Genomic DNA, 132,987 nt, shown 5'->3' on the forward strand with positions numbered 1-132,987 from the left:
CATGCGCTGCACAGCGTGACATCGAACGCGCAGTGAATCCAACACATCCTGGAGGTGCTGGATTTGCCGGGCACACGCGGACCATCTGGCCAGCGCAAGGGCCTCGCGCTTGACGTGTCCGGGAAGCATCCGACTTCACCGCGGACGCACCAGGCAGCCGACCGCAGCACACGCGGGAAATCTGCCCCACTGGGGACGGTGCGATGCCCACGAGCCGATCCGCACACGCGCTAGCACAGCCACGCCGGGATTTCCAGGCCGGTGCAGATTCAGAAATATCAGACAAGCGGCCAAAACCCTAACATCCCCCTGGACAAAATTTAGAAGAGGACGTGTCCAAGGAAACCTATGGTCATCCTGATGTTCTGTAAACTGAAATAAGGAATTAGCTGCTTGCAGAAGCTGGGATTCCAATGGGAGGAAAAAATATTCCTCAGAAAACAAACTACACGTACAGGCAGCAGGAAGAAGGTGAGAGCATGACGCTGAAACCAACCCCCCTTTCAATCGCAGCCCTAAAATCATCCAGATTTCAAGCTGAAGGAATTTCTTCAACAACCTTAGGACAGTTTGGCCAAAAAAAACCTCACGACCAGAAGTCCGAAACCTCCACGCTTACAATCCCGCTCAAGCCTGCAAATCGCTCAGCCCCAGCAGCCCCAGCGCCAGACTGTCCCTGTAGCTTAGTGCTCCATCTGCAGCCAATATGCCGAGCTCTTAACAAAATTGAGGGCTTTTTAAATCTGGTCTCCCGAGCCTGATCCCATGGACCTGGACTCACCAAAACCAATGGACTTCGAGAAGCTTTGGATCAAAGCTTTGCGGTAATTTACTTATCTCATAGAAGAGCTTAATTAACAAATGTTTGCAAAGCACTTTAGGATCCCCACATGGAAAGCAAGATACCTCGTGCTATCGGTCCCGTCTACAAAGCAAAGAGGTTTAAAATCCCTGCGCAGCAAAGGAATTGCGAGGACAGTTGCAGCCGCAGACGGGCCTGCAGCGATGCACCCTTGGGTGGATCAGCCGCCGCGGAGGGCGGATTAATTTCTGCACCCCGTGCCGCAGGACATGGCCAGCGCGCGGGGCTGCCGGGTGAGATCGTGGGCTCAAAGCTCCACGCAGCCGCGGGGTGTGAGGGATCCGCTCCAGCTTTCGAGCGGCGGGGATGCTCCCGGTTCGCATGCGGCTGAGCAGTCACTGAAACGAGCTGCCCAGGGGTGGGGAGATGAGGCCTCGCAGCTCCCGCAGCGATGTTACCCCAGCTCCAGTCTGACGCGAGATGAAAATGAGGAAAAAGTGTGGGAAAAGCCTAAAAAAGGTGTCCTGGTGAGCAGCAGCATTTTTGCCTGCCTGCTGCCCGTACCGCCCTTGGATCTTCATAGCAGCCTGTGGGAACGGGGATGCTCACCCAGCACTGGAGCTTTCCTAGCAGCCGCCGTCGCACAAACACCTCTTTCCCCCAGACTCGGGTAGTTTCAGGGGGAAGAGGGATGCAGCACTGGGAAGTGCCAAACTTTGCTTTGCATCGAGGACACAAACGAACCTGGAAAGTTTCTTTCCCGTCTCCGCTCTCAAAGACGAATGTAAGTTGCCGTTTTGCCTAAGGACAGTCTGCTGGCACCACCTCAGTCAGTGTCAGCTTTATTCTTGCCTTCCACAGGGCTTTCTGTTACCAGCCGTGGTGCCCGGACTCCCCTCCCCGACGGCTCTGGCATCGACAGCAGTAGCAGTTTGCCGTTTCTTCCTTTTCTTTGATCATTCTGCAACCTATTGCCTAGGAAAGGGGTGAGGAGCACGTGACGCTGCCATATGATCCCAACCTCTCTGCTTGGCCGAGTCTGCCGTCATCCCTGGTTTTAATTAATACTTTTTGTCCCTGACAGTAATTCAGGGATGTGGATTAAAAAAACCCACATTTGGAAATACCAACTTCTTAACTCGAAACACTGTATTTCTGCCAAAACCATGGTAGGGACGCTTGCAGAGTGGCTGTAGCCGTGTACCGTCTACACCCGCAGCAAACTGAGTAGTTTGCAATCCAACAACACTACCTGGAACCGAAAAATAACCTTTTACTCCCACGTCCGGGGAGCTGCAAACATTCAAGCCTCCGACAGCCCCGTGATACGAGCCCCAGTGATCTCTTCCAGCTCATCAAGTCAATTCAAGCCACCTGGCAGTGCTAACTTTAACCTGAATTACTGCTGAAATACTGCTTCCCCAGAGGGCGACGACGCCAGACGGTAGGTAAGATCATTCCTAAGCAGTTGCTATCACCGTCAGGAGGATCAAAGTCTTGGTTGGAGCCCAGCTACGCCCCCAAAATATTGTACGCACTGCGAAACGTTGCTATCGGGGACCCATCAGGATTAGTCATTGCCCGGGTTGCCAATTCCCGCAGTTTTTCGATGAGCATTCATGTTTGCCCGAAATTCCCAGCTCCGTGAGTCATGTGAATCCGCGCGAGTAGGAATTTTCATTTTTTAAACTTTCTAGACCTTGTGGCCGTGCAGAAAAGCAAGGTGATGTAACCCGAGTGAAATCTGAAAGCCCCGGGAGAAGGCAACTGAAAAGAAACCCCACATGCCTGATTTTTGCGGAGTCACGCAAACTTTTTAGTGAGTTTTATCCTTTCTGGGCCTGATCTGTGCCGTTTGAAAGCTTAGAGCTGGAGCTCTGCAGTTCTGTCTTTTTTTTCCCCTCTTTTTTTTTGCCTTTCACTTTATGATTTCAAGGGCCACTTTCTTCTCCTGAAAGCTCCAGGACAGAACCTAAAATGGAGGCTGGAAGCAAAACTGCGTCCCTAAAACGACGTGATACCTACAGACCAGGCATCTTCACTGGCTTCACGAATGAGATCCGGCTTTGACAGATGAAAACGTTGCTGTGTAATTTACAGGACAAAATCCAACGGTTCCCAGCAACACCACAACATACCGTACGCACACGTGTCCGTGCGCGTGGATGCACGCGTGAACACCCGCCCACGGCGTGAACACACCTGCACACAGACCTAGGCGCGCACAAAACACTTCACACAAGAAGACATTTGCAGTTTATGCACATATTTCAAGTAAACGCTCACCGCTTGCACGCTCGCTTTACGTGTTTGCATTTTGCACACGCGCGCTCGTTACACACACGCTTACACGGATACGTGCCCGTTACACACATGCTTACACGGATACGTGCCCGTTACACACACACTTACATGGATACATGCCCGTTACACACATGCTTACACGGATACATGCCTGTTACACACACGCTTACACGGATTCATGCCCGTTACACACACGCTTACACGGATACGTGCCTGTTACACACACGCTTACACGGATACGTGCCTGTTACACACACACTTACACGGATACATGCCTGTAACACACATGCTTACATGGATACGCGCCTGTTACACACATGCTTACACGGATACGTGCCCGTTACACACGCACTTACACGGATACGTGCCCGTTACACACACACTTACACGGATACATGCCCATTACACACACACTTACATGGATACGTGCCCGTTACACACACACTTACACGGATACATGCCCATTACACACACACTTACACAGATACGTGCCCGTAACACACACGCTTACACGGATACGTGCCCGTTACACACACACTTACACGGATACGTGCCCGTTACACACACACTTACACGGATACATGCGATCTTGCTACACGGTTTTAAGCGTGCGAGTGAGCCCCAGTCAGCAGCGCGTGCACGAGTACCAGGCAGCGTGTACGCGAACACCCACATGGATTAAATGCACGAATTTTTGTCCGTGTAGCCTCCATGTGGCATGCGGGACTGAGCGTGTCCGTGTTAAACACGACGCGTGTCCATGGGCACATAGAGCCCCTCGCCATCGTGTCACGATACAGACGCCACCTCTTAGATGAAGGAAAAATCTCCCAAACTGCCAGAGTTTCGCAAGTCACATCACCACGGAAAGGTTAACAAAAAAAAAAAGATGAGTAATTCAAGACACCGTTCAACGATCATGCCCAACCTGAGCCACACGAAACGCAGCAGCGGGAGGTGGGTTCTCCTGTTCGCAGATATAATTTTTTTTGTTTTTTGAACACTTACAACCGAAGCACCGCAACCTTGAGCCCCGCAGCTGCTCTGCCCCAGGTCCTGGAGCTGAGGGAACCTGCCACCACCAGCCCTGCCGGCCGCTGTCCCAGCATCTCCCTCACTTCTTCGCTGCGGGTCGGGAAACCTGGATGCCAAACCAAAGCGAAAGCAAAATTCCCATTCCCAAAGTGCCTGGGCAAACTTGCAGGGAAAGCTACAGCAACACCTTACCGTCTGAGTCAGTGGATGAGACATTTCCTTGTGCTGGGTGCCCCATCTGCTTAGTTCATCTGCAAGCTGAGATCTTCTGCTTGTAGACCCAGAAAGGGGCGGGGGGGGGAGAGAGAAACCTTGCTTGCGAGGATCTGCGAGCCAGAGAGAGGAAATCATACAAAATACAGCGGGGGGGGGTTGAAAATTCCTGCCTCGGCGACAAGGCATCAGTGCCACCCCCCCTCCACCCCGCTCTGTCCCCAGCCGTCGCCGCAGCCGTCGCCGCTGCCAGAGCTGCAGCGCGATGTGGCTCGGTGGGAGCCTCGCGTCTCTCCGCATTGTCTCTCTCCAGTGTAAGCTCATGCAAGCTCATTTCATGGGAGACATCTGGTTTGATTCAAAGGGAAGAAAGGGGAAGAGGGGAGAAACGAGCGCTCGCGCACACACGCGCAGCCCGGCCTTGCTGGCGCGGAGCTGGAAAGCTATTTTCAATGCTTCGCTCTGCGCTAAATCGCGCCTCATTTCAAGGAGAAAAGCTGGCCGAGGGAGCAGGGCTGTCCCATGGCTCTCCCCCAGCGTCCCCAGTTTGCAGAGGGGGCTTTGCTGGGGCAGGGAGCCAAGGGCGGGGAGCCTGGAGCCACCGCAAGGCCTTGGGGACCCGGGGGGTTGCCCCTTCTCCCCTCTTTCCGGCGCTGCTGGACAGGCGGTTTCGGCCCTCAAATCCTCGTGATTTTGGTTGGGGGTCTCCCCATCACCCGACTGCAGCCCCCACGTTTGGGGGGGACCCAGCACCTCTTCGAAAGCCGTGTCCCCCTCCGCGCCAGGATGAAGCCCGTGAGCTACCTGTCCACAGGAGGTGGGCTCAGCCCTTTGGGACCTGCCCCATCACACCCAGACCCCTTCTCCCCACCCTTCACCCCACCGACCCCGGTGCTGCCGGCAGCCCATGGCCCAAGCAGTTCCACCCCGAGGTGTCCCTGCCCAGCCACCGCTTCTCCCAAAGGTCCCCGCTATCCCAGAGGATCTCTAGGCTCCCAACTCTTGACCTCTCCACCCTCATGAGTGGGCAGTGGCAGCTCCCCAGACCCACCCACGTTGATGTGGCGTGCATTGACGGGTCCCCACTCAGCCCCCACTCCACCCGTGACCCCTCCGTGCTGGGTGCATGTGGTGGGTCCCCATGCAGACCCCTTCCACCCGTGACCCCTCCGTGCTGGGTGCATGTGGTGGGCCCCCATGCAGACCCCTTCCACCCATGACCCCTCCGTGCTGGGTGCATGTGGTGGGCCCCCATGCAGACCCCTTCCACCCGTGACCCCTCCGTGCTGGGTGCACGTGGTGGGTCCCCATGCAGACCCCTTCCACCCGTGACCCCTCCGTGCTGGGTGCACGTGGTGGGTCCCCACACAGACCCCTTCCACCCACGGCTCCTCTGCGCCAGAGTGGATGCTGTCGGGTCCCCACACACTCCTCCTCCACTCCACGCCTGGGGTGCGCACGGTGAGTACCCCTGCAGCCCCCTCCACTCATGGCACAGTGGGTCCCCCCGCAGCCCCCTCCTCCCTTGGCATAGCAGGTGTCCCTGCAGCCCCCTCCACCCACCGCATGGCGGGTCCCCACAAGTCCCCTCCACCCGTGACACAGCGGGTCTCCCTGCAGTCCCCTCCGCGTGTTCGTTGCATGGTGGGCCCTCATGCAGCCCCCTCCAGCCATGTCACAGCAGGTCCCCACGCAGCCCCCTTCACCTATCGCGTGGTGGGTCCTCATGCAGCCTCTTCCACCCATTGCATGGTGGATCCCCCCGCAACCTCCCCCACCAACATCACAGCAGGTCCCCATGCAGCCCCCTCCACCCATCACACGATAGGTCCCCATGTGGCCCCCTCCACCCAGGTCACTCTGGGACCCCTGCACTCCCCTCCACCCGTGGTACAATGGGTCCCCCCACAACCCCCTCCACCCACATCACTGTGGGTCACCCTGCACCCACTGCACGGCGGGTCCCCACGCAGCCCCCTCCACCCAGGTCACTGTGGATCTCCCCGCAGCCCCCCGCACCCATCGCATGGCGGGTCCCCCCGCAGCGACCTCCACCCACATCACTGTGGGTACCCCTGCACCCATTGCATGGCAGGTCCCCCCGCAGCCCCCCGCACCCATTGCACGGTGGGTCCCCCCGCAGCCCCCCGCACCCAGGTCACTGTGGATCCCTCACACGCATCGCATGGCGGTTCCCCCTGCAGCCCCCTGCACCCAGGTCACTGTGGATTTCCCCGCAGCCCCCCGCACCCATTGCATGACGGGTCCCCACACAGCCCCCTCCACCCACGCCATTCTGGGTCCCCCCGCAGACCCCACATACATTGCATGACGGGTCCCCCTGCAGCCCCCTCCACCCACATCACTGAGGGTCCCCCCGCAGCCCCCTGCACCCGTTACATAGCAGGTCCCCCCGCAGCCCCCTCCACCCAGGTCACCGTGGGTGCCCGCGCACCCCCGCACGGCTGGTCCCCGCGCACCCCCCGCTCCCCACGGCCCGCTGCCGGGGGGGGTGGGGGTGCGGGGCGGCGGGGACTACATCCCCCAGCAGGCCGCGGGCCGGGGCAGCCTCCCGCTGCGCCCAGCCGCCTTCAAACAAAAGAGTTTTCCCCCCGCGGGGCTCCGCGCCGCCCCGCGCCCCGCGGCCCCCGCACAGCCCCGCCGGCGGCTGCGAGCCGGGGGCGGAGGCGGCGGCGGGGGGACCCCGGCGGGCTGGAAGTGCCTGGGCGAGGAGCTCGGGTTACAGAGAGAAAGGGGCTTGGCCAGGCGGAGGGGAGGTGGGCGGAGGGTCCTTTTCTCTCTCTGTTTCTCTCCCTCTGCCTTTTTTTTTTTTTTTCTTCTTTTTTTTTTTTTTTCCCTTCTCCCTCCCGAGCTCTTTGTGTCCCCCCCCCCCCTCCCCAACTCCCCTCCTCTCGCTCTCACACCCCCCCCCCCCCCCTCCCCAACCAACCACCACCACCCAACCCCCTCTCAAGTCTTTGTTAGCCATGCCTAGCCTGGTAGTACCAGGGATAATGGAAAGGAACGGGGGTTTCGGCGATTTAGGCTGTTTCGGTGGGAGCGGCAAAGACAGAGCGCTGCTGGAGGATGACCGGGCGCTGCAGCTCGCCCTGGACCAGCTCTGCCTGCTGGGGCTAGGCGAGCCTTCCTCCTCCTCCTCCTCCTCCGCCGTGGTGCTGGTGGAGGACAGCAACAACAACAACAATAACCCGCCGCCGCCTCCGCCGCAGCAGCCCCCGCCGCCGCCGCCGCCGCCGCAGCAGCCGCCGCCGCCGCCTCCTCCTCCTCCGCCGGCCCCGAAGGGCTCCTCGGCTCCCAGCGCCGGGGCGCCGGAGCCCAAGTTGTGCGCTCTGTACAAGGAGGCCGAGCTGAGGCTGAAGAGCAGCTCCAACACCACCGAGTGCGTCCCGGTGCCCAGCTCCGAGCACGTGGCCGAGATCGTGGGACGGCAAGGTGAGAGACGGGGGGTCCCCCCCCCCCATACCCCACCCCCGGTCACCGGTGTGTCCCCCCCACGCCGGGTCCCCCCCTGCCTCGGGAAACTTCCCCCCCCCTCCACCGCATCCCCGCCACCGGGAGGGCTGGGGACCGCCCCGCCAACTTCCCCCGCCGCTCCCATTGTTCGGGACCGGGACCGGGCGACCCGGCTCAGCCCCCCCCTCCCCCCCGGGGACAAAGCGGAGGGGGCAGCGCGGGGCTGCGGGCGGGTCGGTGGTCTCGGGGGGGGGGGGGGGGGGGCTTTTTCTTTTGGCGGGGGGGGATCTATCGGAATGCCCGCGTGGGCTTGGCCGGCTGTCCGCACCGGAGCCCGCAGCCCGTCGCTGAGGAACCTGGCGGTTCCTGAACCGCGCTCTGCGCCTTTAAAGAAAAAAAATTATAAAAAAGGAAAAAAAAAAAAATCAAGAAAAGGAAAAAAAAGAGAATAAAATAAAGCGAGGGGAGGAAGCGGGAGAGCCGGGCTGGCTGCCGGTCGGGCTCGGCGCGGCGGGGAGAAAAATCCCCTTTGTTGGGTTCGGCGGGGCGAGGGGGTGTGGTTGTGGCGGGGCTGCCGGCGGGCCCAGCGCGGCTGCGGGCGGCGGCGGCGGGGAGCGGGGCGGCTGCGGGCAGCGGGCGGGCGGCGGGACCCCGCAGCGGGCACCCGGCCGTCCCGCGTGGGCCCCACGCACGCCCCCGCCGCGCGGGTGCTTTTGTTCTCCTGACGGCTCCGTTCGGAGCGAGGTGGGGTGGAGGAGGGCTTTAAAAAAGAAAAAAATTATATATATATATATATATATATACAGACACCACACCCACTCTTAAGTCACCCCTCGCCCACCCCCACCGCTCCGCGCTCCCGAGTGGGGGGCGAGGGGGGGGTCCGCCGAGCCGCCCCTTGGCACTGCGGGCTTGGAGCGTGGGGCTGGCGAGAGAAGTTTTGTGTCGCTTCGAGAGGCAAAAAAAAATAAAATAAATAATAACAGTGTGGCTAAGGGGGCTTTCTTGCTTGCTTGCTTTTTTTGCTTTCTTTTCTTTTCTTTCTTTTTTCTTTCTTTGCTTGCTTTTTTCTTTGCTTGCTTTTTTCTTTCTTTGCTTTCTCTTTCTTTCTTTGCTTTCTCTCTCTTTCTTTCTTTCTTTCTTTCTTTCTTTCTTTCTTTCTTTCTTTCTTTCTTTCTTTCTTCCTTTCTTCCTTTCTTCCTTTCTTTCCTTTCTTTCTGTCTTTCCTTTCTTTTTCTTTCTTTTTTTCCCTTTCTTTCTTTTTCTTTCTTTTTTTTCCTTTCTTTCTCTTTTTTTCTTTCTTTCTCTAAGCGAGTAACTTGACGCTGTGGAAGTGTGACGGGCACAGACTGCGGCTCCCAATCCAGATGCTTCCTCTCGGGTTGGGAATTGAACTGGCCTGAGCAGGGGGGGGTTTGCAGTTTGACATGGGGGGGGGGGGTGGCTCCTCGGGCCCAGTGCTCCCAGTAGGGCATGTGCAGAGGCTGAGGTGGGCAAGGGGAAGCCGCGGGGCTGCGAATGGCTGGTGCATCGCTACGCTGGAGCGTGCTGTGGGAACAATAGGGCCTCTCGGGTGGCTCGGCTCTCTCCCACCAGCCAAGCTCGGGAGCACGCCGAAGGCCAGTCCCCATGCTGGGATGGAGAGCAGGCAGGAGGCTGGGGGGGTCCCGGCCTCCCCCGAAACTGAGGGCGGCTGCAGCGGGGCGAACGGCTCTTGCTCTGGCTTCCCCGCGGCGCTGGGATGGTGGCCCCCGCGCCGGGGAGCGGGGACGCAGGGGCTGGCAAGGGGGGTGAGGGCATGGCCGAGAATATCCCCCCCCCCCCCCCAAGGCTTGATCCTCCCCACGATGCTTTTACACCGTCGCCAGCTGAGTGAGCGCGGCCAGAAACGGCGCGGCTTTGCACCAACTCTGCGCCGGCGGGGGCAAGGCCGCGGAGAATCAGGCCCCCTTTGTTTAATAAAGTTCGAAAAGAGAGCGGAATCGAGGGGAAACGTTAGGCGATGCGGGAGGTGCTGGGTGATTTTCTTGCTGGCTCTCACTGCTGCCCCAAACTCCCGAGAAGGGGGTGTGTTTCGCTGTGCTCGGTGCGCAGCGGCGTGGCCGGAGCGATGGAGGGGAGGAACGTGGAGACCTGGATTTTTTCCACCATTTTTAGTGTGTGTGTGCACGCGTGAGGGCTTTCCCACATCTGGGAAACTGGGAGATGTCAGTGGGCCAGAGCCCCGGCGCGGTGGGCTCGGCAGCGCTCCGTCGGTTGTGGGGTCAGAGGGTGTAAGCTGTGCCCCTTCACAGGCGCGGGTGGGCCGGATCCTGCGCTGGCAGGGACCAAGGTCGCTTCAGCAGAGTCCCCGCGGCCGCAGCTCTTGACTCCAGCAGAGATTGTGGCCTACGCTGATTATTCTTAAAGGCTTACAGGGATGTCTCCTGGGTGTTGTTTTTGTGTCAAAGGCTGGATGGTGAGGGTCTGCTCTTCGGTGGAGCGGGGTGCGGGGCACCCTGGGGACCAAATCCTGCGCTCTGATGGGTGCCTGACCGGGAGTCCCCAGGGGAAGCCAGAAACTGCAGGTTGTCACCCCCTTGGTAATACTGCTCATGGGGCTGGTGGTTTTCTGGAGAAATGAGTGGTTTTGGGGTGCTGGTGAGTAGGGTGATGAGCATCTTGGAAAAGAGAGGGGGTGGGAAAGTAATAGTAAAATAAAAATGATTTCAGGGCTTTAATTGGTAGCAGGGTTGAGTTTTTTCTTTAACTTAAGATTTTCTGATCTGCCAAACCACACTGTTCCTTCGTGTCCTTTTAAAATAGTATCTACCATCTTTGAAAGTGCACCGTAGTGACGTGTGTGTGTGCAGGAGGCCTGGGTGTGGGCACAGGGACCCTTTGACGTGCACCTGGCAGTGGGTTTCCACCTGCCGTGAGACTGCCCTTTGCTTTGCCGGAAGAGTAAAGGCACTCGACTATCAATGAAGCTCAAGCCCCATATATTTTTATCGGAATGTTTGTGAAGTGTGATTTGCCAAGGGCGGAAAGGGTGGCTTCGCTTCGAACGAGAGAGATGCTGCAGGGCTAAACCTGTGCTTGGCAGCTCCCTGCTTTCCCCGGGAACTGTTAACGTGCCCTCGCGGAGCCAATCGCGTGCTGGAAACCGCGCTCGAGTTTGCGGTGGTGCCGGTTTGTGCGCTGAATTCGAGCAGCGCTTCTTCAGCGGCGCGACCGCTAGCCGGGTGGGACGGGAGACTCGCTGGGACCAGATCGCAGACTGCTGAGAGGGGGACTTTGCAGGAATTGGCCGGACAGGAGCCGAGAGCTGCTCCTCCAGCGTGATGCCCCGGGGTCCGCGGTGGAGAGCTGGGTGGCTGGTGGGATGTGTCAAGGACGGCTTTGCGAATTCCAGGAGAGGAAACTGGAAAAGGAAGGATGAGGGGATAAAGTCATGACAATCCCTGTGACTGACGTTTATGACCTCTTCCACTCTGCCACTGGCCATGGCTGGCAATGACTTCCCTTCTTCCCTGGCTGGAAGTGGAGCCATGACCTCTATGTGTGCCCTCATGGTGCTGCGAGGGCGAGGAGCAGGGCTGTCTCTGCCTGTGTCGTGGCTCCTGCAGATCGTTCCCTCCTTCCCTTGGCGTGTGGCAAGAGCGTGAGCTCCAACTGTGCTGAGCTTGGGTGGCTGGACCTCCTGGCATGTGCTGGGGTGTGCACGGTGCTCCCCGGGTCTGGAGCCGGTCTGGGCCTGCGCGGTGCATCGGGGTGCTTGGTGGCTCTTGTGTTTTGCCTGCCGACTCTTGTTGTGGGCATCTTCCCCGCAACACCCTTTCCGGGACTGCACGTGTTCTCAGAGCTACGCAGATAAATTTGCCAGGGTGTAAAGACAAAGCACTGAAGGGGTTTGCGGGTGGTTTTTAAGGAGATGGTGGGGCACCAAGGGAGTGGCAAAGGAGAAGGTTCTTGCAACCCAAGGGTGTGGGTTGAGATGGGAGAGATGCTGGGAAGAGTGAAGAGTGTCCAACGGTGTCGTGCTTTGGCCGTTCAGGCTGTGAACTTAGAAAGGGGCAGAGATCCTCAGCCACCGAGATGTCCAGGTCCTTCCCTAGAAGTCACCCGAGGCAGGTGTAGATCAGCCTGAAGAAGACATGTGTCCGACTTTTCTGCCAGTGTTAAATCCGCTCCCACTGACAAACTGGGATGCTGTCAGTGGAGCCGGGGAAGAGGCTGCTGGGTTCTACGCGGGGCACGTTTAGGGCTGGATCTTCTAGTTAGGGAGACGTGGTCGTGGTTCTTTTGTGTGCCTGGTGTGTGCAGGCGTGGGGAGAAGGCAGTGGGTCAGTTTGGCTTCCTGCTGCGCGGAGCACAGCAGTGCAAGCCGCCCGCTCCCAGCGGGTACCTTCCCTCTAAGAGTATTTTTTGCTCTCATCATCAATAGTAGCATCCATTGTCACCTGTACCCAGAGACACTCTTTGATGAAGCATCCCCCAGCCTGCTCTAACTAGCCTGTTGTCAACAGGAATGAGATTATGTGAGAGGGGAGCTTAACATAAATTGCTCTTTCTTGGCAAGGTGAAGTCAAATAACAAGAGGCCCCACTAACCCCAGGTGATTGGGCTCTTTGTGTAGCTCCAAACATGCTCTAACGCTCCCAGCATTTAAAAATAGTCCAAGGAAGCCTTTTTCATTGAGGAAGTCTGATGATTGCAGCTCCCCCACCCACCATGTGGAGGTGGATGCACAGCATCCAAGAAGCAGCGAGGGGGTCGGATCCTGTTGGCTGCTTGCTTTGCGTAAATCTCGGAGCTGAAGCCACCCGGTCCGGCGGGGCCTGAAAACCAACCTGCTCACGCCGCTCGAGCAGCTCGAGATGGGCCTTAAAGGGAGGGAGAAATCGCAGTCGGTGTCAGGTTGTTAGAAAGTGTTAATGAGAATCCATCTGAATTTACACCAGGGAAAAGTGCGGAACGGGATCGACTTTGTGCGGTTTGAACTAGAGGTGGGAGGAGAAAATGGGTCTGGGAGAGAGACAAAGGGAATTTTCTAGGGACAAACGCGCGCTCCGCGCATCCGATCCGGCTGCTGGATGCCGCGCTGACCGAGTGAACCGCAGCGGCGGCCGGCCGGAATCTAGGGCAGCGGGGAAGCGTGCTGGCGTTGGGTGGGGGCCCTCGCCCCCCGTCCCTGCCTTTGTCTGGCAGCCCCTTCCTCGCCGGCTCGCCTTGCCCCGCTGTTGGCCGCGCGCCGTCCGGCTGCCGGCGCCCGCAGGATTGGGCCATGCGGGGGGCCGCGGTCACACCCACCCCGGTGTGATGCATCGCTGGCGGAGAGCGGCTGCTCGGGGCCGGGGGCTTCCAGCCCCAGTTCCCAACTTTCCTCCGCCGCACAACAAGGCGGCGATTGTCTGTGGCATCTGGGTTGTTGCTTTTGGGTCGCGGTGCTTTTTCTTTTTTGTTGGTTTTTTGTTTGTTTGTTTCTTTTTCCCCTTTTTTTTTTTAATAAACAACTTTCACCGCTACGTGAAAAAGCTTAAAATCGCTGCACTGAAACGAGGTGGTTGCTTATTTTCATGGCGTGGCGGTGGTTTTTTTTCCTTCCCCCTTCTTGTAAACACAACTTGCATCACCAGTACATTAAAACCTCAATGCAAAGGGATTTAGTTGTTTGTTTGTGGTCCTTTTTGTGTGCGTTTGTGTTTTTTTTTTTTGACACCACTTTCATCAGATTTTCAATGCAGCAAAATCTTACCCCACAGATATTCAGGAGGGTTTATTTGTGATGTTCTTTGTGTGCTTGTCTTTTAACATGGCTTTCATCTTAAATGGGAAAAGAATGCCCCACCTTACCAGAGATATTTGAGGGTTGTTTGTTTTATGGTCCTCTTTAATTTTATGACTATAACAGAAAAAAGACCAAGTCCTAATTTGCCCTTAGGCTCTTTTATACCGAGCCGGCAATGTCAGAATGTCCTAAGTGGGGTATTTACAGGTGTAATTTACACCAGTGCAGTGTAAAGGTGCCTTAGTATAAATGAGGAGAGGGCTAAAAACCTTTTGTTTGTAGAGATAATTTCATATCTGATGAAAACAAGAAATATAAGGGCCTGGAGTGACTTGGGTGGTGTGTTTTTTAAAAATAAAACCCAACCAAACAAAAAAGCCCCCACCTCTGGGCTAGATCCTGAGCTGTTTGCTGTAAGCTGGGACAGCACTTCTGATGCTTTCAGGGGAAGCCCACGCGTCTGGGCGTAAACTGGCACGTACTGGAGGTGCGCCAGTTTGTGCCAGATCAGACCCTCTAGACTGCATCCGTAGCAGTATGTAACCGTGCAGGATCTGGCCCTCCAGCAGCAGTGAGGAGAAGGTTGGCAGCGGGTTTAACTCTGAATTCACACCGAAGCAGGATACCCGATGGAAGGAGTCCACGGGCACGGCTGTGTTTTCCATTGCGCTGTCCTCCTGCTGGCATTTGCACCGTCCACGTCCAGTGCCCATCATCCCGTGCACTGCTCTGGCCTTCTCCTGCGGCCTCGGTGTAAGCCGCGGCGGGGTCCCGTGAACACACGTTGGTTTCACACCGTTCTGAGTGAGAAAAGATTTGGGATGGATTCGTGCAGAGAAAACGCCAGGCGGATTGGATGCAGCCTACACCCCTGTTGCCCTCGTGAGCAAGTGCCATAGCCGGATGGGTGGACCAAGCTCTTGAAGCCATCTCTGTTAGTTTTGATGGGCTTGTTTGCCCCTGATGCAGGGGCAAGCAGAGGGGAGAATGTGGCTGTGCATCCAAATCTCCCCCTCCCCAGTTTGGCAATGTCTAGACTCGATTTATTTATTTGTTTTTAGCCAGAGCTAGCTGCTCTGCGGATTAATTCCAGTTAGATAACTGGTCTGGGTGCCAGAAGCTCGACGGTCCTCAAGGGTTTGTTCCCGTGTGTTAACGTTTGTGGCTTGCTAGGGTAATTTGCAAACACGTTTACTTGGAGTCAATTGGCAATCAGTTCACTGAAGTTAAAAAGAAAAAAAGGAGGAGGGGGGGAATAATCATACAAGCCTCCTTTGCAAAATGCTTTGGGATCTGTGTTATTGGCAAAAAGCAGAAAAGGAGAAGCTAGGTAGTGGAAAGACAACAAGAAAGGGCTTAATTCTCTCCCTAATAGAACAATCTAACTGGCAGGAGTGTGCCAGGGATCAATTAGACGATGTCTGCCCACAGCCTTAAAGAGCAGAACACCACAGCAAAGTTATATATTACAATAGTTTCTGCAGGTCCTTTTCTCCTCTTAGTTTTATGTTTTGAACACCACCTACTAAGCAGTTCTCTCTCCTTTTAATAATCCACCGAGTGAAGCAGTTTGTTGCGTGTTGTTTTCAAATTTCGGTTACGCCCGAAGAAAACCTGTCATTAAAAGAACCCATACAGGCCAAAATGCGTTTGGAGAAAAGCACAGAGGACCGTGCTGCTCATCTGGGTGGGATGTAAAGGGCCGCATCCTGCTCTGGCCGTGCTCTGTCAGAGGCAGAGCGATGTCGAACAAGGCTCAGCCCCTGTTTAGTTGTGCGAAGCAAGGTCAGGGTTGGGGTTGAGACGGGCTGGGAGCGTTGGCACTGAGGGGGTAAAGCAGATTTAAGCCCAGCCTGATTTTAGCTGATGTAAATCAGCGCGGCTCTCTTGGAAGTTGATGGAGTTATCTGGATTTATGCTGCTGGTGGCTTGGCCTGTTGTCTGCACCGATTTAGAGCTGCTAGAGATCTGGGCCAGTGAACCTGCTGGGCTGCGGGTCTTGATGGAGTTGGTCTAATTTCCTGTGGGGTTATTTTCTCCCGTTTTTAAGCACAGGATCCCCCATCTGTCTGTCTCTGCAAAGCTGGCTTTCCTGTCTGCAGGCCTGCACGGAGACCCTCCCTCCTCCTCCCCCTGCTTCTCACACCATCGACTGCACCATGCGTCCTTTTGTCCGTTTCCAGATCCTCCCTCCCCCTCTCGCCACGCTCGCTCCTTGCCCGTCTCTCCCTTTTGCCGATGTGGGGTGTCTCGCCCCGATTCTCCTCCTCCCTCGGAGGGATCGCAGCGTGCCTCTCCCTCGATTTCCACCCCCTTTCCTCCATCCCTAACTCCCTCCCACCCTCTCCAGCTCGTGTAACTCGCTTACGTTTGCCCTCATTCATGTGTATTCCTTGCCACCGTTCCCTTCCATCTGTCCCCAGCATGGAGCCCCCGTCCTTTGTCGCTGCTCTGCTTGCCTGACCCTCCGTGTCGCCTCCTTGATTGTTCCCTGTGGTGCTGGGCTCAGATCCCTCTCCCCCTACATGCAGTCATTGTCCCGTGGCTTAGAAAAACGCCGAGCCCAGCCCTGACGAACGCCTACCTGAGGTCCTTTTGCAAAGGAGAGCGAGCCTTGGGCTCCTGGGCGGCAGGACGTGGGTCGCTGAGGAATTGGGCGAGCGCTGCTTCGGTCCGGGGTGATGCACAGGAGTCGTTCTCAGCGTGGATGCGTGTCGCCGACACCCCCTTTCTTTCCATGCGACACTCCGGTGATATCCCTGGGGAAATGGTGGCATCTCGGTTAATCTTCCTAAGATGGAATCTCCATCTTTGGAGCGAGCAGCATAGGAGCGGAGCAGGGAAATGTCTGCCAGGGATGGGGCAGGGAGAGCAGAGCCTGCCCTGGGGCTGCGGCAGGGCGCGGGTGACCCCTGAACGGCTTTATCCCGGCCCGCACAGGCTCCTGGGGGTGAACCTTTATTCGGTGGTTTTTGTCTGCGTGGTTTTATTCTACAGTTGTGTCATCCCCAGCACCATGAAGTCCTGTTCTTTGGGTTTCCTAAGTGCTAATAATACAACACAGTAGATGGCCATCGGTCCACATCAACTGTTTAGAAACTTTACGAAACAAAGCATTGCAAATGTACTTCAGGGTGCAGACTCAGCGGGGAGTAACATGTGAGCCGCGCCGGGCTTGGCAGGGGGTGGCTTTGGTTTGGATTTTGGGCATTTGCCCAGTTCCTCCTCTGGGTCAGATCTAGCATTTCCATTCCCCAGGAACATGAAATTAGTGGCTTAGAGATGGGTTTAGTGCGGCAGCATCGCAATGCTAAGTATTATAGGAAGTTTTTCAGCAACACAGAGCAAGAGACAGCTATTCTTCCCGTCCCACAAACGGGGGACTGAGCCTCAGAGAGCTGAAGGAGCTCTGAGGAGTTAAAAGTCACGTTGGGAGTCAACGGCGAAGTCGGGATTTACCGGCACGTGTCCTGCACCGACGCCAAGACCCCGTGACGGGCGGTGGGATTGCGAAGCTGTGCCGGGAGGTTTGGTGTTCGCGCGGTCTCCTGCAGCTCGGCGAGGCTGCGCCCCGGAGCCCCTGCGATGCTGCGAGATGCGAGCGTGACCCGTCAGGCTGAGCATGCTTTGTGCAGCCGGAACTATCGGTGGTACCGTGCGCGGCGCCTGCCGCCGCTGCGAGCGCCAGGAGTTATTCTTGTCAGCTGTAGCGGCACGAGGCTCTGTTTTTATCGCTGAAAGGTGCGGGGTTCGATTCTTGCTAATGATACGGTGGTGGTGGCATCGTTAGCGTTCCTGTAAATACCCCGATGTCACAAGTGTGTGTCTCGTGAGACGAGCTGCAGATAAGTGGCAGCACTGAGTGAGTGACAGCCCTGAGCTCCCAGCTGGGAGAGATGTTGTTATTTATTAGGATCTGTATAAATAATAGTGTTCCAGCCCACGAGCCAAGGAATCTTGCTTTCTTGGTTGCAGAATATCACAGAATATCACAGAATAGTAGGGGTTGGAAGGGACCTCTGTGGGTCATCTAGTCCAACCCCCCTGCTGAAGCAGGGTCACCCAGAGCAGGCTGCACAGGACCTTGTCCAGGCGGGTCTTGAATATCTCCAGAGAAGGAGACTCCACAACCTCCCTGGGCAGCCTGGGCCAGGGCTCCGTCACCCTCAGAGGGAAGAAGTTCTTCCTCGTGTTCAGACGGAACTTCCTGTGCCTCAGTTTGTGCCCATTGCCCCTTGTCCTGTCACTGGGCACCACTGAAAAGAGCTTGGTTGCAGGTTATCTTGTGTTAAAAGTGTGATGTTGGTGTAGTACGTTGAGGAAAACTCGCTGGTGTCGGATGGGCAGAGGAGAGGACAAGAGGTGGGCTCCGTCTGGGGAGAGGAGATGGGGTGGGGAGGAGGTGGGGGATCTCACAGGGGTTTCAGTGCCATTTCCTGATCCTTTTGTTCCATGAGCTCGGAGTCGGACACCTGAATCCTTGGGAAACCAGGGCAATGCGCTCGCCTTAGTCTGTCTGCGCTGGACGAAATGCGGTGCCCTGGAGAATCACATTTTTTAGTGCTTGGAGACCCGAGCTTAGAGCAAACCTCCCCGCAGTTCTGTGCGGCGACTTTTGGTGCCAGGCTTTGAAAATGCCTTCAGGCTCCGAGTAAGGCTTCTGGAGAGAGCGGTCAGAGGGACAGCAGCAGGGAGGGTTTCCAGAAGTGGTTTAGAAAACTTTGCCACAGTCTGTAAAAATATTTAGTTGCTTGATGGCATCCTAGCATCATCTAGGAACCTGGAGTCACACAGCTGGCTCTAAATCCCTCCAAAAACCAATTTGGAAGCCGAAACACGCTGAAAAGTCTCTTGCCTTTTTTGGAAAAGCAGAAAGAAGTTTTCCGAGCTGTAAGGAGCAGGGGGGAACAGGCTTGGTGGGCTCCAGGGAGGTGGGTACGGGGCAAGACGCAGCCCTTGGCTGGATGGGCTCCTCCCGGGCAGCCACCACCAGGCCCTCGCTGCGGCTCCTGGTGGGTGCCGGGAGCCGGACTGGGAGGGCAGCCCTGCCCCATTTCTTGCTGGTTGGATCCCAAAGCAAATACTGGCACCATGCTTACCCGCCATGTCTTCTGGCGGTGCCGACGTTCGGGGTCCTGCCATGTCTGAGGTGAGGAGCCCAAACTGCTGCATCTCTGTTCCCCCCCCACCCCCGACTTGGCCTCCCAAAAGTGACCTGAGTCAGACGAGATTCACCCCAAAAGCTCCACACGAGGGAAGAAGTCCCCGTGGAGGGCTCTGCTCTCTTCAGTTATGGCGGACGTCTCTCCCGTCGTGCTCCCCGTGAGTGGGCGCAGGGTGGGGAAGGGGCTCCACGTTGGCCACGCCTGGCCATGGACTCAGCATCCCCCTGCTTTCTGCTGTCGTCTCCAGCCTCTCACAGCCCCATGTGTCAGCCGAATCCTTCCCGTCCCGAAAGCCACTCTGAGGAGGGGGGAGCGAGGGCGGCCATCTTCTCTGAGGGCAGCATGGCGGGGCCTGGGCCTCAGCGGGGATGGGCTTCCTCGCAGGGACCCCTGCCCGTGGGGAGGGCTTGGATCCCCCCTCCCCCGGCTCCCTGGTGCTCGGGGGTGTGTGAAAAGGAGATCTCTGAGGGGGCGATTTCTGAGGGGGATTGTGTGGTGGGGGGCAGCACACAAAATGGCGGCGCCCGCCTGAGGATGAGGGAGCGGGGAGCTCCTGAGGGAGGAACCCTCCCGGGATGGTGAAGGGGAAGCCTTCCTCTGGGATTTCTCCTGCCAGGGTTAGGGGGGAAAGGGCCTTTCCCTCATTTTAGGTCCCCGGGCAGTGGCTGCTCCATGGTGCGGGGCCTGCTGAAAACATGGCGGCTCAGCCTGGTTCCCTGAGGAGAAGGGAGGGCGGCGAGACAGCCTCTCTAACCTCCCTGCCTTGTTTTCTCTCTCTCTTCCCCAAGGCTGCAAGATCAAAGCCCTGCGGGCAAAGACCAACACCTACATCAAGACTCCGGTGCGGGGTGAGGAGCCGGTCTTCATGGTGACGGGACGGCGGGAGGACGTGGCCATGGCCCGGCGGGAGATCATCTCCGCTGCCGAGCACTTCTCCATGATCAGGGCCTCCCGCAACAAGGCTGGCACCACTTTTGGCAGCGCTCCCACCTTGCCGGGGCAAGTCACCATCCGGGTGCGTGTGCCCTACCGCGTGGTGGGCTTGGTGGTGGGCCCCAAAGGAGCCACCATCAAACGGATCCAGCAGCAGACCAACACCTACATCATCACGCCCAGCCGGGACCGGGACCCCGTCTTCGAAATCACCGGCGCGCCGGGCAATGTCGAGCGAGCCCGGGAGGAGATCGAGACCCACATCGCGGTGAGGACGGGCAAGATCCTGGAGTACAACAACGAGAACGACTTCCTCTCCAGCAGCCCCGACTCCGGCATGGAGAACCGCTACTCGGAGGCCTGGCGGGTCCATACGCCGGCGCCGGGCTGCAAGCCGCTCTCCACCTTCCGCCAGAACAGCCTGGGGTGCATCGGCGACTGCTCCGTCGACCCCGTCTACGAGACCCCCCGGCTGAACGACCAAAACGACTTCAATTACGGTTACCTCTTCCCCAACTACGGCGTGAACAAGCAAGATCTGTATTACGGGGTGCCGGAGTCGGGTGCCCCGATGTGGGCTGGGCAGGAGAACACCAACCCCGTCTCGGTGCTCTTCTCGAAGCAGCAGCGGTCCAGCAGCACCGGCGCCATCCACCCGAATTCGCATCGCTCCCCGTCTTCTTCCATCCAAGAGCCCAATCTCTCCGGTCTCCCGAGGCGGTCGCAGGGGGAACCGCTCCAAGGGTTTTCCAAGCTGGGGACGACCGCCGCTGCCCGGACGTCTGTCTCCAGCAGCCGCGAGTGCATGGTGTGTTTCGAAAGCGAAGTAACGGCAGCTCTGGTGCCGTGCGGCCACAACCTCTTCTGCATGGAGTGTGCCGTGAGGATCTGTGAGAGGACTGATCCGGAGTGCCCGGTTTGCCACGCTGCAGCCACTCAGGCCATTAGAATATTTTCCTAAAGAGACAGAGCAGGGCATTGGGGTGGGGGGGTGGGGGTAGGAAGGGAGCGTGGGGGGGTCCAGGAAAGAAAAATGATGATGATGATGATAATAATAATAATGATAATAATAATAATAATAATAATGACATCTGAAGAACAAACAAATGAATGAAAGAATAAATTAATTTAAAGAAGAAGAAGAAGAAAAAAAAAGAAATTATTTTACAAGCAATGTATGTTATTTTTTAAAAAAAGAAGTGAATAATAAAATTAAAATGAATAGCAAAGCCAGAAATTTTGAAGGGCGAACGATGCTCCAGCCTGCAATGTCTTTTCTAAAAACAAGTACTCTGAACGCACACTCGGATCTCGCAAGCAAAGCGGTTTAGTTCAGTTTTTTTTGGTGGTGAGATTGGGACTTCTCTGCGTTGACCAAGCCAGGCCATCTCGATCGGACGGGGAAGGGAGCAGGGATGCGGGGAGGGCCCTGCCAGCCTTTCTTCTCCAGCCACGTTCAATCTGCATCTTGGTCTGAAGCCCCTACTCTCCTCCCCCCCAGGGATGTCAGCCCAACTGGGAGCTCGGAAAGAAATAAATAGAAAGAAAGGAAAACGGATGACGGGGATTTAGAAAAGCAAGAAAGAAACCATCAACCTCTGGGAACCTGTTAGAACGAGGGCACAACTGTATTACCTCAAAGATTTAAACAAAAAAAAAACCACAGCAGCTAAAGAACTTTTATTGTTTTCCTTTTTTTCTAAAAAAAACCAAACAAAAAACCACAAAAAAAAGAAAAGAAAATCGCAAAAAGAAGGTGAAGAAATAAAAATGGCGCCGGTGAAACTGAAGAAGGTTTGGAAGAACCTATTGGAATCACACTGGGCGATTCGCGTTTTATTTTATTATTCTGAGCCACCGTGGAGTCTGGAACTTTGTTCTTTTTTCCTTATCCGAGCAGGGATTTGTTCATCAGACGAATCAGGAGTCACTAACAGGGTATTTCAAAAGCCGTCCTGAGTTCCCATCCGTGGGGGGAGTGTCTCGACTTCCGCCTTTCCGTAGGTCGCTCTTCATCCTTTTTTCCAAGTGATGCCAGCTGCAGCTACACACCACACGCATGCACCTAACGCTGTATGTGTTTTTCTTTTCGTAAAAAAAATATATCTATCGCACCAAAACCTAAGAAAGACGATCTTGCAATACAGGCAATGAGCCCACACGAAACCAACATGCATCCCAACAGAAAGCAAAAAAAAAAAAAACCCCGAGTTTATATATATAATTTTGTTGTCGTCGTTTTTAAACTGGACCAAAACTTTTGTTACCCAAAACCGAGTGGGGGGAAAAAAAAAAAGAAGAAAAAGTATTTCTTTACGGACCAAAACCTCTTCAGCTGTCCTTTACCTGGATCTTCCTGAGGTTGGCCACTTTTATATATTCTATTTTTTTCAGAACGAAACAAAACAAAAAAAAAGATTGCCTTGTCGAACATCCTTTAATCATTTCAAGACTCCTGGTTTTGTTAAATCAGATACTTTTTAAACCATTGGGAAGTGGGAGAGGATGGGCTTCGAATCTGGCTTCTGTGCCAATGCACACGAGATGCAAGCCAGCGTCTTGACACCGTCAGGTTTGTTCAGCCGGTCTCTGGATGCCAAAATGCTGTGATGGTAAAGATGTGTGTTGGATTAACCTAGCACGTACCAGTACACCTAGCTAGAAAGATATGTGTATATATATATAGGCACTGAACTCATCAAGCACCTATATATATATATGTGTATGTAAAATTATATATATATAATTTTTTTCCCACCACCACCGCTTCCCCGTTTCCTACCCCTCGACTTCTGCTCACAGATCCTGGACCTTGATTTAGAACTGAACCCAACAAGTGTCACAACTTGGCAGAGACAGTTCTACAGCAAAACAAACCAACAAAAACCCAAAATAAAAAATCGCCTGAGATTTCTGTTTTTCCCTTCAGTTACAGGAGACTTTATTTTCATCGTAATAATGTTCCTGGGAACATCCCCTCTTCTGCTCAGTTTGCTGCCGCTTGCTCCCGGTTGCCGCCGCCGCCCCGGGATGGTCCGCTCGAGCCGTCCTCGCTCACCAGAGCTGAGGCTGAGCTTGCCGCTCTCGGGGCAGGCTGCTCCGGCGCTCTGCGGCGATAAAAGATCCGCTTTCGATCTTCAGCTCTCGGGTGGAGGGGCGTGAGATGCTGTGCCTCCACCGCTCCGCATCGCCGGTAAAATAGTACGTAGGGGCAAGAGGTAGATGGAGGGGTGGACGACGTTCCTAGGCTCTAGTGGATGCTGACGTTTTGGAAAAAGTTTTAAAAAAAAGAAGAAAAATGCTGTGCTAAAGGGACACTGTCGGTTCGAATCTGTACTCGCCTCCTCCCCAAAGCTTTAAGAAATCTCCGCTTGGTTCTGCCGGGACCGGGTCGGGATGTGAGCGCTTCCCGGGGGAAGGCGCCGCGGTTTGGACCCGCCGGTGTGGGAGCGGCGGCGGGGCTGAGGGTGCTGGTGGGCCCTGCTCCGGCCGAGCTCCCGGAGCCCCCGGTGCCGTTGCGGGGTGCAGATGTGAAAGCCATCCTCCTGTGGAAGCGTGGCCTTGGCGAAGGCTTCGGAGCCCCGGCCGGCGCTGGCCACGTCCTTTCTGAAACTGGCCCAGTTCTCGTTCAAAATCTGGCTTCGGTTTGGTCCCAGTAACGGAACGGGAAGGGAGAGGGGGAACAGTTCTGTTCCCCGGGCGGTGACCTCTCTCGTCCCCTCGCCCACCACCTCCTCCATCATGTCCCATCCCCCCAGGGTTGTATTTTAACCATTCATGGTGCAAAATTCTCCCGCTGATGTCGAGAGAGGGGTTGGGACAAGAGCTGGGCGGGGGGGACGGGTGGGGGGGGTGCAGCCACCCTTCGAAGGGGCGTTGGGAAATGTTCGCGTTGGTGATGGAGGGGATTTAGCTGGAGACTGCGACGGCAAACGCTTCCCTGGCCGAGTCCCCGGGGCCGATGATATGTTAGTTGAGTGACTAGTCGTTCTTGGCTGAGTGGAGTCTGTTGTGGTAATGTGAGCAAGTTTTTGATCAATGTCTTTATTTGATGCCAGGTTGTGAAGAGGTGGGTGGGAGCGGGGAGGGGGGAAGGCGACACCCGTGTCGGGGACCTGGGGTGGGGGGGGACCTGTTCTAGCACTGACCCGAGGGCGTGGGGAGGGGGGAAGGTAAGGGGGGCTCTCGTCCGCTCCTTTTATCTCCTCCCTTCCCTCAACAAGCGAAAACGATGTAAAAGCCTCCTGCATGCTGAAAAATGTTAGAGAAAAAAAAAAAAACCCTACAAAAAACTTTCTTTTAAGAAAAAAAAAAGGGAAAAAAAAAAAAGAAAAATTAAAAAAAAATAAAAAGAACTCATGACCCAAACAAACGTCCATGCTTGCTGATCGGAACCGGAGAGGGGCTGTCCGTCTGTCCAGGCAGTGGCACCTCCGCCTCTCTCCGCAGACGAGGTTCCTGCTCAAGTCTCCAAGTTGGCCTTTAATAAAACCTTCAGTTCCAATAACCTTTATATATATATATACATATATATATACATATACATATATATTAAAAGAAAGCTTGATGTAGCAGTTCTAGTTTAAAATGAATAGAAGTATTTCGGCCCCTGTTTTATTTTGATTTCTCCTTTTCCCCTGCTTTCCCCCATACCCCCACCAACTCCAGATTTTGATGTAGCAACTTTGGAAGAAAGCAAAACAGGCGCTGTAAACGCACCGAGAGCTACCTCTGGCCCGAGAAGGGGCCGCGCGGGGGGCTCGGGCAGCGCGGGATTGCTGTGGCCCTGGCTGCTCCCCGTCCCGGCGGGGGCACCCGGAGACGAGCGGTCCCATCCTAGGGGAGCCCGGTTGCGGGGCTTAAAACAACAAATTTGCGTAACTTTTCTTCTTTTTTTTTTTTTTTTTTCCCCTCTCTTTTTAAATATATGTATATATATAAAAATCTTAAAAAAAAAAAATTAAATAAAAACAAAAAACAAGAAAAATGCCCATGACCTTAACTATTTGCTCTGACTTGTATCTTCCTTGATAGGTGACTAAAAATGGCTTGTTGGTCTAATTCACCAGCAATAACGTTAACTAAAGACAGACCCCTCCTCCCTGCACCCTGCCCTTCTCCGCCACGAGCTCCGAGCGGGGTTCCCTGCGCCCGGGTCCGCTGCCCTCCCCGCGGCGATGCCTTCCTGACCCACCCTGCACTGGGAGCAGCGGTGTAAACCAGTTAGGCTTAACCTGGCTAGAACTGGTTTAAAGCCCCCTCCCCGGACGCTGGGATAACCCGTTTAGGGTGCCAGATCGATACAGGGCACCCTGCTCGCGCCGGCGGGAGCCACACGACGCCGGGTCTCGCCGAGCCGCCCGGCTCGCCCTCCGTCGCGGGGAGCCCGGTCCTCGAGACCTGCGGATCACCCCGCGGCTGAACTTTACGGCTCGCGAGCGGCTCGGCGGAATCGGGTAGAGCAAAGCGCTGCGCGTCCGCGCGTGCGGGACGGGAGCTCGCCGCGGGCCCGGCGCGAAGGGCCGCTGGCCGGGCAGGGGAGCGCGTCGCTGCCGCGTGTGTCCGTCTGCCGGTGGGGATGGTGGAGCCGTGCTGGGGACCCGGCGAGGACCCGACCGTGACTTGCCATGCCCGGGTGAACGCTGGCGGCAGCGGCCCCTGGGCACTCATCCTGCCAAGGGCTGAGCTGCGTCGGGGTGCTTTCGAGGGGACGAGCGGTGGGACGGAGGGCAGGTCCCCAAAAACCCGGGGGGCTCGGAGCGTAGCTGCGTTGGGAGGTGCTGAGCTGGTAGCAGGAGGCTTCCAGGTGAGGCAGGATCAGACCCGGGCGGGATGGGGTGGCCGTAGCGATGGGACTGACTTGGTGCCGGCCGCCCTGCTTCGGTGCGGCGTTGGGGTTTACTGTGCGCTTTGCCAAACCGCAGCCGGCTTCGGCGCTCGCTGACGCCAAGGAGCGAGGGCTCCGGCGCTTTGCTGAACTCGGGGCTCATCCTGCAACCTTTCCTCGGGGACGTGACCTTGAGCCAAGACGGCGTCGGGGCCGTGGGAGCGAGGGCTCCCCGGTCCTGGCACAGCGGGGAGATGCGACCCGGGGGGTGGACGAGGGCAGTGGGGTGCTCGGCAGCGGGGTTCGGGGTGCTGCCCGCGCTGCTCTGCCGTGTCCCCCAAAACCTGCCGTGTCTGTGGCCGGGGTTCGCGAGCTGCCGCGGCGGGGACGGGGACTCCTGGAGAAGGGACGATGCGGGGGAGAGGGTGACAAAACGTAACAAAGGGAAACGAGGGATAAAGTAATATCACGCTGTGATGTCATCCTCATCGACAGAAATTATATAGAGAATAGTATGTATTATAATACATAACAAAAGAAAAAAAAAAGAACCAAAATTGGATTTATATTTAATGAGGAGATACTATAAAAATATCTTGTCCTAGCTCCCATTTGCAAAAGTATTTTTCAGCTGGAGGGATATCTATAATTTTTTTCTCTTTTCTTTCTTTCTTAAAAAAAAAAAATAATCTCCATACATACAAAGGCTCAGACTGTTAATATTGTGAACCTCTGAAGTCAAAACGCTCCAACCTGTTTATTTGCTGTTTGAAGGGTTTATTTTGATGCATTTACTGGTGTTTTTTAAAGAGAGAGAGAGGAGGGAAAAAAAGACTTAAGATTTTAAAATTAGAACATTTCTTTATAATTTAATATTCTATTTTAATAAATGCATTTATTACATGTAAATGTAGCAAGGAACTGGGCTAATAAAAATACTTTTTATTAGGTAATTTATTATAAGAAAAAAGGATATTTTATTTTATGATAAAGTGATCCTTAAAAGTTTAGAAGGTTTAGAATATATGTAGGTTAAAAAATACATTTGTATCCAGAGTATTGCTTAAAAAGTGTTTTTAATATATGTTTCCTTTTTTGTGTGTGCGTGTGTGTATGTAAAAGGTGATAGTTATGGTGCAGATAGCCCTTTCCAGAAATAAGAAATTAACACAGTCGGATGTATTTAAAAAAAAAAAAAAAGAGAAAAAAGGTAATTAAAAACCAGAGAAGTAGAAGTGAAAAACCACTATGAATCAAGGCCCGTGCGGTCGTCCCGAAGCCCCCGTCCTGTGGTTGCTCTGCCTGGCGAATCCCTTCGCAAGGGGTCGAGGTCTGAGCACGCCGAGACGTCTGTGCGGGATCCGGCCCCGGCCGCAGAACCCCTCCGGGCTGGGGCTCGGGGGTCTTCGGCAGCATCGCTCCCCGGGCTCCGCGGCCGCCCCGCCGCCCCGGGCAGGTGCTGGCTGATGGAGTTTGGCTCTCGCCGTGGTTTCTTCGGGCAGGGGCTGGATGCTCTCAGAAATCAAAGCGCTTCAGCTCTCCCCCTGCTCGTTTCCCTCCCAGCACTGCGACGAGCCCCGTGCCGTCCCGGGGAGCCGACGGCGAGTTCTGCCGTGGATTCGGCTTTCAGAGCACGCTGTATAACACTGCTTCTTGTCGGAGGCGAGAGGATTTATGGTCCTTCCCGCAGCCTTGACGGGAGGGACCGACAGCCAGTGCCAGCGTGGACCTCCCCGGGACGGGAGCGCGCTCGCAGGGCTGCTCTGCGGCCAAGCCCGGTGGTTGCCGTCCCGTCGCCTCCCTTTAGGCTTTGGCTCCGTTTCTTCCTGCAGCTGAGCACGCTGCAAGGCCGGGAGCGTTTTGTCCCAGCGTTCTGATCTTGGAAACCTTCACCGTCGTCCTTTTGGACCTAAGGGCTGGTGCAGGACCGGTGCCCTGCCGCAGCTGCTCTGGGCTTGGAGCAGCCGAGGGCTGAGACAGCTCGTGGAGAACCCTTGGCCAGCTCCGACCCATCCTAGAAAAGAAAACGTTACCCTTGCTGCTCCCCGCGAGCCGGCACGGGCACGGCTCCGGCAAAACAACTGGTGTCGGGACAGCCCGGAGCGAGCGGAGTGCCCGCTCGGCAGCCGCTGAGGCTCGGTGAGGCTCGGAGCCTGCGAAGCACGTGCTTTAATCCAGGAAAGCACTGGGGCGAGCGCTGAGCTTCACGTCCCGGAGGGTTTTGCAGGATCTTGGCCCGAGGAGCTGCTCTGCGGAGGGGCTGAGCGACCTTGACCTCCCGGTGGGCTGGGAGCGTGGGGGGGTCCCGCGCCCCTGGCCCTCGGCCCGCTCCCCTTCCCAAAGCAGCGGGAGGAGGGGGGACGCTTCTGCTCCGTTGCCTTTCAAAGAAGCATTTTAAAAGAAGATTTGGGGGTTTTTTTATTTGTTTGTTTGTTTTTAACCAAAAAGGAGAAGGGAAAAAAAAAGAAAAGCTTAAGTTGATGGGTATTAAAAGAAAGTTAATAATAATAAACATTCAAATTTATTTCATATAATCCTAGAGTAAAGATTAAAATAAAATTAACTAGTTCAAATAGTAGATGCTATCCATATTGTTTAATCTATAGTTGATCCAAGTGATCCCAGACAGAGCAGAATGTAAAATAAACTTGTAAACAAGATCCGCTATCATTTTTAACTTCCCCAGAAATTCCATCTTTTTTTGGTACTATTTTTCTGAAGCAAACTAAAAAAAAAAAAACGAACGAAAGCCTAACAAAACAGCAGACCCCCGACCGGTACCTTCTGTCAAGCAAAGTCCTGAAGTTATTTTTATAGAGGGGGAGAAAAAAAAAAAGGGATCTAATAATATGTATTTTTTTAAAAAGATACGTTTGGGTTTTTATGTTGCTTTTTTATTAAAAATATAAAGATTTGGCTAGTCACTGAACAAAAGCAGAAAGTTTTAGGCCATTATTTTTGCCTTATTCCGACCTCCAGCCGCGGGCTCGGAGCGTGAAATTTCAGCAAAAAAAAAGAAACGGTAAAAGTTGCGGTTACTTTTCGGGCGCTGTTCTTGCTTTCCGAACTCCTCCCAGCACCGCGGGTGGGGGGGGGGTCCCCGTGATGGGCGGGGGGCACCGTTCCTGGGCGGCGAGGCGAAGGCACGGACAGCTGGATGGAGCCCCCTCTGTGACGTGACGGACGGAGTTCGGCGGCAGCGCGGTGCCGGCGCGAAGGCGCGGGGCTCCTCCGGCTGCGAGTTAGGCTTTCTGCCCTCGGAGCCGGGCAGGAGACGTAGGACATTAGGGTTGGTTTGTTCCCTTTTTTTTTTATTATTTTTTCCCTTTTTTTCTTCTTTTTTTTTTCTTTTTCTGGTTATATCTCGACCCGGTGAGGAAGCATCGCACCGTGTGCGCCTTGGGTTTAGCAGTCGGCGTCTTTCAGGCTGCCGGGTTTGGCTTCTCGGGTGTTTCCGTGCCGGAAAGCCTCGCGTCGTCGCGTTCGCGCGCCGGAGATGTTGGCGAAGGCGTCCCTGCGCCCGCAGCTTCGCTTCCCGACAGCCGTCCCCGCGCCGTCCCGCGCTCGGGTGGGTGACATCCGTAGCGAGCACCTGGTTTTTGGCTCCGGAGGCGAGGGAGGAGGCCGGACTCGGCCGGCGCCGCGCGTCGGGCTCTGCGGTGCCCGGGAGCCGGAGCTGGCGGAGCGGCGTTGCGGTGCCGGGGCTGGACGGCGGGTCCGTTCGCGCGGAGGGGAGCTTTCTGCCGACGGCAGATCCCCTGCGGGCAGTTCGGGGCCGGGGAGCGCAGCCCTGGCACCCACGCTGCCGGTTGAACCCCAGTCCTCACGTTTCAGAGCCAGGCCAGCACTTCTCTCCGGAGTGTTGGCAACTGCTTTTTGCTGCACCAAAATCACCGTTTACACGATAGAACTCGAAAATAAATGACGTGACGTCGAGTCCGTTATTACGAGAGAAGCGGAGCGTTGCGAAGAAAACACTCTTGAAAGGTAGTTACCTCTGGGTTTAGCTTTTGCTCCCACCCTGTGTCTCGTGGCTCGGCCGCAGAGAACCCAGGGATGTCCTGCAGTTCAGGAGCATCCACGAGGATCCCAAAGCCTTGGAGAAACGCAGCGGCCGCCGCTCGCTCCCTTCGCCCGGGGACGGCGCGCGCCTGCTTCGGGGCTGGGACGAGGCAGCCGCTTACCAGCATTCGTTCAGCAAAGCCATGCAATAGGTTAGGACAGGAAGCGAAGACAGTTCTCAGTCGGTTTCTGCGCATAGCACTGTGAATCAGAGCTCACTCCGCGGGAACCTCCGCGCCGGGGAGGTTTCGGAAAGCGGGGCACGATGTCTCCCGCGCTTTCGGAGGGGTTCGTGCTCGGTGGAATCAAGCGCCTGGGCCTTCCCCGGCAGGGGCGGCGAGGCGGCCTGTTTGCTCTTTCATTTTTTGTTTTACCTCATTTTTTGGTTTTGATACTTGAAGAAGAGTCGGTGGTTGACATTGTACAGTGATGCCCTGGACTGGAGAGTGGATGCACTTTATCGTAACTTGTATACTGATAGTGGGGTCCCATCCTGCCTGCGCCAAGCCCGCGGCACAGATTCCCTGGTGTCAGCACCGGCGGGAGCAGAGCCAGGATGGGCTGGTTCTTCCAAAAAAAACCTTTCTAGCACGTTAGGGAGAAATCTCTGTATTTTATTGTGGCTTTTCACATACTGTAGAAACTCAAAGTCACCTTCTGCTGTCAGCTGACCTGGTGGAAAATTCAGCTGTGGTTGTGCTGGGCTGACTTCAGTTCTGGCCGTGCCGTGACGGCTGGAGACGGTGGAGGTCGGGCAGCTCCTGTCTTTACTCCCGCGTAACTCGCCCGTTTCAATGGGGTTACTCTGCTGGAATCTGAAGTGGTTTCAGCCCTGGCAGGCTGCGGCGTTACCGCTGGATCCACTCCAGCATCGCTTCCGAGCTGCTAATGGAGCAAATTGAAAGTCACCCCCGGTAAAGTGACACTAATGTAAAACCTGGAGTGGTTCCACTGGTCTCTGAGCAGGGCTTAACAAAATGAAGTCACCCCTCCGACGGCAGCACCGGTTTGCCGGGCAGCTGATGGCAGAACGTGTTTTCTGGTCTTGCGATGATGCTTTTGAAACAACTCGCAGAGAAACGGAGCGGTTTCGTGGCTGCGGATCTTCCCTCGGCTCCCGGGAGCTGGGCCGGAGAGACGTGGTCGCGGGCTGCTTTGCTCGTCTGTGAAAACATCAGCACTTTTTTTTTTTTTCCTTTTTCCTTATGAATTCTGTTCAAGATTATCATAAAAAAAGGGGAAAAAAAAAAACAACGAACCCAGGGGCCAGATCCTGTTTTGCAATTGAGGATTTGCTCCGGGGTTCAAAGCAGCGTTAAGCAAACATGAAAGGCAGCGGGCATGAGCGCCGAAGAACCCCAGAGCAGCAGGTCCGTTGGAGCCGTGGCCGCCGCAGAGCCCGTTCTCGCTGCCGTGCAGCCGAGCCGACTGATCCCAGCCCCGGGCGAGCCGGGGAAATCTCCAGGGATGCCCAGAGCAGCCCCCGGGCGTCCGGCTGCACGGCCCGGAGCCTTTGGGGCTGCGGAGGATTTCCTCCAGCTCTGCCCCGGTATCAGGGAGATCCGGGCTCCAGCTTGCTGCCGTTGGGACTCTGGCAAAGCAGCTCCGGTGGGATTTCCCACCTAAGCCGTGAGCTAAAACGAACCCCAAACCCCTGGGGACCGTCAGCAGCCAAATGCCGGCCATACCCACGCGGCTTCCAGGGGAGCTCAGCCCTCCGCCAGCCCTTCATGGCTTTTGCTTGACCGCTGCCACGTTAGCTTTCTCTCCTCCTCGCTCAAAAACGCTGTACAAGTTTGTGTGTATCCGCTTTCCGACGGCTCCGGGTGCGACCACGCGGTCCTACGCCACGGTACCACCAACCTCGCGCTGAGCCAGCCCGGCTCGAGCCCGGCCGTCCTGACTCTGTGGCCCTTCCATTCAAAGTCCATTCCCTCTTCCGTTGTGTATGCTTTTTTTCCCTCCCCCCCCCCCCTCTTTTCTTTTAACGTCATAGGAAACCTGTAGTCGGGATTGTTACTATTGGAAACCGATCACATGTTCCATCCAGGTATTTTCATCTCTCCGGCGTTACGCAAAAATAAAGGCCTGAGAGAGAGATATAACCGAACATAGAAGTAGAGTTAGGCTCGTTGTCTGAGTTTTGAGGCATATAGTATAAGGGGAGAAGGAAAAAAATTAAAATAAAATAAAAAATTAAAATAATGATGTTGCACAACTTGTAGAAAACAAAGAAGGGAAAGGGTTAATGTATTAAATGTGCTAAATTACATTAAGAACTTAATTTTATTAAAGTATTATTACTTAAGAAACTTGGTGTCCGCTCTTGGTTTCTGTCTGTTCACGCTTCAGGAGGGGGTCCAGAAGGGGGGGGTTGGGAACCGGCCGGGCTGAGCGTGGGGGATGGCGGGGTTCTGACCTCCTTCTGCCACCCCTCCCGGGTCTCACGCCGTTAGCAACACTTCTCGGGGTTAATTAGAGCAAAGCAGTTTCATTTGCAAGACTACCAGGTGCCCGGCACCGGCTCCCAGTCCTGGTGGCAGCAAGGTCCCGCGTCCGCGAGCCTCATCTGCAAACCCTTGCCTCCCCCTTCCCGCTCCTTCATTCCAGCAGAAATTCTATAAAAGCTGGAAAACCGGGAGCAAAACCGAGCTGAAAGCATCAACCTGAGCCTAAACGAGCTGATCATGGCGTGCGTCCGTGCCCTGTCCCTCTGCGGAGCCGGGGGCAGCATCCTTCCCCCCGCGCCCACCTCTCCCGGCGACGGGGCTGACATCACCTCTTGGCACCGCGTTTCGGCGCGGGCAGATGGTGCTGCGGGAGACGGTGACGCTTGGCAGCTCTGCGGCTGGTCCGCGTGTGGCCGTGCCTCTCCCAGCCGGCGTGGGCACGGGGCAGAGTCCGGCCGGCTGCGGTGACGACCGTCACTCGCCCGGGGACAGCCTCCAGCCGCGGTCAGGCGGGATGGCTCAAGCCAAGGTGAAGATGCTGCCAGGGCTGGGGTGGTTGGAGAAAAATGGGCAACCTCAACCCAAACAGGGCCGGCATCCACGCGGCACAGCGCCGGTGCCGCGGCACCAGGATCCAACCTGCCCCCTCTGAGCCTGAGTTCCCAGCTCTCCCCTCCAGTCTCCCAGCAAGACACCCCTTTACGAAGGCTACGGTGCCACCTTCCTCCCTGCCCCTCCTCTTCCTCGCCTCTCACGCCCTTCCTCCTTGGGGATGCCGCTCCGTGCCCAAGCGGGCAGCAGCGTGGGGCCGGAGCTGGCGCAGTTCCTGGCCTCAAGGAAGGACCCTGGCAGAGAGCGAGCCCCCAGCAGCAGCTTTATTTGGGGATTTTTGCCCAAATTCCCGTTTTGTCGATGAATCGTGCCCCAAGGCAAGGCCCCGGCGCAGACCCTGCCGGCACAGCCGAGTGAGATGGGGGTGAGCATGGAGAGACTGGGACACCCCCCAAAAAACCCACCGCTGTGATGGGGGACGCGCTCCCAGCGCTGGGGTTAATGGGAAGGGACAGGGTCTCCCAGCAACGCCACCGCAGCGCCTGCACCCCTCTTGATTGACACCTGCCAATCACCCTCTGAGAGGGGCACTGGGCTCAGCCCAGCCCTTCCCAGCACCGCGGGCCGTGTCTGCCCCGGGAGGGTCCCGCTGTCCCCCTCGTGTGGGGCCGACGCTCCGTCTCGGGGCAGCCGGGACACGAGTGGGAAAACACTCGAGTGGGGCAGGCTCGAGTCACGCCGGGGGCTCCCCGCAGCCCAGGGCCGAGGGGCTCCGTGTGCTGGCACCCAGCGAGATGCCCACCCTCAGCACCCTGCCCTCACCCGCGCCCCACCAAAGCCCTGGGACCCCCTCGTCCCCTCCTCGGGGCTCCCCCAGCCCCCGGCTGGGGCTCACAGCGTGAAAAATGGGGTTCTTCCAGGCACGAGCAGGGTGTCACCTCCCGCACCCCTCCGGGTGACCCACAGCCGCCCCAGCAGCGCCCCGAGGCACAGGAGGAGCAGGGCTGGGTGCAAGCGGCTGCGTGGGTGCTCGCTGCACCGGGCAGGAGAAGGGTGCACCCTGCGTCCCCCTCCCCACCCCGCCCCGAAGGGCTGCGCCCAGGGGTGCCGCAGGAACGCGGCACCAAACAAGGGAGTCGCAGTGTTGGGGCTTGTTGGGTGCCACCCTGAGTCACCCGGTGACTGCGGCTGCAGGGCTGGAGGAAGCAGGGACACGAGGGGATGGCGTGTCCCAACCCACGGGGAGAGACCCCGACGCTGGCCCCCCGCCCTGCTATTTGTGTAGGTCCTACACAAACGCAGAGAGAGCAGCGGCCAGGCAGCGTGATGGTGCACGGGAGAGCAGCCCCCAGCCCGCCCTGTTGCGGGGGGCTGCAGCGAGCGGAGGCAGAGGGTGAGGAAGACGATGCTGCCATGTGCTGGGTGGCGGTGGGGGGGGTGTCAGGGTGGGGGGCACCCCGGGGGGGGCTCAGATGTTCTGGCAGCAGGGAGCCTGCCTGCCCTCCTGCTGCGTGGGCAGCACCCGGATGGGCTCGATGGTCGTGGTGGGGCCGAACTCTGACTCCGGCTGGCCGGTGATCTGCCTCTGGGACACGATGCGGTAGATCTCTGCCGGCAGAGAGAGGAGGAAAGGAAAAAGAAAAAAAAAAATCTTTATATATTTCAGTGGGGGACCTGTCCCCTCCCAAAACACACAGCTCAGGGGGTGCAAACGCCCACATCTCCCCATCCCGGGGAGCAGGATCCCACCCCGGAACATCCGGCCAGGCTCTGCAGCCGGGTGCTGGGAGGACACGATGCCTGAAACCATCTCCGTCCCCTCGCCTTGCCCTTTCCTGGGTGCCCCTTACCCGAGAGGATGTTGTGGAAAGCCGTCTCCACGTTGGTGGAGTCCAGAGCAGACGTCTCGAGGAAGGACAGCCCGTTCTTTTCTGCAAGGACAGGGTGAGCTCGGGTGGGTGCCGGGAGCTGCAGCCACCCCGGGGTGGGACAGAGGGGGGAGATACCTGCAAAGCTCCTGGCCTCGTCGGTGGGCACGGCCCGCAGGTGCCGCAGGTCGCTCTTGTTGCCCACCAGCATGATGACGATGTTGGCATCAGCGTGGTCCTGCAGCTCCTTCAGCCAGCGCTCGGCGTTCTCGTACGTCAGGTACTTGGCGATGTCGTAGACGAGCAGAGCTCCCACCGCTCCCCGGTAGTACCTGGGGGCCGGCGAGGGGACGGGGTCACGGCAGGACCCCGGGGCGAGGGACGTGGGTGGGGAGCAAGGGGACTCACGCTGAGGTGATGGCCCGGTACCGCTCCTGCCCGGCCGTGTCCCAGATCTGAGCCTTCACGGTCTTGTTGTCCACCTGGATGCTCCTCGTGGCAAACTCCACCCCGATGGTGCTCTTGCTCTCCAGGTTGAACTCGTTGCGGGTGAAGCGTGAGAGCAGGTTGCTCTTCCCCACCCCGGAGTCCCCGATGAGCACAACTGGGGGGGTAGGGGGGGCACAAGGACAGTGTCAGCCCCCCCCGGGCACCCAGCCAAGGCGTTCCCATCCCGGCCGTCGCAGCGAGCCCCGCGGCGCGGCCGCGCAGGGACGGGGGGGGTCTCCCCGTCCACCTCGGCTTCGTCCCGGGAGCAGCCGCGGAGCTGCGCGGGGGGAGCAGGACCAGCGGCCTCCACTCGTCCCAGCGGCACCGCGGCTGCCTGCAAACACCCCTCGAGAACGTTCCGGGGGTTTCCTCCCCAGCGCCGGGGACGGGAAGGCGCCGGGTGCACCCACGTTCGCAAACCGGAGCCGGGACCTGTGCGGAGACGGCCGGGCCAGCGACGCCGGGCAGGACCGAGTCTCCTGTTTCCAGCCCAAGCTCCAACCCTGAGGGCACACGAGAGGACTTAAAGACCTGGTCTGAGAGGAAGCATCCTCCTCCTCCTCCTCCTGCGCTGCTCCTGGTGCAGCCCCTGGGCGTGGGTGAGTTCAGTGCATTTTCTGCCCTTCCCAGGTCTGGCCGGTTCCTGTAGAACCTGGTGCAACAGGCTCTGGGGAGGCTTTATCACGCGACTCCCCTATCAAGTTTGTTGAGTTTATGACTCAACAGGTTTTTAGTTTTTTTTTTTTTTTTAAATTCCCCCGCTGCTCATTCCGTTCATTCTCCAGGTGCGCACCAACGCGGCCCGCGGCGCTTGGCTCGGAGCACCCTGCTTCCCACCAGGAGCAGACAACGGCAGGGCTGGGATCACAGCCGGCCGGCGACCGCGCTGGGGAGCACCGGCGCCGAGGGTATGCCACCCCGCCGCGCTCCTCACCGGGGCTGCAAAGCACGCTGCAGCCTTCGCAGCAAGACACATCTACACCCTTCAAGGCCACCAAGGCTGTCGCTCCGTGCCCCGGGGAACCCCTTCCCCGTCAGCTCCAGCTCACAGGGACTCGGCTCCTTTGCACGGGCTGGGATGCAAAGCCTCAAACCACTTCCCAAAACCAACGTTGCGGGGCAGCTGGCAAGCAGCATCGCTCCACGAAGCCCGGCAGCACGCGGAGCAGCTCCCGGTCGTCGCTGCAGGCACCGGAGCCTGGCTGGCAATCGCCGTGCCAGGGCAGCCGGCAGCGGAGGGAAGGGTCGCTCCTCCGTGCGGCTCCGAGAGCCCTGCGTGCTGCTCGGAGGCCCGGGAGCACCGCGACCGTCTGGGCTACCCTGGGCAGCCCAGTGGAGAAATGCAGGGCAGCGAAGAGCCGGGTTCGTTAACGCTTACTGAGCCTCGCCGCTTTGATCGGGGCTTGGGGTTTAATCAAGGGGAAGTTGCCACTTCCCCTGGCTCAACCGCCGCGTCCCCTACCCCGGCAGTGCCTCCGGCCCCGAGCACCTCTGTGGCCCCGGGGACAGGAGCAGCCGATGCCTGCACGAGCCAGGAGACAGCACCAAGCACAGCCAGGGGAAACTGAGGCACGAGCGTGCCGTGCTGCATCACCCCTGCAGCCAGCCAAAAAACGGTTTTAGTATGGGAAAGCCTTAGGAAACCAGGCGGGGGGGGGGAGGAACACGGCCCGACACACCACATCCCACCCCAGAGGTGGGGATGGAAGCAGCCCGGGGCTCCGCACAGGGGCCCTGAGGAAGGGTCCGAGGAGCAGCCATGCCCAGGGCCGTTTCTCATCTCACAGAATCACAGAATCACAGAATAGTAGGGGTTGGAAGGGACCTCTGTGGGTCACCCAGTCCAACCCCCCTGCCCAAGCAGGGTCACCCACAGCAAGCTGCACAGGACCTTGTCCAGGCGGGTCTTGAATATCTCCAGAGAAGGAGACTCCACAGCCTCCCTGGGCAGCCTGGGCCAGTGCTCCGTCACCCTCAGAGGGAAGAAGTTCTTCCTCATGTTCAGATGGAACTTCCTGTGCCTCAGTTTGTGCCCATTGCCCCTTGTCCTGTCACTGGGCACCACTGAAAAGAGCCTGGCCCCATCCTCCTGACACCCACCCTGCAGATATTTGTAGGCATTTATAAGGTCCCCTTGCAGCCTTCTCTTCTTCAGGCTGAACAAGCCCAGTTCCCTCAACCTCTCCTCGTAGGGGAGATGCTCCAGTCCCCTCACCATCCCCCAAGCCCCTCCAGCAGCACCGAGGGCCTGCCCGGGAGCACAGCTGGAGCTTGCATCCTGCTTCGCGGCAGGAGCAGGCAGCTGATGCTCCCGTTGCTTCCCAGTGGTGCCCAGCGACAGGACAAGGGGCAACGGGCACAAACTGGAGCAGAGGAAGCTCCAGCTGAACCCGAGGAAGAACTTCTTCCCTCTGAGGGTGACGGAGCCCTGGCCCAGGCTGCCCAGGGAGGCTGTGGAGTCTCCTTCTCTGGAGATATTCCAACCCCCCTGGCCGCGGTGCTGTGCCCCGTGCTCTGGGTGACCCTGCTTGGGCAGGGGGTTGGGCTGGGGGATCCCCAGAGGGCCCTTCCAACCCCGACCATGCTGGGATTCTGTGTGATTCTGTCTCGGCGGAAATCGGGATAACGCTGCTTGGAGCGGTGACCATCTCCCTGTTCCTGGGGGGAGAAGCTGGTCCCAGCAGAGCCACCTCACCCCAGAGAGCACCGGCACAGCTCCGTGCCCCGAAACACTGCATCTCCCTCGGACTCTGCGCCTGCTTCAGGAGGGAGGAGCAGACCTCGCATTCAAAACCGAGTTCTCTTCTTTTTGAGGGACTCCAGAGCCCGAGGAGGGGAAGGCAGCGCCCAGCGCCGAGCAGCTCTCAGCCCCGGCTCCTGGAAGGTGGCAGGGAAGGGACAGGCACCGCGGGAGGACAACGCGCCGGGGCCATCTCGGAGCTGCTGCTGGGCGAGAAGCGAAGGACACAGGAGCCGGAGGAGCTCCTGCCCAGGCGCCTCGCTCCGAGCCACGACCCAGCTCCGGCCACATCAGAATTTCCCCCTCGCCAGGTCCCGGAACAGCTCCGGAGAGGAGGATTTTCCTGGGCAGAGGCCAGGGGAGGTGTGCGAGGAGCCGGGTGCTACCGTCGTGTCGGTGGCTGGAATTACTCGGGGCCTTCCGGGCAGGGCTGTGCGGCGAGGCTGACTCACGGGCGGCCGCCGCTGATCTCGCTCCCCGGCTTTTATCGCTCGGGAGGTTGTGACGCTGCCGAGCTGTCCCCTGGCTTCCCCCAGCACCGGCTCCCGCCGCGGCATGGCGGCCGCTGCGAGGGGAGAGCTGCCAACGACCGGGAAACCCGCTCGGATGGGGGGATGCTCCGCGGGGATGCTGGGCTCCTACAGCCAGAACAACCGACGTCGTGCCTCCGAGGGCCCAGCCCCGTCCCCCTCGCACACCGGAGAGGTCTCACCGCGACCCACTCGGGGAGGACAACCCCGCAGCCCTGGATCCTCTCCCTTGGCTGCGGCCGGGCGAGCAGCACAGCTTTTCCCCTTGGGATTGCTGACTCAGCACCCAGAGCTGCTTCTCCCACCCCAGCCAGGCAGGGGAGAGCACCCAGAGAGGGGCTCAGGGGCCGGCACAGCACCCGCCGTGCCCCGCAGACCAGCTTCCCCCCCCCCCATGCCTCCTCGGGCTGCCTGCGGGGACCAGCACCCTGCCACGGTCATGTCCCCCCCGTCCCCTGCACCCAGCTGAGGCCTCCGCACCCCTCCTCCCGCAGCGGTAACGAGCTGCGTTAATTAGCACCGGGGCCACCACCAGCCACCCGCACCCAGCAGCCACCGAGCAGCTCCGTGCAAACCCTCGGGTGATGGCAGCGTTTCCGCCGTCACCCCGAGGCCCCGGCACCGCCGGCACCCAGCGAGCCCCCCGCACTGGGAGCTGGGTGTCGTACCCCAGTACGAGCCAAAGCCCCAGCTCCGAGCTCCGTCCCGAGGGTGCTGTGCGGGGACAGCACCGCCCGCAGCGGGCTGAGACCGGGCACAGCTCGTCGCAGGCATGGCCGGAGCAGCGCAGGCGGGACACCCACCTTTGAAGAGGTAGTCGTACTCTTCGTCCTTGCCCCGCATCTCGCCCAGCACCACAGCCCCGCTCCCACTGGGCCAACTGGGATTTCCGGACCTTACCCAGTCCTGGCAGGGGCTGTCCCCTGCGCGGCCATTGGCGGCCACAGCTCTTCCTCCTCCACAGCCATTGGCAGCCGGGGCTGTCCGTCACCGCCCAGGTGTGCTCACCTGGGCCAGGTAAGGGGGGGGGGGGGGGGGGGGTGGCCAGGATCGGCTGCTGCCCTGGGCAAGGGATCTGCTCCCTGCTCGGCCCCCCGGGCTCCCGGGGGCTCGGGGGTCTGCGCATGGAGAGCACTGCAGGGCGGCAGGGAAGGGCCACCACCGCGCGGACACAGGCCACCGATGGGGACAGTCAGGGGCCACCGACAGGGATGATCATGGGTCACTGATGGGGATGGTCAGGGGCCACCAACGGGGACGGTCATGGGTCACTGATGGGGACGGTTGGGGGCCACCGACAGGGATGGTCATGGGTCACTGATGGGGACGGTCGGGGGCCACCGACAGGGATGGTCATGGGTCACTGATGGGGACGGTTGGGGGCCACCGACAGGGATGGTCATGGGTCACTGATGGGGACGGTTGGGGGCCACCGACGGGGACGGTCATGGGTCACTGATGGGGACGGTCGTGGGCCACTAACGGGGAGGGTTGTGGGTCACTGATGGGATGGTTGTGGGTCACCGATGGGGTTGGTCATGGCTCACGGATGGGGATGGTTGTGGGTTGCTGATGGGGACGGTCATGGGCCACCAACGGGGATGGTCATGGCCGTGGGTCCCCGATGAGGATGGTTGTGGGGCCCTGATGGAAATGCTCATGGGTCACCGACAGGAATGGTCGTGAGCCCCCAATGGGGACAGTCATGGGCCACCTATGGGGGACGGTCCTGGGCCACTGATGGGGATGGTCATGGGTCACCAACAGGACGGTTGTGGGTCACCAATGGGGATGGTCATGGCTGTGGGCCCCTGATGGGGACGGTCGTGGGCCACTGATGGGGACAGTCGTGGGCCCCTGATGGGGATGGTCCTGGGCCCCTGATGGGGATGGTCATTGGCCACTGATGGGGATGGTTGTGGCTGTGGGCCACTGATGGCAATGGTCGTGGGTCACCAATGCGGATGGTCGTGGACCACCGATGGGACAGTTGTGGGTCATCGACAGGGATGGTCGTGGCCGTGGGACCCCGAAGGGGATGGTCATAGGCCACCGATGGGGACAGTCATGGGCCACCAACAGGGACGGCCATGGCCACGCTCTCCGTGCAGAACCGTGGATACGAAATGGGCGCTGGGCCGACAGCTCTTGCGCGGTGCGAAGGGGACGCGAAGAGAATACGGAGAATCCAGCAGCAATTCTCCCGTTCCCGAGGGGTTTCGGGTAACTGGCTGAGGCCAAGCCGTGGTTCGGACTGCTGAACTGCCAGGCGTCCCCCATCACCCACCGAGGGTGTGGGGACACGGGCTGGGAAAGGCTGTGTGGGGAGGGGGCACAGGGGGAAGGTGGAATCACAGAATCACAGAATGGTGGGAGTTGGAAGGGACCTCTGTGGGTCACCCAGCCCAACCCCCTGCCCAAGCAGGGTCACCCAGAGCAGGGGGCACAGCACCGCAGCCACGCGGGGCTGGAATATCTCCAGAGAAGGAGACTCCACAGCCTCCCTGGGCAGCCTGGGCCAGGGCTCCGTCACCCTCAGAGGGAAGAAGTTCTTCTTCATCTTCAGCTGGAGCTTCCTCTGCTTCAGTTTGTGCCCGTTGCCCCTTATCGGGCAATCAGGCCGGGCTTCTTGGGTGACCACGATCTCCAGTGTGTCACGGAGGTGGGGACCAGGGGATGGGACCACGAACACGCAGGAATTCCAGCTCAGCAAACCTGCATTTCACAAGTCCTTTAATGATCGCGTCACCGCCGCGCCGGACACGAAGCTGCCCCCGGGCCCCTCGGCACCAAGCTCTGCGCCGAGCCCCGTCCCGGCGTGCCCACAGGAGGGACCTTCGCCAGGTCCTGCCGTCGCGCTTGTCCCGGGATGGGGACGGAGATGTGCTGAGGGCTGGGCGCTGCCGCTTCGCTCCTTGGGGCTTGGGATGACCCCAGAGCAGTCCCCGGTGAGGACGGAGACGTGTGGGGACAGCCCCAGCCCCAGCGCGTGGCACAGGGTGGCCCCACGGGAGCAACCCCAGGGCCATCGGAGAAGCTCCCATCGCTGGCACCACCCTGGCCAGGACCTCCCGGCTCCTTCCCCAGCGACGCCTCGGGGGTCTCTCAGTCCTCTGCCCCCCAGGGCCGGAGGGGCTGGGGGTCCCTGCGTGACGCTGGTGATGCTAATTAGGGCCCGGCAAAAACGAAGCAGACGGAGCAGAGCTCCCGGCGCTGGTGCTTCTCCCCGTTCACGGCAGAATTTGGCCACTGTCCGGGTCGCTGGTCCCCACGGCACCAGGACGTGACACCAGCCCGTGCCGGCGGCCAGCCAGCGTGGAGGCAGACCCAGCTCTACGCCAGTGGCGTGTCCCCGGGCTGCGGGGGTCCCCGGGGGCTCCCCGGGGTCCCCGGCCAGCTCAGAGGGCCACGCAGCACGGGCGCTTCTCCGCCTGCGCCGCGGCCGGGCCCTCCGGGCTCTCGCTGGCGAGGGACACCGTGCTGCTGTGGCCGCTCCGCTGCTTCTGCTGCTGCACTTTGTGGAAGATCTCTGCAAAACAAGGGGGGCCGGGGGGAAAGGGGGGTCTGTGTCAGCCCCCCGGGGAAGCAGGGACGGCGGCGAGCCTGCAGCCCCCACTGCTCGCCCTCCGGCCCGCTGCTTGGCATGGCGGCGGCTCTCCTTCCCCGTCACGCCGCGGAGGGGACGAGCGGCGGGGTGACACGGGAGCAGAGGGGACGAGGGGCAGGTTGCCATGGGATCAGAGGGGACAAGCTGTGGGGTCCCATGGGAGCAGAGGGGACGAGCTGTGGGGTGCCATGGGAGCACAGGGGACAAGCTGTGGGGTGATGCGGGAGCAGAGGGGATGAGCTGTGGGGTGACACCAGAGCAGAGGGGACGAGCTGTGGGGTCCCATGGGAGCACAGGGGACAAGCGGCGGGGTGCCATGGGAGCAGAGGGGACGAGCTGTGGGGTGACACCAGAGCAGAGGGGACGAGCTGTGTGGTCCCATGGGAACAGAGGGGACGAGGGGCAGGGTGCCATGGGAGCAGAGGGGACGAGCTGCGGGGTGACAAGGGAGCAGAGGGGACAAGCTATGGGGTGCCATGGGAGCAGAGGGGACAAGCGGCAGCGTCCCATGGGAGCAGAGGGGACGACCTGTGGGGTCCCATGGGAGCAGAGCGGATGAGCTGCGGGGTGACAAGGGAGCAGCTCCCCCGTGTCGCATCCCCGCGGCGCCCCGGGAACACCCTGCGCTTGGGCAATTTCCTCTTGCCCAACCTGGGATTAGAGCCTCACCCCGCGCCGGGGCTGGCAGCTCGCCGGGCCAGGCTGGCTCGGCACGGCACGGCACGGCACGGCACGGCACGGCACGGCACGGCACGGCACGGCACACCTTGATGCCATTCCTGGAGAGGTGCCGCTGGCCGAGCATCCGTCCCCGTCCCCCCAGGTCCCCGCGGCCGGTTCGGCAGGGTGCTGGAGACATTGAGTCAGGAGTTTGGGACAACAGGGAGGGCGACCGGGATTACAGGGGGAGAAGGAACCCCCAGGGCTTCGGGGATGCCCGAGGGGGGCCCCGTGAGAACAAAGCCACCAGTGCGAGGGTGGAACGCCCGGCACCGAAGGCCGGAGACCAAACCAGCCAGAAAGACGACTCCAAAATCGGCCCCAAAGAGCTCAGGCGGAGCAGGGCAGAGACGCGCGCGCATCCTCCGCCCAGCCCGGCGTCCCCGGTAAGGGACCCCGCGATGCCCCGGGACCCCGCCGGCGCGCGTACCCTTCAGGATGGTCTCGAACGCCTGCTCAACGTTGGTGGAATCCAGCGCCGAGGTCTCGACAAACAGCAGCCCGTTGTTGTCTGCAAGGAGAGGAGACCCCCGAGACAATGCAGACCCCGGCGAGACCACCCGGAGCTCCATTTCGCAGCCCCTTCGGAGCCGGTCGGGTGCCCGCAGCGGTGCGGGTCCCTGCTGCCAGGGAGGTTCCCAAGCCCCCAGCCCCGTTGCGGGGTGCCAGCTCGTACCTGCGAACATTTTCGCCTCCTCCATGGGCACCTCCCGAGCCTGCGTGAGGTCGGTCTTGTTCCCCACCAGCATGACGACGATGCTGGCCTCGGCGTGGTCGTACAGCTCCTTCAGCCAGCGGTCCACCACGTCGTACGTCTGGTGTTTGGTGATGTCAAAGACGACCAGGGCACCCACGGCCCCCCGGTAATACCTACGGGAGAACCCCGCCGTCACCCCACTCTCCTGCAGCATCCTCACCCCTGAGGCTCAACCACGAAGGCATCACCGCCCGGGTACCAGCGGGACCCCCCCCATTTCGGGCATCCCGTCCTTACGCAGAGGTGATGGCCCGGTAGCGCTCCAGCCCGGCTGTGTCCCAGATCTGAGCCTTCACCACGGCGTCTCCCACCAGGATGGTGCGGGTGGAGAACTCCACGCCGATGGTGGTGCGGCTGTCGTGGTTGAACTCGTTGCGGGTGAAGCGGGAGAGCAGGTTGGTTTTGCCCACCCCGGACTCCCCGATCAGGACGACTGCGGAAGGAAGGGAGAAAGCCCACCGGAGCCGTCGAGGAGGGCTGAGGGCTGCTCCGGGACACTTCACCATAACTCAAACCACCATTTCTGACCAGAGCCAGCTCAGCCAGCGGCTCGTTGCCTCGGCAGCGTGGCACCCGGACCGCCCCAGCTGCCCGCACAAGGTGCACGGGTGTCCCTCCTTGCCTGGTGACCCCAGACCTGGGCACAGAGGCCAGGTGTGACACCCAGCATGGCCCCTCCCCCAGCAAACGGGGCTCCTGTCCCCGCGTCCTGAGCACTCAGCCCCTCGAGCGCGGCTGAGCCACCTCGGCTGAGCCCACCCGTGCTCCCTGTCTGCTGGCGTGGCCCCGGCGATGTTTGGGGAGGTCACGGCCACCAGGCTCTGGGTGCAGGAGCAGGGCGAGGATGCTGGCAAGCCCTGGGGTCACCCTGCTGCGGTGGGCACAGGCTCCATCGCCGCTTGCCCAAGGGCAGCACCGAGCTCCAGCCGGTAGCACCCAGCAGACACACGACGCCGGGGCCCCGAGCCAGCGAACTCAATCCGGGGGGCAAGTGGCTGTGCCCCCACTTCTCCAACCCAGGTTTGACCCCCGCGTCCTCCGCGTGTGCCACCACCCAGGTCACCGCAGCAGAATGACTTTTAGATGCCCGCCGTTCTCCGGAGTTAATGGGCTCGCGCGGCATTCGTGTCTCAAACGCTCAGCCCCGGCCGTCCCAGCCCCCACCGATTCGCCCGGCGTCCCATGCCTGCAGCCTTGGGGTGGGCACTGGACCCCCCCGTGCCTCTGCAGACCCCAGCACCGTTCGCTGGCCCTGACCTCGCTGCCCTCAGCCGGGGACGCGGCCGAGGCTCCCCCAACCCCTCGCAGCTCCCGGCACACATCAGAGCTCCAGCGACGGCCAACACCATCCCAGTCTGGCACAGGGCAGCACTGGGAGGAAAGCACAATTCCCTCCCCGCAGCCCCCGGCCCCCCGCTCCATCCCTTTTGGGGAGGGGGGTTCCGATCACGCCCAGGACTCACCCTTGAAGACGAAGTTATAATCCTCCTCGGCGCTGCTCATGTCGCTCCGGCTGCCGCCCGCGCTCGCCGGGGCCGCGGTCGCTCGGTTTCCTCCTTCCCACGGCAAAGCCTCGCGCGGGCGGCGGGGCGGAGATGGAGGGGGGCAAAGTTCCTTCCCCGTCGGGCAGCGAGCGGGGTCCGGGGGCAGCAAGTGGGGTCCGGGTCAGCAAGTGGGGTCCGGGTCAGCGAGCGGGGTTCGGGGAGCGACGGCGAGGCCGGCCGGGTTGGCGGTGCGGCACGGCCGGTTGACTCACGGGGTGGGACTGGGTGCCGCGGCGCAGGTTGGGCAGGTAGTGTCACCCCTGGGACCGTGACGGGGCGGCCGGAGGAGGAGCCGGGGCCTGATCCTGGCCGCCGAGGCCGGCGCGGGGCAGGCTGGGGCGTGGTGGGCAGCGGGGCCAGAACCAGAGCCCCCAGCTCGGCTCTGACCCGGTGGGAACGCGTTTCCTCGCCTCTGCTGCCATCGTGTGAAAGCCGGGGAAACTGGGGAAGGGAAGGAGCCCCCCGCCGCCCCCCGCCACCCCAACGCAGGGGGGCTCGGCTCTGTCGCACCCCCTCCCCCCGCCCGCGAGCCCCTTGCAGCCCCTGCCCCGGTTTTCCCCATCGCGGAGCTACAGGACCCCCAAAGCACCGCCTGGGACCCCCCCAGCCTGCCCAGGCGTGCGTTACCCCCCCGGCCCCTCATTTCGAGACACAGACACAAGCATCAGCCACACTTTTATTCCTGCCCCCCCCCCAAGCTTTTTTGCCCCCCCCCCACTTTATTCCCAAAGCAGGACCGAGCTCCGGGACGCCCGTGGGGCCGCGATGCCGGCGTCGCAGCGCAGGGTCCCTGCGCTCAGGATGCGGCCACCTGCGTGAGCGGCTCCTCCAGGTACTGGACCAGCGCCTGCGCCTGCGGGCGGGGAGCGGCGTCAGCGCGTGCTTCTTTTAATTTATTTCTCATTTCAGAGCCTTAAACTGGCGCGGTGCGGCGCCCGGGCTGCCACGGGGGACAGCGGAGCCTCCGCAAGGAGGAAAGAGGGGTCCCAGGTGCGGCGTCTTCCTCCACCGCCCCCACCCTCATCCTCCTCAACAGCTCTCGCCCACCCCGCAGCCCCTGCGGCCCCCCCCCCCCCAGCACCCTCCCCCCCAGCGTTACCTTGGCCTTCAGCATCCCAAACCCGACCGTCTCCTTCGCGTACATGCAGAGCAGCAGGTTGGCCACCCGCGTGATGGCCACTCGCCCCTCCTGCCCGGGGAGAAACAGCACCCGTCGGCACCCCCGGCTTGGCAGGGTGCCGGGGACCCCCAGGGAGGGGAGGGGGGCCCCCCCCCCAGCCCCACGCACCATGCAGTCCATGAGGATGAATTTGAGGTTGTCCTCGTTGAAGGCCTGGTGCCCGTTCTTGTCGTAGGCCACCCAGATGTTGCTGGCGATGGCCGCGGTGACCCTGGCGTCGGTGTCCCCGTAGCCCGAGTAGGCAAGCAAGGACCCCTCGTTGTTCAGGAGCCTGGAAACGAGATGGGGGGGCTCTAAACCCAATGGGGGGGCTGAGCAAACCTGAGCAAACCCCCCCTCCCCAGCCCAGTCCCCCACCCAGCGCCGCTCCCAGGTCTGCGGGGGGTTTTGGCAGGGGGTAGGGGGGCTTCAATGCCAGGAAGCCCAGGGGTGGCCCCAGACCCCGGCAGGGCAGCGGGGCCTGGTGCAGACCGGGCACGAGCCTGATGGGCCAGCACTGCGCGGTCCTGGCACCGTGCACGGCCCCGGCGCTGTGCACCGTGTGCTGTGCACCGTGCGCGGTGCTGGAACCACGTATGGCCCCAGTACGGTGCTGGGGCCATGCACGGTGACAGTCCTGGCACCAGGCATGGCCCCAGCACCACGCATGGCCCAGCACCGTGCATCATGCGTGGGCCCAGCACCGTGCGTCACGCACTGGGCATGGCCCAGGCACCCTGCACCGTGCACCCCGCATCGCCCCAGCACCCTCCATCGCCCCAGCACCCCGCATCGCCCCAGCATCCCGCATTGCCCCAGCACCCCGCATGGCCCCAGCACCCTGCACGGCCCCAGCATCCCGCATCGCCCCAGCACCCCGCATCGCCCCAGCACCCTGCATGGCCCCAGCACCCTGCATGGCCCCAGCATCCCGCATGGCCCCAGCACCCCGCATCGCCCCAGCCCCCGCATCGCCCCAGCCCCCGCATCGCCCCAGCACCCTCCATCGCCCCAGCACCCTGCATCATCCCGGGACCATGCCTGGCCCCAGCACCCTGCATCGCCCCAGCACCCTGCATGGCCCCAGAACCGCCCAGCACCCCGCATGGCCCCAGCACCCTGCATCATCCCACCACCGTGTCTGGCCCAGCACAATACATCGCCCAGCACCCCGCATCGCCCAGCACCCCGCATCGCCCCCGCACCCCGCATCGCAGCCCCTCGCAGGGCCCCCCCCCGGCGGCCATTTGCCGGGCAGGGCCGGCCCAGCCCCTCCGCGCAGGCTCCTCCGCGGCCCCCCCCGACCCCCACTCACAGGGTGCTCTGGACCCCGCCGGTGTTGGCCTGGCTCAGCACCTGCGTCAGGGCCTTGGGGCGCAGCATGGCGGCCCCGCTGCTGCCGGGCGAGGGCGGGGACGGGGGGGGACGGAGGGGGGGGGCCCGGCGGCCTCCGCCCTCCCCGGGGCCGAGCCCCCCCGAGGCACGCTGGGACTTGTAGTCCGTGCCCTCCCCCCCCCCCCCCCCCCCCCCCCAATGGCGACGGGCCTCCAGGCTCTGCCCCCCCGCTCCGCGCCCCCGGGGCGGGGTCGGTCCCGGAGTGGGGGGTTGGGTCCTCACGAGGAGCCCTAATGAGCCCCCCCTTTCGTGGGGGTGCATGGGGGATCCCCCCCTCGGGGAGGGTCCAGCCCCCATTGGGGTCCCCGGCGAGAAGGGACCCGGTGGAGCGGCTTTGGGGAAGGGGGGGGGGGGGGGTCGGGGGGGTGGCGGCTGACGGGGGGTTCGGGATGGATCCGGCTAACGAGGGGGTGCGGGATGGATCTGGCTAATGAGGGGGTGCGGGATGGATCCAGCTAATGAGGGGTACGGGATGGATCCGGCTAACGGGGGGCACGGGATGGATCCGGCTAATGAGGGGTATGGGATGGATCCGGATAATGAGGGGGGTGCAGGATGGATCCTGTTAATGAGGGGGATCCAGGCTGCAGCCAGCCAGTGAGAGGGGTACAGGATGGATCCACTTAATGAGGGGTTGCAGGATGGATCCAGCTAATGAGGGGCTGCAGCATGGATCCAGCTAATGAGGGGGCTGCAGGATGGATCCAGTTAACAAGGGGTTGCAGGATGAATCCAGTTAATGAGGCGGACACAGGATGGATCCTGCTAACGAGCGGCCTGCAGGATGGGTCCAGCTAATGGGGGGTTGTAGCGTGGATCCAGTTAATGAGAGAGGTGCAGACTGGATCTGGGTAACGAGGGGGATCCAGGCTGCAGCCAGCTAATGAGGGGGGTACAGGATGGATCCAGCTAATCAGGGGGGCTGCAGGATGGGTCTGGCTAATGAGGGCCTGCAGGATGGATCCAGCTAATGAGGGGGACACAGGATGGATCCTGCAAATGAAAGGGCTGCAGGATGGGTCTGGCTAATGAGGGAGATCCAGGCTGCAGCCAGCTAATGAGGGAGTTGCAGACTGGATCCAGCTAATGAGGGGACTGCAGCATGGATCCAGTTAATGAGGGTGGTGCAGACTGGATCCGGCTAAGGAGGGGGATCCAGGCTGCAGCCAGCTAATGAGGGGGTTGCAAACTGGATCCAGCTAATGAGGGGCTGCAGGATGGATCCAGCTAATGAGGGGGTTGCAGACTGGATCCAGCTAATGAGGGGCTGCAGGATGGATCCAGCTAATGCAAGGGGTGCAGGACGGACCCGGCTGACCCCTGCAAGGCTCCCGGGGGTGCCGGTGAGGCAGGCAGCATTGCAGGCAGCACTGCAGGCAGCTGCCCCCGCTTTGCCGCTCCCCCCTCCCCCCCGTCCCTTTAAACCCCCGGCCCCGCCCGCCCCGGTCCCGCATTTCCCCGCCGGGCCGCCAGGCGGCGGTAGCGGCGGCGCGGGGAGGGCCGGGGCGCCGCTCTCTCTCGCGCGGCGGCGCGCGCCGCCTTTCTCTGGCGACGGCCCGGGCTTGGCGGGGCGGGCGGCGAAGATGGCGGAGCCGAGCGGCGGCGGGCCCGGCCCCGGCGGGGAGGGCGAGGCGGGGCTGGGCGGCCCCGGCGGGGCTCTCATCCGCGTCACGGTGAAGACCCCCAAGGACAAGGAGGAGATCGTCATCGCGGACGGCGCCTCCGTGCGCGAGGTGGGGACGGGGACGGGGGCGGGCCTGGGGGGTGTGGAGGGGCCGGGGGGGCCTGGCTTGGGGCTGAGGGGGCCTGGGGGGATTATGGTGGGGGTTGGCTGGGGGATGAGGGGGCCTGGTTTTTGTGGGGCTGGGGAGCTGCGTGCGGGGGCTTTTTGAGGAGAGACCTGGCTTTGGGGAGGGTTTTCGAGGGGGAGTGAGGGGGCCGGGGACCCTGAGGAGTGGGGGAACGTGGCTGTGGGTTGGAGGTGGGGGCTAGGGGGGCTTGGAGGGCTTTCGGAGACCTGGCTCCGGGTTGAGGGGAGCTGGGGAGGTTTGGGGAGCACCCCCAGGGCCTTTGGGGCCTGGCGGGAGCCAAGCTTTGAGGAAGCTGGGAGACCTGGGTGAGGGCAGTGGCTCGGGGGGGGGAGGGGGCGGGCTTAGAGTGCGGAGGTGACTGCGGGGTTGGGGACAGTCCCGGTGGGGTGGGGGGGAAGGTGGTCCTGGGGGTAGTCCCCGGGGGGGTCCGTGGGGGTGGAAAGCAGGGCGTCGTTGGGGCTGTGGGAGGGAGGTGTGTGAAGGCCTTGGAGAGTGGCTTTGTGGGGAAGGGAGGTCTGGGGTGGGTGGTGGCAGTGGGAGAGGGGTGCAAAGGGTCAGGGTGGGGGTCTCGGGGCTCAGCCTGAGGGCTGCGCTGTGTGGGAGCGGGAGGGAAAGTGTTCCTTGAGGGGTCGCGATGGGGAGAAGCGTCTTGGGGCGCGGAGCTGGATGAGCGCGTCTGGGGCTGCCTGTGGAGAGGCAGCTGGGTGTTGTGGGGTGGGCTGGTACACCGGGAGACAAATCCCTCTTGGGAGAGAAGAGGGGCTGGGTGAGCCTTTGGGGGGATGAAGGTTGGAGGGAGCAGAGAATGGAGAACATCAGCCCATGTGTGGGCTGCAGGCAGTCTGCCCCTGCAAGGGAACTTCACAGGGCATGGGGCAAGAGAGAAGGGGCTGGAAGGTGCAAGGACCGCCTCAAGCGCTGTGGAAGTGGCCGTGCCCACTGGGGCAAGGTGTCGTCGGCACGGCTCTCGGCTTCTTGCCTTGCTGCGAGCTGGGGTGTAGGGCACGAGGTTGCAGTGCGAAGGACCTGGTGGAGATCTCTGGGGAGTGGAGTCGTGGGGCGGGCAGGGGCTGTAGGACGCGTGGCCCTGCTGCTCCTTCCCGGTCGGCTTCGGAGAGCCCGTCACTGGAAGCGGGCGGTTAAACGATGGCTTTGTGCAGAGGAGAGCATGGAGCTTTGTGACAGGGAGGACCTGGGGCTCGGGGCTGCGCTCTCCTGGGCGTTGTTTTTGAGGGCTGTGGTGCGAAGGCTGTGAGCCCTGGGACAGGTGTGTGCTGCTCTTTCCATCCTGGCCTTTCCCCTCTGAATTTCCTGCAGTTTGTGGCTTCCAAATGCAAGGCTTTTTTTCCTTGAAAATCAATCTGGGAATGCCCCAGCTGGGCTCGCAATGACAATCTTATTGGCAGGTGTTAATCCCACCCCATCGTGCAGGAAAGAAGAGGTGTCTGTGTTGCGTGGCGTGCTCACAGGGAATTCAGCTGCAGAAATAGGAATTGGAGAAGACCTAGTTTATTTCCATTGGCTGATAAAGGATTGTTCCCTTTTCCATAGAGCTCTGTCCTGTATTAAATCAGAGTTGGGTTTTCCTTAGGAAAAAAAACTAAAAATCAAATGAGCAGAGACTGAATAAGTTCAGTCATTCAGAGGATAAATGGTGTATTTGGATTAGACCTAAGAGACACACTTGATCTTGCTTTGGAAGCCTTCAGCTCGTCCTGAGGTAACCGCTCTATTCTTTCTGAAATTTACTCTGCATTTTGTAAGTGTAGAGCTTGTCGTTGGTGTTGGTTGGTTGGTTGTTTTTTTTTTAATGCCTCAGACATCCTCAGCAGCTGGTGACTGAATTGGTACCTGCATGGGCTCCTTCTGGGTGAGGTACTGAAGGACCGCCGGTTCCTTACGCTGTTTGCGTGGTGGATACGATACCTGGAGTAGTAGCTTTAAATTTCTGGTCTCGGTCCTTTGCCTGAAAAATGCTTTGTTTGTTTTTCAGTTCAAAGAAGAGATTTCCAGGCGGTTTAAAGCCAAACAGGATCAGCTGGTTCTGATCTTTGCTGGGAAGATCCTGAAGGATGGAGACACGTTGAATCAACACGGGATCAAAGATGGGCTGACTGTACACTTGGTCATTAAGACTCCCCAGAAGTAAGAAACTGTTTTGGGTTGGTGGGCTGAGGGTAAATGGATGATGCGAAGAAACGATGATGGGGCATTTCTGCCCTCCCGGCGACTGCTGTGAGGCCTTGGTGCTGGCTCTGGGGCGCGTACGAGTCTGGCAGCGGTGATCCGGCAGAACTCTCCCTGCCCCAGCTTTGCCACGCAGCGGTGGGGTCTGTCGCTCGGCCTGCCTTTTCCCTAGGTTACACAGCTGTGTAAGGTCGTGGCAAGTACCTGAAGGGGTTCACTCTTTTTTCAACACAACTTGTCTGTGTGGCTTTGCATATTTTGAGCTTTTATAATTTAGTAATGTTGAAAGAACCCGTTGGAACGTGATACTGGTTCTAACAGAGATAAGTTGCTGTTCACAGAAATTACTTTCCCAGTCAGTTGGTGTTGAAGTTGAAACTAATACCCGGCTTTTCTTTCGCTTCCTGCCCTATATTGTGCTCTACGCCTGCGCTCACGCTCTCTCAGGTGCCGCGGGAGGCACGCCGTGCGTGCAGAGCACTCTGCGTACGGCGTTGCTGTGTGGTACCTGTAGGCACGTCTGCGCGGGCAGGTGGGTGCTCCGCCTCGGTGGGGATGGACAGAGGCTCGGGCCGTTTGGCCGCGGGCACGCAGCGGTGTGGTTGTTAGCTCAGCTACTGCAGGAGCACCCCGTGGTAGCTCCTGGTTTGGGCACGGCTCGCTTGCGTCCTGCCCCGTGGAGCTCAGCCTGCAAAAGGGACGCGGGATTGACCGCCAGGTCCTGCAGAGCGAGGCTTTTCCCGGCGAGATCCAGTGGGCGCAGAAGGTTCTTGGGAACAGTTGCTGTACTTCAGGCGCAGCCACGTCTTGTTGAGCTCAAACCCCGCTCCGCAGCCGTTTCTTGGGCTCCCCGCTGCAGTCTGAGCGGGCTCCCGGTGAGCTGACGGGGCTGCATCTCTGCTTCTGTCCCCTGGGAGAGCTGCCTTACTGGCTTAGTCAAGATTAGTGCTTTCCCCCCCCCCCCCCTGTTTTTCCCAAAGACAAGCATTTGTGTTGTCAGCTTCTGCAGAGGCCGCTCTCTGGATTCTGTGTCGCCAGGTAGCCTGGTGGGCTGGTGCTGTTTACCGCTGTCTCCACAGCAAACAGCAGTCCTTGTGAACCGTTCCAAAGGGTAAACGAGAGTGCTGTCCTGGGTTGCTCTTTTTTTTTTTTTTTACCCCACTAATAGTCACAGATAAGTGCTTGTTGAAGACCTTACAGCCTCTTCCTGTGCTGAGAGAAACCAAGTGACCTTTCTCCAGCTTCCTCCTTCCTTTTTTGTTCAGCTTCCTATTTGCTTTGTTTCCTTTCTCTCTGCATTCCTCTCGGTGGCTGCTGGTTTTCAGCAGCAGTCAGGTGAGTCTGACAAGTGAACGAGGACCTTCAGGTTGGATTTTTAAAGCCCTAGAATAAGAGTGAAAAAGGAAAGAGTTGGAGAAAGGAATCATTCTTGGTTGGGGGGAAACCAACCATTGTTCTTATTTACTTGTTGTTGGTGTAATAGCATTATATGGGGTGAGTAAAGTGAATTTTGTGGTTTAAATTTCATGGGAAAGCTCTTCAGCTCTGATCCAGGACTCACTGTCATGACTGCGGATGCTTCAGAGAATCTTTAAATGTTCTCTTTCGAATGCCTATAAAAATCCTGAGGAGGAACTGTGATTACAAAGTACTAGCTTGGGTTGATTTACTCAAAGCTGATGTCCAGCATCTGCTGTGCTGTGGCTTGTGGCACAGTGTTTGCATGTGTGTACTAAAAGAAGCTCTAGTCAACTTGTGTTGGCCAGAGAAGCCTTGCATGCAAGGTACAGCCAGCAGCAGAGACGTAAATTCATAGTCAAGCTGGCCAGAAGCGTTCTGTAGCTTCACGGGACAGATGCTAGCTGCCTTGTGCCTCAGTTTCCCCATCTGTAGAGTAATGCTGATACTTATTTTTGCCACCAGGAGCACCGATAGGAATACTCAGTGCACAGGAGGATTTGCAGAAAAGCAAATTCTTGTTTACCCCTTGCACTAGCCCTGCTGTAACCTCCTGTGGTTTCTGTGGGAGCAGCAGGAGGATTTTCCTGTTTGGAGCAAACTCATTGCTCAAGGATATAGCTGAGGTAAATAGTTCAGCGCGATTCAAGGAAGAGCTAGATACAACTCGGGGTAAGACCAGTCAAGCCACTTCGTGTGGGCCAGGAGAAAATGTCAGGGGCTGTTATGCATCAGGGTGGGAGGCAGATTCCGGCAGATGGAAGGCATCTGGGAGCACAGCTGTGCATCCGTGCAGGCAGGAAAGGAAGCAGCCAGGGCTGGCTGGGGACAACAGGCACGAAGGGAGGCTCGGTCAGCGTGGGGTGCCCCGTCCTGTGTCCCCCACAAAGGGCTGTGCTCACTCTTCCCGAGTCTCAGGAGTTTAATGCCACCTTTTCTTTCTTTGCAGGGTCCAAGATTCAACATCTGCTGCTTCTGCCCCCAATGCTGCTTCTGCCCCCACTGCAACCCCTTCTTCTCCTGCTGCCCCGTCTCAGCCTTCCACATCCAGCAGCACCGTTTCTGACACAGGGAGCGGCAGCAGACGGAGCAGTGGGTCAGGGACCATGGGAGGTCCTGGAGACGGAGGCCCCAACAGTGCTACATCCATCCTGTGTAAGTGATGGCTGTGAGAAGGCGTGCCACAGAAGAAGAATGTCCTAGGATTAGGCCAAGGAGTTGGGTTCTTGACCCCTGCAGTTGTCTCTGCTTGCTGTAGGCTTTGCACGAGTCGCTTCCACCAGCATACCTCGGTTTCCCTGCTCAGGATAGTGCCAAAGCTCTTAGTGAAGCATGTGTAGGGGGTGTCCTCCTGCAGAGCTGGCTGCCATAGGAATATAGGACCCCCCCAGATCAGTGTGGGTGGAGTTCAGCTGATGTGCTTGTCCCCTTTTTGGAGCTGCCGACAGCTACTGGTTCACGCTTCTCTCCCCGTGTGTTGTTCCCTCTCCAGCTGGCTTTGGCGGCATCACTGGGCTGGGCAACCTTGGGATGGGCTCTGCCAACTTCATGGAGCTCCAGCAGCAGATGCAGCGGCAGCTGATGTCCAACCCGGAGATGCTTTCTCAGATCATGGAGAATCCCTTGGTGCAGAACATGATGTCTAACCCCGACCTCATGAGACAGATGATCATGGCCAATCCCCAGATGCAGCAGCTCATGGAGCGAAATCCAGAGATAAGCCACATGCTGAATAACCCGGAGCTCATGAGGCAGGTGAGTCAGCACTCCAGGGCCTGTTTAGAGCATGTTCAGGAGCATCTTTGTGGACCAGCTTCAGCGTCTGCTCTCCAAAGGGAGTGTGTGAATGCCAGATCGGTGATTTTTAGAGATCTCTTCCTTCCTGCTGTAAGCTCCCCACAAACAGATGGTGGTCTTGAGTTATGTGAATACTGATTACTCAACCCACGTACTTGGAACTCTTATCTCCCTTTCAGGGCTATTGAATCCATCATGTGGTGGGCAAAAAAGGATGCTGGGATCATCCTAGCGTGCTGCGTACAAGGCCACTGTGTTCTGGTTTGGGAATGGCAGTAGAAGTAGTCATGGAGAAGTGAAACTACTGCGAAAGCTTTTTGGCTCTCTGTATTTCTGTTGGTGAATGAAGTAGAGACTACAGAGCTGTACAGTCAATGTTTTACTACCTGTATCAGTGGAGAGCATTAGTCATATGCTGGGATCCTAGAGGTCTCAGTTTTCTGTACAGTCCCAGAATAGACAGGACCCATGCCCTGGAGGACTGGCGCTCTGGAAGACCGAAGGTTCAGCGGAAGGGAAGCATAAGGGATGAGTGAGACCCTGAGTGGTAAATAGCCCTTGACAGGACTCTGCTGTTCCCCAGGAGACTAGTCAGGAGGTCTTTCTGGGTTGTTGCTGAATGAGCCTAGTTTCCATCTGCTTCTCGGTTATCTTTTTCAACTGTGTTGGCCATACATGAGATTGCAGAGCTGCAGGACTAAATTGTGAATGATCCGTACTTACGCAGCTCCTCAAATGAGATCTGGATGTTCCTTGTGCAGGGGAGACCCATCAGAAGTCTGGCGAGGGTGAATTTCTTGGTTTCCTTGAAATGGGAAGGATTCAATCTCTTCCACCTTCTCAGTTTTTGAATGTAGTCCATCTACTTTGAGTGGGAACATATGGGTGTTAAATGTTTGGATGTCCTGATACTGCTTAGAAACAAAACAATCTCATCCAGCTGAATCGAGGTTGAGAAGGAAGAGAGCTGAGCAAGGATGGGAGGAGCCAGGATCCCTGGGTCCTCTTTGCTTGGATAAATCTCTCTGCTCTCTGGCTGCGAAACGGGTTTAATTATACTCTTTCTTCTGGGAGCTGAGATTTAACTCTTTCAGTGCATGGCTGGTGGATCAATAGAATACCACTGGGCTGCTAACCGGTCTCCTGATCCACTCCAGTCTTCCACGGTGCAATGGGCCTGAGCTTTCCACGTTTTTCTCCTTCTCCCAGACAATGGAATTGGCTCGTAACCCTGCCATGATGCAGGAGATGATGCGGAACCAGGACCGTGCTTTGAGTAACCTCGAGAGCATTCCAGGAGGATACAACGCCCTGCGCCGGATGTACACGGACATCCAGGAGCCCATGTTTAGTGCAGCCAGGGAGCAGGTATTGGCTGCAGTCCTGTAAGTGGGGTGTAGTGTGCTGAGCGTGGGAAAGGGGTCTTTCCCTGACCCCCGGGCTGACGGGGCAGCCTTCCCGAAGCGTGGCTGTTCATCCCCTCCCGCTCTAGCTGGTGAATGGGGGAGAACGTTGTGCAGTGCCTGTCATCTGCTTTTATCACAAGGTTTGGTGTAGCTGCGACCTGCCCTCGCTCCTTTGGTCTCCAAGCAGGCTGGATGCCAGCCGTCGCCGACGTGAAGGCCCCATAGCTTCGTTAGCAGAGCCCTCTGCTCTCTCTCTCTGCCCGGCTTACTGTATTAGCTCGAGCCCGACGCCTTTGGATTGGGGCTGGCTGGGATCCAGCTGGCTTGAAGCACAGGAGGAGCGAGCGCAGGTCGGTCTGCGAAAGGCTGCACAGACACGTACTCCAGTCTAGCATTACCTACTGGTATGTCCGGGTGCTGATTTGACATGGATGTTTGGGAGCCAAACCTAGGGCTGTGGCCACTTCTCGAGCCTGGTGTTTTTCTGAGCGAGGTGTGTTGTGGATTACCGATTTCTGAGGCGGCAAATTACGGCATGTGTTTAGCGAATTCTAGACCTGGGTGAATATGATCAGCTCTTGCCTAGCTCGTACACTGGTGGGGTTAGTCCGACGTTCTCTGCTGGGGCTAGCTGGTTACGGCTGTTTCTCTTTTCTTTTTCCCTAGTTTGGCAACAATCCTTTCTCTTCTTTGACGGGGAATTCTGATAGCTCAAGCTCTCAGCCTTTGCGGACGGAGAACAGAGAGCCGTTACCAAACCCCTGGAGCCCCACGCCCCCTGCTTCCCAGAGCCAGGCGCCCAGCAGCGAAGGGAGCACTGGCTCGGCAACCACCCAAAGCACACCGACTGTATCCAACCCCTTCGGGCTGAGTGCTGCTAGCATTGGGGCTGGTACGTAAGCGAGAGAGGAACCAGAGGGTGCTGCTGACTGAACAGGTCACCCAGGCTTCCTCGGAGGGCGGTTCCCTCTGGCATCTGAGTGCCTGCTCTCCAGATGAATGATTCTAGGCCAGCTGCAAGCACAAATGGGTTATTTCTGCTGTGCCTGTCAGAGGGTTGCTTGGGCAACTCAGATGTCCCCGTGGCCCTCGAGGGCATGGGAGAGTGGCAAGCAAAGCGCTGCCATGGCTGTCTGCAGCGATGTTCACTGCTGGCCAGGGGACGAAGTGAAGGCATTGCTGTCGTGTGTCGTGTTGTATTTTGACCATTGCAGCAGAGCTCAGGCTTTTAAGGGGTTTTCCTTTGTCTCCTCCTCCCTGTCCCCTTGCAGGCATGTTCAACAGCCCAGAGATGCAAGGACTCCTGCAGCAGATTTCCGAAAACCCTCAGCTGATGCAGAACATGATCTCCGCCCCTTACATGCGGAGCATGATGCAAACTCTTGCCCAGAACCCGGACTTTGCAGCACAGGTAACACAGCGTTGCAGGTGTCTTCTGTTGTCAGACAGGCCGTGGGCACAGTGCTTGTGAGACCAGTCCGCTTCTGTAGCGGCTCGCCTTGCAGAAGCCGGAGAGCTGAGTGAATGTGGACAGTTTTGTTGTATTTCTCGAGAGCCTGAAGGCAGTCACAGGACCAAACCCTGTGTCTTAGCAGAGCCCCTAACGAAAAGGTTGGCTTTCAGAGGGACACAGGAATGGTCCTTCACTTTGCCCATGGCTCAGTGGCCCCAGCTGAACGCTGCTGCCAGGAATTGAGCTGTCCTGTTCCCGTCCCCATTAGCAGGGGAACATGTTGAAAGCCCAGGGAGGGAGTCAGGGGCGTTGACTGACATGTTCTTCGTGGCTTAGTTACATAGGGTTTAACAGCCAGTGGCAGCAACCCTCTGACCCTACCTACGTGTGCTGTCTCTTGCTAGATCATGGTAAATGTCCCCCTCTTTGCTGGGAATCCACAGCTTCAAGAACAGCTCCGCCTTCAGCTCCCTGTCTTCCTGCAGCAGGTAAAGGCCCCTGTCTGGCCCTGTGCTGCCCTCAGCCCCTGGGCTCCAGAGCTTTTCCATCCTCTGTAGGAAAGGGAGTGTCTCGGGCTGCTTAGTCAAGTGGACTAGGAAGCATGTGGGCTTGGGTGGTTTGGGCTGTGAAAGAAAGGGGGTTGCAGAGGGGAAAGAGAAAGGAAAAACTTGTTCAGACAAGGCAAAGTAAGTTATCTAAGCTACCTAAAGGTGGACTTCAGACTAGACTAGTTAAGCTACGTGAAACTCCTATGTGGACAGTCTCTCACTGTAGTGAGTTTACAAAAATTAAAACAGCTAAATGTGGTAGAGCAGCTGGCTTACTCAGGCAAACGGAATAAAATCGCTTTAATTTCAAAGGCATGTGCCCCCGGTTCTGATATGATTTGCCTAGTTCATTCAGGAAATTTGATCCAAACTCTGCAGGTATCTCTGTAGGTGAGCCCTGCAGTCTGGAGTCTTGAAGGAGCAACCAGACTCCCAGCTTCGCTCTGGCTGCAGGGCGAGAGGCTCAGCTCCGTGCTGATTGTTGTTCGGGTTTAAAGCTGGTGGATCTCTGGCTGCTGAAGCTCTCGCTGTTCGGTACCACCGTGTCTTTTTGCCTTTGTTCCCAGATGCAGAACCCAGACTCCCTCTCCATTCTCACCAACCCCCGCGCCATGCAGGCGCTCCTCCAGATCCAACAGGGACTCCAGACGCTGCAAACGGAGGCCCCAGGACTAGTGCCAAGGTAATAAGCGCTTCAGAGTGCGTTTCTGCAGGCAGAGCTGACATGCTTGATACCAGCAGGCAGGCTAGCTGTCGATTCATCGAGGAGATCTGCTTAGGGCACTCTGTCATGGGGGCTTCTCTGTGTCTGTGTGCTGGCAGGCCTCTCTGAGCTCCAGCTAATTAGCAGTTTCTGCTTGTTTGTACTTCACGTGGGAAGTCCTTGACCCTTTCTTTTTGGAGAAAAGGTTTGGAAACCACTTGGTCCCTCCCCCATCTTTTGTTTGCTGTATTCGGTATCGGCTGAGCTCAGGAGCTTTATCTCTGGAGAACAGTACGAGATGCAGAGCCGTGAGGTTGGGTGGGTGTGTTGGGGCAGACTGGTCTGCCAGCAGCCCTCGGGCCTGCTGCTCCCTGGCAGCGTGGCTCACGTTTCGTCTCTGCAGTCCCTTTCAGGCCTGTGTCTGTTAGGATTGCTTACACCCAGCACCGTGTGTGACCAGGGTACAAATGAAGCTGGTTTAATTTACAAAGCTGTCCTGTAGTGTGGGCCTCGGCGAGGGCCAGCCTGGCAGAGCCTGCTGGTCACCGCGCTGCCCAGCTCTCGGGGGGGACACCCAGAAGTGCCAGCTTGCCTCTGAGCATGCCCTGCCTTCCTCTGCAGCCTCGGCTCCTTCGGCATGCCCCGAATGCCCCCGTCCTCCACAGGAGGAAGCACAATCCCGGAGAACCCCGTTCCCTCCGCTTCGACGCCGGCCAGTGCCTCTCCAGCTGGGGGTGGTAACCCCCAACAGCAGCTCATGCAGCAGATGATCCAGCTGCTGGCCGGAGGAAGCTCTCAAGTACGTAATGCCCAGCCGCACGCCGATATGCTTCTGGGGAGGGACATCTCCGGGGTGAGCTAGAGGTTGTCCCCATCCCACCCCGCTCCAGGGATGTGGTCCCCTCAGGTCTCTCTTGGCTGTGGTGCTTTTTGCTAAGTTTGGTGTCTCAGGCTGGCTAGTTTTTTGGGGTGTGGTAACCCCTTTGCACAGGTTTGAAGCGAAAAGTGCCCGGGATCCTCCTCCCAGCGCTGCTGTCGCCGTAGGTACAGAGCGTGGCCTACTGTGGGCAGCGTGGCTGCTGTGCCAGAGCCCCTGGGCAGGTGGGGAACGTCACTAAACGAGCCTGGGGGCATTTCAGTACGCCTAAAGCTGAGCTCAGGGTCCCTGCTTGGCCGTCGCTGCTGGCCCTGCCCGTGTTGGGTGTTGATCTGGCTCTAAGGTCTTTGTCCTTTCCCTCTGCAGGCGCAGAGTCCTGAAGTGCGATTCCAACAGCAGCTGGAGCAGCTGAACGCCATGGGCTTCATTAATCGTGAGGCCAACCTCCAGGCGCTTATTGCCACTGGTGGAGACATCAATGCAGCTATTGAGAGACTGCTGGGCTCCCAGCCTTCCTAAACTCTTGTCATGCTGCCCCACAGACGTCAGCACATGCATCCATACACATGCACAGGGGGATCTTTCAGGAAAGCCCGCCATCATTTTCATATCTGACAGCTGTCCATGTATTTAAAACAAAAAGATACAGCTTAACCCCTGACCTTCCTACTAAGTTAAGATTTCATGTTGAAATGCTCTTTAACTGGCTTGTATGTGGATTCCAGTTCTCATCGTGGCCACAGAGACTTCAGATGTGTATTTTTTCCTAAATATGCCCTCTGTCTCAGACACTCTTCTCTCTCTCTCTAGATGGTAGAGGCGATACTTCTAGTTACTTACCTGAATGATTGTGGTTTGAGTAGCTTGATTTTAACTGTACATGATTCCCTCCCCTAGCCCTCCTTTCAGGCGAATATTTAAAACTTGAGCCAAGTTTGATTTTTGGTTATTTCTCCCAGCATCTTATTGGGAATGGATCAAAAGAAAAATTGAAATGGAAATTTCTGATGTCACTTGTCTCAATGTTCCATTGGATGAACTGAGCCCGCGTCCCTTGCGCGCAGGCGCCTCTGATCCCCTGGCAGAGGGTTAATGTGCATGAAAACTACGCTTGAGGTGTGGCCTCTTTACACTCTTGGGGTGGTGTAGAGGAGCCTGGATGCCTTCAGGGATCAGGCTCGCTGTTCCTGAACTTGAGTGGAAAGTGCCGTGCGGAAGAATGTGTGCGAAAGGTGTGTTTCTGCCCAAGCCGCCTAGTTCTTGCGCAGTGGTGTCGGGGGTTTGTTGACTCTTGTGCTCAGTAGGCTCATTTCTGAAAGTGTAAAAATGAAAAAGTAAATTGAAAAATAAGTTAACGATCTTTTCGCTTCCCTGGAAAATGTTGAAGTTCATGTTCTTCCCAGTTTAGATCCATCCTCCATTCACCCCCACCCCCCCCCCGCCCCATTTCGGTGTGTCTGAATGTTATGACTCTCCGAGAAACTCCCAGAGGACCAGCAGGGTGATATCTTCCCAGGAGCCTCCGTGGCGGTGTAATTTGCATACCATTTTTATCAAAGACAAATAAATGCGCACAACCATCTGTCTCCCTGCGCTCCATGTATCTTCCTTGATTGCCACGTTTAAGCTGATTGAGTTCCCATAGTTACTTGTGATTAATCTGTCTTGTCCCCGGTGCTTACCTCTTGCAGATAGCACGGGGTGTCGTGCAGCCTCCCCACCTGGCCGGGCTTCCTTCCCTCTTGTGACCAGAAACCTTTCTGAGGCTGAAGAAACGCTGCTGAAGGCTTGCCCGAAATCTGGCCCTAAACCTGCCCGTCCGGAAGCTTCCCGTGAGTTAGGGACTCTCGGGTGCGGGTAGGACAAGGTCCCGGGTCCTGCTGTGTTTGCATGACCTGAGCCACAGTGTGTGAGAAGCCAGCGACGACCTCTGCTGACCCCAGCGGCGTTTGCTCGCAGCTGGCCAGTGCCCAGGGGGACCCGGGCAGCTCTGCACACAGTGGACTTTACCCCTGCTTTTCTGTAGCAATCACAGCGCTCGCTGTTAGCTGGGTGTTTGTGTTGGGTTGTTTCGAGTTTCTGGGGGTAGGGGAGGATTGGGTAGTGAGAGGGAATGGGAGGAATCCCGGGCGGCTTGCTTGCGTACCTGTCAGACCTGCTGCAGGCAGCTTGCTTCGGAGGTGGAGATGGGATCTGTCCGTGCTCTGCGGTGTTGGAGGGCGTAGGCGGAGCAGTGGTTGCTTGAGAAAATGGGAGTGCGTGCGGGCTGGGAACGCTCCCGCCTCTGCGTGTGCGCATCACGGCGAGACTGGGGTTTTTCAGACGAGGATTCAGAAAGCCTGGCTTTCCTCTCCTGGAGGCTGTGCACAGACATGGGGCTTTCTTTTTGCAACCTCTCCTCGAATGTAAAAAGAGTTTTCAGAGAGTTGTGTAAGGACGGGGACCAGAGTTCATGACTGCCTGGCTAGGTCAGAGCTCTTTCCTAATGTTGCTCGTTGTCCCCTCCGCTGCTAAACACGGGCTCATAAAAAGCCCTGGATGGTCCTTCGTGGTCTCTAGGATTTGGCGGGTGTCCTTTCCCTGCGCCAAGGTCTGTTTAGTCCCCGCAAAGGCTCCGTCCCCACACAACCCAGCTCTCGCGAAGAACGCGCTCGTGGGAGGCTGGGGTGAGCAGGTGGGTGAGAGGGAGCCGGGGAGGCAGCTCCGAGGAGAGGGAGTGGGGACGTCCCCCCGTCTGCGCAGGAAGGTTGTGCTCTGAACCCCTTCGAATTCACAACGTCCCAAAGCCTGTTGTTTCTGGCGAGCCGGGGTCCTTCCGGCTCGCTCCTCGCTGTTGGCAAGATGTGCTGGTGGGGTGTAAATCACACCAATGCAGGGATCCGCGTGCGCGTGAGGGGAGCTGGCATGCTGCTCGGTGGCAGGACAGAAGCTTCGGACCTGTCCCCCCACATCTGGCGTTAGGAGGGATTTGGAGGGGTGTGGGGGTACGGTGAGACCAAAGCAAAGAGCCGTGCCAGGAGGGAGGGCTCCTGCGAGGCTGTGGTGCCATCGCTGTCTCGGCACGGGCCAGTGAGGTGGAACGGGGTTGGTGATGCTTCAGCGTCGCTGCGATGAGGCTGGCTGGGAATACAGAATCCCAGCATGGGGGGGGTTGGGAGGGCCCTCTGGGGATCCCCCAGCCCAACCCCCTGCCCAAGCAGGGTCACCCACAGCAGGCTGCACAGCACCGCGGCCAGGGGGGGCTGGAATATCTCCAGAGAAGGAGACTCCACAGCCTCCCTGGGCAGCCTGGGCCAGGGCTCCGGCACCCTCCGAGGGAAGAAGTTCTTCCTCGTGCTCAGCTGGAGCTTCCTCTGCTCCAGTTTGTGCCCGTTGCCCCTTGTCCTGTCGCTGGGCACCACTGCAAAGAGCCTGGCCCTGTCCCCCTGACCCCCCCTGCAGATATTGATCGGCATTTCTAAGGTCCCCTCTCAGCCTTCTCTTCTCCAGGCTGAACAAGCCCAGCTCCCTCAGCCTCTCCTCGCAGCAGAGATGCTCCAGTCCCCTCATCATCCTCGTAGTCCTCTGCTGGACTCTCTCTAGTAGCTCCTCATCTTTCTTGATCTGGGGAGCCAGAACTGGACTCTCTCCAGTAGCTCCTCATCTTTCTTGAACTGGGGAGCCCAGCACTGGACCCAGCACTGCAGATGGGGCCTCCCCAGGGCAGAGCAGAGGGGGAGGAGACCCTCCCTCGCCCTGCTGCCCACATGGAAGCATACTGCTGGTAGCGTGGGCAGGCTGCTGCGAGTTGTCGAGGAGAGCTAATGCTCTTCTCGTAGAAGTTCTTGCTAGGATGTTTTTCCTTAAATTGAGGTCCTGCTTTTCCAGAGAGAGCTCTGGACTGTGGCGTGTCCCAGGGTCTCCAGAGCGTCGCGTAGGAGGAGGACGATGATTGTCCTCTGTCTGGGGGAGAAGTGAGGAGGGGGGAACACTGACTTCAGCCATTCAGTCCTCGGCACCTAAGCAGGAAAACATCTCTGTCCCGTCTCTGCAGGTCGCAGCATCCGCTCTTCTGTCAGTGCGAGGTCATTCCTCACCTGCTGCCAGCCCGGGTGCTAAAATAACGATAACGGGGCACTCTGCTACCTCGGCTCGCAGCCCCTGCGTGTGTCTGATGTTCCTCTGCCAGCTCTCCAGCTTCCTCCGGGCCCTTTGGCAAAGCCAGCACCCTCAGCTCTCCTCCTTGCCACTCCGCGGGGGCTTTGCCGTGGTTTGGTGGAGCGGCCGGATGGATCCCCGGCTCTGCCTCGGAGCCGAGGGGAGCAGCCGCTTCCCCCCGTGGGGAGGGGGACGAGCTCAGGGCAACGCTCTGCGCTGCTGCAGCTTTTCCCAACCCCTCGGCCCTGACGGGAGCTGTTTTTCTCCGAGGTTGCGCTGAGCACCGTCTCCTTGGCGGGCGCTGCAGGGTGGGCTCGGAGGAGCCCGGAGCTGCGCTGGCCCTGGGTGGCTGGGGCAGGGGCACTGGGGTCTCGCCTTTGGCCCAGGCCCACGAGGGAAAGGCGGCGTTGGAGGGAGCTTTCCAGTGAAACGTTAATCCCCTCCGGAGAGCTTTCCCTAATCCGCAGTAATGTGCTGTTCCGAAGCCCTCTTGCGAAGGAACGATTGCGCTTTCTCGCTGTTGTATCTCTCCTTCCCCGAGGAATTACCCAGAGGTGTTCCTTGCTGACTGCTTCCTCTCTTCCTTCTCCGATAAACAGAATTAATTCCTTTAAAAGGGAATGGAAGGAGCAATTTCCTCAGCAGGTAGTGGCGAATCTGGCTGATTGATTTGGAGAGACTTCTGCTGTCAAGAGCTTATTTTCACCTTATTCCTTCCCCCTCCTCGGAGCAGAACCGCAGCCTTTCCCCCCAGTAACCGAGTGCAACGCTGTCAACTTTGAAATCAAACCTCTTAAATATGGAGGAGGGAGAGACTGCAGGAAACGACCATCTACATTTCTTTCAAGAAACTGTTTTTTTTTTTTGTTTTTTTTTTTTGTTTTTTTATTACGAGGGTCCCTGGCCACGCCGTGGGCTTTTTCCAGCCACAGCCCGAGTTATGGGGGTGGAAGCTCGGAGTGACCCTGTGAACAGCTCTGAATTCCTTGCTGACCTCCCTCTTGCAGCACAGTCACTCAGGGTGAGGAGGTCACGGAGAGGGGTAGCTTGGGAAAAATGTCTCTTTGTCTGTGTATACAGGTATATTGAGCTGCTGCGGCTTCTTTGCTCAGCCACGGGAGCCCGAAGGAAGGGCTGGAGGTAGAGCAGGCGCAGTGATGCTCCTTGGCCTCTCTGCTCCTTGGCCTCTCTGTTCTCGTGCTCCTCTCTCCTCTTCTGCAGCACTTCAGGGCAGAAAAACGGTGATTTAGGGAGCGGCTGGGCCAGGGCCAGCTCCGCTCGGCTGCGTCCCCGCAGGACGCGACCGCCTCACCTTCAGGTCCGTATTCCCCTTCCTCTGACTGGGTTTATTTTTAATTTCTCCGGCAAGTGGATCCCTTGTTCCCTGCAGCTGCCCGCCAGCTCCTGGCTGCATCTTCCCCGGGGTTTGCAGCGTGGCCGCAGCGTTCCCAGCTTGCCGGGTCGGGAGCCGGCGGTGCCTGCGGGCGTGGAGCCTGCGCCTGGAGCTGGGCCCAGACTGGGATTTGTCGTTTGCTCCCCTTGACGTTGGTAACAACACAATCACGAGGCTTCGAGCCGGGCCCGGGGCCGAGGAGCGAGCGGGCACCCGAGGGGCGAGCGCAGAGCTGCACTGGGGAGCGAGGAGGGCAGAGGGGTGCGCGGGGTGCCAGTGCCTCTGTACGGCCCCGTGTAGGGGGAAGCTGGGGCTGGCTGGTGGGTGCTCGAGGGGCTGTGTCACCCCTGAAACCCCATGGGTCCAGGGTGCTGGGGGGGGCTTTGCAACGGTGCCAGTGGTTATGCCCAGTGTCCCCTCCCCAGTGCCAGCCATGGGGGTGAACTGGGGCTCAGCCCCAAATCTCGTCTTGGGGAGCCCGGGCTGTCAGCAGCCGGCTCCAGCCCCGTCACTGCCAGGGATCCCAGAATCCCAGCATGGGGGGGGTTGGGAGGGCCCTCTGGGGGTCACCCAGCCCAACGCCCTGCCCAAGCAGGGTCACCCAGAGCAGGCTGCACAGCACCGCGGCCAGGGGGGTTGGAATATCTCCAGAGAAGGAGACTCCCCAACCCTCTGGGCAGCCTGGCCCAGGGCTCCGTCACCCTCAGAGGGAAGAAGTTCTTCCTTGGGTTCAGCTGGAGCTTCCTCTGCTTCAGTTTGTGCCCATTGCCCCTTGTCCTGTCGCTGGGCACCAATGGGAAGAGCCTGGCCCTATCCTCCTGACCCCCACCCTGTACACCCTGCAGACCCCCCTGCGCACCCTGTTGTGCACCCCCTCGCACAGCACCCCCCATACACACCCCCCTTACGCCCTCGCACCCCTGCTCGCTGGCGGGCTGGCCCCCCCGTCCTCCCCAGCAGGTGCTGGAGCTGCGCAGGAGTCCGCAGCAGCTCTGGGTGCTCCCGCCCAGCCAAGCCACACGGGGAAACCGAGGCGTTGGCGGGGGGGGGACCCCCCCACCCCCAGACGCTGCCCCCTCCCTGAGCTCTGCCACATGCAACTTTGTGGGAGCCGAGGGAGACCCCCGGGCCATGACATGGCCGTGCGTCTCCATCCCTGCGGCATCACCCGGGCCGCACCCCCGGGACAGTGGGGCAAGGGGTGCCGGAGCGGGGTGACCCCGGCGCTGCAGGCGCACCCCAGCCCAGGGAGCCTTCGAGCGGCGCTGGCCCGGCCATCGCCTGGCCTTGGGGACGGGAGAGACGCGGACGCAGTGGGGCTGGGGGCGTGCAAAGCGGGCGTCGAGTCACCGCGCAGGCGTGCACGCGGTGTGCAGGCAGTGGGTGCGTGCAGCACGTAAAAGGCCGCACGTGTGTGATGTGTGGCTTGCTGTGTGCGCGTGCTCCCGTGGCACACGCAGCCAGTGGGTGTGTGGGGGGGATGTGTGTGCAACGCTCAGCTGGCAGGGGGTGTGCGTATGTGCACACGCATGGGTGTGCACATGCATGTCTGGGGCGTGTGTGGTGTATGTGTGTGTGCAGCTGTGCAGGCATGTGCTGTGCATACGTGTGGGTGCGAGTGTCAGCATGTGTCCACGCCTGTTTCTGTGTGCGTTGGGGTACCGGTGCATGTATACACTTGTGAGCTCCTGTGTCTGCGTGTGTCCATGTGTGTCTATGTGTTTACATGTGTCCATATGTGTCCATGCGTGTAATGTGTCCTTGCATATCTGTGTGTGTCCATGCGTGTCCATGTATGTACCTGTGTACATGTGTGTCCATCTGTGTAATGCGTGTCCATGTGTGTACATAAGTGTCCCCCCGTCCCCACCCCTGCGGGCTCCCCCCCCCCCCCGCCGCGCATGCGCACAGCCCCTCCCCGGCCGCTCCGCCGCCCGAGCGCGCCTGCGCAGATCCCCCCCCCTTCCTGCCCGCCGCGCATGCGCGCTGCGCGCTTCCCGCCGGCCGGCGCTGAGGGGAGCGCGCGTGGACCCCGCCGCCATGAGCGGGATGAGGTTCGCGGAGCGGCAGCTGCGGCGGCACGGCTGGCGGCGAGGTCCTTCTCCCCCCCTCCCTCCTCCTCCTCCTCCGCGCCGTGTTCCTCCCGGAGCACCCCCGGGGACCCCGCTCGTGGCGGCGGGGCAGCGGCGGGTGACGGGCGGGTCTTGTCCGCAGGGCAGGGCCTGGGGAAGCGGGAGGACGGCATCGCCGAGGCCATCCGGGTGAAGGTCAAGTGCGACGCGGCGGGGGTGAGTGCGCGTCCCCCTCTCCGGGCCGGCGGGGCTGAGTGCAGCCCCCCCCCCCCCACTCCCTCCCCCCAGCCGGGGATTCGGCCTCTGCGGTCTCCTCCCGGCCGCAGCCACGGCCGCGACGGCTCTGCACCCCGCAGGTGGGCCACGACCCGGCGGAACCCTTCTCCTTCCACTGGTGGGACCACGTCTTCAACGAGGCGGCTGCCAACATCGCCGTGGAGGCCAGGCAGGTGGGAGTGCCGGGGGAGACAAGCTGAGCATGAGCCAGCAGCGTGCCCTGGGTGCCCAGAAGGCCAATGGGATCCTGGGGTGCATCAAGAGGAGCGTGGGCAGCAGGGCGAGGGAGGTTCTCCTCCCCCTCTGCTCTGCCCCAGTGAGGCCCCATCTGCAGTGCTGTGTCCAGTGCTGGGCTCCCCAGGTCAAGAAAGATGAGGAGCTACTGGAGGGAGCCCAGCGCAGGGCTGCGAGGATGAGGAGGGGACTGGAGCATCTCTGCTACGAGGAGAGGCTGAGGGAGCTGGGCTTGTTCAGCCTGGAGAAGAGAAGGCTGCGAGGGGACCTTAGAAATGCCTCTAAATATCTGCAGGGGGGGGTGTGTGTGTCAGGAGGACGGAGCCAGACTCTTTCCAGTGGTGCCCAGCGACAGGACAAGGGGCAACGGGCACAAACTGGAGCAGAGGAAGCTCCAGCTGAAGCTGAGGAAGAACTTCTTCCCTCTGAGGGTGACGGAGCCCTGGCCCAGGCTGCCCAGGGAGGCTGTGGAGTCTCCTTCTCTGGAGATATTCCAGCCCCCCTGGCCGCGGTGCTGTGCAGCCTGCTCTGGGTGACCCTGCTTGGACAGGGAGTTGGGCTGGGTGACCCCAGAGGGCCCTTCCAGCCCCTGACATTCTGTGATTGGTGTCACCTTTGGTGGCCTTTGCGCTGCTGTTGTCTGTCCCCGCAGCACCTGGCCTGGGGACTGTGGTGGCTGTGATGTACCGCCAGAAGGGGCGAAGCCCCACAGACAGTAAAAAGCTCCCAAGAGCCTTTGCATCTCTCTCTCTTCCCCCCAGGATGGCATCTCCGTGAAGACTCTTTCCGAGCAAGGAGTCAGGATCAGCAATAAGAAGCCCCGCAAGGCCGCCGGCGCTGGCAGCATGCTGTACGGCCGCTTCGTGAAGGTAACCGGCCCTGGGGACGTGGCTTGGGGAGCTGCTGACGTCTCTGCGAAGGCTGCTGGGAACTCTGTACCCCTCCTTGCAGTGTGGCCTCCCCACCCCCTCGCTGCTGTTGCCCCCAGGGCCCCTCTTTTCCTCGTCCCCCTTTCTCACGGTCCCTCGCCTCTCCTCACTGCAGTCAGCCACGCTCACAGCGTGTGGGGAGGAGTCCACGAAGCTGCCCGCCGGCTCCGAGAGCAGTGAGGAGGAAGAGGAGAAGCTGGACCTCTCTTCGGCCAGGAGGCGAGGCTGGGGCAGCGGTGCATTCCCCATCCCCATGATGCGGCAGCGGGGAGGGACGAGGGCTGCGAGGGAGAGCCCCACTCCGGACCCGCGCTCCCCCCCGTGCCGATTCTGGGGGTGACATGTCCCATCTGTGTCCCGCAGGCTGACGGATGAGGAGCTGATGCGAGTGTGCGGAGGCCGCACAGCACACAAGTAAGTGGTCGGTGGGGGCTGCAGAGTTGGGTCCCCCCTCCTGGCAGGGGCTTTTGAGCCGGCTGGGCTGGGGGGGCACGTTCCCTGCCAGGGCAGTGCTGGACCCCGGCTGCCCACGATCGTTGTAGGGGTGCCCGGCATGGCCTGACCATGAGCGCCAAGCTGGCGCGCTTGGAGGAGCAGGAGCGAGCCTTCCTGGCCACGTACCGACCCAAGGAGCCGCAGCACGAGCCCCCAGCGAGCAGCCCCCCAGCAGGGAAGCGGGAGAAAAGGAAGAAAAGGAAACAGTCCAGGGACGGAGCCGCCCCCAAGGTGCTGCAGGGCCAGGAGCCAAGCGGAGAAGAGGAGGTGGCGGGAGAGGAAGGGAAGGTCGTGAAAAGGAAGAAGAAGCAGGAGCCAAGTGGAGAAGAAGAGGGGCAGGTCACGAAGAGGAAGAATAATAAGAACCAGGAGCCAAGTGAAGAAGAGGTGGCAGGAGAGGAAGGGAAGATCACAAAGAGGAAGAAGAAGAAGAAGCGGGAGCCAAGCGGAGAAGAGGAGGGGCAGGTCGTGAAGAGGAAGAATAATAAGAACCACGAGCCAAGTGAAGAAGAGGTGGCAGGGGAGGCAGGGAAGGCTACAAAGAGGAAGAAGAAGCAGCAGCAGGAGGAGGAAGAGGACAGAGAAGAGCCAGTTGAGATGAAGAAGGAGAAGAAGAAGAAGAAGAAGGATGAGGACAAAGAAGGGCCAGTTGAGACGAAGAAGGAGAAGAAGAAGAAGAAGAAGAAGGATGAGGACAAAGAAGAGCCGGCTGAGACAGAGGTACCTCTAGAAGACGCAGATGGGCCAGAGCGGGCTGGGCACAGCCCCAGGAAGAAGAGGAAGAGGAGGAGGAAGGAGCCAGAGTGAGCAAGGACTGAGGCAGCCACGCCGTGCAGCTGCCGGTATCATCTGGCTGTGAGTGGGTGCCCGACGGGTGCCTGCGCCTTCGCTGCCTGCGGACACCGGGCTGGGACTGGTCAGTCTGGAGCTGGATCCAGCCTTGCTCCAGTCCCCGACCCTTCCTTCCGTCAGGGGTGACCCCAGTTCCCCCTAGGCCTGGGGGCAGGCACCCGCTTACCGTGTGTCTGTGGCAGAGGGACACAAGGGGACAGACCCCCTCTCCCACCCCAGCCCCCGAAGCATTGAAATACTTTTTTTTCAAGGGCACAAATAAATTTTTATTGCAGAGAAATTATCCCGAAGTGCAAGATCTGGGGCAGATCCTGGATCGCGTCAGATTAGGTGTCAACCCCCAAACGCAGCCGCCCCGTCGGTCCCAAGCTCCTGGAGCTTCCACCTGCCGCCAGCTTCGATCCCACCGGCAGAGCCGGAGCAGACTGGAGCCCAGCGAGGCGCCCGGCGTCCTCCTAGCAGGGAGCTGCGGCTTTGGCAGAATTTAGGCCCTGATCTGCTGCGCCCAAGCCTCGCCCGGCACCCCGAGCCCCGCTGAGCCCTAGGTCAGCTGCAGGACGCAGTCTGTCTCGGGGTACGGCGGCAGGTTTAAAGCGTATTTCTTCTGGAGCACGGCGGGGACAAACCTGCCTCCGAGGAAGTGGTAGCGGCCGGCAAAATGCGTCGCCGCCTTCTTGGGCGCCGTGAGCGAGATGAGCATGTCGGGCCGGAGACCGTCTGCCTTCCCCTTCTCCACGTCCCAGCCTGCAACGAGCCCCGAGGCCAGGCTGGAGCCGGAGGACCCCGGCCGGGCGCCTTTCTCCGGCGGGGTGCGGGGTTTGAACTCACCCGAGGGGATGTCGATGCTGGCAATGGGCACCGTGACGCGCTCGAGGGTGTCGAGGATGCTGCCGAAAGGCTCCCGCACCGCTCCCGCGAAGCTGAACCCGAAAATGGCGTCCACCACCAGGCCGTAGAGCTCGTCGATGAGCGCAGCCTGCGGCGGGGAAGGCAGCGGGTGAAAACCAACCGCAGGCCGGGCTCTGAGGGCGGCTGCTCCCTCGCCGCGGCCGCTTCCTCGCCACGGCAGCTCCCTCGCCGCGGCGGCTCCTCACCTCGGCCGGGAACTCGGCGAGGAAGGGGATGTCCATTTTCTGGCACTGGGTGGTCAAACCTTCAAAGAGGGGCTTGTTGGGGCGCTTGGGGTAGTAGACGGTCGGCTCGTAGCCCTGCAAGAAGGGGGGATCTGAGCAGCCCTCAGGCCCCAGGAGCAGCCGGAGGAGGGGGAACCCCAAAACTCGCGGGAATGGGGACGGGGACAGCGTGCCGCTGGCGGCACGAGAGACTCACAAACATTTTGAGGTGCCGGGCGCAGACCAAGCCGTCGCCGCCGTTGTTCCCCGGCCCGCAGACGATGAGCACGGCGGGCTGGCTGGTGGTGAAGGAGCTGGGGGGGTAGGCCTGGTGCGGGGTGGGAGGCACGGTTACGGCGCGCCACGGTGCTGGGACCCCCCCCTCCCGAGACCCCCGCCTGCCGCTCGCCCACCCACCTTGGCGATGGCGGTGGCGCAGCTCAGCCCTGCCAGCTCCATCAGCTGCTCCACGCTGAACTTGTACTCGGTGAAGAGCTCCTGGTCGATGGCCTGGGCCTCCTCCTGCCTGGGGGGGGGGGACAGGGATGGGGGGCACCCCCGGGGGCTCTGACACCCGCCCAGAGCCCGGCTCTGTGCCTCGGGGCCAGCCGGGGGGCAGCTGTGAGCCCCTCGACTTCGCCAAGCTCCGGTGAGGGTGGGGGGACGGGGTCCAGCTCCCCAAGCTGAGACCCCTGGGCACCCCTGCACCCCCCCCACATCCTAACTGACCCCTCTGCCCCCCCATGTCCTGCCCGACCCCCCTGCTCCCCCCCATGTCCTACCCGGCCCCTCTGCACCCCCTCTCACCTCCTGCCCGACCCCTCTGCCCCCCCCAATCCCGCCCGAAGCCTCTGCAACCCCCCCCACGTCCTGCCCGACCCCCCTGCACCCCCCGCACGTCCTGCTCGACCCCCCTGCACCCTCCCGTGTCCTGCCTGACACCCCTGCACCCCCCCCACCTCCTGCCCGACCCCTCTGCCCCCCCAATCCCACCCAACCCCTCTGCCCCCCTCCCATCCCGCCCGACCCCTCTGCACCCACCCCATGTCCTACCTGCCCCCTTGCCCCCCCCCTTGCTCCCCTCCATGTCCTGCCCGACCCCTCTGCCCCCCAAATCCCACCCAACCCCTCTGCCCCCCTCCCGACCCCTCTGCAACCCCCCTCGCCTCCTGCCCGACCCCTCTGCCACCCCCCCTCCTGCCCAAGCCCTCTGCAACCCCCCCACGTCCCGCCCGCCCCGCCCCCCGTGCCCCTCCCCACCCTGTCACCCCCCTCCCCGCAACCTGCGGACCCCAAATATATCAGCCCCCAAGCCCCCCCCCCCCCGCCCCGCAGCCGTACCCGAGGAAGCGGAGCCCCCCGGGGCCTTGCCCCGCGCCGGGCCCCTGCATGGCGCGGTGGGGGAGGCACCGGGCCCGCTCCCAGCCCCGCTCCCAGCCGCAGCCCCGGACCGGGCACCGCCCGCCCGCCCGCGCCGCTGCCACCAGCAGCCCCAGCCCCAGCAGCGCCCGCGGGCCCGGCATGCGGGAGGACCGGCCCGGTTCGGCTCCACTCGGCCCCCCTCGACCCGGTTCGGCCCCGTTCGGCCCCGCTCGGCTCCGTTCGGTTCCACTCGGCTCCGTTCGGCCCCGCTCGGCTCCACTCGGCTCCGTTCGGCTCCACTCGGCTCCGTTCGGCTCCACTCGGCTCCGTTCGGCCCCACTCGGCTCCGTTCGGCCCCGTTCGGCTCCACTCGGCTCCACTCGGCTCGGTTCGGCCCCGCTCGGCCGGGCCCGGAGGTCGGCACTGCGCAGGCGCGGGGGCCACCCGGGGGCGGAGCGGCGGGCTCGGAGCCCTCCCGAGATCGCGGGTTCGAAACCCCCTCTCGGCTGAAACCCCCCGCGCCGGGCTCCCACCGGTGCCACGCTGCCGGTCCCGCGTGGGCCGCCACCGCGGGGTCCTCCGGCGTCAGAGGAGGCTGCAGACGGTGGACAGCGGCCCGCTCCCTGCGCAGGGCCGGCAGCCGGCAGCGAGGCTGGGGGGCAGCGAGACCACCGAGGCGTTACGGGGTGTTGGGAGGCGCGGATTTCGTAGGGGGATGAGTGAACCCCGGATCTGCTGCCCCGTCTGTGGGGCTGGGCTTGGCGACGAGGTGCTGAAACGCCGAGCCCCGGTGATTTTGGTCTCGGGGACGCGGCCGTGGCGAGGAGCGGGGGTATCCCAAGCCCTGCCCGGGGGTCTCCATCCCTGAACCCTCCCCTCGGAGGACACCCCGGAGCCCAGACCTCCCCTCCGCTTGCCTTTCCCGCTCCTCCAGCGCGTCACCTACCGCGCCGGGGAGCTCGCCCGGCGGTCACGACGCCGTGGGGAACGCCACGTGAGAGCCGCAGCCCTCGGCTCGCCGGCAGAGCGAAGCTCCAGTTGGGTTCGGTGGCCGCGACCATCCTCATCCTCCCCAGAGGTTTCCAGGTCACGGGGCTCCGGTGCGGAGCTGTCAGCCGGGGCCGCTCCCGTACCTGCGGGAGGAAGGCCAAGTGGGCAGGAGGCCGGTACCACACCGCGCCAGAGCCTCGGCTCCGGCAGAAATCGGCTCACGCACGCCGGGTTCCAGTTCGCACCCTCTTACCCGAACGCCTGGGACGCGGCGGCGGCAAAGGCGCGCACAGCTCGTCCCCAGGCTGGGCTTCACCCCCGAAAAACCTGGGCTCGGCGGGAGGAAGGTTGATCTCGCGGACGATGCTCAGGGAGGAAGGAGGGAGAGGACGGCAGCTTTCCCACTCACCCCTCGCTCCGCCGGAGCCGCGTCCCGCTGGCGTGGGGCAGCTGGCGGGGGTCCGGCGGGGACAGAGGGCCGGCCGGGGGTCTCCGTGCGCCGGTCCCTCTGCCCCCCAAACCCCGGAGCCTCTTGCCACCGACCCAGCCTGTGGTGTCGGTCCCCGCGGCGACGCTCAGCGGGGCTGGGGCGGGCGCCCAGACCCTGCCATGGGAGAGGCAGAGCTGGTGCCGGATGGCGTCGGCGAGCTCGCGCACGACGCGCTGGCGGGTGGCTTGGGGGGTGTCCTGCGGCGGGGAGAACCCGCAACGGGCTGGGGTCATCACGCCACGATGCACGGGAGGGTCCGGCCCCAGGGGGGGTTTCCTTACCGGGCAGCGGGAGAGCAAAGCCAGGGCCTCCTGGTAGTGCCCGATGGCTCTCCGGGGGTCTCCCAGGCGGAAGTGGGCTGCGCCCAGCCCCTCGCACGCCTGCCACTGCCCCGGCACGTCCCCTGCGAGATGCAGGGCAGCGTCGGTGCCGGGCCAGCACGGCGCGGCCGAGCTCCCGGTGATGGAGCGTCGCCGAGACCCTTCGGATCCGGCACGTGCCCGGCTCCACCGGCTCCGCTCCCGGTGTGGGGACGATTCGCCTGCGCCTGCCCCTACCCGAGTCGCGGAAGGCTTGCAAGGCGTGCAGGTAGTTCTCAGCGGCAGCCTCGTGGTCGCCGAGCCGGCTGCAGGCGTACGCCAGGTTACCGAAGCATTGCCCCTGCGCCCGCCGGTTCCCCAGAGTGCCTGGAATTGGGAACACTGGGAACACTGGAGGAGTGTGGGCAGCAGGGCGAGGGAGGGTCTCCTTCCCCTCTGCTCTGCCCTGGGGAGGCCCCATCTGCAGTGCTGGGTCCAGTGCTGGGCTCCCCAGTTCAAGAAAGATGAGGAGCTACTGGAGAGAGTCCAGCACAGGGCTGCGAGGATGAGGAGGGGACTGGAGCATCTCTCCTACGAGGAGAGGCTGAGGGAGCTGGGCTTGTTCAGCCTGGAGAAGAGAAGGCTGCGAGGGGACCTTAGAAATGCCTCTAAATATCTGCAGGGGGTTCAGGAGGATGGGGCCAGACTCTTTCCAGTGGTGCCCAGCGACAGGACAAGGGGCAACGGGCACAAACTGGAGCAGAGGAAGCTCCAGCTGAACCCGAGGAAGAACTTCTTCCCTCTGAGGGTGCCGGAGCCCTGGCCCAGGCTGCCCAGGGAGGCTGTGGAGTCTCCTTCTCTGGAGATATTCCAGCCCCCCTGGCCGCGGTGCTGTGCAGCCTGCTCTGGGTGACCCTGCTTGGGCAGGGGTTGGGCTGGGGGATCCCCGGAGGGCCCTCCCAACCCCCGCCATGCTGGGACTCTGTGAGAGCGAGAGATACCGGCGCCACGTACCGTGCAGCGCCGCCGCTCGCCGGTGCCAGCCCAGCGCGGTGCCGAAGCTGCGCCGGGCGTTGTGGGCAGCGCCCAGGTTCTGCAGCAGCGCGGCCTCCCCGCGCCGATCCAACTCGCTGCCGCGCAGGGCAAGCGCCCGCTCGAAGCTCTCGGTGGCCAGGGAGAAGACGCGGAGCTGGCAGTAGCCGAGGCCGATGTCGTTGTAGAGTTTCCCTGCGGGGCGGAGAGGGAAAGCCGGGTGCGGGCGCTGCTCCCCAGAGCGCCGAGACGGGTGCGCGCGGCGCGGCGTTACCTCGCAGGGCTGGGTCGGGGATGCTCTCGCAGAGCGAGCGGCACCGGGCGAGGACCCCCGCGATCTCCGGCGCCGCGAACCGTCGGCTCTGCAGCATGGAGCCGCTCGCCCTGCTCAGAGCCACCGCCGCGGCCTCCGGGCTCGCCGCCGCCGCGTAGCTCTGCGCGGCGTCCAGGAAGCAACGCGCCGCGCGCGCCGGCTCCCGCATCCCCAGGTAGCAGCAGCCCATCTGCACGCGGGCGCCTGCTCGGCTGCCGGCCTGCGCCGCGCGGTCGCCACCGGCGGCTTTGCCGAAATACTCCAGAGCCTTCGGAAAATCCCGGAGCCCTTCGTGAGCCGCCCCGACGTTGAAGTAAAGGTCCCCGGAGCGCTCCCCGCCGTCCCCCTCCGAGGGCTGGGACCGGAGGAGGAACCCAAGCGCCTTTTCGGGCTTCCCGCTCTCGACGTAGGCAGCCCCCAGGTTGAAGGCGCAAACTCGGTGGAGCCGGGGGCTCGCCGTGCCCCCCGAGAGGAGAAACGCCTGCCTGAAGCACCCCACGGCCGCCCGCGCGTCGCCCAGCGCCAGCGCCCGGCGCCCGGCTCGCGTCAGCCCCTCGATCTCGGCCGCCGCGGCCTCGCCTCCCTCCCGGGCAGCTCCTCCGGCCGCCGGCGTCGCCCGCCCGGTTTTCCGGCTCTTTCTGCGCGTGGCGGGGGCCGCGGGCCGCGTGCCCCGGGCGGCGGCGGGCTCCGAAGCCATGGGCAGCGCGGGCCGGCACGCGGCGGGGTGGCTGACGGCAGCGGCGCCCTGGAAAAAGCGGTTTGAAAAGATGTGGAGGAGTCGCCTGCTGGGTGCCGGAGCTTCGTCCCCACGGCGGAGCCCAGCGCCGCGCCTGTGCCCGGAGCCGGCCGCCTGCAAGGCTGTGGGGTGCTGGGGAGGGGGGGGGGGCACTGGGAGAGGAGGGGGGGCACTGGGAGAGGAGGGGGGGCACTGGGAGGGGGGGGCACTGGGAGAGGAGGGGGAAGCACTGGGAGAGGAGGGGGTGGGACTGGGAGAGGAGAAGGGGGGTCACTGGGAGAAGAGGGGGGAGTCACTGGGAGAAGACAAGGGGGTCACTGGGAGAAGAGAGGGGTCACTGGGAAAGGAGAGGGGGAGCACTGGGAGAGGAGGGAGGAGCACTGGGAGAGGAGGGGGTGGGACTGGGAGAGGAGGGGGGTCACTGGAAGAAGAGGGGGGAGTCACTGGGAGAAGAGGGGGGGCACTGGCAGGGGAGGGGGGAAGCTGGGAGAGGAGGGGGGAGGCACTCGGGGGGGGCACTGGGAGAGGACAGGGGCACTGGGAGAGGAGAAGGGGGTCCCTGGGAGAGGAGAGGGGGCACTGGGAGAGGAGGGGGGGGCACTGGGAGAGGAGGGGGGGAGCACTGGGAGAGGAGAAGGGGGTCCCTGGGAGAGGAGAGGGGGCACTGGGAGAGGAGGGGGGGGCACTGGGAGAGGATGGGGGCCACTGGGAGAAGAGGGGGGTCGCTGGCAGGGGAGGGGGGAAGCTGGGAGAGGAGGGGGGAGTCACTGGGAGAGGATGAGGGTGACTGGGAAAGGAGAAGGGGGTCCCTGGGAGAGGAGAGGGGGCACTGGGAGAGAAGGGGGGGTCACTGGCCAGGAGAGGAGGGGGGCACGCCGCAGCGCAGGGTGGGGACCCCTGGGGTCTCTTTTTTGGGGGGGGGGGGGTCCAATGACCGGTTGCTCGCACTCACCGCTCGCCCTTTGGGTGCCAGGGGGTCCCCGCCGCTCGCAGCCCCCCGCCCGCTGCACCCACCGCTCCCCGCCCGCAGACGAGGGGCTCCGCGGGCTCCCCCGGGGTGCTGGGTGCCGGGACGGACGGCGGCGCCAGGACAGCGCGGGGGTCGCGCGTGGCCCCCCCCCCGCAGCGGGACGAAGCCCGCTCCGCTCGCGGCCCCTTCCCGCTATGGCCCGGCTGGATCCGGTTTCGCCGCCGGCCGCAGCGCGCGGTGCCATGGCAACTCGGCTCGGAGGCGTCGACCGCGCGATGGCCGCCGCCGCTGGGCCTCCCGCGGCTCTGCGTGGCGGGGGGACGCGGGCGCGGTGAGGCGGGGTGAGGGGTACCCAGGGGTCGGTGGCGCGGAGCGGGGTGCCCCCGGCACGGCCTGCCTGGCCCGCGCGCCCCGGCGGGGGCTGCCCCCGCACCCGTGGGGTCCCCTGCACCCGTGGGGTCCCCTGAACCCCGGTGGGTGCTCCCCCCGCATCTGTTTGGTCCCCCTGCACCCACTGGGATGCACCCTGCATCCCAGTGGGTGCTCCCACCGCATCTGTGGGGTCCCCCTGTACCCGTGGGGTCTCCTGCACCCCTGGGGTCCCCCACACCCCGGCGGGGGCTCCCCCTGCATCTGTGGAGTCCCCACGCACCCCTGGGGTCCCCTGCACCCGTGGGGTCCCCTGCACCCCAGTGGGTGCTCCCCCTGCATCTGTGGCGTCCCCTGCACCCATGGGGTCTCCTGCACCCGTGGGGTCCCCTGCACCCCTGAAGTCCCCTGTGTCCCAGTGGGTGCTCACCCCGCATCTGTGGGGTCCCCCTGTACTTGTGGGGTTCCTCACAACCCGGTGGGTGCTCCCCCCCCGACCCATGGGGTCCTTCTGTACCCGTGGGGTTCCCCACACGCCGGTGGGTGCCACCCCCCTGCACTCTTGGGGTCTCCCTGCGCCCGTGGGGTGCCCTGCATCCATGGGGTCCCTTACACCTATGGGGTCCCCCTGCACCCCTGGGGTCCCCGACACCCTGGTGGGTGCTTTTTCTGCACCCGTGGGGTCCCCTCACACTCGTGGGGTCCCCCAAACCCTGGTGGGTGCCCCCCCTGCACCCTTGGGGTCTCCCTGCGCCCATGGGGTCCCCCACACGCATGGGGTCCTCTGCCCCCGTGGGGTCTCCTGCATCCATGGGGTCCCCCGCACCCCGGTGGGTGCTCCCCCCGCACTCGTGGGGTCCCCCGCACCCCCGTGGGTGCCACCCCCTGCACCCTCCAGGTCCCCCACGCCCGGGTGGGTGCCACCCCTGCATGCGGGTGGTCCCTCTGCACCCTTGGGGATCCCCCGCACCCCGGTGGGTGCCCCCCCCCGCACCCTTCGGGTCCCCCACACCTGGGTGGGTGCCATCCCCCTACACCCGTGGGGTCCCCCCGCACCCCAGTACCAACCCCTGCACCTGTGGGCTCCCCCACCTGTGGGGTCCCCCGCACCCCGGTGGGTGCCCGCCCCGCACCCGTGGGCTCCCCCTGCACCCTTGGGGTTCCCCCGCACCTGGGTGGGTGCCACCCCCCGCACCCATGGGCTCCCTCCGCACCCGTGGGCTCCCCCCGCACCCTTGGGGTTCCCCCGCACCCCAGTGGGTGCCACCCCCCGCACCCATAGGGTCCCCCCGCACCTGGGTGGGTGCCACCCCCCGCACCCATGGGCTCCCTCCGCACCCGTGGGCTCCCCCCGCACCCTTGGGGTTCCCCCGCACCCCAGTGGGTGCCCCCCCCCGCACCCTTCGGGTCCCCCACACCTGGGTGGGTGCCATCCCCCTACACCCGTGGGGTCCCCCCGCACCCCAGTACCAACCCCTGCACCTGTGGGCTCCCCCACCTGTGGGGTCCCCCGCACCCCGGTGGGTGCCCCCCCCGCACCCGTGGGCTCCCCCTGCACCCTTGGGGTTCCCCCGCACCTGGGTGGGTGCCACCCACCGCACCCATGGGCTCCCTCCGCACCCGTGGGCTCCCCCCGCACCCTTGGGGTTCCCCCGCACCCCAGTGGGTGCCACCCCCCGCACCCATAGGGTCCCCCCGCACCCCAGTGGCCCCCTCGCACCCTTGGGATTCCCCCGCACCCCGGTGGGTGCCCCCCCCTGCACGCGCGGGTTCCCCCGCGCTGATCGCCGCGCGCCCCCGCCCCGCCCCGCGCGCCCCCGCCCCGCCCCGCGCGCCCCCGCCCCGCCCCGCGCGCCCCCGCGGCCGGACTACAGCTCCCGGCGGCCCCCGCGCGGCGTCACGTGGGCGGCGGGAGATTCAAACCGAGGGTGGAGCCACGCGCGCGCAGCCATGGAGGGAGCGGGGCCGCGCTGTGAGGGGCCGGGGGGGGGGGCCGGCCGGCGGATGAGGGGCAGCCGGGACGTGGGGGGGGTGCAGGGGAATTTGGGGGCGCGGGCAATTCTGGGATGCGGGGGGCAGGCAGTGGGGTGGGGCGCGGGGGGAGGGGGAACAGGGAGGTCTGGGGGGGGCAGGCAGTGGGGTGGGGCGCGGGGGGGGGTGGGGAACAGGGAGGTCTTGGGGGGGGCAGGCAGTGGGGTGGGGTGGGTGCCATGAGTCTGGCGCACAGGAAGATGTGGAGGGCAGGCGGTGGGGTGGGGAGCCATGGGGATGCGGGGGACTGTGGGGGGCAGGCAGGTTTTGGGGTGCCAGGGGACGTGGGGGGCATTCGGGTCTGGGGGTGCAAGGGGGATGGGGGACAGGCAGTGGGGTGGGGTGCCAGGGGTTTGGGGTGCAGGGGGATGCGGGGGACAGGCAGGTCTGGGTGGGGGAGGCAGTGGGGTGGGGCGCAGGGGGGGGGGCTGTGGGGAACAGGCAGGTCTGGGGTGGGGGGACAGGCAGTGGGGTGCGGTGCCGGGAGTCTGGGGTACAAGGGGATGTGGGGTGCAGGGGCATGGGGATGCGGGGGGTATGTCGGGGGCAGGCAGGTTTTGGGGGTGCCAGGGGGATGTGGGGGGCAGGCAGGACGTGGGGGGGGGCAGGCAGTTGTGTGAGGTGCAGTGGGTTTGGGGTGCAGGGGAATGGGGGACAGGCAGCGGTGTGGGGTGCAGGGGGATGGGGGTTTGGAAGGATTTGGGGGGTGCAGGCAGTACTGGGGTGCAGGGGGATTGGGGAGCAGGCAGTTGTGTGAGGTGCAGGGGGTTTGGGGTGCAAGGGGTTGGACAGGCAGCGGGGTGGGGTGCTGGGGCAGGGGGATGTGTGGGGCAGGCAGTGGGATGGGGTGCAGGGGGATGGGGGAACAGGCAGGTCTGGGGGTGCAAGGGGATGGGGGACAGGCAGTAGTGGAGGGTGCAGGGGGATGGGTGTACAGGGGAATTTGGGGGGCAGGCAGGACTGGGGGTGCAGGGGGATGTGGGGTGGGGTACAGGGACATGGGGATGTGGGGGAGGTCAGGTTTGGGGGTGCAGGGGGACACGGGGAAAGGCAGTGGGGTGGGATGTGGGGGGCACTCAGGTTTGGGGGTGCAGGGGGACGTGGGGACAGGCAGGTCTGGGGGTGAGGGGGGGACAGGCAGATCTGGGTGCCTCCAGCGGTGCCGAAGCCCCCCAGCCCTGCAGCCGTCCCCCCCCCCCCCCTCCCTCCTGCCTGTCCTCTGCGAATTCTCAGGCTGGGGGGGCTGGGGGGGTCCTGGAGCAGCCCCCCGGGACGGCGGGCTCTGACGGCACGGCCGTGTCGCCGCGCAGATGAACGCCGCACCGCGGAGGAGATGGACGAGCAGAGGAGGCAGAACCTGGCCTACCAGTACCTGTGTCGGCTGGAGGAAGCCAAGCGGTGGGGCCGGGGTCGGGGACCCCCTCGGGCTCCGATCTGGGGGGGGGGGGGGGCAAAGGACTTCGGGGGGGGGCAGGGGACAAGGCGCAGGGGGTCTGGGGAGGGAGGCTGCCAAATCCTGCCTGCTCCTGGGGCTCTTCTGGCCCTTCAAAGGTGGGGTTTGGGGGTGTTGTTTTTTTTTTTTTGGGGGGGGGCCACTCAGCCATGCTGTTGCACCCAAACTGAGACCCCCCCCGTCTGCTAAACCCTGCAGGAAAGGGGTGGGGGCCGACCCCTCCCTGCTCTGGGGGGGGTTTATGGGTTTGTGTCTCCTTTGGGTGCTCCTTTCCCCCCCTGGGTGGGGGTCCGGGGTTGGGGGGGGGTCGGCGACGCGCCCCGTCTCTGCCCTGGCAGCTGGCTGGAGGCCTGCCTGCGCGAGGAGCTGCCCCCCCCCACCGAGCTGGAGGAGACCCTGCGCAACGGGGTGCTGCTGGCCAAGCTGGGCCACCGCTTCGCCCCCACCGTCGTCCCCCTGAAGAAGATCTACGACCGCGAGCAGGCGCGGTACAAGGTCAGGCCGCGGCGCCGGGGGTTTTGGGGTGGGGGGGCGTGCGTACCCCCAAAACTCCCAGGGAGCTTTCCATCGCTGGTGGACGCCCAGCGAGGGGGACACGCTGATTGCGATTGTCACGGGGGACTCTGAGCTGCCCCGGGGGGGGGGGGTGTCACAGGCTTTGCCTTCGACCTCGTGCCATGGCTGGGTGGGTTTGGGGGACCCCGAGGGTGGGCAAAGGTGGGGTTCAGCCCCCATTTTCTTCTCTTCCAGGCAGCTGGGCTTCACTTTCGGCACACGGACAACATCAACTACTGGCGCGACGCCATGAGCCACGTCGGGCTCCCCTCGGTACCGTCCCCTCTGTCCCCCCCCCCCCGCCTTGGACGCCATGGTCCCCATGGGCCGTCTCGGTGCCGTCTCCACCTGAGCTGTCTCTTCTCGGCAGATCTTCCACCCGGAGACCACCGACATCTACGACAAGAAGAACATGCCCCGCGTGGTCTACTGCATCCACGCGCTCAGGTGGGCGGTCCGGGGCCAAAGCCGCCGTCGTGAGCTGCGTTCGTGCTCGTGAAGGCCTTCGTTGGCGTCACCAGGGCAGGGGTGGAGGTGTCAGGGAGAAGGAGCGAGCGGCTGCGCGGTCACGGCGTGTGTCTGCTCCATCTTGCAGCCTGTACCTCTTCAAGCTGGGGCTGGCTCCGCAGATCCACGACCTGTACGGGAAAGTGGACTTCACGGGTACGGCGCGGGGCCGGCGAGGGGGGGGTTGCTGGCGACGTTGTCCGAGCCCTGTGGTGGGAGGGATGTGGGGAACGAAGACCCTGGCAAAGCTTTTCCAAAGCTGCCTCGGCGACGCTCGCCCTGGCGCGGTGTGTTCCACACCGCCGCGGTTTGGCGGGGAGCGGGGCGGGGGGGCTCCGGCGCTGGCCCCCGGCGCTGAGCGGCGATGCCTCTGCGCCCTGCTCCAGAGGAGGAGATCAACAACACGAAGCGGGAGCTGGAGAAGTACGGCCTGCAGCTGCCCGCCTTCAGCAAGATCGGCGGCATTTTGGCCAACGAGCTCTCGGGGGACGAAGCGGCAGGTGAAGGGCGCCCGCGGTGGGAGGGGGATCTCAGCCCTGAACGGCAAATCTGGGGCCAGCTTGGGGGGGGTTGACGCTTTGGGGGGGTGGTTGACGCTTTGGGGGGGTGGTTGACGCTTTGGGGGGGTGGTTGACGCTTTGGGGGGGTGGTTGACTTTTGGGGGGGGGGTTCATGCTTTGGGGGGGGATGTTGATGCTTCCCGGGCGCTGGAGGCTGCATCTTGCTCTTTGTGAATGGCCTCCAGTTGCGTTGGGGGAGGTTCAGATTGGATACTGGGAAAAATGTCTTTACTGGAAGAGCGGTCAGGCCTTGGCCCAGGCTGCCCAGGGTGGTGGGGGAGTCCCCATCCCTGGAGGGGTTCAAACACCGTGTGGATGTGGCACTTGGGGACGTGGTTTAGCAGGCTTTGTGGTGTTGCGTTGATGGTTGGACTTGATCTTCGAGGTCTTTTCCAGTCTTAATGATTCTGTGAGAAGGGAGGGTTCCCACCGCTGTGTGTGGCACAGCTCACCCCCCCCAGCTCACCCCCCCCATGCCTCCAGTCCACGCCGCGGTGCTGGCCATCAACGAGGCGGTGGATCGGGGGGTGGCGGCGCAGACCATGGTGGCCCTCCGCAACCCCAACGCGATGCTCCTCGACCTGCGCGAGGTGCTGGCCGGCGCCTACCAGGAGATGCTTCACCAGGCGAAGCTGGAGAAGGGCAGCAACGCCAGGAACAGGGTGAGGAGGGCACTGGGGGGGACTGGGAGGAGAGCAGCCCCTTCGCTGATGTGCTGGTGGGTGCTTCCAGCTGGAGGGGTCCGTCTCGGTCGGAGAAGTCCCCATGCTTGGCGGGTGAAACGCAGCCTGAGAGCCCTTGTGATGAGCAGAATATGGGGGGGAAGCGGCAGGGAAGCGATTCCTGGTTGGGGGCTGCTTGACCCAGAGCTTGGGGTTGGGCAACGAGCCCGGGCGTCTGCAGGGAACTCTCTCGGCCCACGCACGCAGCAAGCTCAGGGCGGGGAGTCCCTCTCCAGCACCCGCAGGTCATCCCCGAGGGAGAGGACATCTATGACCGCTGTCTGACCCAGGCTGAAATCCAGGGGAACATCAACAAAGTGAACGGTGAGCAAAGCTCTATCTTCCCTCTGGGGGGGTGAGGTTGGGGCGTGGTGGTCTCCAGAGCTGATCGGTGGGACCGTGGTACCCCAGACCACGGGGGAGAGCCTGCCCGGGGCGGTGGGCAGAGCAGCAGGGAGCCCTCTGCTCAGGCCAGCTTCAGACCCCGCGGGGAGCTGGGCTGGGTGCGCGTTTCCAAGGAGAACTTCAAATTATGGACATCTTCGGGCTACAGCTATAGCTCCCTTCGCTCCCCGGAGCCGTGGGATGCTTCACCCGCTCACCGTCCCACCTTCTCCGGGTGCGACCTGGCCTCTCCCCCAGCACACGGAGCCCTGGAGGAGGTGGACGATGCCCTGGAGACACAGGACGCGCCGGCGCTGTACCGCGCGCTGCAGGACCCCGTCCTGGCCCTGCGCTGCCTCCGGCGCGACAACCTCACCCGCTACATGGAGCAGCTCAGCGCGGACCGGGAGCAGAAGGCGCTGGTAAGGGGGTGGGGGGACCCCCGGGCTGCGGCCGACCCCGGGAGAAGGGGGCTTCTCCCCTGGGCAGGGAGTCGGCAGCTTGGCGTAAGGGTGCTGAGCGCGGCCGCTCCTTCGGCGCGAGCAGGATGCGGTGCGAGACGCGGAGCCGCTTTCTCTGCCCGCTGCAGGAGCTGGGCTACGTGGAGCCGCTGGGGCAGGAGGAGGTGGAGGCAGCGATCCTCGCGGCGAACGAGAGAGAGGAGGAGGAGCGCGGCAGTGAGTCTTTGGGGTGACCGCGGTGCTCGCAGCAGGTTTTGGGGCTGGTGGTCCTGTGTGGCGAGGTGTCCCGGGGGAGACGGGGCACGGCCACCTCCCGCAACCCACCCGTGCCAGCTGGCCGCGCTCCCTCCCTCAGTGCTGCGGGCCGTGGGCCGGATCAACGCGGCCATCCGACGAGGGACGCCGGCCGCAACGCTGGCAGCGCTGACGGACCCGGCCGCGCAGCTGCCCGACGTGTACCCGCTCGCCGCCCCGCTGTACCAGCAGCAGCTGGCTCTGCTGCAGCGCCAGCACCCACGGGTGAGACCTCACCGGGAACGGGCTCTGGGTCCCACCAACCCGGGGGGGGTCGGTGACTCTGCTAGGATGGGGGGGGCTTCCCCCGCGCCCGGGGTGCTGCCGGGGCTGGAGGGTGGGGGTACGGGGGGCTCAACGTCTCTGCCCACCCCACAGAATCACACAGAATGGTCGGGGTTGGGAGGGCCCTCTGGGGATCCCCCAGCCCAACCCCCTGCCCAAGCAGGGTCACCCAGAGCAGGGGGCACAGCACCGCGGCCAGGGGGGCTGGAATATCTCCAGAGAAGGAGACTCCACAGCCTCCCTGGGCAGCCTGGGCCAGGGCTCCGTCACCCTCAGAGGGAAGAAGTTCTTCCTCGGGTTCAGCTGGAGCTTCCTCTGCCTCGGTTTGTGCCCGTTGCCCCTTGTCCTGTCGCTGGGCACCACTGGAAAGAGTCTGGCCCCATCCTCCTGACCCCCCCTGCAGATATTTAGAGGCATTTCTAAGGTCCCCTCGCAGCCATCTCTTCTCCAGGCTGAACAAGCCCAGCTCCCTCAGCCTCTCCTCGTAGGAGAGATGCTCCAGTCCCCTCCTCATCCTCGCAGCCCTGCGCTGGGCTCTCTCCAGTAGCTCCTCATCTTTTCTGAAGTGGGGAGCCCAGCACTGGACTCCAGATGAGGCCTCACTAGGGCAGAGCAGAGGGGGAGGAGACCCTCCTTCACCCTGCTGCCCACACTCAGTGCACCCCAGGATCCCATTGGCCTTCTGGGCACCCAGGGCACGCTGCTGGCTCATGGTCACCCTGTCGTCCCCCAGCACTCCCAGTCCTTCTCCGCAGAGCTGCTCTCCAGCAGCTCAGCCCCAGCCTGTACTGATGCCTGGGGTTGTTACTCCCCAGGGGCAGGACCCTGCCCTTGCCCTTGTTGAACCTCATCAGATTCCTCTCTGCCCAGCTCTCCAGCCTGCCCAGGTCTCGCTGAATGGCAGCACAGCCTGCTGGTGCATCCACCACTCCTCCCAGTTTGGTGCCATCAGCAAACTTGCTGAGGGTACGCTCTAACTCTTCATCCAGGTCATTGATGAAGAAGTTAAACAAGACTGGGCCCAGTACTGACCCCTGAGGGACACCACTAGTTACTGGCCTCCAACTAGACTCAGCGCCGCTGATGACCCTCTGAGTTCTGCCCTTCAGCCAGTTCTCAATCCACCTCTCAATCCACCCCACGCAGGGCGAGCTGGTGCAGGAGGAGCTGTTCGTGGCTGTGGAGATGCTTTCGGCCGTGGCGCTGGTGAACCGAGCCTTGGACGCCGGGGATGGCAACGGGCTCTGGAGCAGCCTGGTCAGCTCTGCCCTGGGGCTTGCGGGCGTCGAGGACGGGAACGCGCTGCGGTGAGGAGACGGTGGCTGTGTCTGGGGGGGGTCGGTGGGGTGGGGCAGTGCCTTGGGAGGGGGTGGTCGGGGCTTCACGTGGGCTCATTTCCCCAGCCTCCCTGCCCTGTGCCTTACCTTGTCCCCTTTGAAAAGCAAGGCAGCTGGCTCCGTTCCTGCTCCAACCCGCTGAGCTGTCGCCCTGTGCCTGTCCTGCAGGTATTTTGAGGACCTCACGCGGCTGAAAGGCCGATCTAGGGAAGCGGGAACCGAGTTCCTGAGCTGGAACGACATCCAGGACAGCGTGAGCAGCACCAATTCATCAGTGCAAGATGAGAACGACCGTGAGTCCTGTCCGCGTGGGCTTTGGTCGAGAAGGGGGTTCTGCAAACTTACCGGGAGCGCAGCCCTAACGAGACATCAGAGAAGCTCGCTCTACCCTGGGTGCCCGGAGCATCAGGGGAGCTGAGCTGCCTGCCCCTTCCGTCCCGCGCAGGAGTCCTCGCTGTGCGGCTCATCAACCAGGCGCTGGTGCAGGCGGACCCCGAGAAGACGCTGGCGGCGTTGCTGCTGCCGGCGGCCGCCCTGCCCGACGTCGCCGTCCCCACTGCTCGACGCTACCATGACGTCCTGGCCCGGGCACAACGGCTGAAAGCCCAGGTTGGGTGGCATCACCCTTGGCACCCTGCAAAGGGTGCTCGAGGGGCGATGTAGGGCGAGACCAGCATGGATGAAGCTCTTGGGGGGGCTGCACAGGTCGCTAGACCCCATCGTCCCCCCCGTCTGCCCCTGTCTCGCAGGCCACGGAGGATGATGGAGCCGTGCTTTGGTGGGAAGAGATCCGGGCAGGGGTCTGCAGGGCCAACCAGGACACGGTGGCAGCCAGGAGGAGTGAGTGCTCACCCCGGCGTGGGAGCTGGGGGGCGAGGGGGGCAAGAGGGGGCTCACGTGACCCCCTCCACTCCCACAGTGGCTCTGGGCACTGCCGCCATCAACCAGGCCATCAAGGAAGGGAAGGCGGCGCAGACGCTGCGGGTGCTGTGCAACCCCGACGTGGCCCTGTGCGGCGTGGTGAGCGCCTGCGCCGAGCCCTACCAGGAGCAGCTCGCTGCGCTGATGGCCACCAAGAAACAAGCAGGTGAAAGCTTGGGGAGGGATGGGGGGGCTGCAAAAACCTTTCCCCCAGCAGCGGAGGGGTGCAACCGTGCCTGAGCCATGAGGGGGGAGCAGCACCTCTCCGTCCCAATGGCTGTGCTGCCGTCCAGCGAGACCTGGGCAGGCTGGAGAGCTGGGCAGAGAGGAACCTGATGGAGATCAACAAGGGCAAGAGCAGGGTCCTGCACCTGGGGAGGAACAACCCCAGGCACCAGTACAGGCTGGGGCTGACCTGCAGGAGAGCAGCTCTGCGGAGAGGGACTGGGAGTGCTGAGGGACGACAGGGTGACCATGAGCCAGCAGCATGCCCTGGGTGCCAAGAAGGGCAATGGGATCCTGGGGTGCATGAGGATGAGTGTGGGCAGCAGGTCGAGGGAGGTTCTCCTCCCCCTCTGCTCTGCCCTGGGGAGGCCCCATCTGCAGTGCTGGGTCCAGTTCTGGGCTCCCCAGTTCAAGAAAGATGAGGAGCTACTGGAGAGAGTCCAGCGCAGAGCTACGAGGATGAGGAGGGGACTGGAGCATCTCTGCTACGAGGAGAGGCTGAGGGAGCTGGGCTTGTTCAGCCTGGAGAAGAGAAGGCTGCGAGGGGACCTTAGAAATGCCGATCAATATCTGCAGGGGGGGGGTCAGGAGGATGGGGCCAAGCTCTTTCCAGTGGTGCCCAGCGACAGGACAAGGGGCAACGGGCACAAACTGAGGCACAGGAAGCTCCAGCTGAACCCGAGGAAGAACTTCTTCCCTCTGAGGGTGACGGAGCCCTGGCCCAGGCTGCCCAGGGAGGCTGTGGAGTCTCCTTCTCTGGAGATATTCCAGCCCCCCTGGCCGCGGTGCTGTGCAGCCTGCTCTGGGTGACCCTGCTTGGGCAGGGGGTTGGACTGGGGGATCCCCAGAGGGCCCTCCCAACCCCGACCATTCTGTGATTCTGTCCCGGCGCGCAGGGAGCGGGAAGCCGTGCTGGATCCGGCACCGGCTGTCGGACGGAGCCGAGTACTACCTGAGCCTGCAGACCTTCGAGGGCAGCTGGCAGCACCCACGCGACGGTGGCATCAACACCACACACCTGAGCCGGGAGGAGATCCAGGTACGGGGAGGACGGGGCTCAGGGGAGGGTGGGGAGGTGCTGGCGGCATCGCCGCGGCGTCACCGGTGCATCACGTCCCCACAGTCGGTCATCACCCGAGTGACTGCAGCGCATGACCGGGAGCAGCTGTGGGCATCCAACGTCGCCTTCGTGGTGAGGCTGCAGGCTCGGCTGCGGGGTTTCCTCGTCCGTCGGGAGCTGGCGGCACGACGGCGCGTCCTGCGGGAGCAGCGGCCGGCTGCCATCAGGATCCAGGTGACACGGCCAGAATCCATCCCACCTCCGGGCAGGGGGGATGCAAACCACGGGCGGCTGCTCGCAGCCTCCTCTGCCGGGTCCGGGGAGCCCTGGCGCTTGCTGCTCTGGACATTTAATAGCCGGGACTCCCCCAGGTCACCGCAGAGGACGGTACGGGGCTGGTGGTGCTGGTTTTCCCTCTTCTCCCGTGCTGCGTTACCCTCTCGCGTGCTCTGTGAAAATCAGCAGGAAGAAATTCTTCCAGAGAAGAAATTCTTCACCATGAGGGTGGTGAAACCCTGGCCCAGGCTGCCCAGAGAAGCTGTGGCTGCCCCCTCCCTGGCAGGGTTCGAGGCCAGGTTGGATGGAGCTCTGAGCACCATGGGCTGGTGGAAGATGTCCATGCTCATGGCAGGGGGTTGGGACCAGATGATCTTCGAGGACCCTTCCAACCCAAACTGTTCTATGAAAAACCGACCGGGTTTCGCAGGTCGCGGTAGCTGGTCGTCTCTTTCTCGTGCCCAGGCTTGCTGGAGAGGGTACAAGCAGCACAGAGCTTACCTGGAGAGGCTGCGCTACCTGCGAGCCAACGCGGATGCTGCGATCAAGGTTTGGAAGACTCTTCCTTCATCCTTTGCACTGGGCATCGACAGTGGCCTTGCCCCGGCTGGCTCTTTGCTGGGCAGGGGGGGAATACAGCAGCTGGACCAGGGCGCAGCTGGGCAGCGTGTGAGGGGCTGGGGGAGAACGTCCTGCAGAAATCCCCAGAGTTTTCCCCCCCTTTTCCACCCACTTTGGCCAAGCGAGTCCGTCCGTTATCCAACCGCTCGAACACCTCTCCCAGATCCAGGCGAGCGTGAGGATGTGGCAGGCTCGGAGGAAGTACCGGGAGAGGCTGCGCTACTTCAGGCAGAACGTGAGTGGTGGGATGGGGAGCAAACCAGCTCCTGGGAGCGCGTGGGGATGGAGGGGGATGGTCCCGAGCGTGCGGTCGGACCTCTGCCCCCGAATCCTCGCCGTGCAGCTGGAGGGGGAAGTTGGTGCATCCTTGCACGGGGAAAGATGGAGAGGAAAATGTGCTTGGTGGGTCTGGAAGCCAAACTATCAGGCTCTGTAAAGAGTGAGGTGAGGAAAACCCACTCCAGCTCCATCAAAAACCAACAAGGACTTCAAGATGCCCGCTGGAGGGGAAGGGAATCTGGGGGAGAAAGGGATGCGTCGGCTGCGGGGATTAAAGCTGCGCCTCTGGAGTGGCTGCAGCGCGTGAAGTGCAGCAAGCGGAGGTGAAATGGCCCCTGAGGGAGGGTGAAATCCCGAAATCCCTCCCCGGCTGAGGAGAGATTCAGGATGTGGACTCATCCCGGGTGTCGGCAGATTCCCGACGGCGGGAGCAGGCAGCCGGGTGCCTGGCCAGCTCCCCACGGGGTCAGGGATGCTGAGGGGGGAAACATCGCCCACCCTCTTGTTTGTCTTGGCAGGTTAAAGCTGTAATTAAGATCCAGGCTTTCGTGCGAGCTAACAAGGCGCGTGGGGATTACAGGATGCTGGGTGAGTGCCTGCTCGGCTCCGCTCTGGAGCGGCTGTGATTAATCGGGAAGGGGACTCTGCCTCCTCCCTCGTTGGCCCGGCGCAGTGGAGAGGTGGCAGCAGCCTGGCCACCAGCGTCCCCACGGCCAGCACGAGACGGGCAGTGGCTTGGTGGCCGCTCGACGTTGGGTAGAGCAGCCCCGGGGTTGCTCTCGGTGCCTTTCCGCTCCCGAAGGCTTCCTGGAGAGGGGCTGCGGAGCGCGGCGCCGTCTTGCAACACCAGGACACGAGAAAAGATGATGCTGTTTTGGGGAGGAGGATGGGGTGTCTCGGCGAGGTGTTTCGGGTCCGAGGGTCCGCGGTGGGGGTGGCTTCTCAGTCTTCCCCTTGACTCGCGGCGGTGCCGTGCCTTGCTGCAGTCCACGCCAGGAGCCCGCCGCTGAGCATCGTCCGGCGCTTCGTCCACTTGCTGGAGCAGAGCCAGCACGACTTCTGGGAGGAGTCGGAGGTGCTGCGGCTGCAGGAGGAGGTGGTGAAGAGGATCCGTGCCAACCGGCAGCTGGAGAGCGACCTGGACCTCATGGACATCAAGATCGGGCTGCTGGTCAAGAACAGGATCACGTTGCAGGTGGGAGCACGGCAGCGGGGAGAGGACCTCAGCCACCTCCTATGGCTCTGCCGCGGTGCCCAAGCTATTCAGCCAGCGCAGAGCTGGTCCTCCCCTCCTTGGCATCACAGCTTGAGCTTCTATCCACTTTGCTTTTAAAGCGGTTGGAGGGGTTGGGGAATGCTGAGGTGCCTCTGGCTCCCTTTGCCCAGAAGCTGGGCTGAAAGCTGGAGCTTGCCGGCGGTCACCAGCACTTCTCTCTCCTTGCCTGTGGGGCTCCAGGAGGTCGTTTCCCACTGCAAGAAGCTGACCAAGAAGAACAAGGAGCAGCTCTCGGAGATGATGTCCATAGACAAGCAGAAGGGGCTCAAGTCGCTCAGCAAGGAGAAACGGCAGAAGCTGGAGGCCTACCAGCATCTCTTCTACCTGCTGCAGGTGGGGCTGGGGGCCTCTGTTGTGTCCACCGCAGCTGGGGTAGCAGTGTGGGGCCCCTGGCCCCCCATCACACCCTGACACTTGGGGTTAGCTTGATGTTCCTTGTCCCTCCAGACCCAGCCTGTGTACTTGGCCAGGCTGATCTTCCAGATGCCCCAGAACAAGTCCACCAAGTTCATGGAGTCGGTGATCTTTACACTTTACAACTATGCGTCCAACCCACGGGAGGCTTACCTGCTGCTCCAGCTCTTCAAAGCAGCGCTGCAGGAGGAGGTCAGGTGAGTGGCCGTGGGTGTCCTGGTTTGGGGACAGCTCGGGGAAAAGGCTGGACCCAGGGGCATCATCTCAGATGCAGTTATCTCCTCTGACTGCCACCTCCTGCACTGGAGAACACGCATGCTGGTCTATCCACTTCAACACATCCATCCCATCTCTCTCCCCAGGTCCAAGGTGGATCACGTCCATGACATCCTGACGGGGAACGCCACGGTGATCCGGCTGGTGGTCAGCTTCTACCGCAATGCACGTGGGCAGAACGCCCTGCGGCAGATCCTGGGTGGCCCGGTGCAGGAGGTCCTGCAGGACAAGACCCTCAGCATCCGCACCAACCCTGTGGACATCTACAAGGCATGGATCAATCAGACCGAGTCGCAGAGCGGGCAGAAAAGGTCAGGCCCTGCACAAGGAGGCTTAGCCCGACCGTAGAGTGCTCGGTGCTGGGATGGTGATGGGGATCTTCTCTTCCATCTACAGTAAGCTCCCGTATGAGGTCAGCCCTGAGCAGGCTCTCAGCCACCCCGAGGTCCAAAGGCGGCTGGATATTTCTATCCGCAACCTCCTCGCGATGACAGACAAGTTCGTCTCTGCCATCACCTCTTCTGTAGACAAGATCCCGTATGTATCTTGATGGCTTGTGTGCACATCCTTGTAGCTCTGTCGGCTTGAAGGTAGCTTCAGCAAGGCCTTAGAAAGGGAGGCTGGGTGATGGGGGGCTTCCCGGCCCCTCAGCTGCTGCAAGGCTGAGTTACTGCACTCTCAGCAAGAGGAAATTCAAATATCAGCGGGTGCTGCTGCTTCTGCTCCTCCAGCAACGCCTCGGTGGGTTGGTTCTTCTTGCCACTCCATCTCTGAGCGCTTGACTACTGGTGTTGAGGTGTCTATGAGGAAGAAGCTGAGCTTTGTGGTAATCTTGGAGGATGAATGCTTCCTCCAGGGAAGTCTGGGCTGGCAGCAGCGTAGGGGAGGGAGCAGAGAGATGCTGCAGCTGTCAGCCTCTCCTATGGGCTCCTCTGTGGCCCCAAGGCTGGGGACTTGCATCTTCTTGGGTGATGGGTAGTAGGGATGGGGCAGGGTGGCCAAGCCTGGTGCTGCCCCGCGTGCTGACTGACCTCTCCCTGCCCTCTCCTCAGCTATGGGATGCGCTACGTGGCCAAAATCCTGAGGACATCCTTGGCTGAGAAATTCCCAAAGGCCTCGGTGGAGGAGATCGACAAGGTACCTTGGGGCTGGGGGATCGGCGTGCCTTGGTGTGGTTCAACCGTGTGCGCATGTGAAGGGCCAGTATCCCTCCAAAGAAGGTCAAGTCACGTTGTGTCCCCAGTAACTAGTGATAGGACAAGAGGAAGTGGCCTCAGGTTGCATCAGGGTCAGTTTAGATTGGATATTGGGAAAAATGTCGTTACTGCAAGAGTGGTCAGGCGTTGGACCAGGCTGCCCAGGGCAGTGGTGGAATCACCATCCCTGGAGGGGTTCAAAAAATGTGTAGATCTGGCATTTCAGGACATGGTTTAGTAGGCACAGGGGTGATGTGTTGACAGTTGGACTTGATGATCTTCAAGGTCTTTTCCAACCCTAATGATTCTATGATTCTACAATTCTATGACTTAGAAACTCCTTCAAGTCAACATTTTCCTTGAGCCACCAAGGAAATGCCAACAGTGGGCGCTTCTCTGTGCTGCTGTCCCCTATGGGAGGGTTCCACCGGGCAGTGCAAGGATGAAAGAGCGCTTCCTGATGAGCTACCACCTCCTTGGGCACCAGCCTGCCTGCTCCCCAACACCCAGCCTGTCTTGTGCCCTAGATCGTGGGGAATCTGCTCTACTACCGCTTCATGAACCCAGCGGTGGTGGCCCCTGACGGTTTTGACATCGTGGACATCTCGGCTGGGGTGACCCTGCATCCCGACCACCGCCGCAGCCTGGGCTCCATCGCCAAAGTTCTGCAGCACGCAGCCGCCCGCAAAGCCTTTGATGGGGAGAATGCGCATCTCTGCGGAGTGAACCAGTACCTGGAGGAGACCCACAACAAGTTCAGGTGGACACCAGGATGGCATCAGGGTGGGAAGGCAGCAACGAGCCGGTGGCGGGGATTTTGGGGCTGACCAAGGAGGTTCTTCTCTGCAGGAGGTTCATCTCTGCTGCCTGCTGCGTCCCTGAGCCTGAAGAGAGGTTTAATGTGGACGAGTACTCGGAGATGGTGGCGGTGGCCAAACCGGTCATCTACATCATGGTGGGGGAGCTCATCGACACGCATAAGGTAAGGGCATGAAGCTCATCTGCAAACAAGCAGGCTCCATTTCTTCTGATCCTACTTCCTGGGCATTCTGCTGCCTTTCATCATGCTCCCCTGTATCCCACCACCCAGGACAACTCCTCCTCGCCTTTTATTTTCCTCCTTAAGCAAGCAAATAATCCAGATTCTGCAGGTTCTCTGCTGCTTGTCCGTCCCCGAACCTCGTGACTTTGCAGTTCCTCCTCGGGTGCCAAGGGCATTGCGTTGGTCCTGACTGACCTTCATTCCCCGTTTCTTTGTGTACCCCTTTGCCGCTGACTCTCCTCCATTGCACCATCCAGCTCTTGCTCGAGCACCAAGACTCCATCGCACCGCACCATGGAGACCCTCTGCATGAGCTTCTGGAAGATCTTGATGAACTTCCTACGGTCCAGTCCCTTGTTGGTAGGTAGAACCCTGGGGCCCACCACCCACCCGGGCAGGAGGAGGATGGAGATCAGGATGCTTTTCTTACATGAAGCTCTAGCTGGATTCTTTGGGCACGGGGAAGCCAGATCTTCTAAGCCCAGCGTGGCTGCTCAGGCTCCTTCTGCTCTTGCAGGGGAGAGCGTTGCCAGCCCGGCAGACAGCAGTCCCGAGCAGATGCTCTCCCAGCTCAGCAAAATGGAGATCTCCCTCACCCTCACCAGTAAGCTGGTGCCGGCGGCCAGCAGTGAGGAGAACGACACAAGGAGCTTGATGCTGAGGTGAGGATGGGTTCTGCAGTCTGCAGGAGAGCTTGCTGGGGGTTGGGGGGCCAGCTGGGATGCTCAAGAGGGGCAAGAAACCCCTTGAGGCAGCTAAATAACATGCTGCTGTGGTGCAGGAGGGTGACGGTCTGGAGCGGACGCCTGACCTCCTCTTCCTCTGGTCTCTAGCACCAAGCAGATGCTGGTGGACGTGATCCAGTCCCAGGCAGGAGATTCTCTCCCGGAGATCCTGTGGACCCTGGCCTCGGAGCATGAGGTGGGATGAGCTAAAAAACTTCTTTGGGGAACGGCGAACAAGCCCTCAGCAGAAAGCTGCCCTGCTCCTCTCGCAGGCTTGGCCACTGCTCTTACACTCCAGCAGTGGCTGGGCTCCGTTCTTCAGAGAACGGTCGTGTTTTGGGCCAGAAGAAACCGGTGTCAAAGTGTGTGTGTGTGAGGAGAGTTTGGTTGCTCCATCTCCTGATGTCCCGTTCCAGCCATGCACCAGGCTCACCCCCTTCTCGTCCCCAGGAAGCCTCCCATGACCACCTCATGCACCGGCGAGCGCTGCGGGACGCCCAGACCCCGGCCAAGCTGAAACGCAACCGCTCCCTGGCTGCCAACAGCCAGCTGTCCATGGAGGAGAAGAAGCGCAAGATCATCCGCAACCTGCGGCGCTTGGAGAGCCTGGGGCTCGTGGACTCTGCCCATCAGTACCAGGAGCTCGTCAACGAGCTGGCCAAGGTGTGCTGGGGAAACAGAGTTGGGGAGGTCACCTCTAAACCCACCTGAGATCCCTCTCTGGTGCTTCAGTGGAGCTCAGAACTGGTTATGTTGGCTTTCTTGTATGGCTTGGTTTCCTCCAGGACATCCGCAACCAGAGGCGTTACCGGCAGCACCGCAAAGGGGAGCTCCTGAAGCTCCGACAGACCCTGCAGGGCCTCAACGCCAAGACCTTGTTTTACGAGGAGCAGATTGATTATTACAACCAGTACATCAAGACCTGCCTCGACAACCTGGCAGCCAGCAACAAGTATGTTTCCTTACAAAAATGGAATAATTAAAAAAAAATACATATATATTTCATTGCTGCCTGGATGTTGCGAGTCCTGGAGCTGCTGGGGGTCTGAGGGGTTGCGCGTGGCTGGAGACCAGCTCCGAGCGTGTGGTTGCTTCTCTTCAAGGGTCAGCGGGAAGAACAAGAAGCTGCAGTCGCTGCACTACACGGCGGCCCGGCTGTTGGAGAAGGGCGTGCTGCTGGAGATCGAGGACTTGCCGCTCAGCCAGTACGTAGCCCCTGGTCCACGGGTTGAGCTGCTGAAGCACAAAGCTTGGGTGGGTTCAGGAGTCGTATCAAGGAGTAACGCGTTTGAACTGAGGAAGGGTGGGTTTAGGCTGCCTACAAGGAAGAAATCTTTCATGGGGGCGGTGAAACACTGGAGTGGGTTGCCCATGGTAGTGGAGTCCCCAGCCACAGAAGCCATCAAGGTCAAGTTGGATGTGGCTCTGAGCAACCTGATTGAGCTACAGATGTCCCCGGTTACTGCAGATAGACTAGATGACCTCTAAAGGTCCCTTCCAACCCAAAGCATCCTATGATGATTCTGTGAAAATAGCCCGGGAGGAGGGGGCACGTGGCCCCACCATTGTGTCCCCTCCAAGGATGGGGTGAGTTGTTTCGGGTGTTACTGGGAGTGTCGGGATTTGGAGGCGGGTTTTGGGCTGTGGGTCTGGCCTGGTGTGTGCCAAGGGGGTGACCCGCTCCTCGGTTGTGTCAAAGCCCCGAAGCTCCTTTTGGTCACCAGCAGCTCCTTCCCTTCAGGTTCAGGAACGTGATTTTTGACATCGTCCCCTGCGAGGAATCGGGCAGGTTTCAGGTGAAAGCCAAGTTCATGGGGGTCGACATGGAGCGGTTCCAGCTGCACTACCAGGTGGGGAACCCGTCCTGGGGCTGCCGGGGCAGTGGGGGGGTTGCAGGGGGGCCTGGTGTCCCCATACCCACCTGGTTTGGGGGGGACTGGGAGCCCGTGGGCAGCCCCGCCAGCCTCGCCGTGCATCATCCTGATGCAAACCCAGCTCTGTGCTGGGTCCCCTCTCCCCTGGGTGCTGGGGGTGGAAGACCCCCGCCCCCCTCCCCTGGCTGGACCCTCGGTGGTGACGGTCACCTCTCCCGCAGGACCTCCTGCAGCTGCAATACGAGGGCGTAGCCGTCATGAAGATGTTCGACAAGGCCAAAGTCAACGTCAACCTGCTCATTTTCCTTCTCAATAAGAAGTTCTTCAAGAAGTAACTGGGGGGGGGGGGAGGGGCTGGGTGGGGAGGGCTCCGGGCAGCGGGGGGTGATGGAAACCTGCCAAAGACAAACCTGGGGCTCGCGGCTCCCGGGGCAGCACGGCCCCGGGGCGGGGAGAGCGGCTGCTTGCAACGAAGCTTCCCCGCCCCGACGCAACGCGCTTGAGCATCCGCAGCCGACGGCGCCCGGCCGGGGACAGCCGAGGGCTCGGAGCCCGGCACCAGCCCCGGGCAGCTCGATCCGGGTCCCCGACCCTTCCCGCACTCCGGATGCGGCTGCTGCAGCTTTCGCAGCGCGCGCGGCGTTTTTAAAATAATTAGGTTTTGTGGGTATTTTGGCTGTTTAGTTCCTGCGTCCGAACAGCCGGCTGCTCAAGGACACTATGGATTTCTGCACACTACACGTGTTTTTAGTAATGAAATAAAGGTATTTTAATATATGTATATTTTTTCTTCCTCCCACTAAAGATGGGGAAATGTTAGAATTAGACTTTATATAGGAGTAGCGAGAGAGGGAGAACAGAGGCAGCAACTGCTTGTGAAGACACCCATGGGCTGGTGTCCAGTAAATCAAGGCGTAAGAGGAGAATTTTGTTTTTTAAAAATGAATTTCCCTGCCACTGCTGTCCTGGGGATGCTTTGGGGGAGCAGAGCAGCGACCGCTCCTCTCCTCTGGCCCATGTCGATGCCTGGCAGCGGTGTGGAGCAAGCCCAAGCCCCTGGGCCAGCCAGGACAGTGGCTGCTCTGTCCCCTCTTGATTTGCTCTGGTGCTTAATTAGTGTTAATGTGGCGTAACGACCGCGTTTGGCCATGGCTGCTTTTAAAGCACTTTCTCCTCCATCTAAAACCCCTTCCACGTGACGGGAACGGAGCTGGTAACAGTCCCAAGCCTCCTCCCAGCCCTGTCTCCTTCGGCACAGGAGCTGCAGGTCTCAAACCCGCTCTGCAAAGGACCTTTTTTTTTTGGGGGGGGGACCTGGGTGGGAGTCTCCATCGCTGCTCCCGTCACTGCCTCAGCACCCTGAGGCGGCTCAGCGGTACCCTGATAGATCAGCGGCTGGGGAAAGCGTCGGTCTGTCTTGTCTTTGGAAAGTGATGTTTGTGTGTTCGAGGTTTTTATGTATTTTTTTCTTTCCTTTCTGTCATGTAAAAGCCGCAAACAGCGCTTATTCCTCCGTTACGTGTGTGCTGCACCCCAGCTGCGCTGCCCTTGCTCATTTATAATCAATAAATACTCATCAGAAGCTCCAGCACGGCTCTGGGTGATCATTTCTCCTCCAAGCAGCTCCGTGGCCCCCCCCCTCCCTCTCCTCTCGCTCACCGGGTGCTTCCAGGGCTCCGGCGTTTCAGGGCACCCCGTCTCCGGAGCAAGGTGCCCCCTCGGCTTACGGCGAGGGGAGTCGGCGCCGCGTTAGCCGGGATCCGGCTGCCTGGAAGCAGCGCTGAGTCAGACGCTGAGGCATCGCCTCGGCTCTTGCACGGGGAATTTAGGCCACTTTCAGACACTTAATTCTTAAATAAAAACTATGATTACATCTCATAAAGGCTGTGATTATATCTCTGAAGCAAGGAATCGGGATCGAGCTGCAGCACTCTTCCAGTTTTAAAAATAGGACTGGGCTGCGGTTAACCTGTCTGGTGCCGCACCAGGGACCCGATCCCTGGGAGCTGCTGGTGTGTTACCCATCGAATTTGGGGTTTTTTTTTGCCTTCTGATTACCATATTTTTTTTCTCCTTCCTTGCCTTTAGAGGAAGAAGAACCGGTGCTTCTCCGGCTGCGGCTTGGTGGGGTTGGTTCGCCACCAGCCCCCTCCTAGCGCAGCCGTTGGCTTTGCAGGAGCAGCATTTGACACCCTGGAACCGTTTCTTCGTGGCGTTCTGGGGATGGAGGAGCCTGACGCGAAGGGCTCTGCACAGCGCTGATAATCCCCAGCTCTTCGTTACACACGTGCTTTGCGTCGGCCGCAGCGCAGGCTGGAGGGGACGCGGTGCTGCAGTGGAAAAGGGGGGTTTTCGGGTCACGGAAAGCTGTGCGGTGGCCAGCGGCGGCTCGGAAATCGGCTTTGGGCTCTTGCCTCCCGCCCGCGATTTCCGAAGAGGAGAGCGGAGGGGGAAATTCAGCCCTGGAAATGCTGCTGGAGGCCTTGGGGCCGAGCGATTTCCCAAGGCAGCTCCACTAGATGTCATTGCAAGCTGGGGGAAAGCGGCGTGGCCGTGGCTGGTGGCAGCCCAGACACCGGCCGCGGGTGCTGTGCGATGCGGTGCTGCTCGATGTGGGTGCTCCCAGCACCCCGCGGCATGGCCGGCACCGGCAGCCTCCCGCCGCGGGGTCCTGGACATCACCGTGCTGCGGAGACGGGCGGTGCAGCCCTGGATGGAGGGACGTATCGGTGACACCGATCCCAGGGTGTGGAGTCCAAATTTGGGACAAAGCGAGACTGAAGAGCGTGGGTGAAGGGGACTCATCCTCGTACGCGTGGCCCTTGGCCTCTGCTCTGCCCTGCGAGCCTTGTCCCGGGGCACTGGGCTTACTGGGGGCTGTGCGGTGCTTGCCCAGGCTTGGACAGCCAGCTGGGAAGGGGACAGGGAGGAAAGTCAGGTCCTGCCCCAGCCGGATGGGGAGAAAGGGAGAGATCTGGGCTCCCCCAAGGCTCAGACTTCACCCAGTCTGGCTCCAGCGGGTCCGGTGCAACGCCCTGCACCCATGCACCATCCAGCATCTTCCACCCGTGCACCATCCAGTACCTTGCACCCGTGCATCACCCAGTGCCTTGCACCCATGCATCACCCAGTGCCTTGCACCCATGCACCGTCCAGCGCCCGGGGCCACGTGCCCTCCCTGCATCGTGCCCACGCTCAGTCCCCTCTCTGACCTCCCAGGTCTGCACCCCTGCACCCAGCCATGACCCGGTGTCCCCGGCTCCGCAGAGGAGCCGGCGGCTGGGCCACGCGACGCCCGAGGGTGCTGGCGAAGGCGCCGCCGTCCCCTGTTGCCACGCAGCCCCTTAGCAACAACCGGCCCCGCTTCCTCCAGCCCTGCTCCATCTTCCTCGTTACTTCTTGCCATAATTACCTCCAGGAGCATCCAAGAGCTGCCAGAGGGGTGAGCTTTTTTGACAAAAAAGAGGAAAAAAGGGCGTGAGAGGGGCTTAGCAGAAGTCTGCATGTAAGTATACGCATGTGTGTGTGTGTGTGTGCATGCATAGAGGGAGAGAAAAATGGTGTGGGGCATGGGATGTGCATGAAGTATTTAAAATCTAACCAGGCTGGCTTACAGGGCATCAGAGACAACCCCTGCAGCCCGTGTCACTCGGCATTTGCAGGAGTTAAGGAGATTGGAGGCAGCTGCCAAGCGTAATCCGCAGGGATCGGTGCCACCAGACCCACCCTGGGGCTGCTGCCCCGCTCCGGGGTGGGAGAGGGGCTGGGGTTGCCCACGTTTGGGGAGGGAGAGGTGAGGTGGGGTGCAGGGGGGGTCATGGCTGGGGGCTTGCTGTCCTGGGAGCATCCTCTCCCTGCTCCAGTCCGCTCGCAGGAGCCCACCAACCCGATCAGGGTGTAAAGTTGTCAAACTGGGCTCGGAAAGCTGCTGCTGAGGGTCCCGATCCGGGCTGCCTGGCCCAGTGGAGCGGGTGCTGAGGGTGCTCGGTGCTGGGCGGGCTGGCTCGAAGGCAGCGCTCCCAGAGAGCCGCTCTCCCCCGGCGTCACGTGCCGCAGCGATGCTAATCCCGTTTTGAAAGCCCGCGCCCCACGCTGCGCCCACTGATCCCTTTGGCTGCCGCGGCTGCGGGGCTCGGGCTGCAGCGCTGCCTCGGCGAGCCCTGGGGTGTCCGCGCAGCCGGGGTCCCTCCGCGGGCGCACCCGGCCACGTCCGCGTCCTCTGCCTGCTCCTGCTCCAGCCCGGAGGATGCTCACGCGCTCCCTGCCCCGCGCAAAAGGGTGCTGAGTCCCGGATCCCCCCCCAAACCACGCTTGGGTAGAGGCTGATGTGAAAACCGGCTGGGCTGGGCCGTACCGGCTGCACCCCAACCCCGAGGTCAGGACACCCCAACATCCTGGGAAAGCACCGCGGCTGCCCAGGAAGAGGGATTCACCTTACTCGGCCAACCTGGCTTCGGCGCAGCCTCGATTCTTCGGCGCACCGGGACCTCGATTCTTCGGTGCACCGGGACCTCGCCCGCGGCACCCAGGAGGTAGGTGAGCAGCTGGAGCCCGTCTCGGACTCGGGGTTCGGCACGGCTTTGCCGGGCTCCTCCCCAGAAGCGGCCGCTTTGCCGGGAGCTCGGCGCCGCGGCTCCTGCCGGGACGGCGCAGGCTTCGTGTGCTTCGGAAGAATATTGTCGTTCCTCTGCTGAGGGTAGCAGCTTCCTCGTGGGAGAGGGGGGAAAAAGCACAAACCCAACTGGGGAGAAAATAAGAGGGGAATGTTTGCCGACTGTCTGCTGCGTGCTGGGGCTGTTTGTTGTGTTTCTGCCGTTGCTTTGGCAACCCCGGGGAAGACATGCCAGGCTGGAGCGTCGCGGGTACCAGCGCTCGGCGGCGAGGAGCCGGGGCTCGGCTCGGACGATGCTACCGGCCCCGTAGCAGCCCCTGGTAGGGATCGGGGGGATTTGGGGCAGGGGGATTGCTGGGGTCACGTCTGCACCCTGGTGAGCCTGGGACGGGCGTTTGCTTTGCACCCCTGGGCCATGGCGTCCTCCGAGAGGGACCCAGCCCCAAGATGAGCAAAGAAGGAGCGGCTTAAGGGTCTGCTGGGTCGTCCTCGCGCGTGGGGAAGGCGGCCAGCCCGGCTGATCCCTGGGGAGCATCCGGGCTCGTCCCCCCCGTCTTGCCCAGCAGCAAGCGTGCGAACCAGCCGGACCGTGGGGCGATGTCGGCTGCCGTGCAGGACCCTGCGCTGCTCGCGGGAGGGGCTGCCGGGGCATCGGGTGGTGCTGGGTGTGGGTGCACCCGCGCCCATCCAGGACAGGAATCATCCCTCTTCATCAGCGCTCAGCTCCTCTTCATCAGGGCTCCGTCGCTTTCTCCCTGCCGTTGCTCTGTCTCCTCCCCGCGCGGGCAGCGAGGGATGGAGGGGAGCTTGGGGCTGGGGTGACCGGGGGAGAGGGGCCGCGAGCCGGCTCGGGGAGGACAGCGACGCTCCCAGAGCCCCTCGCTCCGTCCCGCAGCCCCCGGAGCCGGAGCCCCGCGTGCCCCGCGGCATCCCCAGGGCAGAGCGAGCCGGGGGTGGGCGAAGGCTTTGCCCCTGGGAGCCAGGAACCGCTCTGGGCAGCCGAAGGAGCTCCAGAGACCCGGGTTAACCCTTCGGGGGCTGCAGCGGGAGCGCTGAGCTCCTCGGGGAGGTGGGCACGGTTCTCCCAGAGCCCGCAGACCCCAGCGCTTTGGGAGCTCTTCCTGCAAAGCCAACAGTCTGGGGGGGCTCTGTCGCTTCCCATCTCGCTTCGCGCGAGAAGCGTCGGCGTGGAAAGGTTGCAGCCTGTCGCTGGTTAGAAGTGCCAATTTAATTAAAGGATTTAATTGCCGCATCTCCAAATGGCGCTCGTTTGAACCGAAAGGAGAGGCCTGATGAGGAATCCTGCCCTGAACTGGAAGCTGACTCATCCTCCTCCCAGTGCCGGGGTCAGCACTGGATTGCAAATAAACACACCAGATTCCCACTGCTCGCTCCTGGGAACGTGCTCCCGGCCCGCGCGGAGGGCAGGGACCCGGGACGGGGCTGGGTGTCCGCCTGCCTGCCCCGCACCCTCCCACCCGGGGTGCAGGGGAGGCTTTGGTGGCACCCGGAGCCTGGAATAAAAACCCTGGGGGCTGGTGGGGTGGGAGACACCGCTTTGAAAAACCCCGAAGCGCAGAGATTCGCTGCCCCGTTCCCTCTTCCCAACGGAGAGAGCGAGCATCGGGCCCCAGCTCGCTCGCGTCCTTGTTGCAGGTGGGAGCCGGTTCCCGCTCCCTTCGCTCCAGCCCCCGCGGCCCCGTCCCCTCCGCACACGGCTTCCATCACAGCGTCGCTGGGTGCAGCTCCAGCCCCAGTCTCGGGAGCGAGGAAAACCGAAGTGATACGAGGCTGGAGCTGGGATCCAGCTCCCAGGATGGGAGGGCAGCGATTTCTGCCCCAAAAAACTCCCCGCGTGGGGCTGAGCAGCAGCGGGAGCCAGCCGTGAGTCACCGGCGCGGCGAGGCAGGAGCGACCTTGTGCCGCTGAGCCGGCGTGGGCTGGGGACCGCGGCCTCGCCAGCCACCGCAACGGGAAGCTTTTGCTCAGCACCGATGCTCCAGGGGAAAGAATGAGCTCCGGGGCTGAAACCGCCGGCCGGAGGGGAGCGGAGCAGCAGGCGTGGGGTCAGGGAAGGTCTGGGGTCTGCCCCGGCGCCGAGGGGAGAGCGTGAGGGCTGGCTGGAGCAGGGGTTTGGGCGATCCCGGCCCCTCTGCCCGGCTGGCTGGGCTCTGTGTGAGCCACCCCGGCACAGGACTCGCTCCCCGTCGATGAAACTCCAGGATAGGGGAAAACATAAAAATCACAGAAAGTTAGGGGCTGGAAGGGCCCTCTGGGGATCCCCCAGCCCAGCCCCCTGCCCAAGCAGGGTCACCCAGAGCAGGGGGCACAGCACCGCGGCCAGGGGGGTTGGAATATCTCCAGAGAAGGAGACTCCACAGCCTCCCTGGGCAGCCTGGGCCAGGGCTCCGGCACCCTCAGAGGGGAGAAGTTCTTCCTCGGGTTCAGCTGGAGCTTCCTCTGCTCCAGTTTGTGCCCGTTGCCCCTTGTCCTGGCGCTGGGCACCACTGGAAAGAGCCTGGCCCCGTCCTCCTGACCCCCCCCTGCAGATATTTATGGGCATTTCTGAGGTCCCCTCGCAGCCTTCTCTTCTCCAGGCTGAACAAGCCCAGCTCCCTCAGCCTCTCCTCGTAGCAGAGATGCTCCAGTCCCCTCCTCATACTCGCAGCCCTGCGCTGGGCTCCCTCCAGTAGCTCCTCGTCTTGAACTGGGGAGCCCAGCACTGGACCCAGCGCTGCAGATGTCTCCCCTCTGCTCTGGTCCTGCTGCCCTGTTCTCAGCCTTGGGATCCTCCCAGGCTGGGGCTCGTGAATGTTTTCCCCCATCAACTTCTTTCTCTTGAATCAGCGGACGTGACTCACCGGGAGGAAAGCAAGGGCTTGGGCGAGCCGCGCTCCAGCCCGCGGAGGCCACATCGGGTCCCTTTCGGTGCGGGGCCGACGCAGCCGAACGCCATGGAAGCGGCGTCACCAAGCCCCTTTCCCTGCGAGGAGGCCAAGTCTCGGGCTGCCGCCCGTCCCCTCGCCGTCCCCTCCCCGCGCCCAGCCCAGTGGGTGCAGCGGGGTGGGAACTGGTTGAGCCTGTGCACCCCGTCCCGGCAGAGAGGGGAGATTCCTCTGGCGCAGGGGGGGTCAGCCCTTGGGTGGCCATCGCGCCCCGAGGGGACCGGGTGCGGGGGACGCGCGTCGCCCTTCCCCGGGGATCGGCGGAGGGGAGGAGCGGGCGAAAACCCAACCGTGGGAGCTTCGCGCTTCGCTGCGGGGGAAGGAGATGGGGAAAATCGCTCCGTGGTGGGTTTAGAGCTCCCGGCATGGGGTTAGGGGAGCAGCCGGGCGAGGGTGCCAAATCCTGGCCGGGTTAAAGAGATGGAGCAGCCGAGGGGTGAGGGAGTCAAGAGAGCCGAGCCACCTGCGGGGAGGGGAAAAAACCTACAGAGGGAGAAATGCCAGAGCTCCGGAGAGAGGTGTGCAAGGCCTGGGCTTCGGAGCGATTAGATAAGTGAATCGGGGCCCCGGAGCGATTAGAGAAAGAAATCAGGTTTTACACCAATTAGGTAAAGTCCCCGAGCGATTAGATACAGCGGTGGCTGCAGAGAGAGGTCTCCCAGCGGTCCTCGGTACAGATAGGGCTGAGAATTGATTAAAGGAGCATCGGAGGCTGAGAGCAATTTGATAAGAAAACAAAACAGTGGATCAATTAGCCCGGGAACGAGGAGGAGGCTGGGGGATAAAGAGAAAAGGGGAGCGGAGCTGGTGAGACCAACCCCTGCGGCTCCTGCCGTGGGGCTGGTAGGAAGGGATGGGATGGGGTGGGATGGGGTGGGATGGGATGGGAGGAAAATGGTCCCAGCTGGGTTCTCCAAGGGCTGCAGCGACCTGAGGCACTGGGCTGAGTTTAATGGACTATTTCAGCTCGCCGTTAGCACGGGTAAATTCACAGCCCGGCCTAAAGATGAGTTTATTGTCGGCTGTGGCTAGCGCGAGCGCCGCGCCACGCGTCGTGGGATGCAGCGAAGCATCTCCAGGCCGCTGCTCCTCCGACCAAGGGAAGCAGCAAGCTCTTCACTTCAGAAAACTTCTCTTTTTTAGAGCCGGCATTGCTCTGGGCTCACACCATTGCGCACCCAGAGCAGGTTTATTCGCTGGAAACGCCGTTATACCAGGCTAACCCAGACCCAGGTCCCATCCCAGATGCTCTGGGAGCTCTCAGATACAGGCGCCAGACGAGCAAGCAATTAAATAACTCAACAGAGCCTTGAAATAATTAGACCAAGGAACTCCGCTCCGGCAGATGAGTTGAGCAAAGAAATGGGAGTGTTGGAGAGACAGAGATGAGAAGGGTGATCAGGTCTCGGCACAATTATCTAGAGAAAGTCTGCTCCAGACTGATTAGAGGAAGGGAAAAGAGCTTTCCGGGCAATTAGGTGAGGGAAATCAACTCTGGGCAGGGAGAAAATAGACTAGGGAAGAGATTGGGGTGGGAGATAGCGAGTTGTCTCTGGTCCCGAGTTGGAGACGGGAGCTCGATAAGGGCTTTCCGACGCGGAGGCAGAAACGGGGATTAGGGGGGATTAGGGAGCGGAGGTGGGTGTGCAGGGAGAGACCGGGCGCTGGGAATGGGGAGGGAGGTGGCAGGTTGGGATTGAACGGGAGCAACGGAGCCCTGCGCCTGGGGAATGGGAGGAATAAAATCCTGGGATTAGGGCTAACAGAAGAAAAGGGGGGTGCCGGCCCCGGTGAGGGAGCAGCTGGAGCGGGGACAGGAGTCGGGCGCTATTTCCAACTCGTCACGTGGCGAGGCGCTTCCTTAATCTGTAAAACGGGATTAATCCCTCGTGGCCGGGGATGCTCGGGGCCGGCAGGTGCTTTCTGCACGAGCGGCTTTGACTTCAGGGCAGGGGAGCCAGGGGGCAGGGGAGCGTGGGGCGAGCAGCCCCCGGGACGTTCCCCGCGGCACCCAGCCGTCCCCGGCCGAGCCGAGGGGAGCAGGCGGTCGTGAGAAGCGGGGTACCTGCAGCAGCGAGCTTCACCCCGGGCTTTTGGGGTGCGTGAGAGAGGGAACAACGGCCGGCTGCAGCCCAAGGCCGCGTCGCAGGTCAGCGGCAGCCGCAGCCTGGAAGTGCCGAATCCTTTGGGAACGGATGCATTTGCTATTTAATTAGCCTTGAGGGCTGCTGGAGCAGATTTTGCTGGTCTTTGCCTCTCTGAAGCTGGCCCTGGCTTGAATTTGCAGGGCTCCGTGAGCCTGGGCTCCTTGTGTTTTTATTTTTTTTTTTCCCCCTCCATCCTTGCCTTTTTTTTTTTTTTAATTTTTAACATTCTTGCACATAGAAAAAGGAAAGCGGAGGGAGGGAGCACAGCATCACCCCAGGCACATGACGCTGACTCGGGTGCTGCTGGAAGGGGAAGCTGCGGTTTGGCTGCCGGGTCGTGTCTTGGCCTCTGGAAATGACCCTCTTGGAAAGAGAAGAGTTGTTTTACCGAGCTCGGGCAGGGGACCGGTGCGGCCCCCCCCTCCCTGGGAGAAGCGGCAGCGTTGGCGGTGGGACGGCCGGAGTGGGAGCGAGGGACCTTGCGAGCAGCGACGCAGGGCGCTGCTCGTTCCCTGGGCCCTGCTGCATCGCGTCCTTGCGGCGATGGGGCTCAGCCCCAGCCGCTCGGCTCGCGCCGGGCTGCGGGGAAACCGGCTCCCGTGCCTTTCCCCACCGCCAACCACCCAGCCTCGACGGCGACGCGTTGGAAAACAAGCCCCAAGTTAACCCAAGCACCCTTGCAGGTCATGGAGACTGTAAATTTTTATTTTCTTTTATTTTTTTAAATTTTTAATTATTTATTTTTTTTCCTCCTGATTTGCACTTGTTTTCCTGGCGCTCCCGGCGGCGGCTGGTTGCGAGTGATGGAGAGCAGAGCCGGGGCCAGCCGGGCAAGGTCTCCCGGACACTCGTCCCTCCTGGGCGTCACAGTCCTGCTTTTAGCAGCAGGAGGGTGGCTCTGACAGATCTCCTTCACCCTTTGGCCTCTCCACTGAGCTCGCCGGGACGAGCCTGGTTTCTGTGGGGTGACAGCGTTATCTGGGACGCGAGAGGAGCCAGGCTCCGCTCTGGTCCCTGTTTCCTCGCTGGCGGTGGATATCCTCGGGAGACAGCCGGGAGAATTGTCCCCCTGGGACTCCACGCGCTCCTCCTCCCATCAGGAGGATGGAATCGGGGCTTTATGGGACCCTGCAACCCAGCGAAGCCCCGAGAGAGGCGCACGGGTCCAGCCCTCGGGAAGCCCCAGGGTTCATCTTCCTCCCAGTTCCAAGACGTTGTTCAAACCCCAACGTGGATTTCGGCGTGTTCATGATTTTCTTTAAAAAAAAAAAAAATTCCCCCCCACCCCTTTCCAATTCTGATGATGAATGTATTTTGGGAAAAATAAAAATATTTAGACATTTCCCTGACAGGCGGTAGAGCTGGAAGGGTTCTGAGAGCTCTTGTGCGGTGCGGCACCGTGCACGTGCGCTTACGAAACCTCAGCACAAAGAGTCGGGCTCGGGGCCGCGTGCGTCCTCGGCAGCCGTGCTCCGAGCTGCCCCGCGAGCCCCGAAGGGTGGGAGGTCGGTGCTCACCCGGGATGGGTCCTTCCTCCTTCCGGCAGCCCAGCACGACGTTGCTTTCAAAAGCTAGCTAAGAAAATGGGTTTGAGCTCAGTTTGGGGAGGTTTTTGGAATAGATATATATTTGGAATATATATGTATTTTTGGAATATATATGTATTTTGGAATATATATATTATTTATATTATATATATAAACATATATAACCCCCCACAAATGTCATATTTATATAAAATTTATAAAAAACCATATTTCTCATATATAAAAACCATATTTTACTTTACATCGTGCGTCTGTCAGGGCTGGAAAGGGAGTTGGTGTTGGTGGCTCGTACCAGCACCCGTCTTCCCATCAGCAGGGCTCGGCAGGGTGGCTGGGTGCAAACAGTGGCTGGGCCATTTGTACCTCGAAAGAAACAGGGAAGAAGCCCACCTGCAGCCCCGCGACGCTGCAGGGACCCTGGGGGGTCAGGGAGGGCTGCTGGGGACAGAGCCACCCTCCTCTGCGCCCGTACGCTGGGACGAGCCCGAACCTCCCTTCCCAGGAGGCGGAGGAACCCCCAACCCCGAAACTCGCCTTCCCCACCCCATTTTTCTCCCGCTCACGCCCTCCGGTTTTGGTCTCGGGGAGATGTCAGCCGCAGAGAAGGGCTGGCCGCGTCGCCCCGAGCGCAGAGCGGCCACCGCACCCTGTGCCGGGGAGGGGACGGTTCCCACCCTGCACCCCACTCCCTTCATCCCAACTGCTCGAGCTTCACCCCGCGGCTTTGCCTAATTCCTCTGGGGCAGAGAGTCTTCCTCCCCTTCGCCTTCCCCTGGGGGCTGTCGGCCAGACCCTGACCCATGGTTGTCCCCATGGGCTTGGCACCCACCGGGTCCCCGCTGCGGGAGCTCCCCGGGCGTGGATGCCGCATGCACCCACTGCCATGCACTTGGTAGGACCAGAGGCAACGGCCTCAAGTTGCGTCAGGGGAGGTTCAGATTGGATACTGGGGAAAATTTCTTTACTGGAAGAGTGGACAGGCCTTGGCCCAGGCTGCCCAAGGCAGTGGGGGAGTCTCCATCCCTGGAGGGGTTCAAAAACCATGTGGATGTGGCACTGCAGGACATGGCTTAGAAGGCTTGGGGGTGTTGGGTTGATGGTTGGACTTGATGATCTTCAAGGTCTTTTCCAGCCTTCATGACTCTGTGATTCTATGGTTCTATGACGCTCTGCGTGGTGGCATCTCCGCAGCACCGTGCGCGCGGGGCTGCCGAGCTGCACCCTGGGCAGCGAGAGGGGCCAGAGGTCCTTTGGCTTGGACTTCGCAAGAGGAGGTCAAAGCCCATTGCCTGGAGACCTTGCAAAGACATTTTCCTGCTCCGAATTTCAGGGAGTTTTTCTGCAGAGGTGTAGAGTTGCCCCCCCATCCCCCCCCTCCACCCTTTCCTATGAGAAATAAATGCATTTAAAGAGTTTTGTGACTGCAAAATCTCCGCTGCTGGGGATTACACGCCGCCAGGGCGGGGAGATGCCGGAGCAGGGCTGCGGTGGTGGGACGAGGCGTCCCGGACCCTGGCCCCAGCCCCGGGCTGGTGGGAAGCGCGAGGCGGGGCGAGCCGTCCCCAAAGCCCCCGCAAACCTCCCCACCGCCCTCGCGTCCCGTTGGGAGGGGACCCGGAGCGGCATTTTTGCCCCACGGCCACATCGGTTTGGCCACCCTTGGTGTGGGTGCAAGCCCGCTGCGGGGTGGGGGGCCGGAGACCCCGATGGACCCATGGAGGACGGGAAGGATGGAAAGCGGAGGCGATGTGGCCGCGGGCCTGCGAGTCGGCCGTCTTCCCCGTTGACGGGGTCGGGCTCGCTCGGAGCGCGTGCGTCCTCGGGCCGCGCAGACGCGGAAGGCGTCGAGGCCGTTTTGCTCCCCGGGGTCCGGGCGGCAGCGGCAGGGAATCGCTGTGGGGGTGGTTTTCCCCCCCGTCGGTGCTGGTTTTGGGGGGGGGGGGTGGCGGCGGGAGCCCCCCAAGGGCTCGCTGCCCCTTTCCCGCAGCCCCCGCGTGCATCCCGGCTCCGTCGTTAGCCTGACCCCTGATTACACTCGGCAGGCTCTGCATCGCTGCCGTTGCCCCGGCAACGTGTCGTCGCCACAGCAACCGTGACAACCTTATGTTCATTAATTTAAAAAGGTTCACAGTGTAACAAATGAAATAGTTATAAGCTTGTCAGGGTGTTAAGGAGCAGGGGCTGACAACTCGCCCCCCTGCCTGCGCTCGCCGGAGCAGCCCGGCTCGGCTCCAGCCCCGGCAGCGGCTCTGCCTCGCGTTGCCCATCCCAGGCCCTTCGTCACCCCCTCCTTCATCGCAGAAACGGGTTCGCTCCGCTTTTGGGAGCACCCCGGCAGGGCGGCATCGCTCGGTGACCTCCCCGGGGAGAGGCAGAGCCGCGGCGCGACCAGGGGCTGGTTGCAGACGGGGGGGGGTGGCAGGGTCTGTGGCGGGGGGGGGGCTTCGTGGGAGCAAAGATGCTCCCTACGCTGGGACACCCACCCTGATGTGGAGCGCAGAGCGGCGGTCACCCGCCCGTCCTTCCCCGCAGCGCCTGCGAGGTCTTTCGTCGGGAATAATTAGTTTCACACAACCTGTAGCACCTTGGTATCTGCGCTATTAAAATTAATATCTCTATCTTTGTACCCGATATGGCTGGGGGGGGGATGAACGGACCAGATACAGGATTCTGTAGCTCTCATTTCCTTAGGAAACACGGCCGGCATCCCGGACACCCCGAACAGCCCCATCCCCAGCCGGCGGGCGTTAGTCCCGGCTGTCCGAGCCCGGCAGCCGCGGTAAATCCGTGTTTCCCGGGAGGTCCCTGGGCCGGGTGGCTGGCAGGTACAGCTAGGTGTTGCAAAACGAAAGACAGCAAAGCCCTGGCAGTTGATGCCAGTTGAGTATCTGGCTCTTACCTCATTATGTGTTATTTTGCTGAAATCTCAGCAGACTTCAGGTTGACCATAAACCCTTTAATCTCGAATAAAGGCCGTCCTTTGCCGGGCTTTTTGTAAGCGGAAACATGAAAGGAACCGGTTTGACAAAAAGAAAAACCTCTTGCCATTGCGATTCCACTCGGAGAGCTGAGAATGAGGTCGTTTTTCAGCAAGAAAAGTGGTCATTCTAGTTAAAAACAAAAAAGGTGACTTCTGGGCCACATCTGTTCCTGGTGGAAGGGGATTGCACTGGTTTTTGGTAGCTGGGACCCAGCCTTTCCCGGCTCAGATCCCAGAGGATCTGGATGGCAAAGGTGGACGTCGGCCGCCACGGCCCTGCTCCCTGCCCGGTGCTTCGGGGCTGAGCAGCCTCCGCGGGCAGAGAAACCTGGTGAGCACCCGCGGGTGCTCGTCTCCTCGCCTTCAAGAGATCCTTCAGAATCTTTCTCAATAATTAAACGAGTAAGGCCTAAAAATAGCATCAAGATCTAGGATATGTGGCAGGATAATTTAAGGGGAGAGCAGGGAACAGAATGTCCTCTGTGTCCCAAGCTTCCCCCCGATGACGGTGGGCACCAGCCGGGTGTGGGGAGGGTGCTGGGTTGCGGGAGAAAGGGTCCGGCGGTGGGTGGCCGGGCTGCTCTCCAAAGCAGCGGGGCTTGGGGAAGCTTTGTCCCCTGGAAGAGGCTCTTTGGCAGTGTTTTATGTCGCGGTGGGTTTCAGAAAGGCACGGCAGCGTCGGCTGGGGGTCCTGGGCTGCAGCAAGGAAGCGACATGTATGGGCACCCCGTTGAGGTGGTCGAGGGAGGGAGGGGAGGGTCTCCTCCCCCTCTGCTCTGCCCTGGGGATGCCCCATCTGGAGTGCAGCTTCCAGTTCTGGGCTCCCCAGTTCAAGAAAGACGAGGAGCTACTGGAGAGAGCCCAGCGCAGGGCTACGAGGATGAGGAGGGGACTGGAGCATCTCTCCTGCGAGGAGAGGCTGAGGGAGCTGGGCTTGTGCAGCCTGGAGAAGAGAAGGCTGAGAGGGGACCTTAGAAATGCCTCTAAATATCTGCAGGGGGGGTCAGGAGGATGGGGCCAGGCTCTTTCCAGAGGTGCCCAGCGACAGGACAAGGGGCAATGGGCACAAACTGAGGCAGAGGAAGCTCCAGCTGAACCCGGGGAAGAACTTCTTCCCTCTGAGGGTGACGGAGCCCTGGCCCAGGCTGCCCAGGGAGGCTGTGGAGTCTCCTTCTCTGGAGATATTCCAGCCCTGCCTGGCCGTGGTGCTGTGCAGCCTGCCCTGGGTGACCCTGCTTGGGCAGGGGGTTGGGCTGGGTGACCCACAGAGGGCCCTCCCAACCCCCCCCATGCTGGGATGCTGGGATTCTGTTGTAGCTCAGAGGCTTCTCCTCCACTCCAGGCGCTGGCAGCAGGCACCCCAGATCTACCCCAAAACAAGCCGGTGGCACGGCTGCCCACCCAGCCCGGGGCTCAGCTGCTGCCGCGTACGGCACCCAGGAATAGCATCCCCAGCCGCAGCGGCTTGAGCCTTAAGCACCCGCTCTCGCAAGCCCTCGCTTATCTTCAAAGCTCTCCAGCGTGAAAGCGGGTCTGCGGTGGAGCAGATAAGCCCATCGCCCGGACGGCGAAGGGGCTGCTCGAGCCTCTGCTCACGGGAGACGGCTGCAAGGGGCGGCTGGGGCTGGGGGGTCTCGGCCCCTTGGGGCGCAGGGGCTCGGGACCGTGCCCGTGCCTCGCTGTCCCTTCGAGGTGGGGCTTGTGCTTCGAGAAGCGAGGTGGGACTCGGTGTCAGCGGTCCCAGGGCGCGGCGACGCGAAATGGGGCCGCAACAGCCATTCGGGGTGTGATGAAGTGTTGGGGCTGTGGGGCGGCAGGGTTGGCCGGGACGCCACGCCAGGCACGCCGCAAGCTGGCAGCGAGCTCCTCTGGCAGTGCGGAGGAGCCCAGGGGAAAGGGAGCGGGGCTGGGCCCGGTGGGAGCACCGGGATGCCCGGGAAGAGGAGAAGGGGAAGGGATTAGGAAGGGATATCAGCCCCAGGGGCAGGGCAAGGGAGCAAGCCGGCGTTTCTGCCTCTCGGTCCCGGTTTGGGGCACCCCGGGACCTGCCCGCTCCCCAGACGGGGTTCCTGGCCCGGCCTCCCAAAACCCCCTCGCAGCGAAAGGCGAAGAGCTCAGCCGCGCGTTGCGTAACCGGGGAAGAAAAGGCGTCCTCCAGAGCCGCGTGGCTGGCGGCCAACGTTCGGCATCAGAGCGGAGCGGAGGATACCGGGAGGCGAGCGCGGCTTAGGCGGGGAGGAGACGGGGATGAAGTGAGCAGCAGCGAGGGCAGCCTGGCCGCTGCCTCGCGGGGGGGGTCCCGATCCCGAGGATCCCGAGGGCCGCGTCCGGGAGCGCTCCGGCGTTATTTTTTTCCTGGTGCAAACGACGGCACCGCGCAGCCAAACCCACGGCGCAGAGCCCCGGGCACCTCTCGTCCGCGCCGAGGCTCGGCGGGGCTGAGATGGGTCGGAGCCGCGGCTGGGAGGCTGCTCCGACGCACGGGCGACAAGGACCTCGCCCGGGAGAGGGGTTTTTTGAATGCACGCCGGGCTCGGTTGGTGCAGGATTAACTGGCCTGGGTGATGGGGAAGGCGCTGGGCCCTTCCATCAGGGCCAGGCACGCGTGTGGGATTTGCAGCCAGCGGCTCAAGCAGGGTGGCAGGAGGGAAACAGAGATCGTGGTGCACAGCGAAGAGGTCCTGGCTGCAGAAACCCCCATCTCCGCTCACGCCAGGCTGCGGGGCACGGAGCCGCTCCGTGTCACAGAATCACAGAATCACAGAATAATAGGGGTTGGCAGGGACCTCTGCGGGTCATCTAGTCCAACCCCCCTGCCCAAGCAGGGTCACCTACAGCAGGCTGCACAGGACCTTGTCCAGGCGGGTCTTGAATATCTCCAGAGAAGGAGACTCCACAGCCTCCCTGGGCAGCCTGGGCCAGGGCTCCGGCACCCTCAGAGGGAAGAAGTTCTTCCTCGGCTTCAGCTGGAGCTTCCTCTGCTCCAGTTTGTGCCCGTTGCCCCTTGTCCTGTCGCTGGGCACCACTGAAAAGAGCTTGGCCCCATCCTCCTGACACCCACCCTGCAGATATTTGTAGGCATTTCTAAGGTCCCCTCTCAGCCTTCTCTTCTCCAGGCTGAACAAGCCCAGCTCCCTCAGCCTCTCCTTGTAGCAGAGATGCTCCAGTCCCCTCCTCATCCTCGCAGCCCTGCGCTGGACTCTCTCCAGTAGCTCCTCATCTTTCTTGAACTGGGGAGCCCAGAACTGGACACAGTACTGCAGATGAGGCCTCACCAGGGCAGCGTAGAGGGGAAGGAGAACCTCCCTCGTCCTGCTGGCCACACTCTTCTTGATGCACCCCAGGATCCCATTGGCTTTCTTGGCAGCCAGGGCACACTGTCTCCGGCTCTGATTCAGCAAGACCTGAAGGCTCAGGAGTTTTGGGAGTTCCTCGGAACTGGGCTGCTCCCAATCACTCCTACACACGGAGGCTACGCTCTTGCCCGAGGAGCCTGCCGGAGCTCTGCCCCCGCCGCCTGCACCAGAAAAGGGAGAGCGGAGCCGTGGTTTTCTGCTTTGGAAGAAAAACAGAGAGATCTGGTTAATTTGAGATCGCAAGCTGCTCCGCGGTGTTTTTCTTCCGAGATAGGCGTTTTCACAGCCTCACTTTGCTGATAAGCTGCGTGCTGGGCTTAACCCTCAGGGGTGCGAGAAGACGCTTCCCTCGCCGATAAAACCCCCGGCAGTGGGAGATGGGGAATGCGCTCGCTGTGCCCGCTGCGCCCCGGCCACTGCCGCTGTCCTAGCTGGAAGCCTCCAGTGCTGCCCAGCGAAGATGCCGCCGGCTCGGGCTGAGCTAAACCCAGGCTGAGCTAAGCCCAGGCTGGTTTCGCTGCCTGTGGAAGCTTCTGGACATTTCCCATCAGAGTTTGGCCCCAAGGAGCATCAGCTGTGGCGTGCGACCCCACACCGCGCCGTGCCGTGGAGGGGCAAGGGCAGTGGCGTGCTGGGGTTGCCGGTGAACGGTCCTGACCAGCGGCCGGGCTGAAGGCTCAGCCGATGCTTCGGGACAGCAGCGGGGTCCTACCCCTCCTCCAACCCTGGATGTACCGAGGCTGGTGGCCCGGCGATCTCCAGTCCTTCCCGGTAGCCCAGCTCAGGATGGAGTCACCCTCCCTTTGCCTCAGTGCTCCCTGGGTGTCGGAGAGGATGGCAGCGAGCCGTCCCCGCGCCGGGTGCGGTGCTGGCCCTGGGGACGCTGCCGCAGGGCTGCCGCTGCCTGTCCCCCGTGGAGGGGTGGCCCTGACTCCGCTCTGCTCCCGGCCGCAGACAGTCGGTGGGACTTGGGGCAGGGCGCTGAGGGCGGCTGCCTTCTGCAGCTTGCATTTTTGTTTAATTTTCCCCCCCCTCTCTGGTTGTGGCTCCTTTGGAGGGCTCGCCGCGACGGTTCCCGCTCACCCACCCGCCTGCCTTCGGAAGCCAGGTCCAGCGGCCAGCGCGGCAGCGCAGGCGTTGCCGGCGGCTCCGAGCTGGGGATGCTCGAGGGGACGAGGTTCGGGGCCGTGAGTTTGCGCCCCGTGGAAGCACCCGGGGAGCCGAAGGGCAGCACATCTGCACTCAGCTTTGTACCAGACTCAGGGGCAGAGCCAGGAACCTCTGTCCCCCAAGAGCCTTGCGGTGCCAGCGCCGGTGGCACGCCGCCCGGGCTTCCCGGCCTTGGGTCGAGGATCAGGGCGAATCCCGTTCTAAGGCAAAAGGTTATGGGCGGGAAGGAAGCAATCATAAAGCAAACCCCACAGCGTTCTCCAACCGCACGCGGCTTGGGCACAAGAAATAGAATGGAAGGGACAAAAATAGCCCCCAGGGTTGCGGCGTGGGGCGGGAGGGGAAGCAGGGCTGTCGCGGGGCCGGGGGGTTGCTCTCCCAACCCACCCCGAAGCCCTGAGTCACGGCTACGTTGACGTCCGCGGCTGTAGGACAACATCCAGGAGAAGAAATGACGGGCGGGCTGCAGGGAAGGCACCCGAGCCCTTGCAAAACTCGCTGCACCCCACGCCCTTGCAGAGGTCTCGTGCTTTGCAAACCCTGTTCCCAGCCCTTTGGCCCCAACCGAGCGGCACCTTCGTTTGGGCACGGGGCAAAGCCCAGATGTGGAGGCACGAGGGCTGGCCGGGGGTCTGGCAGCCGGGAAAAGACCCCGGGAGCCTGGCGCCGGCTTTTGGAGCCGGGTCCGTGAGCTCGCACGGCTGATGCAAGCTGCCTTCCCCGGCTGCCAGCGCTTCTGCTCCCCATCTGGGGTGGGTTCGGAGGGGGAGGAAGGGAGGCTGAAGGCACGGACCTGGCGGCAAAATGTTTCCACGCTCCCGCGCAAGCCTTGCGACGGGGAGAGAAAATGCCTCATCTCGCCCCAAACCCGCACCGCTTCCACCGGGAAAGAGTTCCCGGCTGCACCAGGAGCTGGGCGCAGTTTGGGTGGGGTGGGGGGGGTCTAGAGGGGTCTGGGGGGGGGGGCAGCACCCCTTTGCCAGGCTCCTCCCCGCGCGGCCCCGCTGCTGGGGCGCGCAGCTGGAGCCCTGGCAGGGCCCTGCCGCTTTAAACCTGCCTCTCCCACGTGCTGTCTGGTCGTGCTGGAGACGGTGACGCAGGCAGGACGTCAATGGACGCTGTGGGAGAATTTAGACTTGGAGAGGAAGAGGGGGGGCAGGGAGGAAGGGCCCCGTTCGCGGGGAGCGGGGGGCCGCGGGGCGGTGGGATGGCGTGGCCGGGGCTGGAGGGACCCAGCACCCAGCCTTGCGAGGTCCCCAGGGAGCACGGCCGGTAGCTTCGCGCCACGCGTTGTCCCCCCCCCTCCGCAAGACCCCGCCAGCTGCCAGGGCAAATAATCCGCCCCCGGCGTGGCCGTGCTGGGGTAGGCGGCGTGGGGGGGCTGGGGTGGGCCACGTGAAGGTGACGCTTCCTTCCCCCCCCCCCGGTGTGTCACCGCATGTGTGCCACCCTCGGGTCGGCTGCGCTCGCCATACCGTGTCCACGGCGTGTCACCCCGCGGGTGCTGCAGGGTGGGCAGGGTGTCACCGGGGCTGTCCCTCGGCTCGGGGCTGGAGAGCCTGGACTGATGCCGGGAGGGCATCTCGCAGCGCAGCTCCAGCTCCTCGCTCCGGTGTTTGCCCCCTTGTCCCCAAACTCAGGCTGTGTCCCCACCGTGGCCATCACCAGCCCCACCGAGGGCATCACTGTCCCCACCGAGAGCATCACCAGCCCCACCGAGGGCATCACTGTCCCCACCGAGAGCATCACCAGCCCCACTGAGGGCATCGCTGTCCCCACCGAGGGCATCACCATCCCCACTAAGGGCATCACTGTCCCCACCGAGAGCATCACCAGCCCCACCGAGGGCATCGCTGTCCCCACCGAGGGCATCACCATCCCCACTAAGGGCATCACTGTCCCCACCCAGGGCATCACCATCCTCACCCAGGGCATCACCATCCCCACCAAGGGCATCACTGTCCCCACCAAGGTCATTGCCAACCCCACTGAGGGCATCACTGTCCCCACTGAGGGCATCACCATTTCCACCTAGGGCTTCACCATCCCCACCCAGGGCATCACCATCCCCACCCAGGGCATCACCATCCTCAATGTGGGCATCACTGTCCCCAGGGAGGGCATCGCTGTCCCCACCAAGGTCATTGCCATCCTCACTGAGGGCATCACCATCCCCACCATGGGCATCACCATCCCCATTGAGGGCATCACTGTCCCCAATGAGGGCATCACCATCCCCACTGAGGGCATCACTGTCCCCAATGAGGGCATCACCATTTCCACCTAGGGCTTCACTGTCCCCACTGAGGGCATCACCGTCCCCACCAAGGTCATTGCCAACCCCACTGAGGGCATCACCATCCCCGCCGCGGGCATCGCACCCACCCCGGGATCAGGGTCCGGCTGACGTGGGGCTCGCAGAAGACCCATCTCCCCCTCCCTCACTCGGAGCTCTGCAGCATGCCGGCGTGCCGGCATTGCCGGGGGACGAGCCGGCGGCGGCACTTCCGCGCCAGCGAGCCGTGAGATGAGCCGCGGAGTTTGATCCCTTGCCGCGTCTGACTCCGATCGTTTTAAGAGCCGAACCGGTGTCCCCAAACCCTGCGTGGGAGCCCTGCTCCGGCTCGGCTCAGGGGGAGGAACGGCGGCAGGGAGAGACCGAAAGCCGCGGCAAGGAGGGTAGAGACGCTGCGCCGTGGCACGGGACGCTGCTCTCGGCCTCTTGGCTTTGGAACCGCTCCACAACCGGCTCCTCTCCAGCAAGGAGCAAATGTTTTCCCCACTTTAGGTTTTTTGGGTGTCTTGAGGTTGGTTTTTTTTTTTTTAATAGGCTGAGGGTGTAGGTGGCTGCGCATCTTGGCAGCCCCGGGACCCCTCGCTCCCACCCGCCGGCACAGGGCGAGGGAAAGCGACGGCCACTGCCGAGCGGCTGCGCGAAGCCATGGGCCTGCGGTGGGAAGGGAGCTGGTTACTCAGCATTTGGATCCCAAGAGAGAGCAAGAAAAAAAAATACACGGCTCAAACCGACTTTCCAAAATGCTTTGAGGTTCATAGTGGTGTTCTCGTCCTCGTCTCAGAAATGGCCCAGGCTGGACCCTTCCCCCGGTTCCAGCCCGTAGCTCACGGAGAGGCGCAGGAGCCCGGCTGCTGCGCGTTGTGACGACTATTTTTATTTTTTATTTCTTTGGATACATGATCTCAGTTGATTGGAAAACAAACCCCAGAGAATCCTTGAGGAGAGACGGCAAACAGCCCTTGGTGAGATGACTAATCCCATCTCTAGCTAAACCAACAGGCTGCTAAAAATAGCTCCATTTCTAACAATAAATATCATAAAATAACCAACTGACAACAAACAGCCCCAAAAAGCCAAACACTCTGAAAAGTCCACTAGAAATAGGTGTCGCGATGGGGGAAGGAGCCAGCGGGAAACTGTGTCACGGAGTCAGAGGGGTGACGACGGCGGGGGAGCCCGTGCCGCCGGCGATGCTCGGGTGGGATCCGGCCTCTCTGCCGAGCGCGCCTTCCCTCCGCCCGGACGGGGTTACTGGTGTCCCAGTTTGGCTTCTCCCAGATTAACGCCGGGAAAGGCGCAGGGACCGCGCTCCAGACCCTGAGAGATCCCATCCCGGAGGGGCTGGCTGCGGCCGCGCCACCATCCCGGCCCCCAGCATCCGCTGCGAGCCCCAGAGCGGGACCCCCGTCCCCAGCTCCGGGCTGCGGGTTCCCCGCGGCGTGCGCTCCCTGCCCGCCGGCCTCGCCGAGCCCGACGCTCGCCGCACGCCTCGGATAATTCACGCGCCGGGAACCTCCTCCCACGCCCAGCGCGTTGCAAAACGTCCCCCATCGGCTGAGTCACCGGCATCGGGGAACCTCTTCCCGCCCTCCCGCGCGGCACGGGGCTCGACGACGCGCCGGCCGCGGCGAGCAGCCCCAATGGGAGCGCACCCCGGCCCCAGCCTCCCAAATTCCCCCCTCAGCTCGGGGAGGTAACTGGGATTTGGGGGTTTGCGCAGCCCCTTGCGCCGCGGGGAAGCCGGGAGGCCGGCGCGGGGGAACCGCGTGCCGCCGCGAGATGGGTGATGGTTAACGGTTACGGGCACGGTGCTGGTGAGAACGCGACGGCTGGCTCGGCTCCCTCGTCGCCGGGAGCTCCGCTGCGGCTGGTTTTGCTCTCCGGGGACGCTGGGAGCACCTGTATTGGCGGTGCTGTGGCCCAACGGCGCTGGGACACCCTTGTCACCGGTCCCCAGCCCCCTCGCGCGTGGCACAGCCGTCGCTCCGCATCCCCGTCTGCCGGGGCGTCAGGCGGCATGGCTGCCGGTCCGGGGAACCCGCGGAGCGTCTCCCGTGGAGCCTCTGAGCCCTGGCACGAGGTTTCGCAGTCCCACGCGAGCTCCATTTTTATTTTCTCTGCTTTCCGTGGCACGCGGCGGCCCGCCATGCCGCATTCGTCCCCGGGGAAGGAACGCCGAGCCCGCGCCGAGCCCCAGCCGTGCCGTACGGCGCGTCTCCGGCCGGCGCTCGGCGACGGCAGGACCAGCACCCGCCATGGCCCTGGGTGCAGACGCGGGGTGCAGGCAGGGGGTCCGCACCCCCAGCCCCGCAGCACCGCCCCGACGCTACGGGTGCACAGCACCGGACCAGGCAGCGAGACGGAGACGGCGCCCGGTCCCCGACCCCCTAAAACTCAGAGTCTTGCCCCAAACAGCCCCGGGACGGGGTGAGCGCTGCGCCTCGGAGACGCAGAGGGCGAGAGCAGCCCTGTGGCACGGGGGCGAGGGGTCTGCGGCGGCGCCGGGCGCTGAACCGGGACCCTCCGCCATCTTGGAGCGCCAAGTCCAGCATCCCCGCCGGAGAACAGGCCCTGTGGTTGGGGTGGGGGGTGGGCAATGGGCCCCGGGGTGGCTTTGGGGGACACGCGTCTAGGTGGGCCCCGGGGTTCAGGGCTGGGATGGTGGCACCCGAAGCCCACTGACCCCACTCCCCTGCGCCTCATGTGTCCCCCCCCAGGAAGCTTCCCCTCCATCACCCCGGTGTGGCGGCGGTGGGGGGTTCAGGGGACCCCACTCCCGTGTGTGTGTGTCTTCCCCCCCGTGTGGCAGCGGAGGGGGGGTTCAGGGCTGGGCTGGCGACTCCCGAACCCCACCAACCCCACTCCCCTGGGCCTTGTGTGTCCCCCCCTCCCTGGGAGCTTCCCCTCCATCTCCCCGGTGAGGGCCCGGGGGGGCTTCAGGGCTGGGCTGGTGATGCCCAAACCCCACTGACCCCACTCCCCTGGGCCTCTCCTCCCCCCCCCCGGGGTGGCAGCGGTGGGGGGGGTTCAGGGCTGGGCTGGTGACACCCGAACCTCACCGACCCCACTCCCCTGGGCCGTGTGTCCCCCCCCCGGGAAGCTTCGCCTCCATCACCCCGGGGCGGCGGGGGGGGGGTGTGTGGATGGAGGAACCCCCCGCGCTGCGTGGGGAAGCACCACCAGAGCGGGGCCGCGGGAGGCTGGGGGGGGGGGGGGGCAGGAGAGACTCTCCCCCCCCCGCCCCGGCCCGCTTGCCCCGCCCCTCCGCGGCCCCGGCCCCGCCCCCGCCCCGCCCCGCTCCGCCGCCGCCATTGGCTGCCGGGGCCGCGCCGCGTCCTGACGCTGGGCCGGGCCCGGCCATGGTCGCTCCCCGCCGGCGCCGCCGCAGCCCCGGGAGGCGGCTCGGGCTCCGCGCCCCGCTGGAGGTGGGTCCCGGCCCGTCCCCCCCCCCTCCGCGCCCGCCTCGCGTCACACCGGGGGGGGGGGGAAGGGGGGGCTGCTGATGTTTTTTTTTTCTCGTTCTGCTTTTTTGGGTTGTTTTTTTGCAATTTAATTTTTTTCGTAACGTCTTTGCGATGGTGGCGTTACTTCCGAGAGCGGAGGGTATGGCCCCCCCTCCCTCCCCGGGCCGCGCCGCCCGCCTCCGGGAGGGCGAGGAGCTCCGGGGGGGCTGTGTTTCGGGGGGGGGGGGCTCTGGTAGACCCGTACCCCTGATAGACCTGTTCCCCCCCGCGGTGAGGGGCCTCCGGTAGACCTGTACCCCGGGGGGGGGAGGCGCTGGTAGTCCCCTACCCCTGGGGGGGGGCGGGGAGGGGGCTTTGGTAGACCTGTCCCCCCCGCGGTGGGGTGCTCTGGCAGACCTGCAGCCGGGGGTGGGGGGGGTCTGGTAGACTTGTACTCCGGCGGGGGGGGGGGGGGGGGCTTTGGTAGTCCCCTACCCCTGGGGGGGGGCTTTGGTAGACCTGTCCCCCCCGCGGTGGGGGGCCTCTGGTGGCCCTGTACCCCTCGGGAGGGGGGGGGGGGCTCTGGTAGACCTGTACCCCCCGCGGTGGGGGGGCACCGGGGCTGGGCGCGGAGCCGGCGGGGGCGGAGAGCACATCCTCCCCCCCACCCCCATCCTCCTCCTCCTCCTCCTCCCCCCCCCCCACAGCCGCTTCAAAACAAACCGTCACCAAAATGGTGCAGAGGTGAAAGGAGGGAGAGGGAGGAAGGGGAAGAAGCTCGGCTCGGCCTGGGCGCTGCAGGGGACAGGTGAGGGGGGGCACGGGGGGGGGGGGGGGGGGTGTGCTCTGCTCGGTGGGTGCTGCTGGGGGGGGGGGGGAGAGGAGGCGCTGGGGGGTGCGCACCCCGCTCTGGGGCAGCACCGGTGGCACCCGGTCCCGGTGGGACCCCATCTTGGTGGGCCCCCCATGGTGGGCGGCCATCCCGGTGGGCCCCCCCACAGCGACAGTCCCCGGACCGCGACACCGCAGCCCCCCCGGCGAGGCCTGGCGGGGGGACCGAGCGAGAAGCGGGGCCCAGCAGCCTTCGGAGGGTGATGGGTGGGGGGGGTACCCTCCCCGGTGGGGTGGGGGGGGTGATGCTAAGGGTGCTGCGGGGGGGGGGGGAACGCCGGCGAGGCCGGGGGTGCCGATGGCGGGGGCCGCGGTTTGACGGGCAGGAGCAGCTTTTGGGCGAGCGGGCGGTAAACCGAGTCCCGGAGCTTCGACGCCTTGGCCGGGTGCCGGCTCCGGAGCCGACAGCTGTGATTGTTTGTTCCTCCCGGCCGGTGACAGCGAGGTGGGGGGCACAGCGAGGTGGGGGGCACAGTGAGGTGGGGGGCACAGCGAGGTGTCGCGGTGGTGAGTTGGGGGGGGGGTGGCGAAGCCTCCGGCACCGCCGCCGCGGCCTCCCCGGGACGCCGAGCGTGAGGGGCTGCGCGGGGACGGGACGCGGCGGACGGGGTGTCCCGGCAGCTGGGTGCTGTTTCACAGCTGGAACGCCCGTTTGCCGGCGCCCCAGCTCCTTCCCGACAGCTCGCCCCTTTGGCTTTGGTGTTGGTTTTTAATTCTTTTTTTAATTTATTTTCTTGTTTTCCTCCCCCCCCCAGTTCCTCTCGCGCGCGAGAGCAGCCCCGGCGTGGGCACGGCTCTTCCCTCCCTTCCCCCCCTGGCACCCCACGGCTCTGCATGGCCACGGGTTGGGGTGTCCCCCCCCCCCCCTCATCCTCCCCGGGAGCTGCCATGCGGATTTTACCCAGCGATCCCCCCCCCCCCAAAAAGCAGGCAGGGGGGCAGACACCAGTAAGCAGAGCACAACTGGTGCGAATTCTCCCAGGGCAAACCACTTCCACCTGCCCCCCCCCCCCCCCCCCCCCCCCCGCCATGCCACGTAGGGCCCGATCCTGCCCCTCCAAAGCCCCTTCTCCCACGGCGCCCGGCCCCACGTGGGTTTTCGGGCTGGTGTTGTTGCGCCGAGGTGGGTGCTCTTAAACCCCTGTCCCAGTACAGCCAGCCCGAAACCTCGCTGCTGGTGGGGACGGGGCTGTGCGTCCGCTCACCCAGGCGAGGGGCTGCGGATTTTGGGTGTAAATAATGTTTATTCTGCATGTTTTTCCCCCTTCCCTGGGCTGATTCGGTGCCGGCGGCTGCCCGTGTCCCTTGGGAGCTCCAAGGGAGCTGCCTGCCCTGCCCTGGGGATCGCTGCCCGTCGGCTCCTGAAGGTCACAGACCTCCGGCCGGGCCTCGTGGCTTCTCCTTTCCCCCCCCCCCCCCAAGCCTTGCCCTTCAGCCCCTGCAGTTGTCGTGGCTTTGCCAGGCCGAGGCATCCGCACTTGCGCTCGGCTCGGAGCAGGTGGCCGATGTCCCCGGCGCGGCGGGGGACGCTGCTCGGGTTTCGCCGGCGCTTGCCAGCGCTGGTGGCAAAGCGCCGTGGCCGCGGCGGGGATTTGACGCGCTGGTGGTTGAAGGGGCATCAGCTCCTGCGTCTGGTGGCTTGGCTCCGCCATTCCTGCCGCGGCTCCCTCCCGGCACACGCCGGCTCGGGGGCTCGTCGTGCTGGGTGGTCGCGTCCCCGCCTGTGCCCGGTCCTGCTGGGGGGCTCCGGGGACCTTGGGAAGTGCCGGCTTCGTCACCGGGTGACCTTGGGCAAGTCCCTTGGCTTCCCCACGCTTCGGTGCTGCTCTCGGGAGGGGGGGGTGGGGGTGTTTAGTGTGTTTAATCCCCCCCCTGCCGACTCCTCGCTGGTGTGGGGCTCTCAGCTCTGCTTGGGGAGCGCGGCGCGGAGCTGGAAAGCACTGCTGCTATTTTCTCCTGTCCCAGAGCGGGCAGGGTGGAGGCACGGACGGTGCCGGAGTCGCCCGGGGTGGATTTTTCCCAGGCTGCCAAGTGAAACAAGTGGGGTCTGATTCTCATTTAACGCCGCAGCCCTTTACTGCGACGCTGGCAACGTAAAGGAGCCTAAATATGGTCATAAACCACATCCACTTCGAGGTCCCTCCGTGCTGCCAGGGCAGCCTGACGGCGGCTTTGTGCGAAGGAGAACAAAGCCCAAAGCGGCGGGACGAAAAGCCCGGGGAGCAGGACCGCGGTGCCGGGAGGCGTCGATGCCGGTGCAGGCCCCGGCTGGCGAAGGAAGGATGAGGGGTGATGGCGCCCGGCTCGTCCCCGAGGACCCGGAGGGCTTTGGTCAGGAGGGGAGGGCTCAGGTATGGCCTCTGCCACCGTGACCTTGGGCAAATCATTTAAACCTAAAAAAGACATTGCTTTTCCTTCTTCTATCCAAGCTGGAGCGCTTCCCGGGGTCAGGCCGGCATCGCGGGGAGCGTGCCGGCGGGAACCCGCCGTGGGATGCTGCGTGCCGTCCCCCCGCCGCGATGGGTCGCAGGGCCGCGGCCCGTTCGGGAACGGAGGGGCAAGTGGGAGAGGGTCCCGCTTCGCCAGACCGCTGCCGCCCCGCCGGGTGCCCGTGGCAGCCCCGTGCCGGCGGAGATGCCGTGCGGAGCCGCGCCGGGGCTCGCCGGCCCGGGCCAAGCAGCGCCCGAGGCTTGGGAAGCGAGCGGGCAGCATCCCGTTAACACCCGGGAGCGCGGACGGAGGTGGCCCAAGCAGGGGCCGCGGCGTCGACACCGTGCCGGACTTCCCCATCTGCACCCGGAGCTAAAAATATCCCCTGGGCCTGGCCCCGCGGCCGTCCCGTCCGCTCGGAGGGCGAGCTCCCGGGGCCGGGGGCTCTCTCGTGTTTTTAGAGCTATTTCGGCAGCTCCTCGAGGCTGAGCCGGCCGGCGATCCGAGGCGACGCTATCGCCAGCGACAGGCCTGCCCGCGGGAAGGCACGGCTCTGCCAGTGAGTCAGAGCTGGGGCAGGGAGGAGGAGGAGGAGGAGGAAGGTTGGGGAGGCGCAGAAACCCGCCGGGTGCCCCCAGCCGCGCTCGCCCTCCCCGTGACGGCAAGACGACGGGACGCATCAGCCCCTCGCCTCCCGGAGACGGTATTTATCTCCCGTCCGACGCGCCTCTCGAGGGCTTCGGTTTTATTCCCCCCCCCTATTCTTTTTCTTTCCCTTTTTTCCTCTAATTAGAAAAGCTTTCAATAAAAAGCTGATATTTGTTAATCGTTTTGTTCGATCGGAGCGCAGGCGGTGCCGGGAGACCTCTGGGTTTTTCCCTCTGCCTTGCTGGAGCAGCGGTTTGCTTTTGCTTTCAAGATGGATCTAGCCGGCGGCTCTGCCTCGGCGGATCTGTCGCTCCGCAGCTCGCGCCCCGCTTTGCTTCGCTCGCCGTCTTCGTTTTTCCCTTTTCCCCCTCGCTCCCGGCGTCTCCCTGCTTGTAGCTCCCCGCCGCTTGAAAAACGGGACGAGAGCTTCCAGCCTTTTCGAAAAATTAATGATAAGGGCACCCACGTGGAGCGAGGGCGTGTGAAATACGCGGGAAATCAGTCGGGAGCGATTTATTGGGGGGGGGGGGCTGTACGGTTGCTTTCTCTTAAATGGCGGCTAAAAAGGTGGGGGGAGTGCGGCCTCGGAGCCGCGCAGGGGGAGTTTTTTGGGGCAGCTCAGCCCGTTTTTGCGTGGTTCGTGCCGAGGCTGGGGGAGGCGGCTGCTCCCCAGTTCCCCCAGCTGTAGCTGAGCCTCTGTCCCCGTAGGAAAGCGGGGCGGTGGGTATGGGTGGGGTGGGGTGCGTGCTGTGGTGGCTCCTCGCTGCCGGGGTCCGGTCGCGGTGAGATGCCCCGGCTGCGGTTGAGCGCTGGGATGCCGGAGCAGCCGCCGAGGCCCGTTCCCGGTGCCGGCTGGGATGCCGGAGCAGCTGCCGAGGCCCAGTGCTGGCTGGGATGCCGGAGCAGCCGCCGAGGCCCGTTCCCGGTGCCGGCTGGGATGCTGGAGCAGCTGCTGAGACCCATTCCCGTTCGGGATGCCGGAGCAGCCGCCGAGGCCCGTTCCTGGTGCTGGCTGGGATGCCGGAGCAGCTGCCGAGGCCCAGTGCTGGCTGGGATGCCGGAGCAGCTGCCGAGGCCCGTTCCTGGTGCCGGCTGGGATGCTGGAGCAGCCGCCGAGGCCCGTTCCTGGTGCCGGCTGGGATGCTGGAGCAGCCGCCGAGGCCCGTTCCCGGTGCTGCCACGGTGCTGAATGGGGCTTTGAACAGCTCCGTGCCATGCCGGTGCTGGCGGGACCGGGCAAGCCGTGCCGCTGCTCCCCTGCCCGCGGAAGTCAAAGCCCGAATCGGCAGGAGCGGTGCCGGGACGGGTGCCTCGGTGAGGACGAGCTGGTGGGGCCGGCCGGTGCTGGCGCCGGGATGCGTCAGGCTCCAGCCACCACCCAGGAGCCGCCGCGGTGTCCCATGCCGGAGCAGCCGGACCGGACCACGGTTTCGCTCCGTGCCGAGCGGGACGCGTATCGCTTCGTCGTCCTTCACAAGCCGCAATTCGCTGTCGGTTTGCCTGGAGCCGGCGCGCGGCCGTGCCCGGTGGCTGCGCACGGAGGGGCTCAGCACCCGCCTCCCCGACCCTCCTCGCTTTAATTGAACAGCGCTAATTGATATCCAGGGAGGGGGAGCTGAGTCCTCGCCGTCCGGGCTGACGTTGCCCCGACGCCTGGGTCCTGCCGGCGCGAGCGGCTCAAGGTCAAAGCCGTGCCGCGGCGTCTTCGGGCTGGAGCTGGGCGTGAGCCGGCGCGGGGCTGGAGCGCTCCCGCCTGGAGTCGGTGTCGTTTTGGGGTTGGAAAGGTGGTAATTAAATGACCTATTTCTGGCCGGGGAGGAAGAGGAGGAGGAGGAATCGTTTCCAGAACTTCAAACAGCTTCCAGCAAGTGTCTGGCGCGAACCCAAAACCGCGCCCAGGCGGAGGGGCCTCCCGTCGCCCCCCGGCCGGGATGCTCGGGGCGCGGTGGGGGACCGGCTGCCGCGGGGACGGCCGACCTCCCGCTGCCACGACGCTGCCGCATCGGCCTTTTTGTGGAAGCAGGCAGGGCAAAAACCACGGCTCTGGAATTTTTTTAATTTTCCTTTTATTTTCCCAGCCCCCCCCCCTAAAAAATAGTAAAAAGATTTGGGAGGCAGCACCCGAGCCCACCCCAGGGCTGCCAAGGGCTCGCCTCTCGTTGGTTTGTCTGGGCAGGCGGCAAAGGGATTCCTCCTCCTCTTCCTCCTCTTCCTCCTCCCCTTGCGATGGGGGGGATTGCTTGCATCGCCTGCGAGGCCGGATCCTGCACCCGGCGCTGGGGGCTGGCGGCAGGAGGGTGCGGCGGAGCTGGCGGGGTGGAAGGTGGTATTGATGGATAGAAGCCGCGGTTATAAATAGCCCCGCTTGGAAGTTTTCATCTTCCTTTTTCACTGAAAGTGCCTTTTGGAGCAATGTGACTTTGCTCCGTCCCTTTGGAAAGCAGCTGCTTTTTTTTTTTTTCTTATTTTTAAGATGAAACGTTTTGTGTTTTGTTTTTTTCTTTTTTTTTTTTTTAAAAAGAGAATTTTTCCTTTCCGATTATTGGAAGACTTGAGGGAAAAATTGCTCGGCGCCACAGAAACAAAAACCCAGCAGCACATCCCATGTCGTGCAGGTGGGGAAAATGTGCGGGGTCAGATTGGTTTGCTTTGGTTTTCCTGAAAAAAGAAATTGAGCACGGAAAGTGTTCACGGCGTCGGGGAGTTTTCTATGGCAGCGGTCAAAATTTTGGGGGCTGGGAAAGTGGGGTTTGCTTCAAACCTTCTGCGTCAAGACGAAAAAAAAAGTAAGCTAAAGAAGTGAAATCAATTGGACGAAGGACTAATGTTTGGTGAAAAACTAGCAACGCTCCTGGGTTTCTGTCTGGAATTTTTCGGTTGTAAAACCTGAAATCCTCCCCCAGCCCGCGCGGTAACCTTGAGACACGGTGCTGGAGCTTCCACTGCCAGGGAAGGAGGGGGAAAAAAAAAAAAAAAGAAACAAAAAATATGTGGATGAGTTATTTTGACCAGCCAGACTTTTATTTATTATTTTATTTATTTTTCCCCCCACCAGTGCAGGCACCGGGACCGTCCTATCCCAGGATCGGGCTCCCGGGCCGCGGTGGCACCCATGGGAGAGAACCTTCTGCAAAGCTCGGGGCTGCGAATAAACGAGGGGGGGGTTTTACCGATCTCGTGGCGATCCGGAGGCAGAGAGGGGCCGCGTGGCCTCGTAATGGCGGGTGCACGTGTCTGAATATCGCGATACATGTCCCCGTGGAGCTGGGACCCGCCGGCGCGCGAGCTCGCTCGCAGCCCCGGGAGGAACGACACGTCTCACCGGGGCGCGGTGTCCTGTGGCACCTTGGGGAGGGGACCCTGGTGCCGCTCGGCCGGACGAGGCGGTGGCGGCTCGGAGTGGCTGAAAAACCCGGCGATGCCGGAGCCTGGCTCTGCCACCCGGCACTGTCTCCCTGCCCGGCAGCGCGGGGGGGAATTTTACCCCTTAAAACTCTGCCGAAGGGAGCTTGGACGTCGGCTCTGGGTGCAGAGCCCGGCGCGCGGCGCTTGGGCCGGTTGAGAACTTGCTGGAAAAACCATTGGGGGAAAGCAAATGCGGCACCGAGCGTCTCCTCCGGTGCTGACACAGCTGGTGAGGTCGTGGCGGAGGCGAGGAGATGCCTCCGGGCACGGGTATCCCGGGGGATAAATCCCGTGCTCCCTGGAGTCCCTGCCCTTGGGAAAACCCCGCGACAGCAGCAAAATTCCATCGCTAACTGGGAGCTGGGGCGGGGGAAGAGCTGGGTGAAGGCAGGGCTTGCTCGGGACGGTGTTTGGCCCGGTGTTGTGGTGAGGGGCAGGGCGTGCGTGCCGGGCTCTCCTCCGCGTGCGTGGACCGGCGTGGGGGATCCCGGGATTCGGGAGCCGGGCTGCTCCGTCGCTCCTGGGTGCCAGGCTTTCCCGGCAAGCTCAAGGCGTCGCTGGGTGTCTCGCCCCGCGTGGCTTTCGGCGACTCGATGCCCCGGCTCCTGGGTTTTGGACGCGGGGAGCGATGGCGCATCCATCGCCAACCTCCCCTGGCTCGGCGCGGCCGTCCTTCCCACGCGCCGGCAGCGAGCCGCCGGGAAAACTTAGCACCTCTCGACTCGCTCGTTCAAAAATATCCCCGGCCGCGCGCGGGTGCCGCTGCCAAGCCGGGGAGCGGAGCCGGCGCTGCCTCTTTGCAGAAATCTGTCGCCTCGCTCGGCGGTGGGGAGGTGGGGAGCGGCGCAGCGCCGAGCCCCGGCGCTTTCGAAAATAGAAGCGGAACAAATGGTTGGAGCGGGACGCCGGTGGCGAAGGCAGCCAAGCCGCTCCCCGCGGCAGCTGGCGGCTGGTGCGCCGCTTCGTGCTCCCTCCATCAACCCCTCTCCCCAGAGCTGGCGTTTTAGGGTGGGTGAGTGGGTGGGGGAACCAGGCTGCCCAGGGCGGTGGGGGGGTCCCCATCCCTGGAGGGGCTCAGTTAAGTGTAGACGTGGCGCTTGGGGACGTGGTTTGGCAGGCGTGGGGGTGTTGGGTTGGCGGTTGGACTTGATCTTGGAGGTCTTTGCCAACCTTAACGGTTTGATGATCGGCGTTGGGCTCACCGGTGGTTTTTTTGGGGGGGTTCGGCGTGATCCCTACTTTCATCAAGCCATGGGGACAGGGTAGACGGGGTTTGGTAGCAGCGGTGCTGAGATAAGGAGCTGGGGAGCTGGGTGGTGCTGGCTGGCGAAGGGACTTTGTCCCAAAACAATGACGTAGGCGCCGGGTTGAGCCTCGGGCAGTGGGTGCTGGCCGGGCGGGTGAGCGCCGAGCTGCCCTACCTTTCGCCTGCTCCTACGGTGGGGTGGGGGTCCCGGCGGGGCAGGGTCCCCGGGTGTCGTGGGAGCCGCCTTCGAGCCAAGCTCTCGCTCCTCCGAAGGAGTGCGGCTGGGGTCGGGTCCCTCGCCGCAACCTGGGGACGAAGCCACGCGTCCTCGCTCCGGCCGGGCGCGAGGAAACGGTGAGACCGAATCTGATCACAAATCAAGAGAGTTTGGAAAAAAACCTGCTAATTGCCCTCTGATCTTTGAGGTTTGAGGCCAGACGTGAGCATGCACGCCGAATTTCATGCCGGGGAGGGCTGCTCCAGCCGGACGAGACGTCAGTGGGAAGGTCGGGAAGAGGTTTCCCGTAAGGGAAGATGTTCTCGCCTCGTCCTTTCCAGCCGCTGCGAGCTCGGCATCCGCTCGCGTGACCTTCAGCGCCTTCTGCTCGCCCGGGGAGGAAGGCTGCTTTGCATGCCTGCTACCCGCGATGCTACACATGTACCGAGCCACCGGGGTCTTTTTGTTATGCAAATGCAGCTTGCTTTTTAGCTGCTCGAAATAAAATAAATACCTTGGAGGCTAAATATGGAGCCGGGGGCACGGCTAAAAGCAACCCCGAGGGCTCAAGGGCTGCCGGGTCGGACGTGGAGGCTGCCCGGTTTGGGGCTTTGGCTCCCATTTGGGGACTGAAACAAAATGCTCTGAATTTTTCTTTTTTTTTTAATTTTTTTTTATTTTTTTTGCCACCCCCCCAAGGTTATACAAGCTTTTTGGAAGGTCTGGTTCCAGCCTGGTAGAGGTGGGACGTTGCACCGAGGAGCGTTGCGAGCCCCCACACCTGGCTTTCCCCTGTTCGCAGTGATGCGCTGTGATTTTTTCGGGGGGTTTTTTCAATCATTTATGGGCTCGGGAGACCCTTTTGCCCCAGCATCGCGCCGCCCTCCGAGGATCCCCGCTTTCTGAGCTGCGTCCGAGCACCGCGGCTGCGGCGCGGGACCGATGGCGATTTCCCCGTGGCCGCCCGGGTTTTGCCGGAGAAGCCGAGGGGTGGACGCGGTGCCAGGTGCCGCGCACCGGACCGCAGCGCCCGTTTCTCACCTCCCCGCTCGCTGGAGGGGTGCGTGGGCGAGCGCGGCCGTGGGGCGAGGCGTCCCCTGGGGGTTTCGGGCTTCCTCTGGGACCCCGTGAGCCCGCTGGCAGCCCGTCTCCCTCGTGGTGGGGGGGTCACGGGCCGTTGGGCTGTGTTTAGGCAGAGGTGTTTGTGTACCGGCGTATTTTTATTTGCGCCTCTTTCGGAAATTTTTCGGCGCGGCGGCTGCCGGTTCAGTGCCGGGCGATGGGGCGGGAAGGGGTGCGAGGGGGGGTTGTGTGGTTAAAACTGATTTAGGTTCTGCTCGTGCAAGCTCTGCACAGCAATTCCTGTGCTGCAGGAGAGCCCCAGGCTCCTGGGGTTTGGGGGGCTGAAGCCCGAGGCTCCTGAGTTTTGGGGTGAGGCTCCTGGGATTTGGGGGGCTGAAGCCCCAGGCTCCTGGGATTTGGGGGGCTGAAGCCCGAGGCTCCTGAGTTTTGGGGTGAGGCTCCTGGGATTTGGGGGGCTGAAGCTCTTGGGGCTCCTGGGATTTGGGGACTGAAGCCCGAGGCTCCTGGGATTAGGGGGGCTGAAAGCTGAGGATGCTGAGTTTTGGGGGGGCTGAAGGCTTTGGGGCTCCTAGGATTTGGAGGTCTGAAGCCTGAGGCTCCTGGGATTTGTGGGGCTGAAGCCCTTGGGGCTACTGGGATTTGGGGGGCTGAAGCCCGAGGCTCCTGAGTTTTGGGGGGCTGAAGCCTGAGGCTCCTGAGTTTTGAGGGGCTGAAGGCCTTGGGGTTCCTGAGATTTGGGGGGCCTGAAATTGGAGGCTCCTGGGATTTGGGGGCCTGAAGCCTGAGGCTCCTGGGATTTGGGGGCTGAAGCCCTTGGGGCTCCGACTCGGGTCCTGGGCCATCCCTCCTGTCGTGTCACGGGTCTCCTTCCAGTCTGCAAACTCGCTGACACCAGCCCGGGCGCTCTGGGAGGCCGAACCGCGGTAGCGGCGATGCTGGGAGCACCCAGAGCTATCCTGGAAAACCGCAGAGCAGCGGGGGCTGTTCTCCTGTCGGGAGCTGGGGACTCCCCATCCCGTTGGGATCCCACCGGCACCTGATGTGGGCAAAGCAAGGTGGAAAAGAAAAGTCAAAAAAAAAAACAACTGGGCAGCTCTTTCGGAGCTGCTTCATGGCAAAGTTGGTTTTGCTGCTGGGCGGGTGCTGAGCCGTGGGGGGCAGAGCGAAGGCCACCCCGAAATCGGGTGCTCCTGCTCGGGGCTGCCGCGGGCGCTGCAGGAGCCGCCTGGGAGTTTGGGACTTGGCCCTTTGTCCGGGCAGGGTGGCAGTTGGCATCCTCCCAAACCCTGCGGGGTCTGGAGCATCCGTGCCCGGGCAGGCTGATGCCCGGCGCGGGGGCAGGAGCCAACCCCCGTCCCCGGCGTCCCTTCAGCTCCGCCGGCGCCCGCTCCTGAAGCCAAGGTGCCGCCTTGGTGGTTTCTTTCCCTTTTTTTTTTTTATTCTTTTTCCCTAAATACATTACTGGTGCAGTTCGTCCATATTTCAGCCTTCTTCTCCCTCCTCTTCTCGTGCTGAAGTCTATAATGCTGAAATTATAGCATCACCCTCGTCGCCATGGCAACGCGCAGGGATGTAGTTAAAAAAAAAACCAAAACCAGACCCGGGACCAGAAGCCCTCCAAGGATTATGACTTCAGTGAGGGATCAGGCTGGAGGGGAATCTGGGTCACGGCTGGAGCTGGCTTTTCTTCCCGCCTGTCTTCGGTAATTCCCCTCACCGCGAGCGGGGGGACGCGGCGGGGCAGGGCAGAGCCGCCGGCAGCACCCATGGGTGCTCCCCGGGGTGGGTCACGTCGCCCCGGGACGTGCTGCGCTCCCCGCGTAGGAGATCGCCGGGCGCCTGTGGGCACCCCAGGGAAGGGCGTCCTCTGCGGCTCGGTGTTCCCACCCCAAATCCAGGCTTTTGAACCCAAAGTCTTTTGTGTTACAAAGTGCGTGGTGCTTGTGGGGGTGCCAGAGCCACGCTCCCCCCTTCCTGGGTTGTGCATTGCGAGTTTTCTCTCTCAACCCCCAAAATAAACAGGACTCTGTTATTTTTTTCTTAATTTCTTGCTCCTCTTTTTTTTTTCTAATTTTTTCCTTTTTTTTCCTATTTTTTCCT

The 132,987-nt window shown here is 62.0% G+C and overlaps 9 protein-coding genes across 10 annotated transcripts; 4 read left to right on the plus strand and 5 right to left on the minus strand.

Annotated features, from left to right (window-relative positions):
* The first annotated feature begins 7,341 nt into the window (after positions 1-7,341).
* On the plus strand, positions 7,342-20,657 carry MEX3A (mex-3 RNA binding family member A). The gene is made up of 2 exons (XM_075445352.1): positions 7,342-7,807; positions 19,552-20,657. The coding sequence occupies exons 1-2, from the start codon at positions 7,342-7,344 to the stop codon at positions 20,655-20,657; spliced, it is 1,572 nt and encodes a 523-aa protein (XP_075301467.1).
* A 13,398-nt stretch (positions 20,658-34,055) lies between these two features.
* LOC104338425 (ras-related protein Rab-11A) lies at positions 34,056-39,057 on the minus strand. The gene is made up of 5 exons (XM_075445064.1): positions 39,018-39,057; positions 34,864-35,059; positions 34,594-34,787; positions 34,438-34,518; positions 34,056-34,195 (listed from the first exon to the last, which is right to left on the minus strand). Exons 1-5 carry the CDS (start codon positions 39,055-39,057, stop codon positions 34,056-34,058), a joined length of 651 nt encoding a protein of 216 aa, XP_075301179.1.
* Positions 39,058-40,929: 1,872 nt separating this feature from the next.
* On the minus strand, positions 40,930-45,099 carry RAB25 (RAB25, member RAS oncogene family). Its single transcript, XM_075445415.1, has 5 exons — positions 44,762-45,099; positions 43,536-43,731; positions 43,218-43,411; positions 42,972-43,052; positions 40,930-41,743 (listed from the first exon to the last, which is right to left on the minus strand). The coding sequence occupies exons 1-5, from the start codon at positions 44,799-44,801 to the stop codon at positions 41,613-41,615; spliced, it is 642 nt and encodes a 213-aa protein (XP_075301530.1). The 5' UTR covers positions 44,802-45,099; the 3' UTR covers positions 40,930-41,612.
* Positions 45,100-45,551: 452 nt separating this feature from the next.
* LAMTOR2 (late endosomal/lysosomal adaptor, MAPK and MTOR activator 2) lies at positions 45,552-47,431 on the minus strand. The gene is made up of 4 exons (XM_075445236.1): positions 47,317-47,431; positions 46,131-46,293; positions 45,942-46,031; positions 45,552-45,695 (listed from the first exon to the last, which is right to left on the minus strand). The coding sequence occupies exons 1-4, from the start codon at positions 47,382-47,384 to the stop codon at positions 45,639-45,641; spliced, it is 378 nt and encodes a 125-aa protein (XP_075301351.1). The 5' UTR covers positions 47,385-47,431; the 3' UTR covers positions 45,552-45,638.
* A 1,522-nt stretch (positions 47,432-48,953) lies between these two features.
* UBQLN4 (ubiquilin 4) lies at positions 48,954-61,222 on the plus strand. 2 transcript variants are annotated; one of them, XM_075445401.1, is made up of 11 exons: positions 48,954-49,129; positions 51,201-51,352; positions 53,802-54,007; positions 54,345-54,607; positions 55,859-56,017; positions 56,722-56,947; positions 57,327-57,466; positions 57,913-57,996; positions 58,623-58,738; positions 59,381-59,558; positions 60,003-61,222. In XM_075445401.1, exons 1-11 carry the CDS (start codon positions 48,980-48,982, stop codon positions 60,153-60,155), a joined length of 1,827 nt encoding a protein of 608 aa, XP_075301516.1. In that variant the 5' UTR covers positions 48,954-48,979; the 3' UTR covers positions 60,156-61,222. The 2 variants fall into 2 exon arrangements, with proteins under 2 accessions (XP_075301516.1, XP_075301517.1); XM_075445402.1 differs by lacking the exon at positions 57,913-57,996.
* Positions 61,223-66,409: 5,187 nt separating this feature from the next.
* On the plus strand, positions 66,410-70,282 carry GPATCH4 (G-patch domain containing 4). The gene is made up of 7 exons (XM_075445180.1): positions 66,410-67,261; positions 67,381-67,454; positions 67,595-67,687; positions 68,510-68,617; positions 68,793-68,896; positions 69,041-69,091; positions 69,220-70,282. The coding sequence occupies exons 1-7, from the start codon at positions 66,712-66,714 to the stop codon at positions 69,977-69,979; spliced, it is 1,740 nt and encodes a 579-aa protein (XP_075301295.1). The 5' UTR covers positions 66,410-66,711; the 3' UTR covers positions 69,980-70,282.
* NAXE (NAD(P)HX epimerase) lies at positions 70,264-72,795 on the minus strand. The gene is made up of 6 exons (XM_075445181.1): positions 72,478-72,795; positions 71,554-71,662; positions 71,354-71,464; positions 71,119-71,232; positions 70,853-71,000; positions 70,264-70,768 (listed from the first exon to the last, which is right to left on the minus strand). Exons 1-6 carry the CDS (start codon positions 72,657-72,659, stop codon positions 70,566-70,568), a joined length of 867 nt encoding a protein of 288 aa, XP_075301296.1. The 5' UTR covers positions 72,660-72,795; the 3' UTR covers positions 70,264-70,565.
* A 288-nt stretch (positions 72,796-73,083) lies between these two features.
* TTC24 (tetratricopeptide repeat domain 24) lies at positions 73,084-76,319 on the minus strand. Its single transcript, XM_075445020.1, has 8 exons — positions 75,584-76,319; positions 75,292-75,504; positions 74,536-74,664; positions 74,260-74,381; positions 73,898-74,175; positions 73,742-73,854; positions 73,445-73,631; positions 73,084-73,270 (listed from the first exon to the last, which is right to left on the minus strand). Exons 1-8 carry the CDS (start codon positions 76,317-76,319, stop codon positions 73,084-73,086), a joined length of 1,965 nt encoding a protein of 654 aa, XP_075301135.1.
* A 3,328-nt stretch (positions 76,320-79,647) lies between these two features.
* IQGAP3 (IQ motif containing GTPase activating protein 3) lies at positions 79,648-96,806 on the plus strand. Its single transcript, XM_075445351.1, has 38 exons — positions 79,648-79,669; positions 81,039-81,126; positions 81,520-81,676; positions 81,932-82,009; positions 82,107-82,183; positions 82,332-82,399; positions 82,630-82,743; positions 83,287-83,465; positions 83,762-83,849; positions 84,168-84,331; positions 84,499-84,586; positions 84,726-84,889; positions 86,096-86,256; positions 86,455-86,579; positions 86,732-86,895; positions 87,036-87,126; positions 87,206-87,373; positions 88,329-88,471; positions 88,556-88,726; positions 89,234-89,317; positions 89,553-89,624; positions 90,187-90,256; positions 90,655-90,863; positions 91,125-91,277; positions 91,392-91,555; positions 91,721-91,945; positions 92,031-92,171; positions 92,687-92,771; positions 93,358-93,590; positions 93,680-93,812; positions 94,130-94,232; positions 94,390-94,534; positions 94,706-94,793; positions 95,048-95,260; positions 95,383-95,549; positions 95,701-95,802; positions 96,339-96,447; positions 96,693-96,806. Exons 1-38 carry the CDS (start codon positions 79,648-79,650, stop codon positions 96,804-96,806), a joined length of 4,920 nt encoding a protein of 1,639 aa, XP_075301466.1.
* The last annotated feature ends 36,181 nt before the right edge of the window (positions 96,807-132,987 follow it).

The sequence above is a fragment of the Opisthocomus hoazin genome, chromosome 30, assembly GCF_030867145.1.
Source record: "Opisthocomus hoazin isolate bOpiHoa1 chromosome 30, bOpiHoa1.hap1, whole genome shotgun sequence".
NCBI classification, from domain to species: Eukaryota; Metazoa; Chordata; class Aves; order Opisthocomiformes; family Opisthocomidae; genus Opisthocomus; species Opisthocomus hoazin.

Coding starts and splice junctions, on each gene's coding strand:
- MEX3A (XM_075445352.1), top strand. CDS start 7,342: ATGCCTAGCCTGGTAGTACCAGGGATAATGGAAAGGAACGGGGGTTTC. Junction 7,808..19,551: donor CGAGATCGTGGGACGGCAAG/GTGAGAGACGGG, acceptor CTCTTCCCCAAG/GCTGCAAGATCAAAGCCCTG.
- LOC104338425 (XM_075445064.1), bottom strand. CDS start 39,057: ATGCGGGGCAAGGACGAAGAGTACGACTACCTCTTCAAAG. Junction 35,060..39,017: donor GTACGACTACCTCTTCAAAG/GTGGGTGTCCCG, acceptor CTACCCCCCCAG/TTGTGCTCATCGGGGACTCC. Junction 34,519..34,593: donor CGAGGCCAGGAGCTTTGCAG/GTATCTCCCCCC, acceptor CTGTCCTTGCAG/AAAAGAACGGGCTGTCCTTC.
- RAB25 (XM_075445415.1), bottom strand. CDS start 44,801: ATGAGCAGCGCCGAGGAGGATTATAACTTCGTCTTCAAGG. Junction 43,412..43,535: donor TACCGGGCCATCACCTCTGC/GTAAGGACGGGA, acceptor GTTCTCCCGTAG/GTATTACCGGGGGGCCGTGG. Junction 41,744..42,971: donor GTTCGAGACCATCCTGAAGG/GTACGCGCGCCG, acceptor CTTGTTTTGCAG/AGATCTTCCACAAAGTGCAG.
- LAMTOR2 (XM_075445236.1), bottom strand. CDS start 47,384: ATGCTGCGCCCCAAGGCCCTGACGCAGGTGCTGAGCCAGGCCAACACC. Junction 46,032..46,130: donor TCATCCTCATGGACTGCATG/GTGCGTGGGGCT, acceptor CTCCCCGGGCAG/GAGGGGCGAGTGGCCATCAC. Junction 45,696..45,941: donor TTGGGATGCTGAAGGCCAAG/GTAACGCTGGGG, acceptor CCCCGCCCGCAG/GCGCAGGCGCTGGTCCAGTA.
- UBQLN4 (XM_075445401.1), top strand. CDS start 48,980: ATGGCGGAGCCGAGCGGCGGCGGGCCCGGCCCCGGCGGGGAGGGCGAG. Junction 54,608..55,858: donor ACCCGGAGCTCATGAGGCAG/GTGAGTCAGCAC, acceptor TCCTTCTCCCAG/ACAATGGAATTGGCTCGTAA. Junction 59,559..60,002: donor TGGCCGGAGGAAGCTCTCAA/GTACGTAATGCC, acceptor TTCCCTCTGCAG/GCGCAGAGTCCTGAAGTGCG.
- GPATCH4 (XM_075445180.1), top strand. CDS start 66,712: ATGTCTGGGGCGTGTGTGGTGTATGTGTGTGTGCAGCTGTGCAGGCAT. Junction 67,455..67,594: donor TCAAGTGCGACGCGGCGGGG/GTGAGTGCGCGT, acceptor TGCACCCCGCAG/GTGGGCCACGACCCGGCGGA. Junction 68,897..69,040: donor GACCTCTCTTCGGCCAGGAG/GCGAGGCTGGGG, acceptor TGTGTCCCGCAG/GCTGACGGATGAGGAGCTGA.
- NAXE (XM_075445181.1), bottom strand. CDS start 72,659: ATGCCGGGCCCGCGGGCGCTGCTGGGGCTGGGGCTGCTGGTGGCAGCG. Junction 71,465..71,553: donor GCGCCACCGCCATCGCCAAG/GTGGGTGGGCGA, acceptor ACCCCGCACCAG/GCCTACCCCCCCAGCTCCTT. Junction 71,233..71,353: donor CCCGGCACCTCAAAATGTTT/GTGAGTCTCTCG, acceptor CCCTTCTTGCAG/GGCTACGAGCCGACCGTCTA.
- TTC24 (XM_075445020.1), bottom strand. CDS start 76,319: ATGGCTTCGGAGCCCGCCGCCGCCCGGGGCACGCGGCCCGCGGCCCCC. Junction 75,505..75,583: donor CCCCGACCCAGCCCTGCGAG/GTAACGCCGCGC, acceptor TCCGCCCCGCAG/GGAAACTCTACAACGACATC. Junction 74,176..74,259: donor CTTTGCTCTCCCGCTGCCCG/GTAAGGAAACCC, acceptor TCCCCGCCGCAG/GACACCCCCCAAGCCACCCG.
- IQGAP3 (XM_075445351.1), top strand. CDS start 79,648: ATGGAGGGAGCGGGGCCGCGCT. Junction 82,400..82,629: donor CGGGAAAGTGGACTTCACGG/GTACGGCGCGGG, acceptor GCCCTGCTCCAG/AGGAGGAGATCAACAACACG. Junction 94,535..94,705: donor ACAAGGAGCTTGATGCTGAG/GTGAGGATGGGT, acceptor TCTGGTCTCTAG/CACCAAGCAGATGCTGGTGG.